Source organism: Myotis nattereri (assembly GCF_964212035.1).
Source record: "Myotis nattereri genome assembly, chromosome: 1".
Taxonomy (NCBI): Eukaryota; Metazoa; Chordata; class Mammalia; order Chiroptera; family Vespertilionidae; genus Myotis; species Myotis nattereri.
The window spans coordinates 127497991-127642169 of record NC_138075.1 but is presented as its reverse complement, the minus strand read 5'-3'; the positions used below and the strand labels follow the sequence as shown (position 1 = coordinate 127642169).

At 42.1% G+C, this 144179-nt stretch overlaps 5 protein-coding genes across 5 annotated transcripts in view; 3 read left to right on the top strand and 2 right to left on the bottom strand.

Annotated features, from left to right (window-relative positions):
- Nucleotides 1–2186, top strand: part of SUV39H2 (SUV39H2 histone lysine methyltransferase) — a 6603-nt gene extending 4417 nt beyond the window's left edge. The window contains exons 3-4 of the mRNA XM_081096562.1: nt 1–87; nt 924–2186. The exon at nt 1–87 is cut by the window's left edge and continues 43 nt beyond it. Of these exons, the coding sequence (XP_080952688.1) occupies nt 1–87; nt 924–1030 (194 nt within the window). The 3' untranslated portion in view covers nt 1031–2186. The remainder of the gene's footprint in view (nt 88–923) is intronic.
- Nucleotides 2187–5818: 3632 nt separating this feature from the next.
- DCLRE1C (DNA cross-link repair 1C) lies at nt 5819–61675 on the bottom strand. The gene is made up of 14 exons (XM_081096555.1): nt 61518–61675; nt 57475–57526; nt 54887–54971; nt 51978–52037; nt 49679–49734; nt 49036–49137; nt 48593–48665; nt 47834–47974; nt 42982–43083; nt 28636–28772; nt 28003–28057; nt 19647–19735; nt 18235–18329; nt 5819–8017 (listed from the first exon to the last, which is right to left on the bottom strand). Exons 1-14 carry the CDS (start codon nt 61624–61626, stop codon nt 7116–7118), a joined length of 2058 nt encoding a protein of 685 aa, XP_080952681.1. The 5' UTR covers nt 61627–61675; the 3' UTR covers nt 5819–7115.
- A 17924-nt stretch (nt 61676–79599) lies between these two features.
- On the top strand, nt 79600–84579 carry MEIG1 (meiosis/spermiogenesis associated 1). Its single transcript, XM_081096550.1, has 2 exons — nt 79600–79760; nt 84250–84579. Exons 1-2 carry the CDS (start codon nt 79623–79625, stop codon nt 84376–84378), a joined length of 267 nt encoding a protein of 88 aa, XP_080952676.1. The 5' UTR covers nt 79600–79622; the 3' UTR covers nt 84379–84579.
- Nucleotides 84580–95025: 10446 nt separating this feature from the next.
- OLAH (oleoyl-ACP hydrolase) lies at nt 95026–119984 on the top strand (the record flags this gene model as incomplete). Its single annotated transcript, XM_081104864.1, has 7 exons — nt 95026–95057; nt 96047–96177; nt 108848–108986; nt 111118–111217; nt 111869–112038; nt 119104–119186; nt 119848–119984. 7 exons carry the CDS (start codon nt 95026–95028, stop codon nt 119982–119984), a joined length of 792 nt encoding a protein of 263 aa, XP_080960990.1.
- Nucleotides 119985–121618: 1634 nt separating this feature from the next.
- ACBD7 (acyl-CoA binding domain containing 7) lies at nt 121619–134504 on the bottom strand. The gene is made up of 4 exons (XM_081096546.1): nt 134411–134504; nt 123527–123644; nt 123361–123423; nt 121619–123279 (listed from the first exon to the last, which is right to left on the bottom strand). Exons 1-4 carry the CDS (start codon nt 134420–134422, stop codon nt 123206–123208), a joined length of 267 nt encoding a protein of 88 aa, XP_080952672.1. The 5' UTR covers nt 134423–134504; the 3' UTR covers nt 121619–123205.
- Between the last annotated feature and the right edge of the window lie 9675 nt (nt 134505–144179).

Genomic DNA, 144179 nt, shown 5'->3' with positions numbered 1-144179 from the left:
TCGATACTCGTCTTCCCCGAATAGCATTATTTTCCACGAGAACCATAAATGCTGGAGAAGAGCTCACTTTTGATTATCAAATGAAAGGTATGATTTTCAAGTACAGTTTTGTTGGTGTTCAGTTGTTTTAGTATGAAGAATCTGTTCAAGAATAGGAAAAGACTAGATCATCTGAACCAATATTAAAGATGAAAACATTGAGGCTGTAAGTTTGTCTTTTTACTCAAGGTCTCAAAGCTAACCTGCCAGCTAACACTGGAATCCAGGTCTGCCTGACCATGAGCTGAGTAATGTTATATCTTCTACATCACATTGCCAACTGCTTTTTTCAGAATTTCCATTATGGAAGCCTACTTATTTTAACATCCTTTCTCAGTACTACTCGTATTTAAAAAATTGTAAGCCTACATTTCTGAATCTTTACTAAGAGATGAATTTTTTTTCTTTTTCTTTTGTTTTTTGAGATGGATATTCTTAGTAAAGAAAATTGAAAGATTTGAAAATTGATTTAAATCACACATGAACTTATTCCATTCCTACTGGAATTTGGCTTTTTAAAAGAACATTTAGTTCTATTTACTTTATTGTGATACTATAAGTGATTTCTTTCCATTGTTTTTCTAAGCATGATGGCTTTTACATATTGTTACTACTTGATTTTATTTATGGCTCTTAAATAATGTATGAAAATGAATAATTGTGTATTGGATTTTCCCAGAAAGTTTCATCATTTCAGAAATCAATTCTCATAAATATGAACTAATAACATAAACTTTACCTCTTATTAGCCTATACCATCCTTTCAAGACAATTCATAATGATTTTTCTCTGAATATTCACATTTATTTAACGCTGAAAATTTGAAACTCATTCTGAATTGTCTTAACTATCTTTCTCCTGTATTTCTTTCTCTACATATTCAGGTTCTGGAGATATATCTTCAGACTCTATTGACTACGGCCCAGCCAAAAAGAGAGTCAGAACTGTGTGCAAATGTGGAGCTGTGACTTGCAGAGGTTACCTCAACTGAATTTTCAGGAAATAGAGCTGAGGATAAATGTAGTTTTGTTTTTTTCTAATGTTAACATTTTTAAAAATAAATATTTGGGACTCTTTTCATATTATGAAGATTATATTCTATGTTAATTTACAATTCCTGTTTCAAACTATTGGCCAAAATGCATCATTGATGCTTCTGAAGAGAGGAACACAAGGCCACATAGACCAATTTGAAATATACCTAATTAGTGGTTAGATACCAAACAAGAAAGGAAAACTACTACAGGTCAGCATATACATACTTAAGAAGTCTGTGTGAACAGAGAAATGCCTTCTTCGGTGTTTAAGTGTTAAACTGATAATGTCACGATCGCTAAGATCAAACATTCAATTTGCCATATACCTTGAATTTAGAGAACTAGTAAAGTTCTATTTTTGTTATTATGTTGTCATTCTTGTTTACCTATTTATTACTATAAATATTGTACTTGTATTGGAGACAAATAGGTGATACTGAATTATACCCTGTTTTCTACTTCTTTCATTAAAACATTGATATCTTAATGATACTGAAATTTAAGGTCTAAAATTAAATGTGAAAAAAGTTAATTACAGCTTTATTTCATATTTTGAAGCAATTTAGACCATTATTTGAAGGGTATATGTTTGAACCACAATCCTATAAAATAAAAATCTCCCAAAAGCTCTAAAATTCTAGAATAGTTGACCATTAATGCCTCTTGGAAATGACACAGCACTGGGACCAGGAGGTTTTTGTTGGAGTATCAGACACGGGAAATGGGGTGCTTTCAGGGTCCTTTTCAAAGACATGAATTGGAGATTCATGTGAGTACTTCTGGTCCAAACAGTAAAACAAGATACTCCTGAGAGCAGCTGTACTTAATATAACATCAACATACACTTTCTAAGTATCAGGCTGTTTTGAACATTTCCTTTCTACCAAATTTAACTATTTTTATATTTCCTGCAAGCTCTTCTTTAAAAGTAATCTATATTTTGAACTGATACCTATTTTATATGTGAGTTTTTAAAATGTGACAAAGCTAAACTTGGCTTGGCCAAAGTGTGTGCCTGAATTATGAGACCATTTATTACTTGAACTGTGAAGACTGAAATGGAATATATTCATTGTTGGTTTTGTTTATTTTCCTGAATAGTAAAACCTCAAAACTATGTTTTCATCTCTTTCTGATTCTGGGTTTTCTAATCTGGGTTTTCTTTGTGATTCTGGGTTTTCTAATCATGGTGTTCAACATAAAAGTAAAGGCAGCAAGTAAGTCTAGCTCTCGGTATTTCTAAGCTCATTGCCCTAGGCTTTAATGGCCTAAAATAAGCTTTAGTAAAATTGAACTGACTTCAAGAATGCAGCATTTCAAATATTTTCTTTTTTAAAAAAATATTTGTATTTAAAATATCTTCTTAATCCCTAACCTCTTTTTTGGGAAAAGCTACTTTTCATTATTATATTGTTATTATGACTTTGCTCTTTCATAATACAGGGTAAATTGTTTACATGTTTAGAACCTCAGAGTATATTTGCTAACCAAAATTTGCAGAAGGTGTGAAAAAAAAATACTGACATGGTATCAGTGTTGAGAGAGCATCATTGATTTTACAGGTTGTTCCCCTTGGCCAAGCATTCTTTGAATTATAATTGGTAAGTTTAAAGATGTGATTTTCATTTTTTAAAAGTCTGTTTCATTGCCTACTTAATCTTGTCTTTTTGTGTTAAAAATATAAAACAGGAGGGCAAAAGGAAAATGGCTATTTTCAGTCAACTGTATTGTTATTAATAGAAATTTAATGGGCCTTTGAGATTTTAATTACCTGTGTTACCCTTACGTTATTAAAAAGCTGAACTTTAGTAGAAAAATCAACATTTAGCTTCTTTACATTAGTTTCCTAAGTTGTCATAATTTTTTCTCTCAATATAAAGCAAATATTCAGTGGTAGTATTTAGATCAAGTTTAAACTGTCAGTTAATCCACTGTAGAAGTACTATTAATACCATTGTTTTCGGTTTCTGCATATGAAGATTGTGATACACAATTGGTAATCTCAGGATTTTTCCATATATGCAAAATCTATACAGCACTTATTTTTCTTATATTTCAATAGTTTTTCTTTAGCAAATAAATGTAGACATTTGATTTTCTATTTATCATGGGTTAGCTTTGTTTCTGAATATTTTACCGTCTTTCCCAGGCTACAAAAAGGATAGAAAAATACTGATGTATTCCTGACTACCTGCTGTTGAGGTTAACCAAAGGTTTATATACCATTCCTTTCAATGTTAGATTTCTTTTTAAAAAGTTTATCGTTGTCATGGTTCGTGCATTTGGATATTAAAGTATAATTTTACACTTAGCATAATGTGAATGGATATTTCTCAAAATTGTTTGAGCATTATTATCACCAGGTATTTAAACTAGTTTCATTAAATACTGCCTAAAACTGCAAAGGAATTTTAGAATTAGAGCTAAGAAATATTCCTTGAGCAAGTCTTAGGCCTTTATACTATGTACTCATAAATCTATGAGTTTGGTGTTGTCACCCCTATAGTACACCAAAGGAAGTAGGTTTAGACTGATTAAGTAATATTAACATCCCCAAGATCACCCAGTAAACTATACCTATATTTAATTAACATCTTCAGGCATACTTTCTTAAAAAAAATCAATTTCTACTATGAGTTTAGACAAACTTCTAAGCCTTGGATTCATCTCTAAGGCAAATGGGGCTCCACTGGATTTCTTCTGTGACGTATCTTGGCATTTTGAAACTTTTTTGCCTTTCTAGTACTTTATAGTTCTTGGAGTAAAAAATCAAGTAGTCACTATAAATAATCCTGTTCACTGTTATTCTCTTTTTGAGGGGCCTTATTGCATAGTGATTAAGAGCATGGACTCTGGGGCCTGAATTGCCTGTATTTGAGTCCTGGCTTCAACCTTTACTAGCTATGTAAACCAGCCTCTCTGTGCCTCAGCCTCCTCATCTGTGAATAGGAATAATGAATGTATTTCCATACTTCAAAGGGTGTTGTGAGGATTAAAGGATTAATACACAGTGTGTGAAAGAATTAAGCATTATCACAGAGTAAGCACCACATGTATTAGCTGTAATTATTCTGTACCTTAAGTACAGTATATAAACCTGTACTGATGTTTAAATTACAGGTTTATACAGTGACCCTTGAGCAACACAGGTTTGAACTTGGGGGTCCCATGTTCAAGGATCAACTGTATAAAGCTGTACTTTAACATCTTTTGTGATCACTACAAGTATTTTGATCAAAACTGTTCTAGTGCTCTTAGTCCTTAAATTCATTTATTCGGCATTTATTATGCCAGACTCACATATAAAACAATAAAAATTTGGCAGTATATACTATTACATGGATGGTGCGATTTTAAAATGCTGACTAAGAATATATTCAGAATAATGTTTACAGGCATGTTTTGAACACCCCCTCCCCTCTTGGATCACAAGCTACACTATTAAGATGAAGTCTTTAAGTGTCAGCATATACAAATGTGTATATTTGATTGCATGATTTATGAGAATGAATTATAACTAATTTTTAGAGCTATAAATAAAATATGAAGCCTCTGGGTTTCAGTAATGGACCTATTATAATTATGACCAGATATTCAACCAATGATTTGCAATCCTCATTGGTTCTTTCCAGAGACTTTATACTCACTTGGAATTTAGGAAACAGTAGTCAGATGGGAGGTGGACAAAATGAAATGACTTACAGTGACTCTAATGCTGCCCCTCATATAAGTCTGTAGAATGTATTTCATCCAAAGCTTAGAGCAGCAGCCAAGCTAGAAAAAATGGGTTCAGTGATCCCTTAAAACCCCTTGTATCTTTCTTACTTCCTTTGCCTCAGGTTTCTTACTGTGCTCAGACCACTCCCCATGGGCATACATATTAATAAAATTTACTGCTGAATAATTTAGAATAGACACTTCTCTAAAATCGTGACCCAACATTTCCTTAAAGACCAATCAGAAATGACCAGGCCCTTAGCCCTATCCCTTAACCACATCAGTTTCTTCCCCTCATCCCTCCTCTTGTGCCAGTTTAACTGAAATGTGAAGTCACTGTGCAGTTTTTTCCCCCATGTAAATGGACGGGCAAATCTGCCCTTCTAACACAGTGATGGTGAACCTTTTGAGCTTAGCGTGTCAGCATTTTGAAAAACCCTAACTTAACTCTGGTGCCGTGTCACATATAGAAATTTTTTGATATTTGCAACCATAGTAAAACAGAGATTTATATTTTTGATATTTATTTTATATATTTAAATGCCATTTAACAAAGAAAAATCAACCAAAAAAATGAGTTCGCATGTCACCTCTGACACGCGTGTCATAGGTTCGCCATCACTGCCCTAACACATACCCTTCTGGAGAAATGAGAGGGCTGGCTTCGTGGGTCCTCTCAGCCTTGCTTCCTCTGAGCACTCAGTTTATTTCCTCTCCCACTGACTCAAGTCTTGTAACCCTAATTAGTCTGGTGGACCCAATACTTACTGTTGATCTGTTTATCTTGCAGCGCGGTGACAATGTGTGTCATTGTTAGTGTAACTGATCTGCAAATTGTTTTAGAGACTCTACTTAAACTAGTTTTAAGTGAAATCTCTGCTTTTGCTGCCCTAATCTACAAAATGTCAGCATACCAAAGTGCTTATTAATGTTAATTAAAATGTTATTAAATACAGATGTAACTGCAAAAGCATATCCTATTGGTGGACTTTAGAAAAGTTGAATGACTCACAGAACACACGTATATACTTTTGGTATTTAATTGTTTTAAGTGGTGTCACATCTTTTGAGGTAAGATCAGGGCTGAATTTTCCTATAACCATCAGTTTATAATAATAGCTAAGTTTATTCTTTCAATTTTAAGTATTCCTATGACCCAGGATATGATCTATCTTGGTGAGTGTCCCATATATTCTTGAAAAGCATGTATTCTATTGTTGGATTGAGTATCAATTGAATCCACTTGATGGATAGGTGCTATTCATGTCTTCTCTATCCTTGCTGATTTTCTGTAAGCTAATTGTTACTGTGAAAGGAATGCTTAAGTCCCAGCTATAATTGTGCATTGGTTTGTCTCTCCTTTCAGTTGCTTCTCCTTTGTACAGGCATACCTCATATTATTGCACTTAAATAGTGCATGCTCATTAACGTCAAGGCAAGACCCTCCACCAGTAAAAGGGTTACAACTTGAAGGCTCGGACAATAGTTAGCATTTTTTTTTTTTTTTTTAGCAATAAAGTATTTTTAAAGTAAGGTATGCTGGTTTTTGTTTTTTTAGACATAATGCTATTACATAATAGGTCACGGTTTAATGAAAACATAACTTTTATGTACATTAGGAAACCAGAAATATCATGTGACTTGCTTTGTTGCAGTGGTCTGGAACTAACCTGCAATAGCTCCAAGGTATGCCTGCATATTTGTTGTTAAGTACATACACATTTAAAATTGTATCTTGGTGAACTGCACCTTTTATAGTCACTCCACCTGTCTATTGAGTAGTGTTTACATGGTATATCTTTCATCCTTTTACTTTTAACCAACCTATATCATGTGAAGTGAGTTGCTTATAGACAGCATATACTTGGGTTATTTTTTATTTTTTCCTATCTTTTCATTGGTGTGTTTAGACCAGGCGTGGGCAAACTACGGCCCGCGGGCCGGATCCGGCCCGTTTGAAATGAATAAAACTATTCAAAAAAAAGACCGTACCCTTTTATGTAATGATGTTTACTTTGAATTTATATTAGTTCACACAAACACTCCATCCATGCTTTTGTTGCGGCCCTCCGGTCCAGTTTAAGAACCCATTGTGGCCCTCAAGTAAAAAAGTTTGCCCACCCCTGGTTTAGACCATTTTAATTATTTATCTGTTTGGATTTAGTCCTCCCACATCTTATGTTTTTCCCCCCTCTATTTTTTGTTCCTGTTTCTTCTTATTGCCTTCCTTTAGGTTATATGAGCATTTTGACTTATTAAAATTTTGACTATTACTTCTTTGTATATATAGGTTTTTTTCAGTGGTGGCTCTAGAATGAATTCTTAAGTATCTAAGAGTGAGCTTTTTCTTTTTTTAAGAACTATGCTTTCACCTGTTGCCAGCTTCTCATATAAATACTGTAAATGCTCTTGTTTAGGTAGCTCAGCTTCTGGAGTTGCAGGAATTTCAAAATCAGAGGAGCTCTGTGAATCTGCATTGGTGCTAAGAGTTAGCAACTTTCTTTCTTGAGGTATGCTTACAGTGGTTGGTTCTCCAGCACTAGAAACTACATTTACATCTTCAGAGTAAGTATTCTTTGGGCAAAGTACATTTTGTTCCATCTGAGAGCCAGGAAGATTCTCTTTGACTCTTGGTCTGTAGCTACCTTTATTCAAGGAAGTACTATCCCCCCTGTTTCTCTCTTGGGAAGATAACAAAACAGTGTCAGACTGGCTGTCCCAGCCTTGACTTCCTTGTTCTGAGATGTGTGTAGACTGAGAGGAATTCTGAGAAGAGATGTGAGTTGACTCGCCATCAGAGTCACTGAAAAGCTTTGGTGACTGAGAACCCCCTGCCTCTGTGGAGGAAGGGAAGTTTTCCAAACCGCAGTCTGTGTCGTCGTCATTTCTTTTAAAGAATACGTCCCACTGTGGTACTTCCACATCAGTCTTTTGCTGGTGTGGAGGGCTCGGATCTCCTTGACCTGAGGCTGGGATTGGTAATTCTTCTTCACTTTCACTGTTGGATTCTTCACAGTCTATAAAGTTTGCCCAAAGAGAGGTTTTCATGCTCTCTGCTTTGATGCATCCTGTGCTTTGTCTCAGGTTTTCAGGCTGGTTTTGTGATACTACAGTCATTGGAAATACCTCAGGGTGATGAGTTTGCTGGTTTGGAACTTTGTGCCTTAAAGGTACCGGCAGAGGATCATCAAAGAGGTCATTTTCCTCCTCCTCCTCCTCCTCCTCTGGGGGGACAAAACAAAAAGGGTTTAGAAGAAACACAGAATGCCAATTTGTAACATTTAGCTATGTTTTCAATTCATGGAATTGCAAATAATTGGGAGTTTACTCTTCCAAGGGCAATTAAAAGGCCCCTTATTCTTGGGATATTCTGAACAATTTACCACTCTTCAGCTTATAAAGTCAGATAGTGAATTGAGAATATAGACCTGTGTTCCCCAAATTAAGGTCACAATACCTATATTAGTGGCTTTCAAACCTGGTTGATCATCATCTGGAGAACTTTGAAAAACACAGCTTCCTATATCTCATTCCAGACCTATTGAATTCTTTAAGGGAGGACCCAATCATTTGATTTTTGCTTTTTTTTTTTTTTTAAGTTCCACAGCTGATTCTAATCATCAGCCAGGTTAGTGAAACACTCACACTAGAAGAGAGGTTTATAAATACTAGATGCTCAAGTTGGCTGATTTAATATAATGACAACAATTCATTATTTTCTAAAGTTTTCCTGCTATAAACATTTTATTGATACCTACTTTGTGCTTGTTATGAGCTGAATGTGTTCTCCCAAAAGTCATAATTTGAAGCTCTAACCCCCAATGTGATGGTATTAGAGGTAGGATGATAATTAAGTTTAGATGAGCTCCTGAGGATGGACCCAAACGATAGGATTAGTATCCTTGTGAAAGAGTCAGACAGATTTCTCAATGCCCATGTACAAAGGAAAGACCTGTGAGCACACAGTGAGAAGGCATCTGTCTACAGGCCAGGAAGAGGCATCTCACCAAGAACTGAATCTGCCAGAACCTTGATCTTGGACAGAACTCTGAGCAGTAAACATCTTGTTATAGCAACCAGAGCTGCCTAGTTCACAAGGCTGTGATATATACTAGGGCAGTGGTCACCAACCAGAGCTCCGAAAGGTTGGCCACCGCTGTACTAGGGGGAACACACAGATTTGATCAACTTTAACCAAAATACTAAATAAACCACATGTACGGTCATGAGAGTATTTTTTTGTTCTAGTGCTGAATCTGGTGTTAACTTATAACTACCTACTACTTAAAAATATAACTATTTTCCTAGTGATAAAGGATATAGCTAAAAACTACAGTTTGCAAAGCCACTAAAAAGATGGGTCACAGAGATTGTCATCCAGCTCTCATTTTACCAATGAGGAGCTAGGCCCAGAGAAGGTATGTGAATATGCATAGGTTAAGAAACAGGTGAGCCAGTGTGGCTCAGTTGGTTGGGCATCATCCCAATCAACAAAAGGTTGCCAGTTGATTCCCAGTCAAGGCTAATACCCAGGTTGCAGGCTCAATCCCTACTAGGGGGCGTGCAGGAGGCAGTTGATTAATGTTCCTCTCTCTTTCTCTCCCTCTCTCCTTAAAAATCTTTTAAAAATAAAATAGATAGGCAGAGAGCCAGGTATCAAACCCAATTCCTAAAGTCCTGTGTTCTGATTAAAAATTGTTTAAACAAGCAACTATTTATCTTATCCTTCTTTTCTTTTTTTAATTAAATCTTTATTGTTCAGATTACATTTGTTCCTCTTTTTCCCCCCCCATAACTCCCCTCCTCCCAGTTCCCGCCCCACCCTCCGCCCTCACACCCCACCCACAGTCCTCATCCATAGGTGCACGATTTTTGTCCAGTCTCTTCCCGCATCTCCCACACCCCTTTCCCCCCCAAGAATAGTCAGTCCATTCCCTTCCTATGTCCCTGATTCTATTATAATCAACAGTTCATTCTGTTCATCAGATTATTTATTCACTTGATTCTTAGATTCACTTGTTGATAGATGCATATTTGTTGTTCATAATTTGTATCTTTACCTTTTTCTTCCTCTTCTTAAAGGATACCTTTCAGCATTTCATATAATCCTGGTTTGGTGGTGATGAACTCCTTTAGCTTTTCCTTATCTGTGAAGCTCTTTATCTGACCTTCTATTCTGAATGATAGCTTTGCTGGATAAAGTAATCTTGGTTGTAGGTTCTTGGTATTCATCACTTTGAATATTTCTTGCCACTCCCTTCTGGCCTGCATAGTTTCTGTTGAGAAATCAGCTGACAGTCGTATGGGTATTCCCTTGTAGGTAACTGAGTTTCTTTCTCTTGCTGTTTTTAAGATTCTCTCTTTATCTTTTGCTCTTGGCATTTTAATTATGATGTGCCTTGGTGTGGTCCTCTTTGGATTCCTTTTCTTTGGGGTTCTCCGCGTTTTTTGGACCTGTAAGTCCATTTCTTTCACCAGGTGAGGGAAGTTTTCTGTTATTATTTCTTCAAATAGGTTTTCAATATCTTGCTCTCTCTCATCTTCTGGCACCCCTATAATTCTGATGTTGGTACGCTTGAAGCTGTCCCAGAGGCTCCTTACACTATCCTCGCATTTTTGGATTCTTTTTTCATTTTGCTTTTCTGGTTGGGTGTTTTTTGCTTCCTCGCATTTCAAATCATTGACTTGATTCTTGCGCTCCTCTGGTCTGCTGTCGGGAGTCTGTATAATATTCGTTATTTCAGTCCGTGTATGCTTAATTTCTAGTTGGTTCCCCAATATAACATCGAGGGTCTCATTAGTTTTCTTGTAGATCTCATTAAGTTTATCGACGGCTTCTAAACAGTTCTTGAGAGACCTTAAAAGTGTGGTTCTGAACTCTATATCTTCCATTGACAATTTTGTCGTGTTTCTTTGTCTCCGCATTTTGTTATGCTTCCTTGGTGCACCCCCTAGTGGTCTTTGTGCGCAGTCTTATAGTTAAATCTTGATTGTTGTAGCTAATACCAGGGAGGGTTTGACGTCCCGGCCAAGTGGCTGTGAGAATCAGCTGTGTCTGCAGTGAGAGAACTTCTGTCCTCTAGGGAGGTGCTAATCTAGCCTTTGCCTGAGGCTATCCAGCAAATGCCTCTGTGCAGGGCTTGGGCGGGGCGGGTCGAACAGGATCAATAGGGTGGGCCGGAGAGAGCAGTTATGGCGGCTCTCAGTCCTGTCCCCAGGGGCTCTGCCTCTCTGAGTCCCAGCACCCGCTGCAAACCTCGGAGAGAAAGCTGCACTCGCTCTGACCGAAGCCAGACAGTCCTGCATCTCCCGTTTGAGTCTGGGTCCCTAAAGACTCGCCTGTATCTGGAGCTCAGAGTCTGCGACTCCCTCCCGATTGAAAACACCAACCGTGCCCTCCGCCGCCAGCCCGATCCGCACACTCCGCACCTCAGAATTTGACTTCAGCACTGCGCCTCCTCTGAGTGTCCGTATGCGTTTCTCTTTCCTCCTAGTTGTAGGACTTCCACTCAGCCAGCGTTCCTGTGGTTCTGGGTGATGTCCGTTCCGTTTTTTAGTTTCACTTTTGAAGTAGTTGTTCAAGGCAGCAAACTCCTGCATTAACCTATGCCGCCATCTTGGTTCTCCTTTATCCTTCTTTTCTAAAGGACTTAAGGTGACTGAGTTGTCTACCTATGGTATATGGAATCATCAGTCTACAAGGCATGGATTTTAAAATTTTTTAAATTTTAATCTTTATTGTTGAGATTATTACCAATGTCCCTCTTCCCCCCCTCTCCTCCCCACCATAGCTCCCCACTACCCGGTTCCCACACCACACCAGGCCCTTGCCACCCTATTGTCTGTGTCCATAAAACTGCATACATGAATATAAGATCTTTGTCTAATCTCTTCCCACACCCCCCCCACACCCCTTTCCCTCTGAGAATTGTCAGTCTGTTCTGTTTCCATGCCCCTGATTCTATTCCATTCACCAGTTTATTCTGTTAATCAGATTTTTTATTCATTTGATATTTAGATTCACTTGTTGATATGTATTTGTTGTCACTTTGTTGTTTATAATTTTTTATCTTTACTTTTTCTTCTTCCTCTTCTTTGAGAACACCCTTCATATAATTTCATATAATACTGGCTTGGTGGTGATGAACTCCTTTAGCTTTTTCTTGTCTGTGAAGCTCTTTATCTGACCTTCAATTCTAAATGATAGCTTTACTGGGTAGAGTATTCTTGGTTGTAGGTTCTTGCTATTCATCACTTTGAATATTCCTTGCCACTCCTTTCTGGTCTGCAAAGTTTCTGTTGAGAAATAAGCTGACAGTTGTATGGGTATTCCCATGTAGGTAAGTAACTATTTTTGTCTTGTTGCTTTTAAGATTCTCTCTTTGTCTTTTGCCCTTGGCATTTTAATTATGATGTGTCTTGGTGTGGTCCTCTTTGGATTCCTCTTGTATGGGGTTCTCTGTGCTTCCTGCATTTGTAAGTCTATTTCTTTCACCAGGTAGGGGAAGTTTTCTGTCATTAATTCTTCAAATAAGTTTTCAATATCTTGCTCTCTCTCTTCTTCTGGCACCCTCATAATTTGAATGTTGGTACGCTTGAAGTTGTCCCAGGGGCTCCTTACACTATCTTCATATTTTTCGATTCTTTTTTCTTGTTGGGTGTTTTTTGTTTCCTCGTATTTCAAATCATTGACTTGATTCTTGGGATCCTCTAGTCTACTGTTGAATCCCTGTATGTTATTCTTTATTTCATTCAGTGTATGCTTAATTTCTGATTGGTCCTTTATCATTTTTTTTGGCATTCTCACTAAGATCCTTGAAGGTCTCACTAAGTTCCTCAGAGGTTTCTAGAAGATTCTTGAGTAACCTTATAACGGTGGTTTTGAACTCTATATCCAGTAGTTTGCTTTCTTCCATTTCTTTCATTTGTGACATGTTTCTCTGTCTCTGAATTTTGGCTGCTTCCCTGTGCTTGTTTCTATCTATTGTGTAGCTGCTAAGTCTCCTTCAGTTGATAGAGTGGCCTTGTGAAGTAGGTGTCCTATAGGTCCCAGTGGCTCAGCTTCCCCAATCACCTGAGGTGGACACTCTTGGTGCACCCCTTTGTGGGCTGTGTGCACAGTGTTGTTGTAGTTGAGACTTGATTGTTGTTGGTGTCAGTGGGAGGAACTGACCTCTAGGCCAACTGGCTGTGGGGACCAGCTGCAACTACAGTGGGAGAGCTGCTGTGCAGGAGACAGCCTTATGGAGCAAGACTTGCTTCAGTGGGGCATTGGTGCTCACTGATTCTGCCCCTTGAGTGTGTCGCTTATAGATGTGAAGAGTTGTAATCTGGTGTGGTCTCACACTGACCACCGGGTACATTGGCTCTTGGGTCTCCAGGGAGGTGCAAAGTCAGCATTGCCTGGGGCCACCCAGCAGGAGCTACAGAGAGATCTGCAGATTCCTCCTCTTTGTATCGGGTTTGGAAGTGCCCAGATGAGGCCCAGCTGTGAAGCAGGGCAGGCTGGTGCTGGTGCTGGTGCTGGTCTTGGGCCTTTTATTGATAGCTTTGGGGCTCCCTGACCCAGCTGCAGCTTGACAGATTTTAGGCTGAGAAAGGAAAGGCCATTCATATGCAAAAGCTGCTATGCACAGCTTGGGTGGGGTTGTAAATTGCGTGGTGCGGGGTCTCAGTGAATCTCCAGGGTGGAGCGAACAGAAATGTCTGCCAGTCAGCCCTGCACAGGGGAAGTCCCAGCATGGGAACAATGACGGCTGCGAGCACCTCCGTCTGGAAGAAAGCCACCCCCATGTTCCTGCCCCGATGCCAGACAGTCTAGTTTCTCCCTGTATCTGTCTGGGTCCCCAAGAGCCTCACCTGGCACTGGAGCTCAGAGCAAGCGGGAGCTGTAAATTCAGTTTGTGGTGCCAGCCTTTTAAGAGGAGCAGCTGGGTCTCTAGCAGCCTGTGTGTCACTCAGACCCAATCCACACTGGTTTTTACAGCCCATAGTTCTTACTGCCCTTAGGGACTTCTTTCCTGAGCTCTGGAACCCTGGGCTGGGGGGCTGGTGTTGGGCTGGGATCCCTTGTTCCTCCAGGCAGCCTCCACAGAGGCGATCTCCCTCCCAATTAAAAAAGTGGCACACCTGGGAGCTGGATCAGCCTGTTCCGCGTCTCCACACCTACCAATCTCAATGTGCTTTCTTCTTTACCTCTCTAGTTGTAGTACTTCCACTCAGCCAGCTTTCCCATGGTTCTGGATGATAGTTGTTCTGTATTTTAGTTGTAATTTTGATATGGTTGTGGGAGGCAGCAAGTACAGACATTACCTATGCCGCCAGCTTGGTTCCTCCTTTAATTTTTTGAAAATATTTTTATTGACTTCAGAGAGGGAGAGGGAGATAGAAACATTGATGATGAGAGAGAATCATTGATCTGCTACCTTCTGCACATCCCCTACTGGGAACTGAGCCTGAAACCCAGGCATGTGCCCTGACCTGGAATCAAACTGTAACCTTCTGGTTCATAAGTTGAAGCTCAACCATTGAGCCACACTGGCTGGGCAGCACGGTTTTATTTTAAGCCATGGATTACACGTTTTAGCTTTCTTCCACTACTATGCCAAATCTATCTTTTTGTATCATCGCTAAGTTGTAGTTTCATGGTCTTCAGGATCTCTTTCTATACCAGCATCATGATATGTTTCAACTCTAAAATACTTTAATCTGTGAAAACATTTTCACATTAACTCACCTGTATACATCTGTATTCATTCTGTTAATATAAATTTAAATTTCTCTATATAAAACTGGAAAGACATAACACTGCAAAAATATCACGATAAATATGAAAGTGTTGAAATCCTTAATAGTGTTTACAAATTGATACACCTCAACCCAAATTTAAAAAAGAACAAATGTCAAGTAATTCATAGATTTCATCCACCAGCATGCACTAACGTGTATGTCAATTGGTATAATCGTACTGGAAAACAATTGGCAATATGTATTAAGCACTTAAATTTCTAAAATGTCACCCAATATAATGAGAAAATTGAAATAGACAACATATAGTATTGTTCTATTATCTGTAAAACTGAGAAGTTAGAAATAACTGAAATGTATAATGACAAAGTATACAGCCATTAAACTGGCATTTTTGAATAACAAAAACTTATTTGTGTGTGTGTTTTAGAGGCCTGGTGCATGAAATCGTGCACAGGTGGGGTTCCTTGGCCTGGCTGGCAATTGAAGCCTATTGGGGGGGCTAGCTAGCTGCGGGGAAGGACCCCGGGGGGTTGGCCGACCAGCTGGGGGGAGGGGCTGCAGCAGTGCACTGACCACCAGGGGGCAGCTCCTGCGTTGAGTGTCTGCCCCCTGGTGGTCAGTACACATCATAGTGACTGGTCGACTGGTCATTCAATTGTAACAGTCGCTTAGGCTTTTATATATGTAGGTATGTATGTGTGCAATCATGTATATACAGTGATCCAAGGTGCTTTTCAGCCTGTATACAACTATACAATCTTATATTTGTTAGATCTCTTAAATACTCTCATACTACTTAGTACACAGCTCTTGCCATAAACCCCAAAGTGTCCTTCTTGTCCAGTCCAACAACTAAGAGTCTTACACAACTGGAGAACTTTAGGACACTACTCTTATACTACGATTACTACTATCTGTTCTCACTGGTGCTTACAAAATGTTGCTTTTTAAGCATGTTCAATATCCACCCCTTAGATGGATATTTATATAAATGAATAAGGAAAGAATTACTCTTTCTTCTTTATTTTTTTTTTAATTTATTTTATTTTTTTATTTTATTTTTTTATTTATTTTTTTTTTAATTTATTGCTTAAAGTATTACAAAGGGTATTACATATGTGTCCATTTTATCCCCCCGCCCTAGACAGTCCCCTAGCCTCCCCTATCCCCCAATGTCTTATGTCCACTGGTTATGCTTATATGCATGCATACAAGTCCTTTAGTTGATCTCTTACCCCCCTACCTCCTGCCCCCCAACCCTCCCCGGCGTTCCCGCTGCAGTTTGACAATCTGTTTGAGGCAGCTCTGCCTCTGTATCTATTATTGTTCAAAAGTTTATAATGGTCTCTATTATCCATGAATGAGTGAGATCATGTGGTATTTCTCCTTCATTGACTGGCTTATTTCACTTAGCATAATGCTGTCCAGTTCCATCCATGACGTTGCAAATGGTAAGAGTTCCTTCCTTTTTAGAGCAGCATAGTATTCCATTGTGTAGATGTACCACAGTTTTCTAATCCATTCATCTACTGATGGGCACTTAGGCTGTTTCCAGATCTTAGCTATGGTGAATTGTGCTGCTATGAACATAGGGGTGTATATATCCTTTCTGATTGGTGTTTCTGGTTTCTTGGGATATATTCCTAGGAGTGGGATCACAGGGTCAAATGGGAGTTCCATTTTCAGTTTTTTAAGGAAACTCCATACTGTCTTCCATAGTGGCTGCACCAGTCTGCATTCCCACCAGCAGTGCACAAGTGTTCCTTTTTCTCCACATCCTCTCCAGCACTTGTCATTTGTTGATTTGTTGATGATAGCCAGTCTGACAGGTGTGAGATGGTACCTCATTGTTGTTTTGATTTGCATCTCTTGGATGATTAGTGACTTTGAGCATGTTTTCATATGTCTCTTGGCTTTCTGAATGTCCTCTTTTGAAAGGTGTCTATTTAGGTCCTTTGCCCATTTTTTGATTGGATTGTTTATCTTCCTTTTGTTGAGTTGTATGAGTTCCCTATAAATTTCGGAGATTAGGCCCTTATCAGATATGACATTGGCAAATATGTTTTCCCACACAGTGGGTTTTCTCGTTGTTTTGTTGATGGTTTCTTTTGCTGTGCAGAAGCTTTTTATTTTGATGTAGTCCCATTTGTTCATTTTCTCTTTAGTTTCAAGTGCCCTAGGAGCTGTATCAGTGAAGAAATTGCTTCGGCATATGTCTGAGATTTTGTTGCCTTTGGATTCTTCTAGAATTTTTATGGTTTCCTGTCGTACATTTAAGTCCTTTATCCATTTTGAGTTTATTTTTGTGTATGGTGTAAGTTGGTGGTCTAGTTTCATTTTCTTGCATATATCTGTCCAATTTTCCCAACACCATTTATTGAAGAGACTATCTTGGCTCCATTGTATGTTCTTGCCTCCTTTGTCAAATATTAATTGAGCATATTGGTTCACTCTTTCTTCTTTAGTATAAGATATATTTCCCCCACCTTTCTGCATGTCTGATAATTTTTTATTGGATTGCCATACATCCTGAACTTGACCTTATTAAATTCTGTATATTTTTGGATTTCTAAAAATATTCTTGAGCTTTGTTCTGGCATGTGCTTAAGGGACTTGTAAAGTTTGCACTTTTTGTATATTGCTTTTTATCTTTGTAATTTTCCCCACCACTGAGCTAAGGCCCTCAGTATTCTTACAGTAAAACACCCTGTAAATTATGGTGTTCCACTCTGGCTGTTGGGAATAGGCACTGTTTCCTTTCACTGTTTAGAGTGATTCTTTCCCAGGCCTCAGGGGACGCACTGCATCACAAGTAAGCACTGATCAGTATGCTGAGTTCTCAGGGGGCTCCGCATAGCTGTTGGGAGCAGCAACTCTGTACTGCTTTCTCCTCTGGGAACTCCAGCCACCTTGGCTTCCTCAAATTCCCAGGTATATTTCCTCAAGTCAGGGGTGCTGATGGGCTCTATCTTGGTGTCACCTTTTGCCTGAAAAGCAGTAAGCTAGGGCAATCTTAGGGCTGTTTCACCTTTCTCAGGTGTCACTGTCCTTGATTGCCTGATGTCCAGTTTCTTATATTTTGTGTTGCTTTCAGTTGTTTCAGATGAGAGTTTCAATATAGCCCATTACTTCCTTAACTGGAAATAGAAATCTTTCAAATTTTTTGTGAACTTAATAATTTGTATCTTTTATGTACCTACCAAATGATGCTTGATTTCTGGTTGGGCCACTAGTGTAAGAGTTTTTGAATTATTGTTCACTTCAATTTTATTTGTTTCTTTTTTCTCTAATCTTCACTGGAAAGTGAAAGTAGCTATGAAAGAAGGTAGAAAAGTATAGGGAAAATCCATTTATATAAGCTCTACCAAGCAGTCTGATAAAAAATGATAGCAGTAAATGTTCAAGAATTAATAGCACAGCCTTTCCTTATGGCCTATACAAACCATGGGGCACATTTCCAGAAAGCTGAGAACATTCAATACAGGGATAGTTCTCTTTGGCACTTGTTTTAAACCGTGAAGGAGATGGAACGCCTGGTTTTACAGACTGAAGATGGGAAAGCTAAGCATGTGGTAGACCATGTGGTAAGTTTAAGTGACAGTGAGTCCCAGGCCTACCTCTACCCAATTTAACTCACCAGAGCAGTCTTGTAAGAAACCCACATTTCTGACCCCAGGGTCATCATTCTTACCAGAGTCTAAGTGAGTTGTTCTAGCTCTCTTCAGTTGTCCAAGTGGTTTGTACTTTGGCTCAGTGCTTTTGGAAGATCGGCATAAAGGCTTTAAGCTGAAATGAATGTGAATAATTTATTTTTCCTGCTGGGAAAGCTGCTGGAATGCAAGCATCATTTATAGAGATTATAAAAATGTGACCATGGGGTAAATAATAACTACTTTTAAAAATTGAAAAGCAGCTGTAACCGGTTTGGCTCAGTGGATAGAGCGTTGGCCTGCAGACTGAAGGGTCCCAGGTTCGATTCCGGTCAAGAGCATGTACCTTGGTTGCAGGCATATTCCCAGTAAGGGGTGTGCAGGAGGCAGCTGATTAATGTTTCTCTCTCATCAATGTTTCTAACTCTCCCTCCCCTTTCCTCTCTGTAAAAAATCAATAAAATATATTTTAAAAAATAAAAAATAAAAATAAATAAATAATTGAAAAGCAGCCCTGGCCAGTGAGGCTCACTTGGTGAGACTGTCATCCTATACACCTAAAGGTCATGGGATCAATTCCTGGTCAGGGCACATACCCACATTGCAGGTTTGAGCCCTAGGCGGGGTGTCTACGGGAGGCAACCAATCAATGTTTCTCTCCCTCTCCTGTCTCTAAAATCAGTAAAAACAAAACAAACACTGAAAATATCCAATAATTAAAAATCATTTCAATATAATAAAGTGATAATACAATTTGGTGAGTATCTAATTGTAGGGTTGAGGGAAAGCAAAACTCATCTTTTCTTACACTGCAGAAAAGCAGGTCCCTATTCTAAAAAACTTAATACAGTGACACCTTCTGGCTTTCAGTGCAATATAGCTAGCTGTTTTCCCTTCCCTGCCTACTTACCTCTTGCGAGAATTTCACACATTTAATCACTTCCTTCTAGAGCAGTGGTTCTCACCCTTCTGGCCCTTTAAATACAGTTCCTCATGTTGTGACCCAACCATAAAATTATTTTCGTTGCTACTCCATAACTGTAATGTTGCTACTGTTATGAATCGTAATGTAAATATCTGATATGCAGGATGGTCTTAGGCGACCCCTGTGAAAAGGTTGTTCGACCGCCAAAGGGGTCGCAACCCACAGGTTGAGAACCGCTGTTGCTGAAAGCTAATACTCAGTGAAGATGAAACATAAAAGGGCACAGAAATAAGATTTGAGGGTGTCCTGCCCTTTTTTGAGGGCCTTACACTGTCTGCTTTTATATGCCAATTCCCAGAAGCCTTTAAGGTGATATATAACATACCTACTTAAAGTCATTATGCTCCCACCCAGACACTCATTCACAGCCACAATCACTTTAAGTCCTGCCCCTGTTCTCAGGATGGAAATTATTCTCTGGACCCATCCCATTCAATAACACAAGTTCCATAAGTAGCAACAACTTACATTTCTATAACCTTATCCACAGTTGTGCCCACTGGAATTACATTTGGATATGCATTCACAGGGCAGATATAGCTCAAGAAATCTTTAATCTAGAAGAAGGAAAATAAAATGGGTCAATTATCTTAACAGTGAAAAATCTGGGTGTGAGAGGCAGAAAAATCATGGCTGTGGTTCTCAATGCTTGCAGCATATGGAGCTCACCTGGGGATCTCTTGGGAAAAATAAATTCCCAATGCTCAGGCCTCAGCCCAAAGATCCTTTTAACACTAAGTGTCAGTGGGGCCTGGGATTCTGTATTTTTCAGGTGGTTCTGTTCCACAGTAAGAACTAACAATCACTGATTAATGGGGTTCAAAGATTCTGTATTGCTCTGGCTCGTTGGCACACCAAAGGATCACGGATTTGATTTTCCTTCAAGGGGCGCATGCGGGAAGCAACCAATCAATGTGTCTCTCACATTGATGTTTCTTTCTCTTCCTCCCTCCCTTCCACTATGTCTAAAAAGCGATGGAAAAAATATATTTGGGTGAGGATTAACAAAACAAAGAAATGATTCTATATTTTTCATGACCTTGGTGTCCTCATCTAAGATCAGGCACTCATTAACACATCCCCTTCAAGTTAGATTAGTTGAGTACCTAATATACGTAAGACACAAAGTCTCAGAATTATACTTCTTGAGTAACATCAGAGGAATGGCAGCGAGAGAGATCCCCTTGAAATTTCAACAATTTAAACAGCTATAATTCAAGAAAGGATTCCCTACTCAACATACAGGCACACCTGATAGATCTGCATCTAAAGGTAGGCAAGTGGGAACAAATGGGGGAGGGGGGATGAAAAGGGCTCAGACTAGCCATGGGCTCAGCCCTGCAGCTGGGAGCTCACAGCAGGACTCAGCCTGGAGAGGGGAAGAATCCCATTTTGGCTGGCACTTCCTTCAGCCAGGAGGACCAGAGATTCAGTGGGCATTCCCACAGAAGTGAGCAGAGACTTGGGCAAGGACACAGCACTAGGGTACTGCTGTGTTTATTGGATGGTTGGCAATTCAGACAGAAAAAAAGCCACGGAGCCCTGCTACTCTGTAACCTCCCAGAACTCGCCTCCCTTGGTGTTGGGTTGCAGAACACGTTATCTGCAAACACAAAAAGTGATACTAGACCAAGCATGTCAAACTCGCGGCCCATGCATGCGACCCACAAATATTTTTGCAGCCCAGCCAATATAACGGTATGTAAGAAACATTTTACTAAAAATTTTGTAGCTTAATTTTTACAATATCCTGTTATACATAATCTCTATATATAAAAGCCTAAGTGACCATTGCAACCGAACGGACGACCGAACAGGCTGCGTGGGACGACCAGGCCTGCAGGGGGCTTAGTGAGGGGCGACCAAATGACTGAGCGGCAGGCTGCATGGGGTGACCAGGCTGGCGGGGGGGCGGGGGGGGGTAGTTAGGGCAACCAGGCCGGCTGGGTGGGTCAGTTGGGGGTGACGAGGCCAGCAGGGGGGGCAGACAGGGGCAGGCAGGCAGGTGAGCATTTAGGAGCCAGTGGTCCCGGATTGTGAGAGGGATGTCCTGGATTGGAGAGGGTGCAGGCTGGGTTGAGGGGACCACCCCTTCCCGTGCATGAATTTCGTGCACTGGGCCTCTAGTTATTAATAATGAACTACAGCATTTGCTAATGACTGATTACTATAATCATGTTGCATTCATTTCCCTTACGCGCCTTACATGCAGGCACACCATTTGTCTCCACTAATACTAGCAACGAATATTTTAGCAGCCGATTGCCACGTCATTAGCCTTGTACTAACTTGTTTGGTGTGCGCAACAGGAAATATTTAGCTTTTGGAGAACAAGCTAAATATTGCATTATGCTTATTTGTGCAGTTATTCAGTGTCTGGTAAATTAATGTTCAAGAAAAAATATTAATTTTTATTAAAATGTTCTATTATTTTATGTTAAATATTACTCATTTATTTCAGCCTTTTTGTATTCAGCATGTCTCTATTGAAATACACCTACTTTTCTATGAAAATTGAAGCTTTTGTTTTTTTGTGGCCTACATAAACAAACCTTGTTTATTTGGCCCGTGTTAGCCTTTGAGTTTGACATGCTTGTACTACAGAATAAATATTTCCCCTGAGCAAAGGGTGTACTCTGTGACTGGTCCCTGGTCAGGACAAAGAGGGTACCCCATGAAGGTCCAAGGTTGCCATTACCAGGAAGGTAAAACAAAAAAGACAGTGGGTTCCACCAGTCAACCCCACACCCACACATTGCCACTACACTGATGGCAGTCAGAGACGCGGCAGGAGTCAACATTGGGATTTCACACAACTAAAGAACTTGTGATTCAGTGCCACCTACTGGAAAATAAGAGTAAGACCTCTTCACAGTAATCTAGAGATGTACCACTCAAACATAGATGATTAGAGAAGGAATCCCTCAAATACCATGAATAACCAAGGTAGCAAGGCAGCTCAGAAAGAAAAATAAAAAATCTCCAGAAAGCATAAACACATGGAAATATGATATAGAAATGACCGAATTCAAGGTTGCAGTTCTGAAAATATACAAGCAATTTAATGAACTCAGAAAACAAATTAATAAAATGTGTACTTTACCAAAAAGGTTGAAACCTTTAAGAAGAAACAGGCCTGGCCGGTTGCTCAGTGCTTAGAGAATTGGCCCACGCACCAAAAGGTCGCAGACTCGATCCTGGTCAAGGGCACATACCTTGGTTGCAGGCTCGATCCCTGGCCCGGTAGGGGTGCATGCAGGAGGCAACTAATGTGCCTCCCTTCCATCAACGTTTCTCTCTTCCCCCCTCCCTTCCACTCTCTCTAAAAGTACTGAAGAAAATATCCTCGAATAAGGGTTAGAAAAAAGAAAAACATTCTGGAGATTAAGAACTCAGAGCAAGAGTAAACTAGAGAGCATAGGAAATAGAGCTGACCAAATGGAGGAAAGAATTAGTGATATCAAAGATAGAAACCTAGAAATGATGCAGAGGGAAGAAGAGAGATCTGAGGAATAAAATAAATTGAAAGAAATCTATAAGAACTATCTGGCTCTATCAAAAAAAGCAATATAAGAATTAGAAGAAAAGAGGGAGAAGGGAACAGAGAGGCTATTTGAGCAAATAGTTGATGAGAACTTCCTAAACCTATGGAAAGAGCTCAATCCTCAAATCCAAGAAGCAAACAGGATAACTAGTTACCTCAATCTGGAGACCTTCTCCAAGGCACACTGTATTAAAACTGTCAAAAATTAATGGCAAAGAAAGAATTCTCAAGGCAGCCAAGAAAAAGAAGAAAGTAACAAATAATGGAAAGCCCATCAGACTTCTCAGCACAAACTCTACAAGCCAGAAGAGAGTGCAACCAAATATTCAAACTATTGAGAAATTACCAGCCAAGAATAATATGTCCAGCAAAGTTATCCTTTAAATATGAAAGAGAAATAAAGAATTTTCCAGATATACAGGAGCTGAGGGAATTTATAACCAGAAGACCTCCATTGCAGGAAATATTCAAAGGGGTTATTCTAATGAAACAAAGACAAAAGGTCACAAAACTATGAGTAAGATCAACAGCAAACTTAAAGCATAAACAGGGATAATATGTGGTAACAAAAACAAAAGGGGAGGGGATAAAGATCCGAATTTTGCAAAGGAGGATGGAGATCAGATGCATTCAAATGAAAAAAGACTACAGTATACATGAAGCTTTCTTTTTCATAAACCTAATGGAGAACACACACAAAAAGAATAAATTGAGACATATAACTTCCAAAGGAGGAAACAGGAAAGAAGTATGGAATAACAGCAAACAAAAACATAAGACAGAAACACAAAGGAAAAGAACAAATGGAGGCAAAGCCACCAGAACACAAAAGGCAAAAGGAAATCCTCATAAATCAATAATTACCCTAAATATACATGGACTAAATTCACCAATAAAGAGGCACAATGTAGCAATCTAATTTAAAAAAACACACACACCCAAATATATGCTGTCTTCAGGAGACACATCTAAGCTGCAAAGACAAAGTTAGACTCAAAGTGAAAGGGTGGAAAATGATTCTCCAAGCAAATAACATCCATAGAAAAGGAAGTGTAGCCATACTTATGTCTGACAAAATAGATTTCAAAATAACAAAAGACAAAAATGGACATCTTATAATGATAAAGGGGACACTACATCAAGAAGACAACCAAACCATCAACAAAATGAAAAGGGAGCCCACTGTATAGGAAAACGTATTTGGCAATGATACATCTGATAAAATTAATATCCAAACTATGTAAGGAACTCATATCACTTAAAAGGAAGATAAACAATTTGAAAGTATTACAGTATTTTAAAAATGGGCAAAGGACCTAAATAGGCAATTTTCCAAAGCAAAGATAGATGGCCAAGAGACAGATGAAAAAATGCTCAAAGTAGCTGATTATCAGAGAGATGCAAATTAAAACAGTATCACCTACACTGGTCAGAATGGCTATCATCAACAAATGACAAGTGCTGGTGAGGATGTGAAGAAAAAGGAACCATAGTACACTGCTGGTAGGAATGCAAACGGGTACAACCATTATGGAAAACAGTATGGAGTTTCCTCAAAAAATTAAATATGGAACTGCCATTTGACCCAGTGATCCCACTTCTAGGAATATAGTCTAAAAAACTTGAAACACCAATCAGAATGTATGTGCCCCTATGTTCATAGCAGCACAATTTAAAATAGCTAATATTTGGAAAAAGCCCAAGTGCCCATCAGTAGATGAGTGGATAAAAAAGCTGTGGTACATTTACATCACTATGCAGCAGTAAAAAAGAAGGATCTCTTACTCTTTGAGACAGCATAGAGCAGTGATGGCGAACCTTTTGAGCTCGGCGTGTCAGCATTTTGAAAACTCTAACTTAACTCTGGTGCCGTGTCCCATATAGAAATTTTTTTATATTTGCAACCATAGTAAAACAAAGATTTATATTTTTGATATTTATTTTATATATTTAAATGCCATTTAACAAAGAAAAATCAACCAAAAAATGAGTTTACGTGTCACCTCTAACACGCATGCCATAGGTTTGCCATCACTGGCATAGAGGGACCTAGAGAGTATTATGCTAAGCAAAATAAGCCAGTCAGAGAAAGATAAGTATCACATGATCTCATGAACATATGTGGAATCTAATGAACAAAATAAACTGATGAACAGAATACATCCAGAGACATAGAAGCATAGAAAAGACTGCAGAATCTCAGAGGGAAGGTGGGGGTGGGTGGGTGGGAAGAGATCAACCAAAGAACTTGTATGCATATATGTATAACCCATGGGCACAGACAATAAGGTGGTAAAGGCTTGCGGTGAGGGGTGGGGGTGGCTAGAAAGAATTAATGGGGGGAAAGGCAGGACATATGTAATACTTTCAATAATAAAGATTTAGCCCTGGCCGGCTTGGCTCAGTGGATAGAGCGTCAGCCTGCGGACTGAAGGGTCCCGGGTTCGATCCCAGTCAAGGGCACATGCCTGGGTTGCGGGCTCGATCCCCAGTGCCGGGTGTGCAGGAGGCAGCCAATCAATGATTCTCTCCCATCATTGATGTTTCTATCTCTCTCTTTCTCCTTTCCTCTCTGAAATCAATAAAGAAATATTAAAAAAATAAATAAAGATTTAATTAGCCCTAGCCAGTTTGGCTCAGTGGATAGAGCATCAGCCTGTGGATTCAAGGGTCCCAGGTTCGATTCCGGTCAAGGGCATGTACCTTGGTTGCAGGCACATCCCCAGTGGGGAGTGTGCAGGAGGCAGCTGATCAATGTTTCTAACTCTCTATCCTTCTCCCTTCCTCTCTGTAAAAAATCAATAAAATATATTAAAAAAAAAAAGATTTCATTGAAAAGAAAAGTAACAACAAAAAAGAGGACATAACACTTCTTAATATACACTGAGTGGCCAGATTATTATGACCACCTGACGCTTGTAGGCAAATTAGCTATAATTTCCCGCTGAAGTTGCTAGAGGGCCAGATCATTATAAACGTCTGAACAGCACAACATACCTAACTATCTTTGCTGACCAAGACAATGCGCCTGCACACTCATATTGTGCAGGAGTGGTTTCAAGAACATGAGGGAGATTTTACCTTGCTTAGGTGGCCCCCACAATCACCAGATCTCAATCCAATTGATCATTTGTGGGATGAAGTTAAAAGAGCCATCAGACAGCTGTTTCCACAACCATCAAATCTCACAGAACTGGACAGTGCTATTCATCAGGCATGGTGTCAGATTCTTCGCATCACCTTTCAACATCTCGGAGTCAATGCCAAGAAGAATCGCCCCAGTATTGAAGGCAAAAGGTGGCCCAACAAAGTACTGATGGGGTGGTCATAATAATCTGGCCACTGCGTGTGTGTGTGTGTGTGTGTGTGTGTGTGTATCCCACATTCAAAGGCTGTTAAATCGCATTGTTTACCCATATCTTCAGAAAAAAATCACTTCTACTGTTGTGGTAAACAACCTGCTTCCCTATTTATAATGGTCTGGCCCTCTTGCAACATCAGCACGAAATTATAGCTAATTTGCCTACAAACGTCAGGTGGTCATAATAATCTGGCCACTGAGTGTATAGGATATAGGCATATTAAACCAATTTTCAGGAAAGCCTGTCTCTCATCAAATACTATGAAAGAAGATGACTAAGCAGAGCTCAGAGTAGTCCCACTATGTGCTTGATAACTGGCTCTGATTTAAGGAGAATGGGAAGAGATAAAGTGGGTCAATCATCTCTACTCAAGTCGCAGAGAAATACATCCTTAATGGGAGGTAATTTTATAAAGTCCCATGAAGGCTTATGCTTCCCAGTGGGGCTACTAACTATACTGAAGAGAAATAAGACAGAAGTAGATCTGATTGAAAAAATAAGACCTACCCTGTCCTTTTCCCCTGATTAGATGCCCTCCCTGTGCTGACACAAAAAGGATACTTTGTCAATCAAGAGGAAGGGACTCTGATGCTGAGTGAGATGCTACAACAAGGACAAATAATCAGGAAGGGACTTTGACAACAACCAAAGATTCAGAAGAAATTGATGAAGAAAACATTATATACCACCAAAATGAATTATTTCCAAGCTACTCTCAGATAACCTGTTTATACCTGGAAGTTAAGGTCGGTTATTTAATAGAGATGTCATTGTGATATTTTGATAATATGAAGAATTGTTTATAATATGGCTGACATGATAAGAATGCCACTACCTGGAGTCCTGGAAGAATCCACCTGTTCAAATCGTTAACACGTCCATGGCTCATGCTGCACAGCTGTGTCCATGTATCCCAGATACACAAACAACAGTTATCAAGGAAATGGATTTTTAAGTGCAGAAATGTAAAACTAAAGTTATATATGACTTAAAGTGTCATAAAAAGCCTGCTTTTATATTGCTTTTCTCCAACACATGAAATTACTGAATCTCTTGTTAAATGCTAGCTAGCATTTACTTTGGAAATGCATGAGGATTTTGCAAATAACATATCAAGTTCCCGTTCTAGCTGGTCAACTTTCTATATAAAAAATACCATAACTAAACCATCTTAAGCTCTCCTAAAACTGGGTAGTTGTAGTATACTATATCCTTCTTAAAGACAAGGTCTATAGCTCAATCATTTTTGTTCTTCCCCACTGCTGAAGATTCAAGGGGTATTTTTTAAGTGGCTTTTTAATACAATCAAATTTTGGAAGAGCCCAAGAATCTGGACATTAAGGCTGCCTATAATGAGGTTTTATCTGTAGAACTCCTTCAAATAATGTTTACGATTTTTTTTTTTTATGACAGATGAACAATACAACTGAAATGGGGAAGTTAAATTATATTTAGGAAGCAAGTCAGGAAGAAAACCTTAAACATACATACAGTCTTCAATATTTAGGCTGAAAACAGGTAATAACAGCAATTTCCTTTGTACTTAGTAAATGTACTCATCTACTGAGATATTTTCCCTGCATTTCTTTTTTTAAAAAATATATTTTTATTGATTTCAGAGAAGAAGAAAGAGGGAGAGACAGAAACAGCAATGATGAGAGAGAATCATTGATCGGCTGCCTCCTGCAAACCCCACATTGGGGATCGAGCCCACAACCTGGGCATGTGCCCTTGACCCGAATCGAACCTGGGACCTTTCAGTTTGCAGGCTGACGCTCTATTCACTGAGCCAAACCAGCTAGGGCTCCCTGCATTTCTTTAGAAAAAGCCACACCAAGTCTTCAAGGAGACTTGCTCACAATCATGAAGGCTGCTGAGCAGTTGGCAACAGGGTTATGGGTATATGGAGTCCTCTTACCTCACTGTAGGAGGAGTGAAAAGAAAAACAAGCTCTGTATGAACTCTCTCCAGTCCTACAGGGAAATGAAAACACAGAATTAAAAGGCCACTTATCAAAACTAAGCTAAGTTCTTAATTTCAAGCTTTTCCATTAGGCTATTCCAGTAAAAATAAGTTACAATTAAGAACTTTAAAAAAATAAAATAAAATTTTTTAAAAAAAGAATTTATTCCTGGAACACAAAGAGACTCTTTCCAGAAATATAAATATCTGTAGACATTCTGAACAGCTAATATTAAGGAAATATTGCCCCAAAATGATGATCATTATGGTACTCCTGTATTTCACTAAGGACTCTGTTTCCTCCGATATCAATCCATTACCACCTCCTTGCCAAGCAAGATACTCTGTTTCAAACCACCTTATCTACCCAACTAGCTGGGCCTCAGGAAATACTACTGGCTGATGGTATTAGCCATGAGACAGGTTTGGAATCAGCTTCTCTTTAGTTTAAATTTCAGAAGTTATTTTCCACAATTATAACATATCCTCTTCTTAGGCTTACGCTAGATTGCATTTAAACTAAAATCAATCAGACAATTTACCTCAAAGCAGGATTTCTCTCAGAAGACATATGACAGTGCCTCCTTACCTCACAATTACATTTGTTTTTCTGGTTCTTTCTCCAAACCACATTGTGGATGGCTTAATGCTGATTGTGTGGAGCGGAATTCTATTTTTGGAAGTAATTCCACAGGGTAACTTATTCCATTGAAAATATTCCTCTGCCTAAAAAAAATAAAATAAAAATTTTAAAAAAATAAAAATAAAAATTTAAAAATATACAAAAGCAGGTTTTTTTTGCAGGCAGGGTCTCAATAACAAAAAAGTAGATAAGTTTTCAGACATGAAAATAATAAGTGGAGACATGAGGAAACAATCAGCTAATTCCAAAGTGAGGAACTTCCTACAAAACAACTGGCTTGGAATCTCCAAAATATCAGCGTGATGGAAGAAAAGCAAAATGTTGGAGATGTGACTTACATTAAATGAGACTAAAGAGGCATCTTTAATGATTCTTCATTAAATCCTAGATGCCCTGCCCACACTTCAGAAGCTATAAAGGATACTAATGGACAATTGAGGAAAACTGAATACTGTATGGACCATACAATACCCAATCCTATCTAATAATAGACAAACATGGTAATTAACTGTACCTCTGACATGCTTCCCATTGGCTAATCAGGGCGATATGCAAATTAACTGCCAACCAAGATGGCGGCCGGCAGCCAGGCAGCTGAAGCGAACAGGAGGCTTGCTTGCTCCAGTGAAGGAGGAAGCCAAGGTTCCCCGCCTGCCGCTGCCCAGCTCTGAGCTGCACTCTAGGCAACTATGTTGCAATTATAGAAACTAAACAAACTCCAGAAACCTGCTTTCAGCCAGCTGGGCCTCAGAGCTGGAGCTGCAACAGTGTTTCAATTATAGAACCCAAACAAACTCAGATCCCTACTTTCAGCAGCCAAGGTCTCAGAGCTGGAGCCGAGGCTCAGAGCTAAAGCCGGCTCTCAGCTCCAATGACAGCCATAGAAGATAAATAAATCCCAGAATAAAAAAAAAAGAAAAAAAGGAGAGGTTGGGAGCTTCAGTTGCCCGCCAGCCTGAAAACTGCTCTTAGCCCCTCACCCAGACTGGCCAGGTACCCCAGTGGGGACCCCCACCCTGAAGGGGGTGTGACCAGCTGCCCCACCCTGAAGGGGGTGTGACCAGCTGCAAACAGCCATCATCCCCTCACCCAGGCTGGCCAGGCACCCCAGTGGGGACCCCCACCCTGAAGCAACAAGATGGCGGCTAATTTGCATACTGAAGGCAGGCGGCAGCGGGCAAGGCTGTCCGCGGTCCAGGACAGGATCTGTAACCCTGCCAGGCAGGGGGCACCGCGGGAGGCTGTCCGTGGTCCCGGGACCCGGATCTGTGACTCTGCTGGGCAGGGGGCAGTGCTTGAGGCTGTCAGCGGTCTGAGACCCGGGTCCGTGACCTGGCAGGCAGGGGGCACCGCGGGAGGCTGTCCACGGTCCCGGAAACCAGATCTGTGACTCTGCCGGGTGGGGGCAGCACTTGAGGCTATCAGCGGTCTGGGACCCGGATCCATGTCCTGGCGGGCGGGGCGGCAGTGCTTGAGGCTGTCCGCAGTCCTGGGACATGGATCCGTGACCTGGCGGGCGTGGGGGCAGCGCTTGAGGCTGCCCACGGTCCCCCGACCCGGATCCGTGATCCTGCCGGGCTGGGGGTAGTGCTTGAGACTGTCTGTGGTCCTGGGACCGGGATCTGTGACCCTGCCAGGCAGGGGGCAGCGCTTGAGGCTGTCCGCGGTCCCGGGACCCGGATCCGTGACCCTTCCCGGTGAAGCGGCAGCTCGCACAGGGGCGGATCGGCCGGGGTTGGGCAGGGCAGGACGCCTGGCTTCCGCGCAGCCCCAGTCACTCTGGGCAGGTGAGCAGCGCAGAGAGCCTCTGGGCAGGGGAGGCAGGCCGGCAGAGGGTGGCCTGTACTCCCCACATGGCGGTGGTGACAGCTGTGAGCGCGCCAAGCAGAGCCTGCAGGCTGAGCTGAAGTAGCACCTGCAGGCCATCAGCACCCAGGAGTGGCTGCGCAAGATCCACCTCCTGGCCCAGAAGGTGCAGGATCACAGGGACAGCCACCGTGGTGGACCAGACTGACGTCCTCCTGGCCACACCACGGGGGTTTGCGGATCTGCAAAGCCAGAGGCCTCCGGTGTACACATCCCCCCTGGTGTACGAACATCCCCCAGCACACTGTCACCCTCCCACGCCTGCAACAGTTCCCCCTGCCTCTCCACCACACTTCCATCAACCCAGCATGCCTAACACCCCCACAGGATGTGCACACGTTCCCTCTGATGCGCTCACGTCCTTTGGAGAGTGCCTGGGTGTTCTGGGTGCTGAGGGCGGGCGCCTGTGAGATGACAGTGAGAGGGTGGAGTGGTGATGCCCTGTTCCCACTGAGGCCAGTGCAGCTACGAGATCACCTCTGGGGGGTTAATGCAGGTGCTGAGGCAGGAGCAGGTGCAGATAGACACACCTGGTGGGTACAGGCGGCCCTCGCTGAGGTGCCTTCAGTCAGCATTCAAGATCAAAAACCCAGAGGCACAGAGGAATTCTGTCCTCTCAGTGAAACAGTGGGATAGTCGGGGCGACTGTAGAGGAGGAATGTGCACTTTGGGTGCCAGCACCCATGAGCAAAGGCTGCCCTGACTGAGCCTCACATGCTTTGGGCCTAGCGCACTCCTGCCGGGCAGTGGGTGACAGGACGTGCTTTTCCAAATTAATGAGAGAAAACGTTGATTCTCCTGCTGCCCATGAAGGTGGAAAGTGAAGTGGGGAGACATGTGGAGAGTGAGCGAGGTTCCCTGTCTGGGGGTTCCAAATCTGCTGCTGGTTTCTTTCACCACTGACTAGAGATATACAGGATGTCCCCCCAAAATGTATACACACTTTGAATACCTACTAATTCCAATGATTTTAAGCATAAGAAAGAAACAACAATGGAGCTGTTATCTGTTAAAAGTGTGGGCACAAACAGGTAGTTGGATATTCCCTGAGGGGTCTCAGATTGGAGAGGGTGAAGGCCAGACTGAGGGGCCCCTTTCCCCCCCTGACCCCAGTGCACGAATTTCGTGCACCGGGCTACTAGTCCTATCTAATAAAAGAGAAACATGGTAACTAGCCGTACGTCCGCTACCCTTCCCATTGGCTAATCAGGGTGATATGCAAATTAACTGCCAGCCAAGATGGCGGCCGGCAGCCAGGCAGCTTGAAGTGAACATGAGGCTTGCTTGCTTCAGTGACGGAGGAAGCCAAGGTTCCCCGCCTGCCGCTGCCGGCCTCTGAGCTTCAGTTTGAAACATTGTTACAAATATAGAGGCTAAACAAAACCCCAGAAACCTGCTTTCAGCCAGCCGGGATCTCAGAGCTGCAGTTGAAACAGTGTTTCGATTATAGAACCCAAACAAACCAGATACCTGCTTTCAGCAGCCCAGGCCTCAGAGCGGGAGCCAAGCCTCAGAGCTAAAGCTGGCCCAGAATAAAAATAAAAGAAAAAAAGGAGCGGTTGGGAGCTTCAGTCACCCACCAGCCTGAAAACAGCCCTCAGCCCCTCACCCAGACTGGCCGGGGACCCCCACCCTGAAGGGGGTGTGATCAGTTGCAAACAGCTATCAGCCCCTCACCCAGGCTGGCCAGGCACCCAAGCGGGACCCCCACCCTGATCCAGGACACCCTTCAGGGCAAACCAGCCAGCCCCCACCCGTGCACCAGGCCTCTATCCTATATAGTAAAAGGGTAATATGCCTCCCGGCACCGGATCAGCATGACAGGGGGCAGCACCCAAACCCCCTGATCACCCTGCGGCTCTGTGTGTGACAGGGGGCGGGGCCACAACCTCCCTATCTGCCCTGCTCTGTTCATGACAGGGTGCAGCGCCCCAACCCCCTGATCAGCCCTGCTCTGTGTGTTACAGGGTGCGGCGTCCCAACGCGCCCCCCCCCCCCCACGGGCCCTGCTCTGTGTGTGATGGGGTAGAGCCATAACCTCCCCATCGGCCCTGCCCTGAGTGTGACAGTGGTGGCACCCCAACCCCCTGATCGGCCCTGCTCTGTGGGTGATAGAGGGTGGCACCCCAACCGCCACCCCCCCCCACGGGCCCTGCTGTGTGTGTGACAGGGTAGAGCCATAACCTCCCCATCAGCCCTGCCCTGAGTGTGACAGGGTGCGGCGCCCCAACTCCCTGATCCACCCTGCTCTGTGTGTGACAGGGGGCATTGCCCCAACTCCCCTATTGACCCTACTCTGTGAGTGAAAGGGGGGAGCTCCTCAACCCCCTGATGGACCCTGCTCTGTGAGTGACAGGGGGCAGCGCCCCAACCCCGATTGGCCCTGCTCTGTGCGTGACAGGGGGTGGCGCCTCAACCTCCCCATCGACCCTGCCTTGAGTGTGACAGGGGGCGGTGCCCCAACCCCCCAATTGGCCCTACCCTGAGCGTGACTGAGGGTGGCATCGCAACCTCCCAATCTGCCCTGCTCTGTGCATGACGGGGCGGCGCCCCAACTCCCCAATCAGCCCTGCTCTGAGCCCGACCAGGGGCTGCACCTAGGGACTGGGCCTGCCCTCTACCACCCGGGAGCAGGCCTAAGCCAGCAGGTCGTTATATCCCAAGGGGTCCCAGACTGCGAGAGCGCACAGGCCGGGCTGAGAGACCCCCCTCCCCCCCAAGTGCACAAATTTTTGTGCACCGGGCCCCTAGTCCTATCTAATAAAGAGGGAATATGCTAATTGACTCTCACAAAATTGCAAAGATGGCGGCGCCCACAGCCAATAAGGAGGGAAATGTTAATTGACTGTCATGCCCTCAAAGATGGCGGCGCCCAGTCCCCTCAGCTCCACCGGGCAACAGGTGCGCAGCAAGGCCGGGCCTGCCCCGTGCACCTGCCTCTGGAGTCCCCCAGTCCCCTTAGCCCCCCAGCCACCCAGGGCCACCCAAGGCTCAGGTAACCAGGGCCGGCCGAGGCTTGCGCTGCTGGCAGTGGCCGCAGCAGAGGTGTGATGGGAGCGTCGCTTTCCCCTGATCGCCGGGTCGCCTCCCTCCCCTGATGGCTCCCCGACTGTGAGAGGGGGCAGGCCGGGCTGAGGGACCCTCTCCAAGTGCATGAATTTTCATGCACTGGGCCTCTAGTTGTATTATAACTGTGTTAAATGTGAGTGTGGGAAGCGTATTTATAGTTATACAGGAGAACCTTTTCTCCAATGATACATGCTGAAGGTTCAGGGTGAAGTATCATAAAGTCTGTGACTAACTCTCAAATGGGTTGGAGGTGGAGTGAGGCAGTGCTGGTTACAGAAAGAGAGGGAGGGTGGGGGGAGGAGGGAGAGAGGGAGATAGAGAGAGAGAGAGAGAGAGAGAGAGAGAGAGAGAGAGAGAGAGGCAAGAGTGCAAATGTGGCAAAGTCTTAACTGGGGAATCCAGTCTCATGACTTTATAGTTTTTAAATTTTTCAAAATAAAGTTGGAGGGAAAAAAAAGTGTTTTTAAAAAGTTGAAAAACAATGGGACTATTGTCCCAAAGAAATTATGTTTAGATCAGGATCCTTCAAAACCATATGCACTCCAGTCGGATCACACATCATCCAGTGCCTTTTTTTTTTCTTTTAATATATTTTATTTATTTTTCACAGAGAGGAAGGGAGAGAGATAGAAAGTTAGAAACATCGATGAGAGAGAAACATCGATCAGCTGCCTCCTGCACATCTCCCACTGGGGATGTGCCTGCAACCCAGGTACATGCCCTTGACCGGAATCGAACCCGGGACCTTTCAGTCCGCAGGCCTGAGCCTAACCGGTTTCGGCCATCCAGTGCCTTTAATGCTGCTTCCTCTGAGGCTTCGTATTAGATGTCACAGGGCTCTGTGAGCTGTGCTCTGCTCAATATTTGTGACACTATGTAACTTAAGAAATCTAAGCTGCTAGAAGTTTTTCAAAGCAAGTAGCCGTGTGGAAAATTACAGGTGTAGCAGTTACAAATTAAGCTACTTTGTGGGATGTGAAAAAACTCAGAGTGAAAAAAGAAATTGGCCAATTAAAAGATTTATGGGATGTTAGGGAACCAAAGACTAAGTCCAACAGAAAAAGGAGTTTCAGTGTGTATCTACAATTTTTTATCCACCCACGAATTCTCTGGCTGTGTATATGTATATGCGTATATACAAAAACAAAATGATGAAATAAACTGCCCTGGCTGGTGAGCTCAGTTGGTTAGAGCACTGTCCTGAGTTTAATCTCCAGTCAGGGCATATATAAGAATCAACCAATGAATGCATAAATAAGTGGAACAACAAATTGATGTTTTTTTTTCCCCTCTCTCTCCCCTCCCTCCCTCCCTTTAATAAATCAATAAATAAAAATTTAAAGAAAAACTCTTGAATGCAAATTATAACATGCAGCATACCTATCATCAAAGTAATTTCTTATAGCTCTCCTACAATAGTCTGAAGAATATTCCATTCTGTGGATAAGTTTTTTTTTCCCCCCTAACTTTTGTGGCTCAGTGGTTAGATGTCAACCCAGGAACCAAGAGGTAACTGGTTAGATTCCCAGTCAGGGCACATGCCAGGGTTATGGGCTCAATCCCCAGTAGGAGATGTGCAGGAGGCAGCTGATGCTCTCTCTCATCAATGTTTCTATCTATCCCTCTCCCTTCCTCTCTCTCTAAAAATTATTAAGATCCTTTTTTTTAAAGAATTTTTAAAATTTAATTATGCTTTATTTTAGGGCAGAGCAACTTCACATTAGGTTTTTGGCCAATGAAACCAATACTACTATCATGGTTATTAACTAAATATATAGAGGCAGCTTTTACTAAAATAAAAAGTACTCAGCATTTGAATGCTAAGATACTTTAAAATTTAGAGAAAAATTTTAATCATGAATACCACTGCAAAAGGGTTGATGGGTGCCCACAGACAGCAACTGAAGGTCTGGAGAGATATCTCAACTGTGGGGGGTTACCACTGAGAACTCTGGGGTCTAATCCCCATTCAGGGCCCGCACCAAAACTGAGAAGGGTAGCCACATAACATCTAGCTGTGAAAAGCAGCAGGGTTGCTGTCTGATAGGGAGAGACGGCTGGAAACTCAGGCATATGCTTAAAGGGCCAACACACACAATTCCTTGTGGAACCACCCATCTTGTGCACTGACAAACGTAGGGCAGAGTATAATGCAGCTGGGTGAGCAGAAGCCAGGATCAGGGGCCCTGGAGTTAGAGCTCAAAAGGCAGACACCCCGGTTTCCTGTGCTGAGTCATTCCTCACACTCTGGAAGTCGTCTTTCTCATGGACATTTGGTATACAGACGACCTTGCCTGGGGGGAAGACAGTTGATCCACCCTATTGGAAAACACCTTGCCCCACAGTGGAGAGTTGCTTGGGCCCATTAACACATTGTGGACCAGTAGTTTTATTGCTAGCTTTACCCAGTGGCCAGATAAGTTTCTATTGAACAAATACAAAAAAACGTTTTATATAAATGTTAAAGGCATGCTTTAAAATTAAATACCCATTGCATTTTGAATTATTTATTACATGTTCTTAGAAGCTAAGATCTTTTTAAAGTATGATACTTTGTAAAACACTGTGTAATATGAAGCGAGAATTCTCATGATCCGTCAGCAATGTGTTAAGAGACTGAGAATAACAATTAGCCTCCAGGCAGAAGCAATTGTCCTACCCCAGTGGTTGGCAAACTCATTAGTCGACAGAGCCAAATATCAACAGTACTACTTCAAAACAGACTCGCCCAGGCTGAAAACTGACTTCTGCACATGGGCCACAAAGTTTCAATCGCACTGTACGTGCTTGCCCGCACGTGGTATTTTGTGGAAGAGCCATACTCAAGGGGCCAAAGAGCCGCATGTGGCTCGAGAGCCGCAGTTTGCCAACCACTACCCTACCCTATTGAAAAAAACTCTTGCCACACCTGTGGACGATTGCCTGAGGGTAATTCAAGACAAAATCCTATGTCTGTAGACAGAGCATGCTCCTGAGGCTTTGAATCTTTGCCTGATCTAATTAGTCATGAGCAGTGTTTGACACTGTCCCACGCTAGAGAATGATACGTGTAGCAGATCTACCTAATACACAGTCACAAACCCAAACAGGCAGCCAAAATGAGGAGACAATGAAACAACCCCCTAATGAAAGAACAACAGAATTCTCCAGAAGAAGAGATAAATGAAATGGAGATAAGAAATTTATCTAATACAAAGTTCAGAATAGTGATGGTAAAGATGCTCAACAGCATTAGAAAAAATGTAACTATGAAAACAGAAATAAAGAATGACATAGCACAAATAAAGAATACATTGGGAGGGATACACAGCAGATAATGGGAAGCTGAGGATCGAATCAGTGAATTAGAAGACTGTGTTAAAAAAAAAAATCACTTCATCGGAGAACCAAAAAGAGAAAAACAATTAAAAAAACAGGAGGACAGCTTAAGGGAGCTGTGAGACAATGTGAAATGTAGTAATATTCAAATAGCATGTGTGCCAGAAGAGTCAGAAAGGGAGAAAGAGAGAACGTGTTTGAAGAAATAATGGCAGAAAACTTTCCTAACCTGATAAAGGAAAAAGTCACACAAGTACAGGAGGCACAGAGAACCCCAAGCAAGGAGAACCCAAACAGGCCCACACCCAGACACATCACAATTAAAATCCAAAAATTAAAGACAAAGAGAATCTTAAAGCCAGCAAGAGAAAAGCAAACTATTACCTACAAAGGAGCCTCAATAAGGCTGACACCTGATTTCTCATCATAAACCCTACAGGCCAGAAGGATATGGCAAGAAGTACTCAAGGTAATGGAAAGCAAGGATCTGAAACCGTGATTACTATACCTAGCAAGGCTATCATTCAAATAGACAGAGCTTCCCAGACAACAACAAAAAGGCTAAAGCAGTATATCACCAAGCCAGCATTACAGGAAATGCTAAAGGGACTGCTGTAATGAGAAGAAGAAATAGAGAAACCTAGGCATACAGAATTAAAATGGCAATAAATAAGTACCTATCAATAATAACCTTAAATGTAAATGAATTAAATGTTCCATTCAAAAGGTGTAGGGTAGCTGAATGGATATAAAAACATTACCCAATTATATGCTGTCTACAAGAAACCCACCTCAAAACAAAAGACATACACAGGATGAGTGAAGGGATAGAAAAAATTCGCCATGCAAATGGAAAAGAAAAAATAACCAGAGTAGCAATACTCATAACAGACAAAAAAGACCTCAAAATGAAGGCAATCACAAGAGACAACAAAGGTCACTACATAATACTAACGGGATCGATTTAACAAGAGGATATAACCCTAGTAAAAATCTATGCACCCAATATAGCAGCACCTAAATATATAAAAAACTTTTAGAGCAGTGGTTCTCAACCTTCCTAATGACGTGACTCTTTAATACAGTTCCTCATGTTGTGGTGACCCCCAACCATAAAATTACTTTTGTTGCTACTTCATAACTGTAATTTTGCTACTGTTATGAATCGTAATGTAAATATCTGATATGCAGGATGTATTTCCAGGGGTCACGACCCACAGGTTGAGAACCGCTGTTCTAGAAGACTTTAATGGCGAGATCGACAACAATACAGTCATAGTAGGAGACTTTAACACCCCGCTGACTTCTCTGGGTAGATCTTCCAGACAAAAACTTAACAAGGAAATAGTGACTCTAAAGGACACACTGGATCAGATGGACTTAATTGACATTTATAGAACATTTCACCCCAAAGCTGCAGAATATACATTGTTCTCAAGTGCACATGGATCATTCACAAAGATAGACCACATGTTAGTACACAAAACAAGTCTCTACAAGTTCAAGAAGATTGAAATTGTCCTAGCAGGTTTGGCTCAGTGGATAGAGTGTCGGACTGTGGACTGAAGGGTCCCGGGTTTGATTCTGATCCAGGGTACATGCCTGGGTTGCAGGCTTAATCCCCAGTAGGGGGTGTGCAGGAGGCAGCTGATCAATGATTCTCTTTCATCATTGATGTTTTGATCTCTCTCTCCCTCTCCATTTCTCTCTGAAATTAATAAAAATATTTTTTAAAAAGATGACTGAAATCATATCAAGCATCTTCTCAGATCACAGTGGAATGAAATTAGAAATTAACTGCCGAAACCGGTTTGGCTCAGTGGACAGAGCGTCGGCCTGCGGACTGAAGGGTCCCAGGTTCGATTCCGGTCAAGGGCATATACCTGGGTTGCGGGCATATCCCCAGTGGGAGATGTGCAGGAGGCAGCTGATCGATGTTTCTCTCTCATTGATGTTTCTAACTCTCTATCTCTCTCCCTTTCTCTCTGTAAAAAATCAATAAAATATATTTAAAAAAAAATTAACTATAGTAAAAACAACCCAAAACATTCAAACACATGGAGACTAAGTAGCATGTTATTAAACAATGAATGGGTTAGCAACGAGAACAAGAAATAAAACACTTTCTGGAAACAAGTGAAAATGAACACACAACAACCCAAAATCTCTGGGACACAGCAAAAACAGTCCCGAGAGGGAAGTTCATAGTACTACCAGCCTACCTCAAAAAATAAGAAAAATCAACAATAAACTAACCCTACAACTTGAAGAACTAGAAAGAGAATAACAAGGAAAGCCCAAAGTAGCAGGAAGGAAAGAATAAAGATTAGAGACGAAATAAATGACATAGAGCCTAAAAAAAGAATACAAAAAAATCAATGAAACCAAGAGCTGGTTCTTTGAAAAGATAAACAAAATTGATGAACTGTTAGCCAGACTCATCAAGAAATAAAGAGAGAGGACCCAAATAAATAAAATCAGAAACAAAAGTGGAGAAGTAACCACTTGACACCACAGAAATACAAAGGATTGTAAGAAAATGTTATGAACTACGATATGCCAACAAGCTGGACAATGTGGATGAAATGGACAAATTCCTAGAAAACTACAATCTCCTAAAACTGAATCAGAAAACCTGAACAGGCCAATAACAACAGATGAAACAGAAGCAGGAATCAACAAACGCCCAGCAAACAAAAGCCTGGGTTTGGACGGTTCGGGGAGTTTCACCAAACATTCTGTTCGGGGCTGCATTGTGGAAGCCAACCTCAGTGTTCTCAACGTGGTCATCGTCCAAAACGGGGAGAAAGGTATTCCTGGTCTCACTGATACCACCGTGCCTCGTCGCCTGGGGCCCAAAAGAGCCAGCAGGATCCGCAAACTGTTCAATCTCTCTAAAGACGATGATGTCCGCAAGTATGTTGTGAGAAAGCCTCTAAACAAAGAAGGTAAGAAACCTAGGACTAAAGCACCCAGGATTCAGCGTCTTGTTCCTCCACGTGTCCTGCAACACCAACGCAGGCGTATTGCTCTGCAGAAACAACGTACTAAGAAAAACAAGGAAGAGGCCGCAGAATATGCTCAGCTTTTGGCTAAGAGAATGAAGGAGGCCAAAGAAAAATGCCAGGAACAGATGGCGAAGAGACGTAGACTGTCCTCTCTGAGAGCCTATACTCAAAGAGGAGTACAGCCTACACCTACACTCCTCAAACTTTTCCAAAAAACCCAAGAGGAAGGAACACTTCCAAGCACTTTAAATGAGGCTAGCATTACCCGAATTCCAAAACCAGATAAACACTACAAAAAAGAGAATTACAGGCCAATATCCCTGATGAACATAGATATTAAAATCCCCAACAAAATATCAAATCAGATCCAGCAATATATTAAAAAGATCATACACCATGATCAAGTGGGATTTATTCCAGAGGTGCAAGGTTGGTACAATATTCACAAATCAATAAATATGATAAATTGAAAGAAACAAATTGAAAGAAAAAAATCAGTGACCATATCAATAGATGCAGAAAAAGCGTTAGACAAAATCCAACACTCATTTTTGACAAAAACTCTCAGCAAAGTAGAAATAGAGGAAGCATATCTCAATATGATAAAGGCCATATATGATAAACATACAGTGAACATCATATTCAATGGGCAAAAACTAAAACCATTTCCATTAAGAACAGGAACAAGACAGGGATGTACGCTTTCACCACTCTTATTCAACATATTACTGGAAGTCCTAGCCACAGTGAGCAGACAAAAGAAGAAATAAAAGGCATCCAAATTGGAAAGGAAGAAGTAAAACACTCATTATTCGCAGATCACATGATATTGTACACAGAAACCCTAAAGCCTCCACCAAAAAGCTACTAGATTTAATAAATGAATTTGGCAATGTAGCAGGATACAAAATCAACACACAAAAATCAATGGCTTTTTTATACCCCAATAATGACTTCTCAGAAAGAGAAACTAAACAAGCAATCCCTTTTACCATTGCAACAACAACAAAAAATTAAAATACTTAGGAATAAACTTAACCAAGGAGGCAAAAGACTGTATTTGGAAAACTACAGAATATTGGAAAAAAGAGACAGAAGAAGATATAAACAAGTGGAAGAATATACCGTGTTCATGGATTTGTAGAATCAACATCATTAAAATGTCTATACTACCCAACGCAATCTATAGATTCAAATGCAATCCCTATTAAAATACCAACAACATATCTCAGAGATCCAGAACAAATATCCCCATAATTTATATGGAACCAAAAACGACCTCAAATAGCCACAGCTATCTTGAGAAAGAACAACAAAGTTGGAGGAATCACAATACCATATTTCAAGTTATCCTACAAAGCCACTGTAATCCAAACTGCCTGGTACTGGCACAAGAACAGGTATATAGATCAATGGAACAGAACAAATTGATTCAAGCCATTATGCTCCATTAATATTTGACAAAGTAGGCAAGAACGTACAATGGAGTCAAGACAATCTCTTCAATAAATGGTGTTGGGAAAATTGGACAGATGAAACTAGACCACCAACTTAGACCATACACAAGAATAAACACAAAATGGATAAAAGACTTAAATGTAAATCATGAAACTGTAAAAATCCTAGAAGAAACCATAGGCAGCAAAATCTTAGATCTCTCTCATAGCAGTATGTTTACAGATACATCTCCTAGGGCAGTGGTTGGCAAACTCATTAGTCAACAGAGCCAAATATCAATAGTACTTCTTCAAAATAGACTTGCCCAGGCTGGAAACCGACTTCTGCGCATGGGCCACAAAGTTTCAATCGCACTGTCCATGCGCTCCCGCATGTGGTATTTTGTGGAAGAGCCACACTCAAGGGGCCAAAGAGCCGCATGTGGCTCACGAGCCACAGTTTGCCTACCACTGTCCTAGGGCAAAGAAAACTAAGGAGAAAATAAACAAATGGGATACATCAAAATAAAAAGCTTCTGCACAGCAAAAGAAACCATCAAGAAAACGAAAAGGGAGCCCACTGTATGGGAGAATACATTTGACTATGATACATCTGATAAAGGGTTAATATCCAAAATATATAAGGAACTCATACAACTTAACAGAAGGAAGACAAACAATCCAATTAAAAAATGGGCAAAGGACCTAAATAGACACACTTCTCCAAAGAGAACATACAGTGACCAAGAGACATATAAAAAAATGCTCAAAGTCATTGATCATCAGAGAGATGCAAATTAAAACAATAATGAGGTATCACCTCACACCTATCAGAAGGGCTACCATCAACAAATCAACAAATGACAAGGGAACCCTAGTACACTGCTGGTGGGAATGCATACTAGTGTAGCCATTATGAAAAACAGTATGAAGTTTCCTCAAAAAATTAAATATGGAACTGCCATTTGACCCAGTGATCCCACTTCTAGGAATATATCCTAAGAAACCCGAAATACCAATCAGAAAGAATGTAAGTACCCCTATGTTCATAGCAGCACAATTTACAATAGCTAAAATCTGGAAACAGCCCAAGTCCCCATCAGTAGATAAGTGGATAAAAAAGCTGTGGTACATTTACACCATGGAATACTATGCAGCAGTAAAAAAGAAGAATCTCTTACCCTTTGAGACAGCATGGAGGGACCTGGAGAGTACCATGCTAAGTAAAATAAGTCAGTCAGAGAAAGACAAGTATCACATGATCTCACTCACATGTGGAATATAGGTAAAAAAATAAACTAATGAACAGAGTAGTTCCAGAGACATGGAAGCATGGAACAGAATGTGGAATCTCGGAGGGAAGGCAGGGGAGGGTGTTTGGGTGGGAGGTAATCAACCAAGGACCTCGTATGCATATATTCATGGCCCATGGACATAGACAATGCGGAGGTGAGGGCCTGGGGAGGGGACGGGGGCAGGCTGAAGGGCGTCAATGGGGGGGGAAAAGAGGACAAATGTAATAGTTTCAACAATAAAGAATTATTTAAAAATATATAAGTAAATAAAAACACTATAAAAGGCAATTTACTCTGTACCTTTGGATGGCGACAAGCATGGATCTGAGTGCTGCGGTCTGTGGTAAGATGATGGAGAATGTCAGGCATGTTTCGAAACATGTCTAATTTATCCACATGAACCTGAGGAAAATTAGATAAGAAAATTATTTGAACTGTAATTCCTACAAATACATTACTCAAGAGTAATTATGCAGGGATAAATCATCCAGTTAGGGAACTCCTCTTTCTTGAAACCGAGTTTTTGGCATTTCAGTGCCCATCAGTATTCTGTCAGGATCTCAACAGGCAAAGGACAAAGGTCATTTTCCCACCAGTCAGTGTTACAACCTATCGTTGGTGGTAAGAAAAAATTCTGGAGATTCAATTGGTGGATTTCAGTCCTTCGGTCCACTGAGTCATTCAATTAATATCTATTGTACACCTACTATATATCAAGCTTTATTCTAAATGCATGAAATTCGTGCAAGAGTAGGCCTTCCTTCCCCCCGCTGCCACCACGGGCTTCCCTCTGGCACCCAGGACCTGGGCTTCCCTCATAGCCCCAGCTTCATCTGGAAGGTAGTCTGGAAGGGCAGCCGGTCTAATTAGCATATTACACTTTTATTATTATAGATTGGGTATACAGCAGTGAATGCAGCAGATAAAAGCAATCAAGAATGTGCCCTAGCCAGTTTTGCTCAGTGGATAGAGCATTGGCCCTTGGACTGAATGGTCAGGTTCGATTCTGGTCAAGGGTATGTATCTTGGTTGCAGGCCCAATCTCCAGCCCCAGTTGGGGCACGTGCGGGAGGCAACCAATCGATGTGTCTCTCTCAATCAATGTTTCTCTCTTTGTCTCTCACCCTCCCTTCCACTCTTCTACTCTCTCTAAATATCAGTGGGGAAAAAAATGTATCCTCGGGTAAGGATTAACAAAACAAAAAAAGAATCACTCACGAACATAAGCACTCAACATACTTGGCAGGGGGAAGAGAGCTGGACTAGGAAGCAGGGACCCATCCTCCCTTACCACACACCTCTTTACTGGATGAAAACAGGGAAGACAGAAGAGAGAAAATAAGAAAACCTTGGTCACCTTTAGAATTTTAAGGTCAATACATTTTAAAGTATTAATGCCAATGTATTAGTTTTACCTAAAGCTTCTAGCTAGTTCTTAACATCATCAGTAGCTTCTTGGAACTGTGCAAAATGACATATAACAAAACCATTTTTTACCATAGACTAGCTCAGTGGTCGCAAACTGCGGCTCGGCAAATCGCGGCTCGCGAGCCACATGCGGCTCTTTGGCCCCTTGAGTGTGGCTCTTCCACAAAATACCGACTTCTGCGCATGGGCCACGAAGTTTCAATCACACTGTACATGAACGCCAGCACGTGGTATTTTGTGGAAGAGCCACACTCAAGGAGCCAAAGAGCCGCATGTGGCTCGCGAGCCGCGGTTTGCCAACCACGGGACTAGCTGAGACAAAACAAGAGTTAAGTTCCTAAGACATCTCATTGACATTATAATGAAACATTGAAAGAAACATTATTCAAGAACCTACTGTACCTGAGTTGATATAAAGATTATGAAATGGCACCAAAAAAAGTATTGTCATTTTGAACAAAACAGATTAGAATAATGCCAAATTGCTGTGGCAATTAATACCAAGACAGGTATAAAAAGAATCCAAGCATAAACACTTATCCTGTGGCCTATTCCACTCCCTATCTGTTTATTAAGGACTAAGAAGTAACAATGAATTTGCTTTTCTGGCCTCTCCAAGAAGGAGATAAAAAGAAAAAAAAGAAGGGCACGCGGGAGGGAATGATATAGAAACTTTCATCCTCACAATAATAAAGAAGCCTGAAAAAGTTGCCATAGATCATCGCTGAGGTTCCCTAGTCAAAAGCCTCATTGGTCTCCCTTTTTAAAATCCTGATCTGAAATCGTTTCTATTCCCCAAAAGAGATTGAGAGGATTCCCTGCAGGTTGACTGAGGTTCAGAGAAGGGCTGCTCTTCCCCAGCCCCAAGTCCTCCTCAGCCCATGGTTTCTCCCTGCAAGGCATGCAGAGCAGGAGCTACCAGCCTGCTCAATTTCACACACCGCTAAAATTTACAAAACAAATTTGGGACTGGTAAATAGTTATTACTGGTATATTCTGCCAAGAAAGGACATGAGGAGGAAAATAGTGGATAATTTATGTGATTCTAATTTAAAAGGCCATTTTAAGGAGGGGGTTCAAGAAGAGATTAACTGAAGAATTTACATGCATATAAGCACAGCCCATGGACACAGACAACAGTTCAGTGAAGGCCTGGAGTGGGGCAGAAGCCAGATGGAGAGGGACCAAAGGAGGGAAATGGGGGACATCTGTAATACTCTCAACTGTAAAAATAAATTTAAAAAACACTGGATTTCTCACTTGAGGATTACAAGAATTATTTTTGTCTGCAGCATCTTAATTCCATTCAGACACATATTTCTAACAGTTTTTTTTTAAAAATCGGTCAGGTCTGTTATAAGATTGAAGTATATTACTATATCTGAATGGTGTTGCTACACAGCCCTTTGTGGATGCAAATATTTACTTGATGGCCTCACTGAAAGGCTCAGCTCGTTGTAAAAAAATAAATAAAAGAAAATAGTTATGAAGGGGGAAAAAGGCAATTTTAACACCAAAAATCTCAGAATGAATGCAAATCCTTCCTAAAATGGAGAACTGGCAACTTTACATCAATATATTTGGACAGAAGGGTTTTTCTTTTTTTAAACAAGAAGTTTATTTAAACAACAAGACACTTGACTTGAAGGGAAAACTATCTAGGATTCATTTTTTTAGAGTAATTTATCCCTACTTAAAGACAGATTGCCCTACATGTAACAGCTACGTACAAAAAAGTTATAAAATTGTCCTTGGTTTTACAATGCTAAATGAAAAACATTAAAATTCTCCAATCAAACAAGGTGTGCAAGAATTTTTATGTTGTTCTTTTTTTGTTAAACAGTGAGAGCAAAATAACTCACTGGAATATAAAGATAAGAGCTGGATGAGCATGCCACTAATGGAGAAAGGGGGTATTTTCACAGAACCAGTATTTTTTCCCCATCCCATCTCCATTTGATGTAGATCAAAACATACCATTGGCCATTTAGTTAAAAAAAAATGCAAATGCTTGTGCACATACATCGGTTACTTTATGTACAATAAAGGAATGGGGATGGACAGAAGGATTTAAGGAAGGAATAAATTAAGGAAAGAAGGACTTAGGAAGTAAAGACTCATGAAGGCAGGAAGGGAGGGAAGAATTTTAAAATTTCAAATGCAAAAAGACTGGATCTTTTTATTGTAGTAAACTGGAGGCCTGGTGCACAAAATTTGTGCACGGGGGCGGGGGGGTTCCCTCAGCCTGACCTGTACCCTCTCCAATCTGGGACTCCTCGGGGGATGTCCGACTGCCGGTTTAGGCCCGATCCCACAGGGCCTAAATCGGCCGTCGGACTACCCTCCCACAATCCAGGACTGCTGGCTCCTAATCGCTTGCCTGCCTGCCTGCCTGATCGCCCCTAACCACTCTGCCGGTTTGGGCCCAATCCCGACGGACATCCGGACATCCCTCTCGCAATCCGGGACTGCTGGCTCCTAACCGCTCGCCTGCCTGCCTGCCTGATCACCCCTAACTGCCTCTGCCTGCCTGCCGGCCTGATTGTACCTAACTGCCCCCCTGCCGGCCTGATCGCCTCTAACTGCTTCTGCCTTGGCCCCCAGCCTAAGCTGCAGTCTGGCCTCCCTCTGTCGGAGGCAAGCTGGCCAATCAGGGGAAGGCGCTGCCCCCATCATCCCACTGCTGCTGCCACTGGTGGCTACCATGGCTGCCTGAGCCTCGGGTCTCGCAGCCGGATGCGGCTGCCTGAGCCGTGGGCTGTCCCTCACAGCAGCAGCTGCCATCTGCGGCTTGCCTGAGCCTCAGGCAACTGCTGCGGCTTTGTCCAGGAGGACATCCAGATGGTCGTCCGGAAGATGTCCGCCTTAATTAGCATATTACCCTTTTATTAGTACAGATTACATTGTATATAATCCTTAAATTCTTTGCACAAATTAGCTGGGGGATCTATATTAAAAGATACAAAGCGAGGTAGAACTTAAATACCCAAGTAATCCAGCACTTCGTTTATTCAGCACCGTTACCAAAGCTCCACCTTGTCTTAGGGGACGAGAGCAGAAGCCACAGGCCCCATGTGGCACAGCAGGAAGGGGCTCCCTGCCCAGCAGCACTCACCACACACACACACACCGGGTTCTCCGCCCAGAGTCCTGAGCGCCCAGCACTGGCCATCTGGAGGGAAAGGAAAACTCCCCCCAGCCTGATCAGATACAGGTCCACAGAGACTCAGTGTTCTGGGACAGGTGTTTTAGACTTTTTTTTACCATTACCCACAGTAAGAAATATGTTTTCCACAGTAACCCAGTACACATACACATACATATATGTGTATTGTGTCTGATTCCCTCCGTAAATGTTCATAAAATAATAATTACTCTGACTGCAAGCAATATACTCGAATATTCTCTAGTTCAAGTTTATTCACAATGCTGGTCATAATCACTAAATTTATTTCATGGGCCATGGATTTTGAAAAAATACTTTCTCTATGGGACATTTCACCAAAGGGCGCTTCTCAGCTATTTGGATCACTGCCAAGTCCTCGCCTGTGGACATGAATAAACAAGATGACGTTACTTCAGAGGGGCTGCCAACCTGGGCCACACATATGTTTTGACAGGCTGTTTCCATCTTTGTTTTCAGTTTTGGTGGGGTTGGGAGGGGGAGGAAAGGTGAAGTGGGGAGAATGAAAAGGACCAGCAGAAAAGAACGCTTCCACCGTACCTGGAGTCCAAATTCTTCACTAAGGTTGGTGAACAGATACTCATACCCGTACGCTGCTTTGCAGTTCAGCCACACGACATGGTATGGACTCCGAGTGATCCAGCTCCGAACCAGCTCCAAAATTCCACTCAGACACTCTCCCTGGCAGGATGTTTTATTAAAAGGCATTTAACAATTTTAAGAATTATCACTTACCCAGTGAAATAAGCCATTCAGAGAAAAACAAGTACCATATGATTTCACTTCTATGTGGAATCTAATGAACAAAATAAACTAACAAAGTGGAGACAAACTCATGACAGACAGACAGCTGTCAGAGGAGCAGGGGTTGGGAGCTACATGAGAAGCGTGAAGACACTAAGGAAAGAAAAAAAAAGACTCATGAACACAGACAACAGTATGGTTACTGAATGGGGGGAGGTAGAAGAGGGTTAAGGGGATTAAATGGTGATGGAAGGAGACTTGGCTTGGGGTGGTGAACACACAATACAATAGATAATGTATTGTAGAACTGTATACCCAAATCATGTACAATTTTATTAACCAATGTTACCCCAATAAATTCAACAATAAATAAATCTGAGATTATGAAAGTATTAAAAAGAAAAGAATAGCACACTTATCTTTTCTTTCCATTCCCAACATTCCCAAATATTAATGCCAACGGGAACAATTATGACCTGATTTGTTATCCCACAAACTTTCTACTAGAAATATGCCATGCCCAGGTTCTCACCCCATTTCTCCAGAGAGACTTACTCGACTAGGAATCTGATAAAATTTGGGATCGCAGAAAGTAGTATCTAAGTACACACTTTGTATGTCTTTCACTCTGGGGGAAAAAAAACTGATGTTAAGCTAACGTGAAATCATCTAGAAAGTTTAAACCCTCAATTATTTTACAGGATGTTCTATTCCATTTGGAGTATTTTGTTTAAAAAAACTTTGCTGAGAAGTGATTTCCATACAATAAAATATACAGATTTTGCACACATGGTTCAGTGAACTTTGACAAATTCACTTATCTACTACACCAGTCAACACACAGAATGTTGAAGAAAAATGTTTCAAGAATAAAAATTAGCTTTACTGTTACAAATATTACAATCAAGTTTGATTTCTAAGAAAAGCAAAGGCTTGTATTTGGGGCAAACAGGCAATAAAACTTTTCCAATGGTGCAGCCTTACACAAAGCCCAGTACCTGCCCCCGCAATGCAGAAGCTCCATTCTGGCAGCTTCTCCTTTGGCCAATCTGAAGTCTCCTGTGTACAAGACAGTTCCATTATCACCCTGAAATAAAAACCTGTGAAGAAAATATATATTAGTGATTTCTCAGTCTCATACAAAACCCTAATAAAGCAAATACTAATTCCACAGCAAATGTTTCCTGCCAAACACACCACTATGACCTAGTGTTAATGGAATTTCAATAATCTCTAAACCACACCAGGCACTCGGCTGCCGCCTCTTCCATGGGGTAGAAAAAAATGGCACACGAAGATTCTATTGAGTTTGCAATAGATGTCCCCAGAAATATGTCAGCACTCTCAACTATATATTGAGATCATTCCTTTTCATGGAGAGAAAAATCCATGTGATAGGAAAATGTAAAACTAATGGAGAAATAGCTATCGAAGACTTCCATGATAAAGAAACCCACATTTCAAACTTGATATTCACCTCAGCCCCCCAAGTTAAAGATTGGAAACAAAGATTAAAGAAAGTGCCATAAAAATAATCAAATCTCCCTATACATATTAGTTGCTAGACCTTAAAAATGTATTTCTATAAATATTAGACAATTCTACATATAATGAAATGGCAAAATAGATGAGTTCCCTTACATAACTGATCCTGGGCAATGACCAGCTGGTAAGAGAGTCACAACAATCTCTTCCTTCTAAAAAGAAAAAGAAAATAAGTTATCATTAGGGCCCAGCTAAATAAATCTCTCCTTAATAGAACATATTCAAGTACTTCTCAAGAATGTGCCTTTTCTCCTCATTTCTTCTCTCTCTCCAAACTCTGGAAACAAGTGAAATCCTTGCCACAAAATAGTTAAACGTTGAGTTACAATATGATACAGCAAATGAACACTTGTGTACATACACAAGAGAAATGCACACTTAGGTCCACATAGAAAGCTGTACATGAATGTACATAGCAGCATTATTCATACTAGCCAAAGAGAAGAAACAGTCCACAGGTCTAGCAAATGATGAATGAATAAACAAAATGTGGTCTATCCATACAATGGGATAGTATTTGGCCATAAAAAGAAATGAAATACTGATACACACTACAACATGGATAAACCTTGAAAGCATTAGGTAAAGTGAAAGAAGTCACATTTGTCTGATGCAATTTATATGAAATTTCCAGAATAAGCAAATCTATAGAGACTTCAAGTAAAATAGTGGTTGCTAGGGGCTGAAGGGAGGAAGAATTAGGGAGTAACTGCTAATGGGTACAGGGTTTCTTTTTGAGTGATGAAAATATTCTAAATTGATTATGGTGATGGATATATGTCTGTAAATATAGTTAAAATCATTGAAATGTACACCTTAAGTGGGGTGAGTTGTAAGGTATGTGAGTTATATCTCATAATGCTGTTATTTATAAATAAATAAATAAATAAATAAATAAATAAATAAATAAATAAAGCGTGGTGTAGCCTGGTCCCAAGTCACCATACTGCACATCATCCTGTTGGAGCTGAGCCTGATGGGCAATACTGCCTCTCAGTCCTCAGGGCAGAGTGGGGGCGGAGTAGGGGGAATGGTGGGCAGAACTCTGGACACACCAGCTTCTCCCATAAATCTAACTTCATTCATTCCGAAGGCCCCTTTAAAATAGGGTCTCCTACTGGGTAGAGCTGGAAACACAACACACAAAAGCCACAGAGCACGAAAAGAAACTGCCTGAGTGGATAGAAAATTCTGTTCAATGAGAGCTATCTGCTGCCTAGGGCCCAATTTTAAGAAAGCCTTTCACCAACATATGTCACAGGGCAGCAGGGCAATGAGATTAAGTCTCCAAAACATGTCAGCTAACTGATCTCAGGTTGGCACTGAGAAAGGTTCAGGCCATCCTTTTAACCCATCCAAAATTGGCCGTGCAGTCCTCCCTCAGGACGATGCTTTGATGAGGAGTACTTCAAATGCCTGATCCTCTCCAAAGAGGAAATGTGAAAAGTCAGGGCCTGTCTGATCACAGTCTCAGGACACCTCTCAGAGTTCACCATGTCAACAAAGCAGGTTATAATTGGACTGTGGAACAAATATTCACTAGATTTGCCAAATATTAGGAAAATACCTCCTACCTCTAGATATAATTTGAGGTAAAAACAGCAAATAAGCCCAGCCAGTGTGGCTCAGTGGTTGAGTGTCAACCTATGAACCAGGAGGTCACGGTTTGATTCCCGATTAGGGCACATGCCCCGGTTGCAGGCTTGATCCCCAGTGTGGGGTGTGCAGGAGCCAGCCAATCAATGATTCTCTCTCATCATGGATGTTTCTATCTCTCTCTCCCTCTCCCGTCCTCTCTGAAGTCATTAAAAATATATTTTTAAAAGAAACACCAAATAAAAGGTAGGTCCATAGTCCTATTTATTAAAATAATACATTCACAACACAAAAGCACCTGCTTCTAAATTTAAGGACAAAAAATAAATAGATCCACTTGGACCAGGTTTTTTTTCTTGAATAGGAAAATGATTCGGGGGGGGAGGAGAAAGAAAAGAGAAAAAGATAAAGATGAAAAAGAAAATGCAATGATTCAGAGGAAAAAAAAATCACAATATACATAAATTTGCTGCAAAAATATTAAGCATCATTTTATTTCCTGAACATTTATAATAAGCTTATTAAATGTGACAATGACATCCCACAGTAATATCAACAACTGGCATTCCCATCATTAGCATGTAATATTAGAAAGGAGCTGTTCTGACAGAAGTCATATCTAGTCCTTGGGAGGTAAAGAATAAGTATGTTATACATGGTGTACTTTCCCACAAACTCACTCAATTACTATAATTTTTATTTATGGTTAAATGAACATTCAAAATCAAGGCAAAAGGTAAATAATCATTTTAGCACTAAGTATTAATTTTCAAAAACATGACATTTAAAATTTAGTTACCTCGCCTGATGCTTCATCAACTAAGGATATCTGGGTAGGAGTTTCAATTTCAATTGATATCTATTAAAATAAAATAAGAGGTCATGTATACATCATATTATATATTTCCACAGTTTTTCATTGCTTTATAGGCCTTTGCCATCTCAGACATAGAAAGGGGACTAAGAGAAGAAGTTGTAGGCTCTCTATAACATTCACTAAAATAAATGTTTTAAACGACTTGAAAACGTGATAAAGCTAAAATAATACCTTTCTTGAGCTTAATGTGGTAACAAATATTAAGTGCCTTATAAACTCATATCTCCTTTGACAGCAATTATATTTCCATGAATTCAATCTTCTTCCCTTCACCTCCTCATCCCTTGAACCTAAGTCTTTGTAAAACAGTTATGTGTTCTATATGTTTAGGTTTTGTGCTACAGAACACTATGGATCCATCCCTGATATGCTGGCCGAGTTCACATATCTGAGCTGCTACAGAGTACTCCAAGGTGTACTTGCACATTTTACTGGAACAATAGCTGACACGGAAAGGCATTCAATAAATAGATGATGAATAAATGAACATAATTATTCACCTTTTTATGTTTACATATGCAATGGCCTTTTCCCCCCAATGTACTATTATTATCTACTAGAGGCCCGTGCACGAAATTCGTGCACTCGGGGGGAGTCCCTCAGCCTGGTCTATGCCCTCTCGCAGTCCAGGAGGCCTTGGGGGATGTCCAACTGACAGCTTAGTGCTGCCGCGGAGGTGGGAGAGGTTCCCACCACTGCTGCTGTGCTCACCAGCAGTGAGCCCGGCTTCTGGCTGAGCGGTGCTCCCCCTGCAGGAGCACACTGACCACCAGGGGGCAGCTCCTGCATTAAGCATCTGCCTGCTGGTGGTCAGTGCGCGTCATAGTGACTGGTGGTTCCGCTCTTGGGCTGAAACTGGCTCTCCGACATTCCCCAAGAGGTCCCAGATTGTGAGAGGGCACAGGCCAGGCCTAGGGACCCCACTGGTGCACGATCAGGGCCAGAGAGAGATGCGGGAGGTTGGCCAGCCACGGAGGGACTGTGGAGGCCTCCAGGGCGTGTCTGGCCCATCTTGCTCAGTCCCGGTTGGCCGGACCCCAGCAGCAAGCTAACCTACTGGTCAGAGTACCTGTCCCCTGGTGGTCAGTGCACATCATAGCGACTCGACCAGTTGACTGTCTACCCCCTGGTGGTCAGTGCACGTCATAGCGAGTGGTTGAGTGGCCTTAGCATAACATTCGCATATTACACTTTGATTGGTTGAATGGCCAACCAGCCGACTGGACATTTAGCATATTAGGTTTTTATTATATAGGACTAGAGGCCCAGTGCACAAAATTCATGCACTTGTAGGGTACCTAGTGGCTGCTGTCTGCCGGCCAGGTTTTCCCTCCCTTCCCCTGGCCGGCCCACCCCCTGGTTGAACTCCTGGAAGAACTCGGTAGAAGGGAAAATTTGCATACTATGCTTTATTATATAGGATTTTGGCAGCAGGGTTGAGTGGCTTAACTTTTTATTACTCCTATAACAATTCATCTAGTATAGGGATTATTTGTTCTCTAATATTTGGCAAATGCACCTATAAAACTATCTGGGCCTGGGGCTTCATTTAAGAAAAAATCTTTAAAAATTGTTTTAATTTCTTGGATGGTTACTGATTTATTCAAGTTTTCCACTTTTCTTGCCTCAATTTGGTATTTTCCTACTTTTCCAGATACCTATCCACTTTGTCTAAATTATCAAATACAATACCTTATAACAACTGTCAAAAAATGCATTGCTGTTATTAATTTCCTTTTAGTATTCTGTATTTTTATATGCATCTTTTTTGTTGTTGTGAATCCTCACCCAAAGCTATTTGCCCCATGGCTTTTCAGAGAGAGTGTGGAGGGGGAAATTGAAAGCAGTCAGCAGTCCAACAACAAACAGATTATGACACTTGTTCAGACTTCTCTGCCAGTTCCCACAATTACTTAGGGTTTAACCCACATAATGAGCCCTAGTTCTATTCACTTACTGTGGTTCTTTTCTTCTAATCAATATGGGTGATCATTATTACTTTATCTGGTTTGATGTTACCTTGTCAATTACCTATCTTCTTGACCCACTGTTCCTTTTAACAGTAAATAACATCCTCTTTGAAACTTAGGAATTTTTTTTTCCTTTCAATTCTACTTTGTATGACATAAGAATTGCCACTCTGACATTTTTAGAGTCTAACTGTTTAGTATAGGTTTTCCCTTTTTATTCTCATTTTAACCTGCATTTATACAAAGGCTAGTGGATCTTTCTTATTTTTTAACCTCAACTGAGAATTTGTCTTTCGATAAATAATTAAATTAAATCCATTGATATTTATAGTAATTACTGTTATAACAAAACTTTTCCTGGCATCTTCACATTTTCTAAGCAGCATACTTCTGTTTTTCTCCCCTTTACTGTATCTTCCTTCCATTAATTAGATCCATTTTATTCTGCCAGATTCAAAATTACTCATTCCATTTTTATTCTGTTTCTTAACCATTTCTTATTATAACCCATAAATTTTACTTATTTTTCCTAAACAATCCCATGGTCTAAATAAATGATTTATTAATTATGTTAATGACCATTTTACACATTAGAGTATTAAAATGCAATTTAGCCAGAAATTCAAAGAGATAAAACTAAGAACCAAGATTAAACTATTGAGGGACAAGAAAAGCAAACTGAAATATAAAATGTTGACCTCTTTTAAACTTCTTAATTACAAAAGGCTAAATATTAATATTATAATGAACATAGTATGCGAGGAATTGGGCTTTGAATAATTCCAGTGTTTTGTTCTATCTACCTCAAAAAATATTTCCCGGTAAAAAAAAAATTGGCATCATTCAAAAAATAAAACTTACAATTCTTTTCTCCCAAAACCTGTATTTCGGGCTAGTTAACAACAACTCTTTAGTAACAGGCGAACAGTATAAGTAAACCTTCAAGCTGAAAGAGAAAGGAAAAAAAGCTACTTCAGTAGGATCCAAAATGAGACATTTTGGTGACTAGATAATACATTTCATCATGTATCAGTTCATCTCGAATAATTCAAAATGTGAACTGGCACACAAAGTGTTAAGTGTAGTTCCCAACATGCCAGCACCCCAGTAACTATCTCAGTCCCATCGAGAGTGTAAAGGGATGGGGAAGAAGCAGACAGAAAAAACAGTGTCCTCTGATCTCCTCAAAAGGTTGGCCTCACCAACTTTATGTTAAAGATGCATTATTGTACATGATCAGGTATGTCTAGAAAAATACCATCAAATGGGGAACGAAAAGGGTGTATAGGGCGGGGGACAGAAGACTTCTGTATTTTGCTTCATATAAGTCTATTCTGTTTTGTTTGAGAGTTTTTTTGTTTGTTTTTTAAGTGAGCAGAGGTCAATTTCATGATAAATTTTAAAAATTCAACAGTATAAATTAAAGGTTAGGAATATAATCTGTGGCAGACTGTATTTTCAAAAGATGCCCACACTAATATATATCCCCATCCATACAGTCTTGTTACAATATGGACATGGAATTTCCTCAAATGACAGAAGGTCTCTATATTAATCTCCCCCTGAACCTGGGTAGGACTCTGTAACTGTCTTAAGCAACAGAACATGATGGAAGTAATATTGCAGGACTTTTGAGGATAGATCTCTGGGCAATATGGCTGCCTGCTAACTCTCTCCTGGGACACACACTCTTTTTTTTTCTCCTTAGTTTCCATTTAAGAAATCCAGCTATCCTGCCCTGGCCAGTGTGGCTCAGTTGGTGGGAGTGTTGCCCTGTGCACTGAAAGGTGGCAGGTTCGATTCCCAGACAGGGCACATACATAGGCTGAAGGTTCAATCCCCCATTAGGGTGCATAGGAGAGGCAACCAATGGAGGTTTCTCTCTCACATCAATGTTTTTCTCTATCTCTTTCCCTTCCTACCCCTCTCTTTGAAAATCAATAAACATGTCTTTGGATGAGCATTAAAAAAAAAAAAAAGGAGGAGGAAGAGGAGATAAAGGAGGAGGAGAGGAAAGAGGAGGAGAAAGAGAAGGAGGAGGAGCTGAAGGAAGAGGAGAGGAAAGAGGAGGAGGAGAAAGGGAAGGAGGAGGGGGAAGGGAAGGAGGAGAAAGGGAAGGAGGAGGTGGAAGGGAAGGGGAAGAAGAAGAGGGGTAGGGGGAAGAGGAGGAGGAAGAGAGGGGGGAAGGGAAGGGAGACGGGGGAGGGGGAGGAGGAGGAGAAGTCCAGCTATCCTGAAACAACATGCTGAAGAGATTTTTTGGACACAGGCATGCCCAAGAAGCCCCAGGCATTTGAGTCTTCTCAGCCCAGGTGTCACCCATAGAAAGAATGAGCCTTCAGGTCAGCCCCAGTCAGGCAGAAACCAGCCATCCTCACTGTGCCCCATGAATTCCTGACCCTCAGAAACTGAGAGAATGCATTATTAGTTGGTTTAAGTCACTATGTTTTAGGGTAATTTGTTATGCAGCAATAGTAACTAATACACAGGCTCTAAAATCAGACAGACCTGGTTGAAATCCTGGTCCTGCCATCTACTGGCTGTGTGACCTTGGGCAACTAATTTAACCTCTCTGGTTCCTCAGTTTCCTCATCTGTAAAATAGAAATAATATCTATAACAATAATAATAATAATAAAATATCTAAATAGTAGGAATATCTATTCAAGAGGTTATCAAAAGGCTCTAAGGAGGATGTCAGCCCCAAGAAGACAGGGGTTTTCATCTGGGTTGCTCACTATTGTGTCCTCAACATCCAGCACAGTGCCCAACTCGTCACAGGCACTCAAAGAAACTGCTGAACTGATAAACATGCAGTGCCTTGAATATATATAAATAATCAATAACTATAACAGTCATTATCAAGAACATAGACTATTGATATCCCTTAGCAGATAGCACTTAGCCTGACATCCACTGGTTGGTTCAAAAGTCAAAAAGTCAATGGGGCCCTTCCCAAATAGGTATCTTGGGAATCTGGAATTTAGATTTAGAGAGTGGCTGATGGAAAGAATACAATAGTTCAGCTTTAAGAAAAAATCCAACAATATTATATGATTCCTTACAGTGGGACAACCACTTACACATACACTCTCTTATAAAAACGAACAGATTGCTGCTGCACACAAAAGCATGGGCGAGTCATACAAAGATGTTAAGTGAAAGAGAAAAGTCTGTTCAGTATGATTCTATTTACTTAAAGTTCAAAAGTCAGAGCTAACCCATGATGACAAAAGTCAAAACTGAGGTGACCTTAGGGAGAGGGGGCTGACTGGGAGGAGGAACGGGGATACTGGTTCTGCTCTATTTCCTGATTTGGGTGGAAGCTTCACTTGTAAAAGTTCTTCAGATTGTACCCTTATAACGTATGTCCTCTTCAGTATAGGTTTTATGGCTCAATTAAAATGGTTAAAGACAGACACATACACAAATAAGTAGCAAAAAAATTACCTGCATTCCAACCTTCTTTTCAAGGCAGGGGCTCTTAACCCTTTCATGTGATCTAAAAACAAAAAAATCAAAAAACACAAACACATTATATTTTCAAAGTCTTACTTAGCCCAAGGAAATTCAGTTGTCTGCTCTTTATTACTTCCTTTTAAGAGAAAATACATGACAGGTTCACTTTTATCAGAGAATTGATTCATATAGGCTATTGACTCTTTCTTCTGCAGGTGAAGAATCGGTCTGAACATAGGACAGGAACCACTAAAGTTGACCATCTCTTCCTCTGAGCCATCAGAAGCCATTTAAAAGGAGAATGGTTCCCTGAATCTTAGGGCGGAGTCTAAATCACTCTGAACAGCCACAGAAAAAGAGTGACGAGGGTCTCATTCAGAACTGCTTCCAGCAACTTCCTTTACCCCCTTCTTTCATTTCAATCCAATCACCCTCAGTCCTTGCTCTCTGTGACACATTCAATTTATCCCTTAAGAGATTAGTTAGGGATAACTAATAACCCTTAAGTTAGTCCATCTTAAAATTCAAGCTTGCTTCCACAGAATTCTCTAGGAAATCCTCCAGGCTTAGCCCAGAATAAGAAGAGTTGTGTTATCTTCACGCCTACTGTGAATGCTGGGTTGAGAAGTGGCTTGTTCCACAGTCTCCCAAATTAACAGGCACAGAAAGATGACATTTAAACACAAGTAACATTTACACCAAATAGCACATTCAATACAGAGTGCATTCTAATAGACTCTGACCTTGAGCATGCAAAGGCCTAGATAACAATGACCAAATACTTCTAAATTGTTTAGTTAGATCAAACAAATTCTAATTATCCTAATTACCACCTACACACATGCCTCAGTTCATAGGTGGTGATCGCTGACTCCGGTGAACACAAGGCAGTCACCACACCTCACGTGGCAGGCCTTCACTGGACAGGTGCCTCCAAAGGACAACCCACCTGCCCCCTTGGAGGGTGAATCTTCTCAGATCACTCCTGGCCCAGGTGTTTAGGGCCAACGGGTGCACCGGAGGGCAGGCATCTCAGTAACTGGGGTTTCCAGAGAGTTCATGTCATGGCAAAAAGGAGGCAGACTCAGAACTCTGCTCCTGCTCTGAAACTACGTCAGTAGGCAGCACTCTCGAGCTGTTTTAGCAAAACCCCCACCCACTCTCCAGGTCCCTTTCTGACTAGTGGCCGGTAGAGCCTGAGTAAATTTGCTTTGTGCTGTTAGAAGTGCACCCAGACTCCTTTCTGGGGCCTTTTCTTTCTTCCTTGACCAGAATAAATCATCCTAAATTGTCCCCTGAAGGGGTCCTCCCCAGTACTGGGTGACTATCTCAGGCCATGGGTCCCCTGTCTTCTTCCAGGCCTCAGTGATGGTTGGTAAAGTCTAGCCCACTCCAAGTACAGCACTGGGTTCCAGATGGTCCATAAACTAGCATCAAGTGGATTGTGGCCTACCCCAATGTATCAAAATGTGATATTAACATGTTTATGTGCAACTTTTCTAGCAAAGTGGTTCATAGATTTTATCAGATATTATGTATTAGCTGCCAAATTAACAGACACAGAAAGATGACATTTAAACACAGGTAACATTTGCACCAAAGGGCTGTTGTTTAAACCCCCCAGTCTATGGTACTCTGTTATGAAAGCCCTGCTTTGTGCGGTTAGAAGTGCACCCAGAGACTCCTTTCTGGGGCCTTTTCTTTCTTCCTTGACCAGAATAAATCATAAGTTGTCCCCAGAGGGGTTCTCCCCAACACTGGGTGACTAGCCCTGGCTGTCATAACAGAATACAATAGACTGGGGGTTTAAACAGCAGAAATTTATCTGTCAGAGTTCTAGAGGCTGAAGTCCAAGACTGGATTCTAATAAGACCTCTCTTCCTGGCTTGCAGACCTTCTTGCTGTCTGCTCACATGACTTTTCCGTGTGTATGTGGGGAGGGAGGGGGGGGGGAGAGAGAGAGAGAGAGAGAGAGAGAGAGAGAGAGAGAGAGAGAGAGATTGATTTCTTCCTCTTCATATTAAGACCCCACCCTTAGGACCCCATTTCACATTATTACTTCCTAAATGCCCTATCTCCAAATACATTCATATTGGGGTTAAAGGCTTCAACATGTGAATTGGGGGAGGGGGATTCCACAGAACATCCAAAAACATCTCTTTCTCAAAACGGTTAAAAACCACCAGGAGGCAACATAGGAAAATACCAAAAGCAGAAGTTGAGTGCTTGCCCTTGATGAGTTTACACCCTGGTTGAGTAAACAGACCCACACATAATTCGAGAACAGGGAACATTAGAAATTTCTCGAGTAGCAATCTCTGGCTTCAACATACAAACTAATGATGATTTCACAAATTCTTTTAGATGAATTCTTTCCCCAAACTCACTACTCCTAAATCCGAAGGCAAGCCCCTTTGCCATAATTTAATCACAGCTAACACATTCAGAAACTCCAGTGAGACTTAACACAAAAGGTAAAAACAGGGGCATCTGCATCCAGCAGCAGATTCTCAATGAAAAGAAAAAAGACCCCAAAAAAGTTATTCTCAAGAATAAGCAGAAGACCCTTATTAAAGAGGCTCACAGAGCTATTTAGCAAATGGAGAGGAGTTTCAGATTTTCCTCGTTAAAGATAGATAATTGGCCCTAACTGGTTTGGCTCGGTGGATAGAGTGTTGGCCTGCAGACTGAAGGGTCCCAGGTTCGATTCTGGTCAAGGGCATGAACCTTGGTTGTGGGCACATCCCCAGTAGGGAGAGTGCAGGAGGCAGCTGATAGATGTTTCTCTCTCATCGATGTTTCTAACTCTCTATCCCTCTCCCCTCCTCTCTGTAAAAAATCAATAAAATATATATATTTTAAAAGATAATTGGCGGCTTTACGCAAGAAGTGTTTCTCCAAAGCAGTTAATGTCAACAATTTACACCAGATTAAAGTGACTGATTGATTCCACACACAAGACAACAGTTGGTCTTCACACCAACTGGTGAGGAAGGACAATGCTCACTATCTGTAATTTACTTTAAAATTACCCAGTATGATATGCATGTGTATATGTTTGTTATGCTCTGATTCAATCTTCAGGAGTGGGCGGGATATCCTTCTCAAGCTACTCTGCAAGCCCACACTCCTACCAGCAGCTACCAGAGTGCCCAAGCTGATCTTCATCTCTCATCCAGGCCAAAGGCTGTGCTAATTAGCATAATGAATGTTAAAGCTGTTTTCCTTGGTGAAGTTAGGGACTCATTAATCACATAATAGATATTAAAGACCGACAACGGCTGTGAAATTAGCAGTATGCCATCTCTGGAGATGGGCTAGCATGTTTTAGAGACCCTCTGCCCTGCCTGGAGCGTCTAGTCTGGAGGCCGTATCATTAGGGGTTGAAGCTTCAGGCTTCATCCCTAACCGCCTCCAGCTGTGAAATCTTAGCATCCTGGTTGCCTGACCTGGCCATCTACAAGGTAAACGAAAATGAACCTTTTTTATTGGATGTGGACAAACTATCTAAGGGAGGGGGTGGTGTTTTTTTTTTTGGGGGGGGGGGTTTGCTGGGGGGGATGGGTTGCAGTTGGCGAGTTTGCTGACAGGGTGGTTGATTTCAGGGTGAGAGTGTGCCTGCCTGTTAATGTCTGGGGAGTGTGGCGGAATTCCATCACCTTCTCCTTCCTAACATAGTAGCGAGGAGGTGGGAGAACTAGCTAATCCTCGCCAAGCTCTGAGTACTGGCCGCTAGGAGCGCCTCCAGAACATAACAGCTGTGCCTGATCAAACTGCCCGGGTTCAGCGCGCAACCGGCAGTTGCACAGATGAGAAAAGAAAGCCTCCGAGGCTGAAGAGCCAGGCTGGGGCGAGGGGCAGTTGCCAGTCTCCCTCCTGGCCTGCCAAAGCGCGCAGCCCCTCGCTCCAGGCCCCGGGCCCCCGACGTCCCTCCTCTCCAGCTCCCGGGCGACTTGACTTCCCCGGGGGGGGGCCCCCCCGAACCCGCGCAGCCCAGGTCCCCCGGGGGTGGGCGGCACGCCGCGCTCGCTCACCCTTGTGGCAGTGCGACAGGAAGTAGGCGCGCGCCCTCAGATTCTCCCTGTCGAAGCGATCTATGGAGATGCTCGGGTACTCGGCCATCTGCCCCTGGAAGGAACTCATAGCGCCAGCCCCCCCGGAAGCGCTAGGTTCGCCAGCGAGCTCGCCGCGAGGCCACGGAATGCCGGACCGCGCCGCCACTTCCGGGAAGCTGCTTCCGCCTCACCATTGGCCAGCCGGGCTCAGCCTCGCCCAATCATTGGAGCCCTGCGAAGGGGGCGGTGCCTAGGAGCGTTTCCGCGGCCCGCGACCTGAGGATTTAAATGTCAGAGCTGCGTTGCGCTCGAGCGAGGCAGCTGCGGAGCCTGGGCCTGGGCGGCTGGGTTAGATCGATGGTGTAGCTGGGCGTGTGGCTTCTGCCGGAAACCATTGACACAGCACGGTGTTGTTTCGGTGAAGAGTTGTCCGTGCCTGTGCAGGGAGAGTAGCGCGAAGGGAAAGAGCACTGTAGCAGGCGGCTCCACCCAATGATGCAAAGGGGGGATGCATGGGGTGGGGGAGGGGGAGGGGTGGGGGTGGTGGAAGATGCAGAGCTTCTCTTGAAATCAGACTGTGTTCCTCTTCCTGCTTATCCACTCACAGCCTGAAACCGAGCTCAGTTTCCCTTCTCTTCCCAGCATCAACCGTATGGAATAGACGCTAGCCTCCCTCCCCTCTCCTCCGCCCTTCTTATTTTTTGAAAGTTGTATAAAAGGAAAAAAAATGGTAACGTGGGGGGCGGGGGATGGTTTGGAAATTTTTAAGCATCAAAACCACTTTATAAAAAGATTTGTTAAAGTATTGATTCACCAACTAGTCACAATGGCATGTACTGTACCCTTCCCAGCACATCTCACACACCACAATACTAATTATCACAAACAACTCAAACACTTTTTTTTTAATATTTTTTATTGATTAAGATATTACATATGTGTACCCTCTACCCCCCCTCTCCCCGCTCACCCCCTCACCCCCCCGTTGTCCGTGTCCATTGGTTAGGCCTATATGCTTGCATATAAGTCCTTTGGTTGATCTTTCCCCCTTGCCCCCACCCTCCCCTACCTTCCCTCCAAGGCCCGACAGTCCAATCAATGCCTCTCCGTCTCTGGATCAGTCCTTGTTCATCAGTTTATGTTGTTCATTATATTCCACAAATAAGTGAGATCTTGTGGTATTTATCCGCTCTCCAGTTCCATCCATGCTGTGGCAAATGGTAAGAGTTCCTTTTTCTTCTTCCTCTTCTTAAAGAATACCTTTCAGCATTTCATATAATGCTGGTTTGGTGGTGATGAACTCCTTTAGCTTTTTCTTATCCGTGAAGCTCTTTATCTGACCTTCCATTCTGAATGATAGCTTTGCTGGATAAAGTAATCTTGGTTGCAGGTTCTTGCTATTCATCTCTTTGAATATTTCTTGCCACTCTCTTCTGGCCTGCATGGTTTCTGTTGAGAAATCAGCTGACAGTCGGATGGGTACTCCCTTGTAGGTAACTGACTGTCTTTCTCTTGCTGCTTTTAAGATTCTCTCTTTATCTTTTGCTCTTGGCATTTTAATTATGATGTGTCTTGGTGTGGTCCTCTTTGGATTCCTTTTGTTTGGGGTTCTCTGCGCTTCCTGGACTTGTAAGTCCATTTCTTTCACCAGGTGGGGGAAGTTTTCTGTCATTATTTCTTCAAAAAGGTTTTCAATATCTTGCCCTCTCTCTCCTTCTGGTACCCCTATAATTCTGATGTTGGTACGCTTGAAGTTGTCCCAGAGGTTCCTTACACTATCTTCATATTTTTTGAATCTCTTTTCTTTTTTCTTTTTCGGTTGGGTATTTTTTGTTTCTTTGCATTTCAAATCTTTGACTTGATTCTTGGGATCCTCTTGTCTGCTGTTGGATCTCTGTAAAGTATTCTTTATTTCAGTCAGTGTATGCATAATTTCTAATTGGTCCTTTTTCATGACCTCCATGGTCTCACCATACTCCTTGAGGGATTCATTAAATTTATCGGCGGTTTCCATAAAATTCTTGACAAACCTTATAAACGTGGCCTTGAACTCTATATCCAGTCGTCTGGCCTCCTCCGTTTCTGCCAATTGTGACCTGTTTCTTTGTCTCCGCATTTTGGCTGCTTCCCTGTGTTGATAGAGTGGCCTGCGCGCCAGGTGTCCTGTAGGGCCCAGTGGCTCAGCCTCCCCAGTTACCTGGGGTGGACACTCTTGGTGCACTCTTGGTGCCTCGCTTGTTGTAGGATCACTGGGAGGAATTGACCTCCAGGCCAATTGGCTGTGGGAAGCAGCTGTGTCTGAAGTGGGAGAATGGACCCCCTCTGACCACTGGGCACAGTGGCTCCTGGATCTAAGGAGGTGCTAATTCAGCCCCTGCCTGAGGCCACACAGCAGGAACTACGAAGAGGCTCAGCTGTGAAGCAATGCAATCTGCTGCGGGGCCTTGGGCCTTCTCTTGGAAGTTCCGGGTCTGGCTGGCCCGGCTGCAGTTAGGTAATTATCAGGTTGCAAAGTTCTGGGGCATTCACATGCAAAAGCCTCTGCCGCAGCCCGGGTGGGGCGGGGTCTCAAGGAGTCAAAGGCCACAGAAAGAAGCAATGGCTGATTCTCCGAGCCCGGAGTCGCGCGTCTCAGTGTCCCGGCAATGGCTGCAAGCACCTCCGAGGGAAATCTGCCCCCAAGTTCGCCCGCTGCCGCCTGAGAGAGCAGCCTCTCCCCGTATGAGACCTGGGTCCCCAGAGACTTCCCGGAGCCGGAGATCAGAGCAGTCGGGAGCTTGTGATTCAAAAAGACAGCCACGTCCTCAGGTGCCACCCCCTTTCCGCGCGCGCGAGCCTCCGCGTACCTCTGCACTCAGCCTCCGCAGCTCCTCTGGCTCTCAGCGTGCTTTTCTTTTCTTCTAGTTGTAGAAATTACACTCAGCCAGCCTTCCTGTTGTTTTGGATGATGTTTGCTCCGTCCTTTGGGCTAATTTTCAATTGTTGTGTGGGGCCACTATTTCCCGGTGTTTATCTATGCCGCCATCTTAGTTTCTCCAACTCAAACACTTTTGACGCTTTGTTCATAGCACGGTGACAAACCTTACAGTGATTACATAGGTAACTAAGATGTGCCTTCGAGTAGTTACCAATCTATTTAGAGACAACAAGTTTGCAGAACACGCTAAATGAATGTTTCCACAGAGACAAAAAAATAATATAGGAATATATCCAGGAACAATTAAATTCAAACCAGGGGAATCAGGAACCAAAATGCCACCCTCAGAGACGATCAACATGTTCCTGAAGCCATGCTACTCAGAGTTCTATTTAAATACAGATTCTCACTAAATGTTTGTTTGTTTGTTTGTTTTTTAAGGAGGAGGTGGTGAAGTGGGAGAGAAAGAAGAAGAAAAAGAATGGTGGTGGTGATAAAGAGGTATAGACACCATATCACTAATTTGACTAAAGCACTCTGCTGGTATACTGTCACCAACACCTTTGCTTCAGTAGAAGATGGTTTGTCTTAAATAAAGGGGGGCTATCCCTTTGGCTAGGTTGTCTACACCTAAAGACAAATTCTGCAGTGAGCCTGGTAGCTGGAGACTCTAGTGTGTCTACCTCTGACAGAATTTGGAGCTTCTGGCAAGGCAGGTGAAGAAAATGCTCATATTCTTATTTGTCCACTTACTACTGAACTCAGGTTTGGCTGCCCACCACCTCAAAAGCCAACACTTGAGAGACAGGTGCTGGTGCAAGGTAAGACAGTTTATTCCAGTGCCATCAGCCTGAGAAGATAGTGGACTCCAGTCCTAAAGACCATCTTAACATCTCAGTATAGGCAGCTGTTTTTATAAGGGAGAGGGAAAGCAGAACAAAGAAATCGGGGGGAGGGGGGGGGAAGGTGAAAGTTCTCTGTGAGTCAGCACAGTCCATTCTGATGATTATCTCAAAACTGGTCAAGTGGAGGTCCAGTTTTTATGGTTGAGAGTCAGCAAGTCTCCCAGAGCCAGAATATCTGATTCCTGGCATCAGCCTCCTCCCCTGAAGCTAATTCCTGAAACCCTTACACAAATATGCTGCTTATCCACAGGTTACATAGCAATTCATCTTTTACAAAAACACTTTCAACAGGAACAATATTAAAAGAATAAAGGGTTGGGTTATGCACGATTTAGCCTGTCTTCTTTTCACAATGGTTACAGTATGAAAGAATAAAGAGAAATTGTGAAAGTTGGAATAAAGGAAAAAGAAGAGCTGCAAAATAGCACAGATGGGTAAGCATAGCCCACAGGCATTTACTGTTGGGAGACATGAGTCATGCATTTGGCTTCTCTGGAGGAGAACACAATTATTTACTAGCCTTTGGCATCTTCAAGATTCAAATAAAAGATTTTCAGAAGAAGCCCAGTTTCAGGATACTGACTCCCAAGAGAATATCAGCAAAGAAAACTGAAATGTGGTCAACATTGGCTACTGCTGTGTCCAGTTGGGAAACACTTTTAGCAATTCCAAAGCTCTTTGAACGTCAAAGTCCTCGATTTATTCTGTCTCAGCAGGACTGAAGAAGAGACACTGCAGACTGGGTAGCTTAAACAACAAATTTATTTTCTTGAAAGGGCGAGGACTACGCCCTCCACCTTGCCCCAGGGTAAGGGCTACGCCCTCCACCTTACCCCAGGGTAAGAGCTACGCCCTCCACCTTGCCCCAGGGTAAGGGCTATGCCCTTCATCTTAACTTGGCCATGTGCTCAGCAAGCTTCTTCCCGGAAGATAGTCAAGGGAAGTGCACGCCATCACTATGACCACATCCTGTGTAATGAGACACCGACTCGCGCCTGGCCAATCGGCAGGGCCCACAGTCCTTTCTCCTCCCCTTACCCCAAACCCCTATAAAACCTCTCTCCACACAGAGTTTTTTCTCTCTCGGCCACTGGAGCTTACCGTTGCATCGGTGAGTGTGGCAGGGGAGCCAAACCTAGGTTTGAAATGAATGACTCTTTGCTTTTGCATCGGACTCGCTGGCTCCCTGTGGGTTCTTGGGAATCATGAAATCTGGGCACAACATTTCTCACAGTTCTGGGGGCTGAAAATCAGAGATCAAGACATCAGTTTGGTTCTCTCTCCCTGGCTTCAGATATCCAGCTTCTTTCTGCATCCTCATAGGGTCTTTTCTTTGGGTGCTCACACTCCTGGTTATCTCTTCTGATAAAGACATCGGTCCTATTGGATTAGGGCCTACCCTTATGACATTATTTAACCTTAATAAATTACCTCTTTAAAGGCTCTATCCATACATGGTCATATTGGGGGTGAGGGTTTGAACATATGAATTATAGGGGAACATCACTCAGTCCATAACAGTGTCTGTGTCCAAATTTTCCCTTATTATTAGGACACTAGTCCTTGTAGTAAAGATTAGGGGCCCACCCTACTCCTGCATAACTCATCTTTATTAGTTACTTCTGCAATAACTCTATTTCCAAGAAAGGTCACATTCTGAGGTACTGAGGGTTAGGACTTTAACATATGAGTTGGGGAGGGGAGCACAATTTAACCCATAACAAAAAGAAATGTAAAATAACACAATATGTATTTTATTAGGTTTTTAGAATAAAAACAAGGCACAGTGCTTACTTACCACTAAGTGTTAACAATTTTAAAATTCAAGATGTACTAAGTTATAGTACATCTTATCTGCAGCGTTGAGATTTTACCCTCCCTATGTTCTGATTTTTTGTTTTGGAAGAAGTTGAGAGAATATCTGGTTTAGAACTAGCAGAGAAATGTATGAATTCATTCAAGTTAACATTTCAAAATTGGTAGCTCAGGAGCTAAGAGTCTAGTCACTGGATTTTGGAGTCTCACTACAATTTGTGTGGTCTTTGTTACGTTAAACTCCTTATAATTCAGTTTTCTCATCTGTCAGATGAAGCTAATAATAAAGTCTGTCTCCCCAGAGAACAGGTTGGTGGTTGTCAGTGGGGGCTGGAAAAAAATGAGTGAAGGTGGTCAAAAGGTTCTAACTTCCACTTGTAAAATGATTAAGTTTTGGAGATGTAACGTACAGCCTTTTGACTATGGTTGACAACACCGAATTGTATATTTGAGAGTTGCTGAGAGAGTAAATCTTAAAAGTTTTTATCACAAGAAAACAAAATTTTAACTATGTGAAGTGATGGATGTTAACTAAACTTATTGTGGTAATCATTTGGCTATTTATACATATACCAAGTCATTATGTTGTATACCTTAAACTGATACAATATCATGTGCCAATTATATTTCAAAACTGAGGGAAAGGGGTGTGTTGCTGATACAACAAAACAACATGAATGAATCTCAAAATAATTATGCTGAGTGAAAGAAGTCAGATAATGTCATTTATATGACATCATAGAAAACATGAGATGATCAAAAGTGACATAAAGCAAATCATCAGTTGTCTGAGGGCACAAATAAACAAGTTCATTAACTTGATTGTGGTGATGGTTTCACAGGTGTACACACATGTCAAAACTTACCAAATTATATGTTGTTAAATATGTGCTGTTTTTTACATTTCAATTATAGATCAATAGGTTTGTAAGAAAATGTTTGCATAGTGTATGGGAGATTGGTGACAAAGTAAGCAAGATTGGCAAAGATACCCCTTCTCTGTAGGAGCTGATGGATCAAGAGGACATATGTGGCTAACTCACATAATAGAAGGTGATTTTTAAAAATCACAATGTGTGCATATTTTGCATTAGTTACATATATCTCCCCACCACCTTTACCTCTTCTCATTTTCTGCCCCCAACCCTCTCTCTGATTGATTGAAAAGCATTATTATTCAACTGGATAAAAGGAAGAAATGAAGAGAGGGAGGAAGGGAAGGAGGGAGAGAGGGAGGGGAGGAGGAAAGTGAGCTACCCAAAGTCCTGGAAAATGGTAAGTGTTCAATAAATATTAGCTATTATTATTAACTGGGCATCCACCAAGTGCTAGGCACTGTACTTGAAGCTGGAAGTACATACAACAATCAGCTATGGCATACCAAGAGCTCCCAGTCTGGCAGAAAAAGAACCTCATGGAAAAAAAGTTTTACAGCATCTAATGGAAGTGCGCTCAAGGTGTGGTATGGAGACCAAGGAGAAAACTCAGTTCTGCAAGAAGGAAGGGCACGTCAGAAAAACTGAGCAGAGAAGGTGAGTTAGAGTTCAGCATCCAGGCCCTAGAACGGTGGAAGTCCCTGGAATGAGCTTTCATTCAGTCTGGGCACTGAAAATAGTTCTTTTTAACCAAAGTGTTGGGCTCAAAAGAGGTGAAATAAGAGGGACTTAACAAGGGTAGTCAAGGCTAAACCAGATAAGAAAGGAATAGACCATGAGGACCTGTACACGAGCCAGAGACTTTAAACTTTAATTCGAGTGGTAGTAGGAAGTCTGAGTAGTTTGAAACAAGGGAGTGACACATTAGCTTAGAGCAGTATTTCCCAAAGTGTGGAGCCTAGAAGAGCATCACCAACAGTATTTAGGAAACTGATGGAAATAAAAATTCTCTACCCCAGCCCAGACTTACTAAATCAGAAAGTCTGGGAATGGGGCCAGCAATCTGTTTTAACACACCCTCCAGGAGATTCTGATAGATCCTAAAATTTGAGAACCACTGGAGCTGAGTTAGAAAGAAGACCTAGGCAATGTGGGGCAGGGAGTCTGGGTAGGAAGCTATCACGATACTCCACGGCTTTCCCAATACTGTCATAAGAGTGCCCCAAGGAACGCAGAAGGCCGGTGGACCTTGGGCGTTGGCAGGGCTAACACCAAGCACCATTGTTTGTTCTGAGATAGCGGTGGCTCAAAGCAATTTCCTGACCTAATAGCCTCAAAGTAAATGTTTACTGGACCCTACTGATCTTTACTGATCTTTATTGACCTTGGAGACAGTCTGTCTGCTACCTGTTTGCCGTGCTTTACTGAGGGCAAGATGTGTACCTAAAATTGAATAAAAAGCGGATAAGGCCAGGTTTCGGTGTGCCTCTCCAAGAGAGAGGTCTCCACCTGGCCCCCCATGCCTTCTAATTCATATTTCTTGTCTAGTGTTTTCATTTGTGCATTGGCCCCTCCTTCAGATCCTGAACCCTAGCCATGCAGGTTGCAGCATCCTGGAAATGAAATGGTGTGGATTCACTGATTCACTCAACAAATAGTCCCTGACCATCTACTATGTGCCAGATACTGTTCTAGACACTAAAGATACTGCAGTGAATGAAGCAGAGAAATACCTATGTGGTAATGAGTGCATATTCTAATGGAAATAATAACACATCATTTATGTAGTTCTACATGCTGTCCAAAATGGTTTATATTTATTATTTCATCCTTACAACAACTCCATTAGGTAGGTACAGTTTTTGTCTTCACTTTACAGGTAAGAAAACTGTAGTTAACTAAGCAACTTGCAGAAGGTTATGTTGCTAGTGTTAGGACCCAGATTCAAATCTAAGGTCATGACTTAGACACCATTCTACTGGCCACCATGGTATACTTCTTCCACAGTGTCATAGTGGCATTGATGGGGATGGGAGTGGTGGAGGTGGTGGTAAAACAGGTTCATTTAATATGTATTGCTTTAGTGCCTACTGTGTAGGCACTGTTCTAGGAGTTTCATTAATAAAATCTCTGTCCTTTGATTTCAGACAGGAAGGGAGAGGGGGAGAGAGATAGAAACATCAATGATGAGAGGAAATCATTGATCGGTTGCCTCCTATACACCCTCTACTGGGAATTGAGCCCGCAACCCAGACATGTGCCCTGATGGGGAATTGAACCTTGACCTCCTGATCCATAGGTTTGACACTCAACCACTGAGCCACGCAGGCTGGACTAAGATCTCTGTCGTTATAAAATTACACTGTAGCAGAAAATAAACAATAAAATTAGAAAACAAGCAATTTAAATAGTATATTAGATGACAATTGCTATGGAAAAAAGAAACACTAGAGCATAGTAAGGAGGATAGAGAGCATGATGATGGAAGAGCAAAATAGAGAGGTAGGGAAGGGCAAGTTGAAACATTAGCAAAGACTTGAAGATGAAGAAATTAGCCAAAGGGATAACAGGAGGAAGACCCTTCCAGGCAGAGGGAGAAGCTACAAATAAGGCCCTAATGTGGGAGCTACTCTAAGCACAGCCAGGAGGCTATGGTGGCTGGAGAGGAGCGATCCAGGACTACAGAGCAAGGAAGAAGAGGTTGTGTACCAGTCTTGGTACAGGGCTTTGCTGGCCATGTAAAGACTCTGGTTTTTACTCCATAAAATGGAGAACCATTGCAGGATTGTGAGCAGAGGAGTGACCTAACCTGACTTATATTTTATTTGTTTGTTTGTTTTTGTTAATCCTCACCTGAGGAAATTTTTTTCCATTGATTTTTAGAGTGAGTGGAAGGGAGGAAGGGGGAGAGGAGAGAGAGAGAGAGAGAGAGAGAGAGAGAGAGAGAGAGAGGGAGAGAGAGAGACACTGATGTGAGAGGCACATTGATTGGTAGTCTCCCTCACAAACCCTGACCCGGCCAGGGATTGGACCTGCAATCCAGATATGTGCCCTTGACTGGGAATCGAACCTGAGGTGCTCAGGGCAATGTTCTGTCCACTGCACATACTGGCCAGGGCCTGACTTATGTTTTAAACAAATCTCACTGATTATTGTATTGAGAATAGACTATGGGGATCAAGAGAGAACTGTTGAGGATTATTAACCAGAGGGGATAAAATGATGGTGGCTTGGACTTGGGTGGCATCAGTAAAGCCAATATGTTTTTGCCCTGGCTGGGTGTCTCAGTTGGTTGGAGCCTCATCCAGTGCACCCAAAGGTTGTGGATTTAATTCCCAGTCACAGCACAAACCTAGGTTTTGGTCCCATCCCCAGGCGCATACAGGAGGCAATCAAGTGATGTTTCTCTCTCACATCAGATGCTCTTCTTCTCTCTCTCTCTCTCTCTCTCTCTCTCTCTCTCTCTCTCTCTCTTCTCTCTCTTTCTCTCTCAAATAAATAAACATATTCTCTGGGAAGGATAAAAAAACAAAAGGGCCAACAGGCTTTGCTGATGGATGGATATGGAGGATAAGAGAAAGAGTGAACTCTGGGAGGCATCTACTGAAAGGGGAAGACTGGGCAAGGAATGGGTGTGGTGTGGGGGCATTTAGAGGGGATTGTTTTGGACAACCAAATGGATATGGGATATACAAATCTAGAGTTCAGAGAGAGATCTGGAAATCTGAGGCAATAAATTTGGAAGATGTAAGTAAACAGATTATTTTAAATATAATAATGAAGGTAATGTCAGGAAAAAATAAAGCTGTAGATGTCTTTTATTGTAGGTTTACTAATTGTTAAGTATTTATGCAGGATTCTGTGGACTGGTTCATTTAATCCCAATAAAATGAGAAGGGAGGTAGGACAGACGCGAGATGTGTACTATCAGGGACAGAATCACCAATAGCCTCTGCTCTCTGAGCCACTTGTACAAGGAATTCTGCCTGGGCTTGAAGACCAGCATAACACTTTTCACCCTTCACCCCTTCTTGGGGTCGAGCCCTTTCAAGGGTCCTTCCCACACCCGGACCCACTGCAGTGCCTCCTCCTTTTGGGACTGCACGGGCCCAAGCCGCGCGCTTGCGCACTGAGACTTGTGGGCGGGGGGCGGGACTTGGGTGGCCGCGCTCCGCTCGTTGCTAGGAGACGCAGGGGCGTCCTAAACCAAGGCGGTCGCCCTCTCGCTGCCCAGCCCACTGATCCCGAGTGGGGACCACAGGCACCTCCGCGCTCTCCTGCGAGGTCCAGGTGGGGCGCCCAGCCTCTCCGGGTCGGCCCAGGGAGGGTACCCGCGGAGGGCCGGGCCGGGGCGGGGAAGGCGGGCTGAGGGGCCGCCCGCCGGTCCCGCCTCTGCGCTCCCCGGGGAACCTCCCGCACCCCGCCCCGCTCCAAGCCCGGCGCCGCCCCTTCCGTTTCTGCGCTCCTGGTCCGTTGGGGGACTCGTCCTGCTTTCTTCTGGGTGGATATTACCTCGCGTTTGACCTCTTGCCTTTTGGATTCTGATTCTCCATAGTTTCCCAGCTGCCCTCACGCCCTTCGCTTTAGGGGCCGTGGTTCTGGGGCCTCCGTTCAGGGTCCCTCCGTGGGCCAGTCACTGGATCCCCCGCTTTTAGAGAACCTCTCCCACCCCAGGGGCAGTCTGAAGCTCCCCCGCCCTATTGCACTTCTCTTTTTCCATCCACAGGTGTTAGGGGTGCATCACGGTGTAAAAGCTTTTCCTGCAGACTCCTGATCACTGTCCTTATGTTTCATAAACTTTACCCCTGATAAGTTTCTTTTCAGAGTACCGGAACTGATACAGACACACAAAATAATTACAGCAGTCCCCCCACCCCGTTATCCTCAGTTTTGCTTAACGTGGTTTCAGTTACCTGCAGTCAACCATGGTCTGAAAATATTACGTGGAAAATTCCAGAACAAACAATTCATACGTTTTAAATTGCAGGCGGATCTGAGAAGCGTGATAAAATCTCTTGCCTGCCTGCTCCATCCCAGCCAGAACATAAATCACCCCTTTGTCCAGTGTCTCCACACTACATGCTCCCTGCCCCTTAGTCACTCTTGGTTATCAGGTCGGTAATGCAAGAGAAACAGAGAGAGGGACAGCTGCATACAAAATGTGATAACTATTTTTTTCTGGTGGTGGTCATATTTATTTATTTTTCTTTTTACTTTTTGACCCCTTTCACCCATTACATAAAAATGTAGCATTTTTATATGTATAGTTGACATGATTGTTTTGTTTGAAACTAACAAAAGGTTACATAGGTGAATAAACAATTACATGAACTAGAGGTTAATATTTGAATTTCAAATATTTGAAATTCGAGTGAATATGAGTAAAGCAAACATGACTTGGGTAAAGCAAAAATTAAGATTGTACCACTACTCTTAGAAAAAGTGTTTCCTCTGTAAAAGAAATATAAGTAATACAGCCACTAAATTCATATAAAAACATGACTAGTTTTGAAAATGTATTTAACATAGTGAATTAGCACCTTTTTTCCTTTCAAGTTTCTTAGTGCCCTTTTTCCTAATATTATATATATACATATATATATATTCATATGTTAATGGATTATTGGGCTATGCCATGTGTCCAACTCACTTGTTGGTCTTATCTGTCTAGTATGTTGTGCAGCAATGACACAGTGAACCTCACATTCAAATAAATAGAATTGAAGGACAAGAGTTTCACTGAAATATGGTTTATCTATTATTTTATAGGTATTCCAAATTTTATATAAATTTATACAGCAACATAACATTGTATTGTCATAAAATGCAACATGAGCCTGAATCTAATTAATACAGATCAAAGATTTAAAAAATATCAAATTTATCATTACCTTAATATTTTTTTGGTCTAGTCAATATATATGTTGGTATGCACATTGCAAAAAATGGAAAAAAAACACTAATGATATATCCACTTAGGTAGTTGCTACCTTGATCAGAGTAAGAACTGTATGACTCAGATGACTTCATTTCAATTCATTTCAATCTGGAGCTAAATCCAAACAACTTTAAAATATTAAATAAGTAATGTAACAAAAATCGACAGGAGGTAGGAGGAAGAATAAGACCAATTTCCTTATTGTTGATAGACAAAAGTGAATCAGTATTTGTGTGTGATTTATATGTGGAGTTAAAACAAATTACACAGCCTTCATTATGTTTTTTATTAACCACTAGAGGCCCGGTGCACAAAAATTTTTGCACTTGGGGCGGGGTGGGGGTGGTCCCTCAGCCCGGCCTGTGCCCTCTTGCAGTCTGGGACCCCTCGGGGATGTCCATCTGCTGGTTTAGGCCTGCTCCCTGGGGGATAGGGCCTAAGCTGGCAATCAGATATCCCTCTGGCAGCCCGGGAGCCTTTGGGGGATGTCCACTTGCCAGCGGGGAGCAGGCCTAAGCTGCAGTTGGACATCCTTAGTGCTGCTGAGGAGGTGGGAGAGGCTCCCACCACCAGCCACCAACGCTGTGCTGGCAGCCGTCAGCCTGGCTTGTGGCTGAGCAGAGCTCCCCCTGTGGGAGCGCACTGACCACCAAGGGGCAGCTCCTGCATTGAGTGTCTGCCCCCTGGTGGTCAGTGTGTGCTATAGTGACCAGTCATTCCCAGTTGTTTCTGCTGTTAGGGTCAATTTGCATATTACCCTTTTATTATATAGGATTGAGGGAATTTTAGGCTCCATCTTTTATATCAAAGAAACATTTATCTGAAACTTAGCAATTCTGTCAATTTTATTTCCATTTCCTATTCCCCTCTCCCCATTAAATCCAGATAAAGCTATATTTATTACACATGTTAAAACATTTACTATAAGACTCCTTTTAATAAAGTAAAAAAATTAATCTTTATTGTTGAGAATATTAGATGCTTCCCTTTTTTTCCCCATAGACCGCCCCCCTCTTCACTGGTTCCTGCCCCACCCCAAACCCTTACCATCCTATTGTCTGTGTCCATAGGTAAAACATATATGCATATAAGATCTTTGGTTAATCTCTTTTCACCCCCCATCATCCCTTCCCTCTGAGACTTGTCAGTCTGTTCCATATTTCCATGCCTCTGGTTCTGTTTTATTTCTCAGTTTATTTTGTTCATTAGATTTCTGGTTTGCTTATTTTGAGTTTTATATTCAATTGTTGATAGATATGTATTTATTGCCATTTTATTGTTCATATTTCTTCTTCTCCTCCTCCTCCTCCTCCTCCTCCTCCTCCTCCTCCTCCTCCTTCTTCTTCTTCTTCCTCTTCCTCTTCTTAAAGAATACCCTTCAGCATTTCATATAATACTGGTTTGACGGTGATGAACTCCTTTAGCTTTTTCTTATCAGGGAAGCTCTTTATCTGTCCTTCAAATGTAAATGATAACTTTGCTGGGTAGAGTAATCTTGGTTATAAGTCCTTCCTATTCATTGCTTTGAATATTTCTTGCCAATCCCTTCTGGCCTGCAAAGTTTCTGTTGTGAAATTAGCAGAGAGTCATATGGGCACACCCTTGTAGGTAACTAACTGCTTTTCTTTTTTTTGGGGGGGGGGCCAAATAATTCTTTTTTTTAAAATATATTTTTTATTGATTAAGATATTACATATGTGTCCTTATCCCCACGTTACCCCCTACCCCCCCCCCCCCCCCGCTCATGCCCTCACCCCCCCGTTGTCCGTGTCCATTGGTTAGGCCTATATGCTTGCATATAAGTCCTTTGGTTGATCTTTCCCCCTTGCCCCCACCCTCCCCTACCTTCCCTCCAAGGCCCGACAGTCCAATCAATGCCTCTCCGTCTCTGAATCGGTCCTTGTTCATCAATTTATGTTGTTCATTATATTCCACAAATGAGTGAGATCATGTGGTATTTATCCGCTCTCCAGTTCCATCCATGCTGTGGCAAATGGTAAGAGTTCCTTTTTCTTCTTCCTCTTCTTAAAGAATACCTTTCAGCATTTCATATAATGCTGGTTTGGTGGTGATGAACTCCTTTAGCTTTTCCTTATCTGTGAAGCTCTTTATCTGACCTTCTATTCTGAATGATAGCTTTGCTGGATAAAGTAATCTTGGTTGTAGGTTCTTGGCATTCATCACTTTGAATATTTCTTGCCACTCTCTTCTGGCTTGCATGGTTTCTGTTGAGAAATCAGCTGACAGTCATATGGGTATTCCCTTGTAGGTAACTGATTGTTTTTCTCTTGCTGCTTTTAAGATTCTCTCTTTGTCTTTTGCTCTTGGCATTTTAATTATGATGTGTCTTGGTGTGGTCCTCTTTGGGTTCCTTTTGTTTGGGGTTCTCTGCACTTCCTGGACTTGTGAGTCTATTTCTTTCACCAGGTGGGGGAAGTTTTCTGTCATTATTTCTTCAAATAGGTTTTCAGTATCTTGCCCTCTCTCTTCTTCTGGTACCCCTATAATTCTGATGTTGGTACGCTTGAAGTTGTCCCAGAGGCTCCTTACACTATCTTCATATTTTTGGAATCTTTTTTCTTTTTTGGTTGGGTATTTTTTTGTTTCTTCGTATTTCAAATCTTTGACTTGATTCTTGGGATCCTCTTGTCTGCTGTTGGATCTCTGTATATTATTCTTTATTTCAGTCAGTGTATGCTTAATTTCTAGTTGGTCTTTTTTCATATCCTCTAGGGTCTCACTAAATTTATCGGCGGTTTCCATAAAATTCTTGAAAAACCTTATAAACGTGGCCTTGAACTCTATATCCAGTCGTTTGCTTTCCTCCATTTCTGTCATTTGTGACCTGTTTCTTTGTCTCCGCATTTTTTATGCTTCCCTGTGTTGGTAGAGTGCTTTTGTGTGCTAGGTGTCCTGTAGGGCCCAGTGGCTCAGCCTCCCCCGTTACCTGAGGTGGACACTCTTGGTGCACCCCCTTGTGGGCTTTGTGCACAGTCTTGTTGTAGTTATGCCTTGATTGTTGTAGGATCACTGGGAGGAATTGACCTCCAGGCCAACTGGCAGTGAGAATCAGCTGTGTCTGCAGTGGGAGAACTTCTGTGCTGAAGACACCCTTCTGGGGCAAGACATGCTTCAGTGGGGCTTTGGTGTTCACTGAGTCTGCTCCCTGAGTGTGTCCCTTATGGATCTGAGGAGTTGTAATCTGGATGGTCCCACTCTGGCCACTGGGTACACTGGCTCTTGGATCTAAGGAGGTGCTAATTTAGCCTCTGCCTGAGGTTACACAGCAGGAGCTTCAAAGAGAACTGCAGATTCCCCTTCCTTTTTTGGAGTTTGGAGGTGCCCTGATGAGGCCCAGCTGTGAAGCAATGCAAGCCGTTGTAGGGCCTTGGGCCTTCTCTTGGAAGTTCTGGGTCTGTCTGGCCCAGCTGCTGTTTGTTAGGTAATTTTCAGGTTGCAAAGGGCCAGGGCATTCATATGCAAAAGCCTCTGCCGAAGTCTGGGTGGGGCGGGGTCTCAGGGAATCAAAGGGCGGAGCAAGCAGCTATGGCTGGTCCTCAGCCCTTCCCTAAGGGGCCACACATCTCAGTGTCCCGGTAATTTAATTGCTGCAAGCACCTCTGAGGGAAAGCCGCCCTCAAGTTCAGAGTCCTGCCTGCTGCCAGACAGTCCAGTTTCTCCCCGTATGAGTCCTGGGTCCCCAGAGACTTCCCGGAACCAGAGTTCAGAGCAGTCGGGAGCTTGTGACTCCCTCCTGATTCAGGTGCCAGCCTCTTTCCGCGCGCGCATGCGCGTGCGAGCCTCTGTACCTCTGCACTTTACTTCCGAAGCTCCTCTGGCTCTCAGTGTGTTTTTCTCTTTCCTTCTAGTTGTAGAATTTCCACTCAGCCAGCCTTCCTGTAGTTCTGGATGATGTCCGTTTTGTCTTTTTGTTGTATTTTTGAAGTTGTTGTGGGAGGCAGCAATTTCAGTGTTTACCTATGCCACCATCTTAGTTTCTCTCACTAACTGCTTTTCTCTTGCAGCTTTTAAGATTCTCTCTTCATCTTTAACCTTTGGCATTTTAATTATGATGTGTTTTGGTGTGGGCCTCTTTGGGTTCCCCTTGTTTGGGACTCTCTGACTCTCTGTGTTTCCTGGACGTGTAAGCCTATTTCTTTCACAAGTAGGGGAAGTTTTCTGTCATTATTTCTTCAAATAGGTTTTCAATATTGTGCTCTTTCTCTTCTCCTTCTGGCACCCCATACTTCTAATGTTGGTATGCTTGAAGTTGTGCCAGAGGCTTCTTACATTGTCTTCACATTTTTGGATTCTTTTTTCTTTTTGCTCTTCTGATTGGATGTTTTTTGCTTCCTCATATTCCAAATCACTGATATTATTCTTGGAATCCTCTAGTGTTTAATCCCTGTAAATTATTCTTTATTTCAGTTAGTGTATGCTTAATTTCTGACTTGTCCTTCTTCATTTCTTTGACATTCTCACTAAGATCCTTGAAAGTCTCATTAAGTCTCTTAAAGCTCTCATTAAGACCCTTGAAACTCATTAAGATCCTTGAGCAACCTTATAACCATTGTTTTGAACTCTGTATTCAATAGTTTGCTTACTTCCATTTGTTTCATTTGTGACATGTTTCTTTGTCTTCCCATTTTGGCTGCTTCCATGTGTTTAATTCTATGTATTAGGTAGAGCTGTTATGTCTCCTGAAATTGGTAGAGTGGCCTTCTGTATTAGGTGTCCTGTAGGGCCAGTGGCTCAGCCTCCCCAGTCACCTGAGATGGGCACTCTTGGTGCGCCACTGTGTGGGCTGTGTGCCCAGTCTTGTTGTAGTAGAGCCTTGATTGCTATTGGTATCACTGGGAGAAATTGATCTCCAGGCCAATTGGCTGTGAGGACCAGCTGTGACTATAGTGGAAGAGCTGTTCTGCAGGTGACACCTCTATGGAGCAGCACTTGCTTCATGAATTTGCATGTCATCTTGTGAGGGGCCATGCTAATCTTCTGTGCATTGTTTCAATTTTAGTATATGTGCTACTGAAGTGAGCACAGGTGGTGGGATATTATGACGTTCTACTGAGCAGTAAAAAAATGTGTGATTTCAAAGATTTGTAAACCATTGCCTGGAACAACAGAATTAGTATTCAGCCTTTACGATATCACTCCATGAGTGTGAATGCAATTTTATTTGATGAAGAAATAAAAAGTTATCTATGTATCTTTCAGGACTTATTTTATTTCTAAAATAGAGCATGAATCCTTCTCAATCTTGGAATTTAATGATTACATTTTAATATATGTATTTTAACTTTTATTGATTTTATTGGGGTGACATTGGTTAATAAATTATACAGGTTTCAAGTGTACAATTCTATAATACATTATCTGCATATTGCATAATGAATTCACCACCCAAAGTCAAGTCTTCTTCCATTACCTTTTATCTCCCTACCTTCCCCCACTCCTCTTCCAATTCTGGCAATCACCATACTGTTGTCTGTGGGATTCTGGACTCTTAATTATTTTTAAATGCTAATTTTGTTCATTCTTAAAGGGACTTTCAAATTGTCACTATTATGTCATCTATTAATTTTGTTTTAACATCTTTCAGAATTAATTGGCAATAAGATCTCTGTAGCCATGGCTAGTTCTGACATGAAACCCAAGTCAATAATTCGTGCCAAAAAATGGTCAGAAGAGATTGAAAATCTGTACAGATTTCAACAAGCAGGATATCGGGATGAAATTGAATATAAACAAGTAAAACAAGTTTCTGTGGTAAGTTTTATTCCTCTATAAATCTGAGCTCAAAATGAGTTTGTTCAATGGTGAAAGTTTTAAAATAAAACAGAACTAGAGGATAATTGAAAGGAAATTTTTATCCAGCTCTCTCATTTTATTGAAGAGTAGACTAAGGCCCAAAAAAGTGATTTTTAGGCAGAATGAGGAAAGGGGTGGTCCCTCAGCACGGAAATATTAAGAAATTTCTAGCTTTTATTGAACAACTAAACTCTGCTAAATGCCAGTTTCATTTTAATTTTGACCACGAATTGTAAAGGGGTTAAATTCTGTTTATTATGGGGATTACATGTGACAAAAAACCATTAGAGAACAAGTCCTGACTTTGGTAGTCCTTTCTAGGTTCTCTTGACTTTGCATTTCATAGACTAGCTTAAAATCTAGACACGGCACCAGTTTATAATGGGGTTTTAAAAAATTCATTCTTTCTACCAGATACTAAGAGACAAGAGTTTTTAAGAATATGATATATAGTATTCATACATGTGTTTTAAATATATTTTATTGATTTTTTACAGAGAGGAAGGGAGAAGGATAGAGAGTCAGAAACATTGATGAGAGAGAAACATCGATTAGTTGCCTCCTGCACACCCCCTACTGGGGATGTGCCCGCAACCAAGGTACATGCCCTTGACTGGAATCGAACCCGGGACCCTTCAGTCCCCAGGCCGACACTCTATCCACTGAGCCAAACTTATCAGGGCCATAAATGTATTTTAATGCTCAGATTTGGGGTTGCAACAAAGTATTCAATTTTTTTTTTTTTTTTTTTTTTTTTTAGTATTAACTCTCCATTGTTTAGAGACTAATTCACATGTGTATTTTTCAGCTCTCTATATTTTCTTTTTCCTTTGATCTTTGCTTAATACTTCCTTTAAAAGTAGATAGGAAAAGAAATTGGAGGCATTACAGAGCTAACATATGCTAGACCCTTTAATTTAATGCATATTAATTTGATAGATATTAGTAGGGCTGGTGAGGAATGAAGTTATAAACACTGATCAAATTAATATTTGATGACTGTGATTTTCATATACAGTCATCCCTCAGTGTCCCAGGGGATTGGTTTCAGGATCCCTCAAGTCCCTTATATAAAACTAGAGGCCCGGTGCATGAGATTCATGCACTGGTGAGGGGCATGGCCTGCGGGGATCGGCCCACTGTGGGAGCGCTGCTCATCCCAGTCAGCCCAGCAGTGCTCCCACTGTGGGAGCACACTGACCACCAGGGGAAAGCTCCTGTGTTGAGCATCTGCCCCCTGGTGGTCAGTATGTGTCATAGTGACTGGTCAACTGGTTGTTCTGGTCGTTTCACCATTTGGTTGCTGGGCTTTTATTATATAGGATGAAATAGTATTTGCATATTATCTATATTTTCAGATAGGCTACAGCAGGATATACCTATACATCACTTCATTTGTGTGGATTCAGTGTAGTGCCTGGCATATGGCAAATTCAAGTTTTGCTTTTGGGAACTTTCTGAGATCATTTTTTCCAACATTTTCAATGAGCGATTAGTTGAAACTGCAGATCCAAAACCCACAGATACAAAGGGCTAACTGTATCAATATTCTGACATCTCTTACCAAAAGGTATTCTTTTTTTCTTTTTCTTTTTAATATATTTTATTGATTTTTTTTTTACAGAGAAGGGAGAGGGATAGAGAGTTAGAAACATCGATGAGAGAGATCGATCAGCTGCCTCCTGCATGCCCCCCAGTGGGGATGTGCCCACAACCAAGGTACATGCCCTTGACCGGAATCGAACCTGGGACCCTTGAGTCCGCAGGCCAGCGCTCTATCCACTGAGCCAAACCGGTTCGGCCAAAAGGTATTCTTCATTACTGTATTATCTATGGATTTTAGACAGATAAAACACAAGCATGACTATTTTAATGCTATTCAAAAACAAGCTTCATACCTTGCCTTAAGATTGGGATGCCCCTAAAAGGTATAAAGGACCCAGGATCATAGAGATGATGTGATCATATAGGCATAGCTGCACCTAAACCCCACCCCCACCCCCACCACATACACACACAATACTGCTGTAATTGAGGTAAAATCAGATTTAAGAGGACAATAAGAACATCCTTAAAGTAGAAGTCCCCAAAAGCACTGAGAAGGGTGTGTGTGTGTGTGTGTGTGTGTGTGTGTGTGTGTGTGTGTTATAAAGGAAAGAACAACCCTATTCACTGTGTGACTTTACAGATATGGAGAGTTTGCATTTCACTTCAGCAGTATGTTTATTGGGTACCTACCATGTGCACATTTCTGTGCCAAGTGCTTTAGGAAATAAAAAATACAAGCACTTGCCTTGCCTGACCTCAAATTTGGTGGCCAGTGGGAAGAGTACAGGATTTGCAATTGATTTGTTCAAGGGTTGCAGCCTGGCCCTCCCCCTCACTAGCTGGGTAATCCCGCACAAGGCTTTTAACTTCACTGAGCTCAACTGCAAGATTGTGATGGCAGTGCCTCCAACAGGAAATTGTCACAGGAATGAAATGAAGGCATGTGTTTAAAGTGCCTGACATTGCAGTGCTCAGTGATAATTTGTTGAGTGAATGAATAGTGTTTAATGAATGATAACATTTATTATTCTTATATCTTGAAGATTGAGAATGACAAAAACAATAAAACCTTATATGTCAAAATATATAGGGTATTCCAAAAAATGTATACACACACTTCAAATAATTACAAAGGCAGTGTTTATTAAATACATTTCATTTTCAAAACTGAGCTGTCAGTTGTTAAAGTGTGTATGCATTTTCTTGGGACACCCTGTATGCCTTAAAAGAAGCAGCATAGAAATCCAGAGGATGGTAAATATCACTTCCTTTGGGGACTTTCTTCCCAAAAGGGTTCATGTCCCCAGAGGCATTTGCTGTGGGCCTTAGAGGATGGATAGGGTAGTGACTGAAGGCTTGCTTGGATTGGCATGTACCAGCGGTCTAAAGGGTATGAGTGAAGTTCCTTGTCCTGACCTGAGGCGCTCACCTTATGGGCAGTATTAGTGCTATTGCTCTCCCAGCCCTGGCTGAGGGGAGTAGGGCTTGAGGACCTTATCTCTCTGCTCCATATTCTTTCAGGATGAAGATTTCCTAGATTGAATGGGAGTGATTGAGTAAAAAGCTAAGAAGAAAAAATGATGAAATAGCAAAGATGTTGATAAGTGCAGAACCAATATAGCTGTTTGGAGGCCTTTTGTTCCATAGGAAGTAGTTTTGGATGTTCTGTAGAAGCAGCAGTTGTACATACTGTTTCTTCACTACATGAGATGATGCTCAAGACCCTAGTAAATGAACAAAACCTGCTACTGGTCCCATGAGGAAGAGGGCTGTACGTGGTGACTTGAGAACACCTTCCTTTCACTGCTGAGCGCAATAGAAGATACAAAAGACAGGCCTGACCTAAGTGATAGAATTTATGACTTTTTTTTCTATAGTGTATATGTCAGAGAGCCTGCTGAGGTTTTTCAGATATGCTGCCTCCTATTTTTGCTACTTGACAAATAAATGAGACAGCAGAAGAAAATGAAAACGCACTGTTAAACGATGTGTATTCATTTATATTCATGTTCCCATTGAAATGATGATTTATAAGAGGGGACTATGGGCAGTGAAGCTGCCTGTACAGATGGTGATGAAGGACAGGGTTTTGTTTTCTAGACCATGAAACCTGAATAACAGACTTTTGGCAATGAGAGCACATCTCACAAAACCCAGAAAAAACAAACATACCTAACACACACAGAAACACACCGACCTGATTAAGGGGGGCATAACATGAATTTGCAGAGGAATGGGAGAAAAATGTCCAAACTGGATCGGGCCAGACCATACAGTAAGCCAAGCAGTAAGACATACTTGAAAGAATAGTGGGGGAAGGTAAGAAAGACTGCTGAGGGCTATATTCATGGCCTCCAATTTCTATTAAAAATTGACTTTCAAGGTAAAATCAATTCAGTTTCAAGTAAACTTGAAATGTAGCTGTGAGGAAATACACATGGCCCTTTAAATACATGAAGTCTAGCTGCTTCCTTTAGTCACTCTTGCACCATCAACAGTCAGCTCTAGGTGCTTTCAGAATGGGGTCTGGGCGTAGCCCTAGTCCCTCCTGGGATATTACTTTTAGAAATTAAGAAGTAATAATGTTTGAAATCATTTTTAAACATATGAATAAAGTTTAGAGTATTTAAAATGTTTTTTCTATCTTGGCAAGTGAGTAGAAATTTAAATCTAGAAATTGGAATCTAGAGAGCACCAAATTAGTTGTTTTGCTGTAAAAGGATATGACTTAAGATGTGTTTTGGGGTGTGTGTAACACTGTCATAAGAGGTCAAGTATTTTAAAACAATTCTATACTTTACCTTTTTATGCGCGTTATACTTTTAACTATTTGGTAGTAAAATATTATGTAAAATAAAACCGGCATGACAATGTTTGTATTCTGGTTTTTGATGTGTAGGTAGATCGTTGGCCAGAGACAGGATATGTGAAGAAACTTCAGAGAAGGGACAATACGTTCTATTACTACAACAAACAGAGGGAATGTGAGGACAAGGAAGTCCACAAAGTGAAGATTTATGCTTACTAGGCCTCGGTTCTTTGCGTTACTTATCATTACCTTTTAATATTTCATTGTTTCGTTCTGCATCATGTAAATGTTTGTCAATTTACAAAAGAATTCAAGATGCAGACTTCAACTGAATATTCTGAAACACAGAAGCCATGAAACGTGGTATCTGTTAGTCATCTCATTCTGTTCTAAAATACAACTGCAGAAGCATTAAAATTGTACCTGTCTCGGTTCTGTTCTTTTGATTATTTTAGCTGTGGCAAAATAGCCATCATGCACAGGAAAAACAGCCCCATTGGAAACCATCCCACTGGTTAGGCTTATCATGTATAGGTGACTGCTCTACCCTCACAGCCTTCAGCCTTTACTACTTTATAAGACCATGACTTTGAACGGCCAGATCTGCATTTTGGAGGCTGAGGAATCCTTTCTCTTGCCTCAGGAATCCTTTACCTCTTGCTGAGTAGACCAAAAATGTCAAGAGATGATGGCCTCTGGGAGCAACCTTCAGCCCATGACTGATCGGGAGGAGATGGATAAATGCCCAGCAACCTAACACCTAGGCAGGAATCCATCTCAAGTGTTTGTTTTATACGGGCACCCCATTTCCCCAGCAGAAACAAGCTTCAGTCACCTGCAGCTGTATCTGACTTGATCAAGTGGGATTTATTTTCAAGATGCAAGGCTGGTTCAATATTTACAAGTCAATTAACATGATACAATACATAAACAAAATGAAGAGTAAAAATTATATCAATACATGCAGAAAAAAGCATTTGAAAAAAATCCATTTATAATAAAATACCCTCAGCAAAGTGGGGATAAGGGAACATACCTCAACATAATAAAGACCATATATGACAAACTCACAGCTATCAGCATACTCAATGGTGAAAAGCTGAAAGTTTTTTCTTTAAGGTTAGGAAGAGGACAATTATTTCCACTTTCACCACTCTTATTCAGCATAGTACTCAAAGTCCTAGCCATAGCAATCAGATATATATATATATATATATATATATATATATATATATATATATATATATTTTAAATTAGAAAGAAAGATGTAAAAATTGTCAGTTTTTGTAGATGACATGGTACCATAGAGGGTGGTACAAAAGTAGGAAGACATCAGGTTCAGGCTGGTGACTCTAAAAGCCCCTACCCAACTCCAGCAAGAGTGAAAACATCTCATACACTCCTCAAATCTGGGAATTATTTCTGGCTCCACTTCCTACTTTTTGCTTTGAATTATCTCCCTCTCACCTGGATTTATTTTTTTAAGAGAGAGAAAGAGAAAGAGAAAGAGAAGAAAGAGAAAGAGAAAGAGATAGAGAGAAAGAGGAGAGAGAGAGAGAGAGAGAGAGAGAGAGAGAGAGAGAGAGAGAGAGAGAGAGAGAGAAAGTCATCGATGTGAAAGAGAAACTTCGATAGGTTGCCTCCTATATGCACCCTGACTGGGGATTGAACCTGACTGGGAATTGAACCCGCAACCCTTTTTGGTGCATGCGACAACACTCCAATCAACAGAGACACTGGCCAGGGCTCCCCTGGACTTGAAGCCACATTCTTTATCTCTGCATTGATGACTTTTTTGGATTGTGAGTCTGACTCTGTAATTCAAAGCATCATTTCTTGCCCAAGATACTGCTTCTCAGATTGGCCCATGGCTCCATGCACTGCAGCCTAAGAGCTGAGACTGCCTCAAACCGTGAACGTTACCAGGTTCTCTGATACCATGACTGAACCTAGGCCTTACATGTCCAGGGGGAGGAAGCGGGTACTAAACATTAAGCCCGTGCATGTAAGGTCATGCTACTTAAGAGATGGAAACACTGGTAGACCCTGTTATGCTAATTTTATGCTCGGCTATGGAGTTCCCAGATATTTAGTCAAACTTTATTCTGGTGTGTCTGAGAGGGTGTTTTTAGATGAGATTAACATGTGACATGGTAGACTGAGTAAAGCAGATTGCCCTCTCTAATGTGGGTGAGTCTTGTCCAATCACTTGAAGGCCTAACTAGAACAAAAAGGCTTCCCTCCTGTGAGGAAGGGGGAACGTCTGCCTGATTTCTTGAGCTGGCCCATCAGTTTTCTCCTGTCTTCAGACTGGAACTCCCCCGGCTTTGCTGACTGCAGATCTTGGAGCCTGTCAGCCTCCATCAATGCGTGAGCCAATTCCTTATAGGAAATTTCTTATCTCCTGTTGGGTTCTTTTTCCTGGAGAACCCCAAATAATACAACCCTCCTAGATCCCACAATCCAGTTAAGATAACAAAGTAAACTCATTATGTAATAAGTAACAGGGCCCAGTAGCATGAAGAGAAAAAGCATGAATTTTATAGACTAGAGAAATTAGGGAAAGCTTTTTTTTGGAAAGTTTGGGACATGAGCTGAATTTTGGACAGATCAGAACTAGTTGTAGGTGCAGAACTCCCTAGGACTTACCAAGTCAATCTTAAATTGGGTTGGGTGGTCCCTTGGAGGGCAGGAATAATGGCTCATTCATGTTGGTCCCACTCTTCCTTCTCTGCTTAATCTGGCATCACTTCAGAGAAAGCTTTTTCTCATTTTCTCCAACTCCTTCCCTTGACATGTTCTCACAGCACTTATTTTATTTCAGCACTTTATTACACGCTGTTTTAAAAGTCTATTTTCTTATGTTCCCTGACTCCCTACAGGACTGAGTTCATGGAGGTAGAAGCCTACAGTGTTTATCTGTCATTGCATCTCTTAGCACCATAGTTCTAGTATGGATGGGTAGGTAGATAAATAAATGAGTAATAGAAATAATAACAATCTAGTAATAATATTACCTATTATTAATGAATAACAAAATATAATTCTACTAGAGGCCCAGTGCACAAATTCATGCACAGGTAGGGGCCGGCTGGCCCGCCCTGATCAGGGCCAATCGGGCCAGACCAACCAGGGGAAGGGGCTGTGGGCGGTTGGCTGGCTGGCTCAGCCTCCTGGTCAAACTTCCGGTCGAGGGGATAATTTGCATATTAGCCTTTTATTATTAAAACTTTGATAGGACCCTATGATATAAAGGAAGAAATAATTTATTACCAGAACAAATTTTATACATTGGAACAAATTTTATACAGTGGATTCCAAGATGGAAACATTGGATAAATATCTTTTCTTTTTCTTCTTTTCATTTGAAAGTGATACATGCTTATTAAAGAACATTTAAGAAAATACCCCAAGTAGAAAAATTAAAAATCACTTATGGTTCAATGCCCCAAACAAAGCATATTCCAATTTTGTTATATTTCCTTCTGATCAAAAGGACTATAGTGCCCTAGACAGTTTGGCTCAGTGGCTAGAGCATCGACCTGTGGACCAAAGGGTCCCTGATTTGATTCCAGTCAAGGGCACATACCTTGGTTGCAGGCCCCTCCCTGGCCAGGGCCCTGGTCAGGGCTTGTGCAGGAGGCAACCAATTGATGTGTTTCTCTCTGTCTTTCCCTCTCTTTTCCACTCTCCCTAAAAATCAATGAAAAAATATCCTCGGGTGAGGATTAACAAACAAACAAAAAAGGACTATAGCTAACATTTGAGACTCATGATAACTCACGATAGGTTCAGCAACTGGCTCCAGGTCACAGAACTGGCTAAATGTTAGAGCCAAACTATGGACCCAAACATCTTGGGTTCAAAGCCCTCACTATACCATTTTTATTCCTTTTATTATTGCACATAATCTATAAAACAAGGATGAAAGCTGTTTTTTCTCATGAAAATCCACCATGAGAGCCATCTGGAGACCCATTGCTGACAACTGCTGAGCATCTTTGTTCTATGGTCTTATTCCCCTGAAGGTACTAGGCAGTTTATGGGTGTCTTAGCATGAGACTTCTTGACCAGGCACAAATAAAACACACAAATGAAAATCACCCAATGTTGTGACTTGCTGTTCAAAGTGTTAGATGTACAAGGTTTCTCAAAATTGTCATTTCTGGCACAGGAAGTGATTTCTTTCTTTTTTTTCAATCTTTAATTTCTTTATTGATTAAGGTATTACATATGTGTCCTCATCCCCCCATTAACCCCGAACCCTCCCCCTCCCCCCACTCATGCTCTCATCCCCTTGTTGTCTGTGTCCATTGGTTGGGCTTATATGCATGCATACAAGTCCTTTGGTTGATCTCTCCCCCTAACCTCCACCCTTCCCTACTTTCCCTCTGAGGTTTGACGATCTGATTGCTGCTTCTCTGTCTCTGGATCTGTCCCTGTTCATCAGTCTATGTTGTTCACTATATTCCACAAATGAGTGAGATCATGTGGTATTATCTTTCTCTGACTGGCTTATTTCATTTAGCATAATGCTCTCCAGTTCCATCCATGCTGTTGCAAATGGCAAGAATTCCTTCTTTTTTACCGCAGCATCCATTGTGTAGATGTACCACAGTTTTTTAATCCACTCATCTGCTGATGGGCACTTAGGCTGTTTCCAAATCTTAGCTTTGGTGAATTGTGCTGCTATGAACATAGGGGTGCATATATCCTTTCTGATTGGTGTTTCTAGCTTCTTGGGATATAGTCTAGAAGTGGGATCACTGGGTCAAATAGGAAGTCATTTCTGAAGTGGTTCTTAGAAGGCATGGAAATTAGCATGTTCTTATATTCAGAGAATTGGCAACTGAATTGGGCCCTATGTTTCTATCTCTTATGAAAAACAGCTTCCTTCATTCTTACATTGTTACAGAAGACCAAAGAAATACCAAGCACGCTTCCTAGAGAAAGGGAGGGACCCTGTTTATTAACACTAGTGGAGTCCAGGAATAATTTCCAAATCAGAGTGAAGAAACACACAGAGGCCTTCACTTTTTATAACCTTCTGGGGTCTTTGTCTTGCAGATATGGTTCCACCCTCTTTTGTGGGCTTACAGGAAGGCCCCCAGGTGTTGGGGGTCCCCAGGCCATATATGATGATCTGTCCTGGGGCCAGCGATAACAACCCCCCCCCCCAGGGCAGTGCATTGTTCACAATTTTTATGGCCTGACATGCCTTGCAAGACCAGTTTCCTCCTCAACATCTATCAAGCAAGTTAAGTATTGAACTCACTTAATAATTTTACTGACTGTGATATTATATATGTAGCAGGAATATTTCTAGAAATTAGTGGTTCCCTAATTTTAGGTTTATAAATTTGGATTCCTGGGCATATTTAATCAAAATAATAGGTGATTGTACAGGTCAAATCCTTTTATGACTTTAAATCTAGGCATCTAAGCATGACTGATTCCTTTCCTTATCATTATTAGAATAAGTATAGTAACAAAGAGGTAGGAAAGGAGGGAGGGAGGGAGGGAGGGAGTGAGGGAGAAAGAGAGAAGAAAGAGGAGGAGGAGATATAGAAAAGGAGGGAGAGATATAGAGAGGGAAAGACAACAGAGGGAGGAGAGAGAGAGAGAGAGAGAGAGAGAGAGAGAGAGAGAGAGAGAGAGAGAGAAGAGAGAGAGAGAGATCAATTGGTTGCCTCGTGTACATGTCCTGACAGGGGATGGAACCTACAACCTAGATATATGCCCTGACAGAGAGAGAGACATCAATTGGTTGCCTCGTGTACATGTCCTGACAGGGGATGGAACCTACAACCTAGATATATGCCCCGACAGAGATCAAGCCTACGTCTTTTTGGTGCACAGGATGACAGACACTCCAGCTGACTGAGCCACACCAGCCAGGGCGAAGCATTGATTGTTAAAGCTGGAGTTATTCACTGAACCTCCTAGAGGTAGGAGGTGAGTAGGAGCTAGGAGAGAATGCAGTGGGGAGGGGGGACTTCTAGGAACACAGAGAAGCAAAATTAGAGAAAAGGAAGCCGCAGAGCAGAGAAAGTTGGTCTGTTAGAATGGTGACGTTCCAAGTTCTGGGAATGGTGCAAATACCACCATCTTCTGTGCTCCCCAGTCAAGAGCATCTTACTTTCTTTCTGTGGTGCAGCATTGAGACCCCAGGAGGAAGTGTGGTAGTAGAATTGAGCCCTTGGTGAGAGAGGGGAGCCACAGGCACATAACCTACCATTTTCCAACTTGAAAAGTCACAAAAATCAAAGGGTGTTGTGTGGCAGGGAAGCTAGGGAAATTCCTGGGAAAGTGGAATGGGGAAACTGAGATAAGAAAATTAAACAAGGCCAAATAGTTTGGGCAGCCTGCAGCTAGCTTGTGAATTGCAAGACCTTATCTTCCCCAACTAAGGACACTTTAGAGGAAATGATTTATACCTCTCTCCCCTAACCAGAGAATATGTAGCTTAAATCATCCTGGCCCAGGAAATGTTGAATAAAGACACTTACCCAGCACCCTCCTACAGTGATCGTGTTTGTGCAGCGGCTGCAAAAGGGCCTCTTCCTGAGGCGCCCAGGTGGCCACTCTTCCTCCTCCTTTCCTGGCCTTCCTATCCCAGTCTCCATGGCAGCTTTTTTTCCTGCCTGCTATTTAAATACTCGTGATGCCCAAGGCTCTGTCCTAGTCCACTTTCTTGTCACTCGTAACCTGAAATGCACCGGCTGTCAGTGAGTCCACAGGTGAGTTTGGTGAAGAGCTCAGGACCTCCCCCCCCCAAACTGCACTGAGCAGCAACACAAACAGGCATGGCCGTTTCTTCTAGGAAGAAGGCCCATGCTGACTTTTGGTGCTCTCTGACCCACTCCCCAGTTAGAACCTGCTTTCTGTTCTCTCCCAGACCTTCTCAGTCTTTCCTTAGCTCCAAGCTCCCCTTGATGAAGACCATCCCCCAAATCTCCTCTCAGATATGTTCCTCAGATCCAGATCCTGTAGCCAAACAGTTTCTGATGATCTCCCCTTGAAGGCCTTCAAACTTAACACATCCCAAACTAAACGCATCACCTTTTCCCCAAATCCACTCCTCCTCTTGTGGTTTCTATTTCAGTAAATATGTATCCAGCTGCTCAAGCCAGAAAGCTGGGAGTCAACCAGATTCCTCCCTCCCCCATCTATACTAATAGAGTAACATGCTAATTAGACTGGGAGACCTTCCGGAGACCTTCCAGACGTCCTTCCGGACAAAGCCGGGGGTTTGGCCGGCCTGCAAACTGCCCCAAATGGCCCTCAGCCCCTTGCCCAGGCCCACCTTGCCCCCAGCGGGGATCCTCACCCTGATGGGGGCATGCCCAGCCTGCAAACAGCCATCAGCCCCTCGCACAGGCTGGCCACGCCCCCTCAGCAGGGACCCCCATCCCGATGGGGGAGTGGCTGGCCTGCAAACTGTCCCAGACCCCTCACCCAGGCCGGCCCTGCCCCCTAAGGGGACCCCCACCCTGATCTGGAATCCCCTTCAAGGCAGACCAGCCTGCCCCCACCCATGCACCAGGCCTCTATCTATACTAATAAAAGGGTAATATGCTAATTAGACCGGGAGACCTTCTAGGAGACTTTCCAGATGTCCTTCAAGACAAAGCCATGGTGGTAGGGCCAAGGCAGAGTCAGTTAGGGGGTGATTAGGCCAGGAGGGGAGGGAAGTTGGGGAAGAGCAGGCTGGCAGTGGGGGGCAATTGGGGGTAATCTGGCTGGCAGGGGGGCAGTTGGGGGTGATCAGGCTGGCAAGTGGGGGCAGTTGGGGGCAAGAAGGCGGGCAGAGTGGTTAGGGGCAATCAGGCAGGCAGGCAGGTGAGCTGTTAGGAGCCTGTGGTCCCAGATTGGGAGAGGGATGTTCAACTGCCGATTTAGGCCTGATACCACAGGGATGGGGCCTAAACCAACAGTCGGACATCCCCCAAGGGGTCCCAGATTGGAGAGGGTGCAGGCCAGGCTGAGGGGCACCCCTCCCCCGTGCATGAATTTCGTGCACCAGGCCACTAGTCTCTAATAAATTGCCAAATCCTATTGACTCCCAGGGGCTGAAGGACCTGGGGAATCCAGCCTCTTCTGCAGTCCCTTAGCATAAGAATGGAATGTATTAGTGCTTAAGAGGACAGACAGTTCCTGGGGCCAGACTGCTTGGGTCTGCTCCCTGTCCACATGTGTCTTTTAGTCAGTCAATTAACCTCTCTGTACCTGTTTTGTTCATCTGCAAGATGCAAATATAGCACCATCATTTTTGTGCAGAATACTTACTCAATTATGAAAATAAAAAGCTGAATACATATGAAAAGCATAGAGCAATGCCTGGCCCTTAGTAAGTATTCAATAAGTGTTTGCACATTTTAGGATTCAGCCAGATCACCATCCTTTCTGTCCTAGATCATTACAACAGACTCCTAACTTACTCTTTCCCTCACTCAACCTTGTAACCCAAGCCATCATTCTGAAAAGCAACTCTGGTCATTGTACCTTTCAATGGATTCTTATCATTCTTAGGGTCAAGTCCAAGATCTTAAGATGAATTCACTGTTAAGATCAAGTTGAAATCTCTTGCTTACAAGGCCATTCACAACCCGTCTCCTACTTACTGCCTTGCTTTTTCTCTCACCACCTGCTCATCCATACTCTACTTGCCGGTCATAGAGCACTCCTTTTGTTTCTTCTGGGAGATGAAACATGCTGTTCTTTCTGCCTCTTTCTCAGGTCGCCATGCCCTTCTTTTCCATTGCTTTCAGATAGCTACTCCTCTCTTAGAGATTGTTTTCTCTGTGCCCACTGAATGACTAAATATTCCTCTCTTCTAATTTGGATGACTTATGATGTGTTTCTGTTCTTTTAAGGACTTGCCTTACAAATTAAAGCGTGCATATTTATTAAAGTCTGCATTTATTAAAACCTCTAAGATAATAACATAAGGATCTTCGTTTACTCACTTCTGACATACATTATTTTTGTCTGGTATTTTAATTCCACATATATGTTAAGGCCCATTAGATACTACTATTTTATACAGTCAATGTCCTTTACACTTGCTCAAATATTTACCGCTATTTACCACTCTTTGTTTTTCATTCCTTTTTACATCTCAAATCTTCCATCTGCTATCATTTACTTTCTGCCCAAGTATTTTCTTTAAATTTTTATTTAGAGAGTGTCTTCTGGCAAAAAACTTTGTTTTTACTTGTCTGAAAATGTCTTTTGTTTACCCTGTTCCTTAAAAGTTGTTTTGAGAATTCTAATTTGGCAATTTTCTCTTTAGCACTTAAAGATATCATTATACTCTCTTCTACCTTTTTATATTTCTGTCTAATTACTCTTCCTTCCAAGATAATAGTCCACCCTCACTTCCTCTTTGCCTGGCTGCTTTCAATATATGTTCTTTGTCTTCATTTCTTTTTTGTTTTGCAGTTTTATTATAATGCCTCTGTATATAGATTTCTTTCTTTTTAAATTATTCTTCTTGGAATTCACTGGGCATCTTTTACCTTTGGACTGGTATCATGCTTCAGTTCTGGAAAAATCTAAGCCATTGTTCATCCTCCTTGACTGGGAATCAGACCTGCGATCCTTCAGTGCACTAACCACTGAGTCTACTGGTCAAAGTTAAGCCGTTGCCTCTTGAAAATGCCTCCTTGATTCCCTTCTCTCCACTGGGACTCCAATCAAATACACGCCTCCAGTGGTTTTCTGTTGAGAAGAGTCAATATTATATTTGCATGAAGATACCTCCAGGATTAAGAAATGACCCAGGATCTTGATCATGAGCCATCAGGAAACATCTGTTAAATAAATTTGAACACTGGGTTACATTTTAATCCAAGTCCAACTGATCATGAGATGTGCCAGTCAAAAATAAACAGACACCAGAAAGACAGGTTTTACCTATTTTGATTAGAAAGTGTGGGATACGTTTAGCCTAGTTTTATTGAAGCTTTGTAGATCAATTACAGCCCTCAGTTATAAACACTGAAAATGTATATTTATCACTCTTGATTGTCTATTTTCCTTCTTAGAAGTAGCCATCTTTTTCTGTATTTTACACCGTTGTCTGAGAAGCAACCTAAGGAGTCATCCAGGTGGTTCTTCTGAGGGTTTTACTGGCTCTGGGCCATCATTACAAAAAGAAGATTCTGGGGACAGATTCCCGTCTCTGTGAACGCGCTGCCTCTGGTGAAGAAGCCTTCCTGGCACTCCGGTCCGCTCGCCACCCTAAGGGCTGGGTAGGTTGAAGGTTTTGCCTGGGCTCCCAGGGCTGTTCTGAGATTCGCAGCTGAGGACTGAGACAAGGTTACTTCTTGGGATTCGAGGAGCTCCTATGGTGTAAAGAGGTAAAAGCCTTTACAAATGGCAGACCTTTTGCTAATTATCTTTCTTTTCTTTTCTGAGTACTTGCTGCTCACTAAATTGGAAATCTGGCACAGTAGTGAAGTCTTTTTTGGACTTCCTATCTCTTCCTTAAAATATAGAGAAAATATAACTATTTAGGAAACCAAAACATTTATATTTTAAAAACAAACATCCCCTTCCTAACCCAGTTTTCTGGTAGGCACTGTTTCCTGCTTGATTCACCTGCAGGGTTGTTCAGTTGTTAGAGTTTTAAAATGTTGCACCTTTTCTCTCTGTATTAGCTGGAGGCTCGGTTGTGCTTGGAGTACATCAGTTATGTTGCTTCTAACCCACTTCTTTTTTTAAATAGGGGTTGAAACAGTAAATACAGTCAACAGATTTAAAAAGAAATCTGGTCATTCTTCTGTGTGCACAAGAGGGATTGAATTTGGCATTGACCCACAAGCTGCCAAGACCAGCAGTTGTGCACCGTCTCCTCGCAACATGGAAAAAGAAAACAAAGCTGGGGCAGCCAGGTACGCACTGGGTGCGGCCTGGGCCCTGCCCACCCCGGTGCTCCGGCGCTCTGCTCTGCCAGGCCACCTTGTTAGGCTGAGAGGGGCTTCAAACAGAAGCCGCATTTGGTGCCCATTGCTTCTAGTGCAAGGCATTGTACATGTCACTAACCACTCTCCTTGTACAACGGTATTGAATTGGAAGTGATTTAAAGTGAACGTGTACATCCACAACTGGGCTGGAGCACTTGTGTGGGTGAGGGGAGGTGAAGGTGAAGTGCACTTTTCACACCAAAGTGGAGAGGAAGTTCTTGTCCCTGACCCTCTAATCCAGTGGTTCTCAACCTTCTGGCCCTTTAAATACAGTTCCTTATGTTGTGACCCAACCATAAAATGATTCTCGTTGCTACTTCATAACTGTAATGTTGCTACTGTTATGAATCGTAATGTAAATATCTGATATGCAGGATGATCTTAGGTGACCCCTGTGAAAGGGTCATTTGACCGCCAAAGGGGTCGCGACCCACAGGTTGAGAACCGCTGCGAATCTAATCCAAAGCTTCCCAAATATGCTCTCTACTTCTTGCCACTTAGTGGCCCATATTGTGCTGAGAATATGGGAAAAGGGTTAAGTCAGGACACTGAGATCAAAGCTGCCCATAAACTGTTTAGATAAAACTAATCCCTAAATTGTGAAAAAGGCAATTTCTGAATTAGCATTTTTATCATTTTAAATGTGCATATTAAATGTACTTGCTAAATGTTATGTAGAAATATTTGACTATTTTATCTATATTCTAAAAGTTTACATATTCAAGTTGTCAAGAACAAAACATAAAACCTTTTTGCGGGGGGTAGGAGGACGTTCTTATTGGAAAAATTGACACTCACTTTATAGTTGAACATATTCTCCTTATAACTTATAATGATTTCCATTAAAACACACCTAATTCAGTTTGGGTGAATTAATTGATATGTATAATGTTGACTGTATTTTTCTTTTCCCCCAGGAATGAAAAAGCTGTGAGCTGCTTATACCCAAAGCCTAATGCAGTTTGTAGGCTGATCTGCTTTCCCTGGGCAGGAAGTGGCTCCCTTTATTTTGCCAAATGGGGCGAAAAGATGAATGACTCACTGGAAGGTACGTTAACTTTCAACACCATCCAGGCAATTTATATGGTCAGATGGCCAACACCTATAAGAATTCGAAGCACAGTAACGATTTTCCATATTGGGAGACACACAATAAGTTATTCAAGATTACATTCTAATAACATAAATTTTATATTTCTAAAGTAAGAAATTCTGTTACCTTTATTTTGTTATTATTGGAGCTAGAAGGACTTTTTAGGAAATGGTATTCTAACCTTGCACTTGTTTTTAATGTAATTATTGACATGGTAAAATGGAATCTACTATTTTACAGTTGTTTTCAATTTGTTCTGTCTGTGAGTTATTCCATTTTCCGTTTTGTCTTTTTCTTTTGAATGAACGTAATATTAAAACATCATTTTTCTTTGTACTTCCTCTATTGCCTTATAAGCCATATTTCTCTTTTTAGTGGTTGTTATAGAATTTACAATAGACATCTTTCACTTATCAATGTCTATCTTCAAAAAGCATTATTCTTGGTTAAACTTATTCCTAAGCATTTTATTGTTTTTGATGCTATTGTAAATGGAATTGTTTTCTTAATATCTTTTTTGGATGTACATTGTTGGTCTACAGAAATGCAACTGATTTGTATGTTAATTTTGTATCCTGCAACTTCACTAAATTTGTTGATTAGTTCTAACCATTTTTTGGTGGAGTCTTTCTATATAAAGTCATGTCATCTGCAAACAAAAACTTTTTTACTTCTTTATTTCATTTCTTTATCCTTCCTAATTGCTCTGGCTAGGACTCCAGTATTATTATGTTGAATAGAAGTCTTGAGAGCAGGCATTCTTGTCTTAATCCTGATCTTAAAGGAAGAGTTTTCAGCTTTTCACCATTGAGTTTTATGCTACCTGTGGCCTTGTCATATATGACCTTTGTTATGTTGAAGTACATTTCTTCTAGGTATATCTCATTTGCTGAGAGTCTTTATCATGAAAGGAAGCCACATTCTTTTTATTCACCTATTGAGGTGACCGTATGAATTTTATCCTTTATTCTGCTAACGCAGTGGTTCTCAACCTTGGCTGCACATCAGAATCACCTGGGAATCTTTTTAAAATCCTGATTTCTGGGCCTCATCCTCCGGAAATTCTGTTCCTTAGTTACTAATGTTGTGGCCCCACCCCATAACAAAGAAACAGAATTTCTGGAGGATGAGGCCCAGAAATCAGGATTTTAAAAAGATTCCCAGGTGATTCTAATGTGCAGCCAAGGTTGAGAACCACTGTGCTAATGTGATGTATGAAATTTACTGATTTGTGTATGTGTAACTATCATTGCACCGCAGAGATAAACCCCCCTTGGTCTGGTGTATGGGTAGTTCAAAAAGCAGTTTCAAACAGCAGTTTTTCCAAAGGAGGGACCACTATGCTTCAGTTATACTACTTGATTCTACCCAACAGCACACTGCTGTTTTATTTCATGTAACATATAAAAACTTTAAAACTGCATGCTTCCATTTCCCCTCCTGTCCTTTTGCTATTGTTGTCATACGTTTTATACTTCTACAGTAAATTTTTACTATTTTTGCTTTGAATAATTATAATTTTTAAATGTTTAAATGAGAAAAACAGCTTTTATATTTGCCCACATTTTTATAGTTTTTAGCATTTTCTTTCTGTATAGTCTGAATTTCTATCTAGAATAATTTTCCGTCAGCTTGAAGGAAATATTTTTGTAGTGCATATTGGCTGGCAACAAATTTTCCAAGGAGACTGCAATTTTCTGTATTTTTGCCTTGACTTCTGAAAACTATATAATCTGGATATAAAATTCTAGGTTGGCATTTTTCCTTTATCATTCTAAAAATGACACAACACTGTTCTCTGACCTGTGTTGTTTCTGTGAGAAGTCAGCAATACTTATTATATTTAGATGCAATTGTCTTCTTTTCTGTAGCTGATTTTAAGACTGTCTCTTTATTAATTTTAAGAAAAAGGTGCCTTGTTGAGTTTTTTTGGGGGGGATCTGTGGATTTACAATTATTATTAAATTTGGAAAATGTTCCAAGCATTGTATGTTTGAAAATTATTTTCTACATCTTTCCTTTCTCAATTTGTTGGAAAGTAAATATCAGTATATGTTATGTTGTATCACAAATCAGCGAGCTGGACAAGATGCCTAATGAGCCAACTAGTTATGAGTCATCTTTATTGCACACAGGTTCAGAGCAGATTACCTCTGTCAAATTCTGAACAAACACAAGAGGGAGTATTTCCTTTTTATATCCTTCTAGTTCTTTGTGTAAGACAGCTTGTAACCTTGAATACGTATCGTATCTAATCAAACACTTATAATATCTATACAGACAACTTATAATTTTGAGTACATATTATATCTAATCAAACACCTGTAACCTTGGATGAACAAACATTTGGCAGAATATGTGAATTAATATAGTGTATCAGCCCCTTTAGATGGCTATCTTGCAAGGTCAGACAATTAAGTTTATCTTTTCTATTCAAGCAAAAAACAAAGTTATTTTACACTCTAAAAATAACAGAGTTGCCCTACAGAATAAGAGACCAAGAATAACAGAGTAGTTCCAACAGCAGTTTTTCCAAAGGAGGGACCACTATGCTTCAGTTATACTGCTTGATTCTATCCAACAGCATACTGGAGTGCTTCATTTTTTTAAATTCCCACCCAAGGATATGTTTATTAATTTGACAGAAAGAGAGAAAGAGAGGAAGAGTGAGAAAGAGAGACAGGCGAGAGAGAAACATCAACTGGTTGCCTCCCAGACCCATTCCTAACAGGGATTGAACCTGCAACCTAGGTATGGGCCCTAACCAAGAATCAAACCCTCAACAATTTGGTGTATGGGATGATGCTCCAATCAACTGAGCCACCTCGCTAGGGCGAATTCTGTTCATTTTTTAAAGCCACTTTTCTCTGTGCTTCAGTTTGAATCTATTGTCCTGTCCTTCCTAAGATCTTTCTTGTTGGTGGGTTGTAACCTTGAATTTTTTTTCTCACAGTATTGTGAAACTCAAACACCATTCTTTTTTTTCAATAATTTTCTGTTTTATTTTCTTAATCTCTTAATATGCTAACTTAAGAATAAACCAAATGCTTTAAGGGAGAAAGCACTGTACTTCTTGTCTCTCTGAGATCATGGGCTCCTAAATTCTAGCTGCTTTTACAGCACTGTATTTCCATTTTTGTCTCTCTAGCTCAGTGGGAATGCAGAAAGCTCTGCTGGTATCTTGGTCTCTTAGAGGTAGCCCTCAGCTTGGAGTACAGAACTCTTGACCTGTGCCAAATAATTGACATATTTCCATAATGGAAAAGAGGCTGGAAGAATCTCAGTTCACTTTTCTAGAATCCTCTTCTCTCCAGGCAAGTTCTGACTGCCTCAGCAGCTTACAGATGCTTTCAAATAGTGAGTGAGTGTGAGTGTGTGTGTGTGTGTGTGTGTGTGTGTGTGTGTGTGTGTGTGATTCCATTTTCTATTTGTTTAATCAGAGCATTGGCCTCATGTGAGCTACTTCTGAATAACCAAAAGTGAAAAGCTGGTATATAAAGTAATATAACAAACCATAGTGTATCAACTACCTGCCTTTCAATATTACCTTCTTTTTAATCCTCACCTGAGGATGTCTTTATTGATTTTAGAGAGGAAGTGAGAGAGAAACATCAGTTGTTTTCCTCCTGTACACACCCCACCCAGGGATTGAACCTCCAACTTTCTTGCTGTACAGGTCAATGCTCCAACCAACTGAGCCACCTAGCCAGAGCTCAATATTACCATTTCAACATTATTTGCTTTAAATTCTTTTGCTCCTGATTAAATAAGGTCTCTATTTAATTTTTATTGTAAATACAATTATTTATCTTTTATGTTTTCTCCATTTACTTTTTTCAATTATAGTTGACATTCACCATTATTTTATATTAGTGACAGGTGCACAACATAGTGGTTAGGCAATTACATCCTTTAGGAAGTGCTCCCCCTCGTAATTCTAGGACCCAGCTGGCATCATACATAGTTATTACAACACTACAGGCCCAGTGCACGAAATTCGTGCACGGGGGTAGGTCCCCTCAGCCCAGCCTGTACTCTCTCCAATCCGGGACTCCTTGGCGGATGTCCGACTGCCAGTTTAGGCCTGATCCTGGGGATTTTAATAAATTTCCTATTTTTACTGGGATCAATTTGGTAAATTGTATTTTTAAAGATACACAAATTACATGTAAATTTCCATGCAGTCGGACATCCCTCTTACAATCCTGGACCACTGGCTCCCAATTGCTCACCTGCCTACCTGCCCCCTCCCCCATGTCGGCCTGATTGCCCCTAACTGCCTCTGCATGCCAGCCTGATCGCTCCTAACTGCCCCTCTACTGGCGTGGTCGCCCCTAACTGCCCCCCACTGCAACCAGGTTGCCCCCAATTGCCCCCTCCCTGCCAGCCTGATCGCTCCTAACTGCCCACCCCCCCAGGCCAGCCTGGTCACCTCCAACTGCCCCCCTCTATTGGCCTGGTTGCCCCTAACTGCCCCCACTGCCAGCCTGGTTGCCCCCAACTCCCCCACCCCACCAGCCTGGTCACCTCTTACTCCCCCCCCCGCCTGCCTGGTCACCCCTAACTGCCCTCCCTGCCAGCCTGGTCGCCCCTCACGGCCCCCCGCCCCCCCCACCCCCCCACCCCCTGCCAGCCTGGTCACCCCACGCAGCCTGCTGTTCAGTTGTTTGGTTGTCCCTCACTAACCCCCTTGCTGGCCTAGTCGTAGGCAGTCATCTTGTGAGGGCATGAGGGTTAATTCACATATTACCTCTTTATTATGTAGGATTACTGACTATATTCCCTATGGTGAACATTACATCTCTGTGACTATTTTATGAATACCAATTCTATACTTTTAATAAATACAATTTTAAGAAATGGTTTCAGATTTACAGAAAAGTTGGAAATATAGTACAGAGTTCTCATGTACCCCTCACCCAGTTTCCTCTCTCATTAACATGCTATATTCCTATGGTACATTTATCACAACTAAAGAACCAACATTGGCACATTGTTGGAAGGAAGGCTAACTAAACTCTGCAGCTGATTCACATTTCACTACTGTTTCCTTACTGTCCTTTTTCTGTCCACTTCGGATACCACATTATTTAATCATCCTATCTCCTTTGCCTTCTCTTGTGTTTGGCAGTTTCTCAGACTTCCTGTTTTTGATGCCTTGACAATTTTGAATAGTACAGATCAGGTATTTTGTAGCACATCTCTCCATTTGGATTTTTTTTGATGTTTTTCTCATGGTTAGACTGAGATTATGGGTTTGGGGGAAGGAAGGCATGGAGGTGAAGTACCATCCTCATGATGTTATGTCAGTGTAGGTACTATTAATCCGATATATCACAGATGATGAGAAGTCTGATCATCTGGCTGAAGTTACATTTGCCAGGTTTCTCCACTGTTAGGTTACTTTTCCCCTCCTCCATCTTCTGCTGTTTGGAAGCAAGTCACTCAAGGGATAAGGAGTTAAGCTCCATCATTCTGAGGATGGAGTACCAACATAAATTATTTGGAGTTATATTTCAGATATTTTTAGGAAAAATTCTTATGTATACTTTCTACTCCCATTCCTTTTTTTTCAGTTAGATGATTTGTATATAAGGTATTTCTTTGCTTACATTTCGCAGGTTAAATGTGTCCAAAGCCACATTTATTAGCTCTTAGAAGCTAGGAAGTCTTATAAAATTGTATCTTGACTTTTAGGCTTAGTAATTATAATTTTCTCAATTGTAAAGGGAGATGTTTGGACTGAGCTCATTTCCTAACCTTCCTCCAACTCTAATATTATCCAGTTTTCAGGAGCCAACAGCCTTCCTGTTTGGTTTATTTGAAAGTCAGCTCTAGAAATTTCACCTACAGTGATATTTCCCAAAGTATGTGAACATGTACGAACAGGGCTCTAAACTATGTAGTTTTTAGTGACAAAACAAATAAACCATAACTTCCCTCCAAAAGCCTAGGAAAACATTAACATCCATGAATAGAAAATTAGTTAAATGATAGAGCATAATTACAACTGGAGATACTTCCATTAAGAAAAAATGAGTAAAGCCTGCATGTGTAGATATGGATAACAGTTTGTTGTATAATTGATGAAAAAAAGCTAGTTGCAAACAGTGTTATGGTATGCTCCCATTTGTGTAAATCCCTAAAAATGCACACATATACACACACATACACAGATTAATACGATGGAAGCATGCACAGAGAAAGGTATGGACACTACACGAAAACATGGCAGAACACACAAAACTGATAACAGTGGTTTCCTTTGAGGTGATGAGGAAGGATTGAGGAAGTGGAAACATTTTGCCTTGTATTTAATGCATTTTTATATCTGTGGGGCGCGGGGGGTTCTTGTCATATGCCTGTTTTACTTGGAAACATTTTCTATGCTTCCACTCTAAAGAGGTAAGGAAGGGAGAGCTTTCTCTAGCTCCCAGCATTAGGCAGAGCTGTTTGAAAGTATTTTGGAAAATGTAAGCCACTTTATAAACAGGAGCCATTACTGCTGTTTGCAAAGAGGCTGGCCTTGGTGAGAGCCTGCCCACGCGTGCACACGGTCACACAGGCACACCCCGAAGCTTCTTGTTCTCCGTGCCATTTTCACACCAGCCCCTACATGCATTTGCATGCTAAGAAAGGTTTTTCTAGAGTTCTTCTGGGTTTTGTTTTTCTTTTTCAGTCATTTCATATTTGGGAATAATTGTTATAGCTATTTCAGAAAAAGAATTTGAACACTTTCCTTCTTTTTCTAAGCTCTGGAGAGTTTAAGTAGCATTCATATTATGTCCTGTGAACATTTAGAAGAATTTCCCTAGACCCGTGGTCGGCAAACTGTGACTCGCGAGCCACATGCGGCTCTTTGGCCTATTGAGTGTGGCTCTTCCTAAGCCTTAGGAGTACCCTAAGTAAGTTAATAACAATGTACCTACCTATATAGTTTAAGTTTAAAAAATGTGGCTCTCAAAAGAAATTTCAATTGTTGTACTGTTGATATTTGGCTCTGTTGACTAATGAGTTTGCCGACCACTGCCTAGAGACAGTCATTTAGGCCTAGTGGTTTTTTTACATGAATACATCAACAACTCCTATTTCTTCTATAAAAATTATCTGTTTAAATTTCCTATTTTTACTGGGATCAATTTGGTAAATTGTATTTTTAAAGATACACAAATTACATGTAAATTTCCAAATTAATTGCATAGAGAACTGCCAAAAGTCTCTTTTGATTTTCAAAATTTTCCTTGAGTTTAAGGGTTGTTTCCCCCTTTTTTTTAATATTTTTTATTGATTAAGATATTACATATGTGTACCCTCTAACACCCCCCCCCCCCCGCTCATCCCCTCACCCCCCCGTTGTCCGTGTCCATTGGTTAGGCCTATATGCTTGCATATAAGTCCTTTGGTTGATCTTTCCCCCTTGCCCCCACCCTCCCCTACCTTCCCTCCAAGGCCCGACAGTCCAATCAATGCCTCTCCATCTCTGGATCAGTCCTTGTTCATCAGTTTATGTTGTTCATTATATTCCACAAATGAGTGAGATCCTGTGGTATTTATCCGCTCTCCAGTTCCATCCATGCTGTGGCAAATGGTAAGAGTTCCTTTTTCTTCTTCCTCTTCTTAAAGAATACCTTTCAGCATTTCATATAATGCTGGTTTGGTGGTGATGAACTCCTTTAGCTTTTTCTTATCCGTGAAGCTCTTTATCTGACCTTCCATTCTGAATGATAGCTTTGCTGGATAAAGTAATCTTGGTTGCAGGTTCTTGCTATTCATCTCTTTGAATATTTCTTGCCACTCTCTTCTGGCCTGCATGGTTTCTGTTGAGAAATCAGCTGACAGTCGAATGGGTACTCCCTTGTAGGTAACTGACTGTCTTTCTCTTGCTGCTTTTAAGATTCTCTCTTTATCTTTTGCTCTTGGCATTTTAATTATGATGTGTCTTGGTGTGGTCCTCTTTGGATTCCTTTTGTTTGGGGTTCTCTGTGCTTCCTGGACTTGCAAGTCCATTTCTTTCACCAGGTGGGGGAAGTTTTCTGTCATTATTTCTTCAAAAAGGTTTTCAATATCTTGCCCTCTCTCTCCTTCTGGTACCCCTATAATTCTGATGTTGGTACGCTTGAAGTTGTCCCAGAGGTTCCTTACACTATCTTCGTATTTTTTGAATCTCTTTTCTTTTTTCTTTTTCGGTTGGGTATTTTTTGTTTCTTTGTATTTCAAATTTTTGACTTGATTCTTGGGATCCTCTTGTCTGCTGTTGGATCTCTGTAAATTATTCTTTATTTCAGTCAGTGTATGCTTAATTTCTAGTTGGTCCTTTTTCATGTCCTCCATGGTCTCACTATACTCCTTGAGGGATTCATTAAATTTATCGGCGGTTTCCATAACATTCTTGAAAAACCTTGTAAACGTGGCCTTGAACTCTATATCCAGTCGTTTGCTTTCCTCCGTTTCTGCCATTTGTGACCTGTTTCTTTGTCTCCGCATTTTGGCTGCTTCCCTGTGTTGATAGAGTGGCCCTGCGCTCCAGGTGTCCCGTAGGGCCCAGTGGCTCAGCCTCCCCAATTACTTGGGGTGGACACTCTTGGTGCCTTGGTTGTTGTAGGATCACTGGGAGGAATTGACCTCCAGGCCAATTGGCTGTGGGAATCAGCTGTGTCTGAAGTGGGAGAATGGTCCCCCTCTGACCACTGGGTACAGTGGCTCCTGGATCTAAGGAGGTGCTAATTCAGCCCCTGCCTGAGGCCACACAGCAGGTGTCACGAAGAGGCTCAGCTGTGATGCAATGCAAGCCGCTGCGGGGCCTTGGGCCTTCTCTTGGAAGTTCCGGGTCTGGCTGGCCCGGCTGCAGTTAGGTACATTCACATGCAAAAGCCTCTGCCGCAGCCTGGGTGGGGCGGGGTCTCAGGGAGTCAAAGGGCGGAGAATGCAGCTATGGTGATTCTCCGTGCCCGGAGTCGCGCGTCTCAGTGTCCCGGTAATGGCTGCAAGCACCTCTAAGGGAAAGCTGCCCTCAAGTTCGCCCGCTGCCGCCTGACAGAGCAGCTTCTCCCCGTATGAGACCTGGGTCCCCAGAGACTTGCTGGAACCGGAGTTCAGAGCAGTCGGGAGCTTGTGATTCAAAAAGACAGCCGCGTCCTCAGGTGCCACCCTATTTCCGCGCGCGCGAGCCGCCGCCCGTACCTCTGCACTCAGCCTCTGCAGCTCCTCTGGCTCTCAGCGTGCTTTTCTTTTCTTCTAGTTGTAGAAATTACACTCAGCCAGCCTTCCTGTTGTTCGGGATGATGTTTGTTCCGACCTTTGCCGTATTTTTCAATTGTTGTGTGGGACGGCGATTTCCCGGTGTTTATCTATGCCGCCATCTTAGTTTCTCCGATCCTGGTTGTTTCCCTTAAACTTCCCTTATTTTATATATTTTCCCTTATTTTATATATTTTCACTTCCTCCTTTTTTTCTTAAATTGTTACAGTGATTTTCCTAAGAAAAAAAAATACTGAATTGGGGTTAATTAATATTTTAGGAGAGTAGTGAAAGGAGGAAATCAAAATAAAATAACCTTGTTAGAATAAATTCAGATGAGTGATCTGAAGATTTTACAGTTCACGGCCAATCATGGACTATTACTACTTAGGAAGAAAAAAGGTCCTCACATCATAAATAGTGCCCCTTTATTTATAAGAGCTTGACTGAGTGTTCAGTTATGGCTAAGAGACTGGCATGAGAGCCCAGGGGGAATGGAAGAATTGGAAGTTTTACTTTTTACATGGTCACCTCTTGAACCTTTCATAAGGGACAGCAGGAGTCTTTTCAAAGTACATTGATGGTTTGGACAAGTGGAACATCTCATATTCAAATAAATCTGTGTGTGTGTGGGGGGAAAGGCTGCTCCTTTAAACCAATTTTTCAGTAGTTCATATGTAAAAATGTATAAAGAATAATACCTCAAACTTAACCATGGCCACTGCTCCCCTTGAATAATAAAACATTACAACTGAAAAACATTTACGTCTCCATGTACTCCCTTCCCAATTGTATTCATTCTCCCTTTCTGACCTCCTCAAATACCTAAATAAGATACAGGATTATTTCACATATTTCTAACTTTATATAAACGTATCATAATATAAACATTCCTCTGAAACGTGCTGTTTTCTTCTTAACTTATTTTTTAAGATTTATCATGTGTATCTCTATTTCATTGACTTTTAACTATTGTATATTATTCCATTATATGACTATAACACAATTTATGTATGTATCCTTCTCTTTATAGACATTAAGGTCATTTTATTGTTTTTATGTTATAATAATGCTTCTACGAGCAGTCTTTTATATATCTTCTTGCATACATGTGTAAAAAAGTCTGTATCTAGGAGTGGAATTTCTGGGTGGTAACGTATGAATGTCTTCAACTATATGAAATACTAGAGGCCTGTTGCATGAAATTCGTGCATGGAGAGGGGTGTGTTCCTCAGCCCAGCCTGCACCCTCTCCAATCTGGGACCCCTTCAGGGATGTCCAACTGCCCGTTTAGGCCTGACCCTGGTGGGATCGGGCCTAAATGGGCAGTCGGACATCCCTCTCACAATCCAGGACTGCTGGCTCCCAACCAGTCACCTGCCTGCCTGCCTGATTGCCACTAACTACTTCTGCCTGCCAGCCTGATTGATGCCTAACTGCTCCCCTGTCGGCCCAATTGCCCCCAACTGCCCTCCCCTGCCACCTAGTCACCCCTAACTGCCCTCCCCTGCAGGCCTGGTCACCCCCAACTGTCCTCCCTTGCAGGCCTGGTCCCTCCCAACTGCCCTCTCCCCTGCTGGCCATCTTGTGGTGGTCATCTTATGTGTTAGAGTGATGGTCAATTTGCATATTACCTCTCTATTATATAGGATTGCCAAATAGTTCTTCGAAGGAATTGCAGTGACTTACACTGTCAAAGAAGTATATGGAAAGAAAATTCTTATTGCTCTATATTCTTGACAATACTGTTAATGTTAAATTTTACATTTTTAAAATAAATCTGTGCATGAAATTACTCTGATTTTATTTTTTTCCAGTGTTATTGAGATATAAGTAATATTTAACATTATATGTTTTAGGTGAACAACATTATAGTTGTATATATAAATACATCAAAATGATTACCACAGAAAGTTAACATCTATTGCCTCACATAGTTACAATGTTTTCCTTCTTCTTTTTTTCACAATTTTTAAGAGTTACACTCTTAGCAACTTTCAGCTATACCATATAGCACTGTTAACTATAGTCACCATGCTGTACATTACATGGTGACTATAGTTAATTATAATAATCAAAACAGAATGCTATTGGCATAAAAACAGATACATAAACCGTTGGAACAGAATCAAGAGCTCAGAAATAAACCCATGCGTATCTGGTCAACTAATATCTGACAAGGGAGACAGGAATATTCAATGGAAAAAAGATAGTCTCTTCAATACATGGTGCTGGGAAAATGGGATATTCACATGCAAAAGAATCAAACAAGGTTACAAGCTGTCTTACACAAAGAACTAGAAGGATATAAAAAGGAAATACTCCCTCTTGTGTTTGATCAGAATTTGACAGAGGTAATCTGCTCTGAACCTGCATGCAATAAAGATGACTCCTAACTAATTGGCTCATTAGGCGTCTTGTCCAGCTTGCCAATTTGCAATACAACAAAATAAGTCGAAGACAAATACCATTATGATCTCACTCATATGTGGAATCTAATGAACCAAATAAACTGATGATCAAAATAGACCCAGAGTCATAGAAGCATAAATACACCATTGAACCTCAGAGGAAAGACAGGGAGGGTGGGTGGGAAGAGATCAACCAATGAACTGGAATGCATATATGCAGAACCCAGGGACACAGACAATGGGGTGGTGAGGGCCTGGAGGGTTAGGGGGACGGGAGCGGCCTGGAAGAGGTTAATGGGGGAAAAAAGGAGGATCTACTAGCATGTAATACTCTCAACAATAAAGATTAAAAAATAAATAAACAAAAATCAAAGTCCAGTACCACAGAGTTATTTTTTCAGCTTCATTTTCATCAGATTACCAAGATAATATCAATTTAAACTTCAAATTTGCATAAATGCAAGGCTTCGGTTAAAAAAATATAAGGGCAGACTTTTTCCATTCAGAGACAAGGTAAACACAGAAAGTTATTATCTCCCTTTGGCATTAGGAAGATTTTTTTTCCCTCGTCTACTTTTCACTGAGAGTTTAGAGCTCAGAGTCCCTGGCTTTATGTCAAGGGCTCTGTTATAGGTCACCCTTGAAACCTGATAGTTTATTTTCCTGATGTAGGCAATAGGTGTCAGAGTAGCCATTCCATTAGTACATGCTCATTACTTTTACTGTGAGCTAACCTATTATATGGATGTTTCATTTAGTATTTCTAGGTATTTTGTAGTTGGAGAGCATTTTTCAGATAGTCTGCTGTATCTTATGGTACTGCTTTTTCTCAGCAAATCCTACATCTTTTATATCACTGGATTTGACATTATTCATTTCTTTGAAATTATTCATGTCATGTTAACATAAGCTCCTTTACAATGTCACAGTATCTCACTCACTCACTGATGCATTCACTTGTGTTTTCTGATCTCCAGTGCACTCCATAAGGCTCGCTGGGAGAGAGAGTCGATTTGAAGAGCCTTTTGCCAGTGACATGTACCAGATAGTTGGTGAAATTGTTTGTGTTCTGCTGCCAGTCCTCCAGGATAAACCATTTGCATTTTTTGGCCACAGGTATTTAAAATCTGTTTTAAAAGCCATTTCCTCAATCACAAGTCGTTGGCAAATATTGTTCTTTGTGTCTTGTGAGATGCATACTTTTTGTATTGTTACACTGCTTCATCGCTGCTTAAAGGAGTGAGTGATTAAATATGGCTATAGCTATTCTCAGACAAGAAAGTTAGACTGGAATAGTGCAATAGGGACCACAAAGATATAAATGCCAGGGTGTGTGATGAATTGTGAAAATCCTGAGCTCCTGGCATCTTCTCATTGGAAAATAGTCCTAGAATATTGAACAATTATGGCCAGTCACAACTCTTACAATTGGCTGTTTGTATAGTAGTTATATCTTTAGGCAAACAACAACAAAAAACAGGACTTGTAAAATCAAGATTATAGCAGTAACTTATATTGCACTTATTTTTAATTTTAACAATTATATAAATAGTATGTGCTAGATGTATAATTTTAAGGTTATAATGTGAAACCTGCAGTTTTAACTGCCTCTTAGCCAGTTTGACCTGGGACAAATTCCTACGGTTTTTGAATTAGTTTCCTTCTCTGTAAAGCTGGAAAAATAATAGTTCCTTCTTATGAGGATTAAAGAATAATGATCATAAATTATTTGGTATGTGATAAGAACTCACTAAATTTTGGCTACTATGTTATATAATATTTATAGATATGGTCAGGCAAAAATTAAAAAAGTGTCATCCTAGAAAGTATTTTAAAATTTTGATGTGGTTCCATAGTATGTTACATATATGGTCCTGCTTTATATCTTTTCCTGACTTTCTTTCACCTACTATTGTTGTGAAGGTCACATTGCTTCATGACCTGTTTTATCATTTTATTAATCTCCCTCTGTGGACATCGTTACTTTTATCTTTTTCTGTTAGCCAAAGAACATATATACATAGCCACGGACACAGACAAGAGTGTGGTGATGGGGGGGGGGGGGAAGGGGCGGAGTGGATAGCGGGGAGAGGGTGGGAGCTGGGTAGAGGTGGGTAAAGACGGGGAAGGGGCACATCTATAATGGTGTCAGCAATAAATATAATTTTTTAAAATAAAAAGAAATGTCTTTAAAAATTTTTCAATGAACATTTTTATAGAAAATTTTGTATATATCTCATAAGTTTCTTAGTATAAATCTTCAGAATTTCGGTTAAATGATATGCCCATTGTTAGAGCTCTTAATATACATTTCCAAATTACCTGCAATTTACCCTTCCTCAGCAATGAACATGACACTGAGTTTCCCTTTTCCTCCCTTAAGATATTTACCAAAGTAATCTTTGGCGGTATTGTTTACAAAACATATCTACATAATGTCTACTGTAGCTCACAAACTTTTTGGTCCCAGTACTGTTTTAATACTTTTAAAAAACATTGAGGACCTTAGAGAGCTTATGTGTGATATTATGTCAATATTTACTATATCAGAAATTAAAACTAAGAAATTTAAATACACACATGTTAAAATAATATTAATAAACCCGTTGCATGTTGTCATAAATACAGTTTTAAGTAAAAGACTGTATTTCCTCTCAAAATTAGTGAGGGGTAAGGCTTTTATACTTTTGCAAATCTGTTTATTGTCTGGCTGAATAGAAGGCAGCTGGATTCTCATTTCTGCTTCTGCATTCAAACTGTTGCAATAACCCACGTCACATAGCCTCAGGAAAACTCAACTATGCACTCAGAAGAGGATGAGAGTAGGAATATAACATTTTGGCATTGTCATGAAAATAGCTTTAACCTCATAGACCACATGAAAAGGTCTCAGGAATTCCCAGGCGATCCCAGACCATACTTTGGGAACTGCTGATACATACTATCAAAGGCCTAGTGATAGAGAGCTGAAGGGACAAAAGGAAACTGAAATAAATTTCAAGGCATTGTGGAGTAAGTACTAAATTTTGGCCTGAACTATCTAGGATGTCTTAAAAACACTTTTTATGCTGACATAAGTTGTTGAAAGTATACCCTCATAAATACATTTATTATTTAAGTAACTTATACTTTTCTTTGCAAATGTCACGATCATTGCTGTTTTATGATCCTTATCTTTATATACTTTCAGTGGATTACCATGACTTTGTTGAACAGTTGTTATCATGTTTTTCTTTCCCAAATTTAGTATGGGGGCCTCCATTGCTTTTATGACTGCACTACACTTAAAAGAAAAACATAAGCTAGAACCGATGCATTTATTTGTGTCAAGTGCAACTCCTCCTCATGTAAGTAATTCCATTTTCCTTAGGGTAAGTGGTGAAGAGGAGGGAAATGAGGGGGAAATCACGACGCTATTTCCCTATATGGTAAATTCTGGCCCAGCATGGGGATGATGGTGAGACCCTACCGGCTCATGAAAACACCCTCAAATTTCTTCCAATATCATCTCCCCTTTTCTCTGAAATGCACTTTAACCATTTCCTGGTCAGTCCCCGGTATCTCCAAGCCATTGTTGACCCAAAGTGCTTGTTCTTTCATTCTGAGTCAGGTGGGAATTTAATCAACGTTCAGCTAAGTAACTGGGTCAGAGCCAGGAAGAATACTTGACATCTCTAAAGGGGAAAGTGACCTCAATGTTTCGTGCTACCCTGGCTCTTCAAGTCAGTGCTGCTGTGCTGCCCACACTCCTGCCTTGCTCTCCCTCCCCCTGCCGAAGGAAGGCCCAACGGCCAGCGCCGGCATTATGACACTGGGTCCTAGTGTAGGGGAACTTTCTTCTCCCTGCTTTTCAAAAGAAGGAGGTCTGCCCCGAAACCTGTAGATAAAGAAGTCCTCTTCTGACCCTGACTTGATGGCATTTCCCTGGAGAGGGAGCTTCCTGTTTATGAACGAGTACATTATATGAAATATTAGACTTATGTTGTTCATGTTTCAAGTCAAAGGCCAGGCCTCGCATTCCTGAAGATAAGGAATTGTCAGAAGAGCACTTTCGCTCTTTCATTTTGACTTTTGGAGGCACTCCCGCGGATTTGATTAATGACGAGGAATTTTCTCAACAATATTTGCCCAGACTGATGGCAGATGCACGCATTCTTTGCGATTACACGTAAGTGACTGAAATACATGCTTTTTGAAAAAGAAATAATTATCTGTAGAAAAATATAGGTTGGAAATTCTCTGAGACTGCTTATTCAGGAAGACAACATCCTAAGAGTTTGATTTTATTTCCTTTAGAGCCACTGTGATATTTTTACTGGCTCAGAATGTGATGATCCACGTCCTGAGTGGTTCAGGGTTTGGGATCTGGAGAAGGGCCGTGTGCAAATGACAGAGACGAGACAAGAAATAATAATTTGGAAATATTGGGGGCCAGGCAGGAAGGCCAATGCAAGGGGAAGGACTTCCCCTCGTGCCCAGGCCTTACCAACCTTTTATTCAATTTTGGATACACATCTAGCTCTTAGGCAGGTAACTGTGGTAACAGACAGACTATCTTAAAGGTCAGTAAATATTAGAAAGATTTACTCTGAGACTATTTGGTCAGGAAATTGCTTGAGCCACCATTGTCTGGACTAGACAATCGGTGCATAGCTCTGGCCCTGCCAGGGCTCAAGGATCACCAGCATTCCGGGCTCCTTGTTTACACTTCTCTGATAGTGAAGACAATGGGTGGCTTCCCACAAGAATGGAGCGTGGGCACAGAAATAATATAAAATGATATAAATGAAAGATAAATACAGCATATCTTTGTTTTAAATATGTGTGTATATGTGTGGCTCAACATACATGTTTTATCATATAACATGTATTTGTTGAATAAACTAACACCAAGGCACCCTCATCCTCTCCAAGGGCCAGAAGCAGAGCCCTACTTTCTGAACTGTGTGGAGGTAAAGCGGGGAGGAAGGAGTGGTTGGCTTTTTTTGTGAATTCTGTTCCAGAACTTGTTTAACCCCCTGGCATCTGACCATTGCTTTGGGATGTATGCACTGGGGCTTGATGTCTGGAGGCCTGGAGACCTGACATTCTATAAAGCCTCTCCAGTCATCTGAACCTGCCCCTGGCTCTAACTTCCCCATCGCAGTGAGTAGGGGCCGGCCTTCGGCCCTTAGTCACCATTAGATTCTGTCATGCATTCCTCCAGTCTTTCCTGGGCTTTGTCTCCTCCACATACGTCCCTAGAAGGCAGATGCTTGGGCCTATGTCTCTTCTCTTTCCTCCACAAAGGCTAGACGTAGGCATAGGGCCACCATGACAATGTTTGTGGTGAGAAGTTTATACAAATATCTATAAACAGGGGAACGTACTTGAAGCATCTTGAGAACAGAGACAATCCCACTCACCTATGACACATCCCTCCGTACGCTGCCATCTCCAATCTAGCACTAAGTCCACCAGCTGCCCCTGGTGACCGGAGTCTGTTCCTCTTGCCATTCTGTCCCAACCGTCTTTGCCCAAGTGTGAGTCTCACAGGGATAAGCTGTCTGTGTCGCTGTCTGAGCACAGAGTCAGAATCAAAGAAACCAGTCCTTCCCTGCCCCCAAATAGAAAAGTAATCCCAGTCACTGTGGACATTCAATGAAATACTGTAGGCAAAAGCTGGTTTTTAATCATTAAGCCTCGCACAATAGTCAAACATGCTGTCTGTACACTCTGCCTCCCAAGATCAAAACCCTCTGCCCGTGGCTTACCAACCGTGGCATTCAGAGCAAGTTTCTTTAACAGTTTGTGTCCCACCTGTCAGAGAAAGGAATAAAAACTCCCTCCAGGTGTTGCGGTGAGGACTAAATGAGGTCAGATTGGCAACGTAACTAACTACCACAACTGAAAACACACACACAAAAATTCACTCCCAAAGGCTGTTGTGGCTTTAACATCTCAGCAGAGCCTCAGGGTGTCGGTGGTGGGCCATGTTCAACCACAGCCCACCAGAGGAAGTGAAATAGGGTGATTACCCACGAGCCCCGGAGGAGGTCCACGGCACGCCTGGAGGGCCCAGGGCGGGCAGGGCGGGTGTAGGCAGACAGTGTGGCAGGACGGGGGCACACACCTTTATTATAGTGTCTGCGGTGGAGTGCTTTGGGGTTCCTGGGCCAAGGCCAGATTGGTCAATTCAAACAAAAAAAGTGGGGTTTTGTACGCTTCATGGGGGTCTTGTCTAAGGGATGCATGAGGGGAAGGCTCTGGGAGGCAGGAGAGACTGTTTATCCCAAATGTTGCTGGGCGAGTCATATCAGGGACTTACCCTTACTTGTGACTTTGCAGCTGTCATCTAGGCTAGTGTCACTCAAGGCCCCCACAGGCTGCTTAGCCACACAGTGGATGCCAAGGCAGCAACATTAGCCACACTCTCAGCAGCTTTCAGGAGAAACCTCCCCAACACCAAAGTAAAAGAGAAATCACTCACAGGGATATTGTGCTCATACAATAGAGAAAACCTTCTTAGCACTCTCCTCCCCCCCCCCAGTAAATCCAAGTGTAATAGCTACTCACAATATACCATGTGCGAGTGAGTGCACATGTACAGTGCGAGTGAAACTTTGTGGCCCATGAGCAGAAGTCGGTATTTTGTGGAAGAGCCACACTCAAGGGGCCAAAGAGCCGCATGTGGCTCGCGAGCTGCAGTTTGCCAACCACTAGTGTCCAGAATGGAAATCTGTGGCGGGTGGGAGCTGTGATGGCTCCTGACTCACTCAAGCTCCTCGTCTCCTGCCTGAGCGTTCGTGCTGTTCTCTTGTCTCCTCCTAGAACCTGATTGTATACTAGTACATGTGAGGCTGTTGGATTTTGTCCCTTTGGGTCTGGAATAGTCTTGCCCTTTTAAACTGTCTTTCTTTGCCTTTCAGTTTGATGAATTCCTGTTGACCATCTTCAGGTTCAGTGATTCTTTCCTCAGCTATATCCAGCCCACTGCTGGGCCTGTCAAAGGAATTCATGTGGGTTACAGTTTGTTCCTACAATTTCCACTTGACTTTCTTATAGTTCTCACCTCTTTAATACACTTTCCCATTTGCCTACGCATGTTGTCCACCTTTTCCACGACACCCTTTGACATCTCACACACAGGTATTTTAAGTCCCTGTCAGATAGTTCTATCATCCGGGTCTTATTGAGTCTGATTCTTTTCGTTGCTTTGCCTCTTGACAATGGAGTTATTTTTTGCTTTCTTATGTCTGATAATTTTTGTTTATTGAAGGTCAGCTATTATGCATAAAACAGAGACTGTAGGATATATTTTTACACCTGGACCTGAGCACATCTCATCAGGCTATACGTATGGGGAGTTGAGTAGATCTAGACTGGAGATGACCTGTTTGGCTTTTGTTGTTACTATTGTTCCTCAGGGCAACGCTAGCTTCCAAGACCCTAGTGTTACGTGTGCTCAGCATGGAGACTGGGCAGCTGAAGAGTTTTCCTCAATGCATCAGTCTTTCCTGTGACTCATAGAACAGTCTGTCCCCACTGACAGACAGTTGTTACCTGACGTGTGGTGTCAGCCTTTGGGGTAAGACGGGGAGTTGTTGGACGTCCTAGAGTCTTGAGCTCCCATCTTAGGCAGGTCCCCTGTGCCTGGGCCCTGTGAGTGGGACTCTCAGCATGCCTGCCCCTTCTCCCCGTGTCTGTGGTTGGTAAAGATGTGGGCCCTCCCCAAGGGTGGAGGGTCAATGCTTCCGGGCCCTGCAGCCTTGGTCTTCAGCTGTAGGGAAGTGAGTGTCTGATGCCCCGCCTCCAGCAGCTTGAGGCTTTTGCTTAAGAAAGAAGGGTCTGGGTAGGGCTGGGATTTAGTGCCCATGTTATGGCCTATCTGCCCACCTGCCCCACCTTGGGGACTCTTTCTGGCCTCCTGCCTTGTTCCCAGTCTTCCTTTCTTTTTGATTTGTGTGTGTTTTTTTTAAATATGCTTTTATTGATTTCAGAGAGGAAGGGGGAGAGAGAAGAGAGAGAGAGAGAGAGAGAGAGAGAGAGAGAGAGAGAGAGAGAAACATCAATGATGAGAATCATTGACTGGCCGCCTCCTGCACAGCCCCTACTGGAAATCGAGCCTCTAATCTTGGCATGTGCCCTGACAGGGAATCCAACCCTGACCTATGAACCTCACCACTGAGCCACACCGGCCTGGCGAGTCTCTATTGTTTTAAGCCCCCTGGTTGGTGGTCACTGTTACAGAAGCCCCAGCAACGGACAAGAGGAGGTCAGCGGGAAACGTAGTCAGGACCGTCCTGTGTCTCACCGCCCAGGGCCCCCCAGGCCTCTGAGGGGGGAATGCTTGGCGGATCCTAGTGGACCACAAACACTGCAGGCTGAGTGGGCAGCGACGGCAAAGGCGAGGCAACCAACCGCGCTCTCTGCTCTCTGCCTCGTACAGGCATCCGCCTGCTGGCCCCGTCCCTACGTCCATCTTACCAGACAGCCAGCAGCGCCCACCCGACAGCGTGGAACTCCACGCAGCTCTTGGCCAAGTGGCCGGAGCCCAGGCCAAGCAGAGGGAGAGGTTTGCTAAAATAAGGCCAGGCCACGGGTGACCTGTGAGTTTCCATCCGCCAGGAGAGCAGGTTGCTCAGTTACCATGAATAACCCAGACGGGTGTCTATTCCAAGGTACATGACACTACCTCCCCCCCCCCCCCCCCCCACAGAGGGCACTGGCCTGTCCATCTCCTGCGGCAGACACAGCCACCCCCACTCCCCAACACACACACACACACACACACACACACACACACACACACACACGCCGTCAGGGAGGGGTGACCTCCGGGAGACGACCGCCACCCGGCACTGTGGCCCTGGGCCCGCCCGTGCGGGGGCCACACCTGCAGAGAACACGCCGGACGGTGCTCCGGCCCGTGGGCAGCACCCGGCCCCGCGCGGGCGCAGGCACCTGCTGAGGTCCGAGGCCCTGTGACGGCAGCGCCACCCCGCCGCTCACACGCACTTCCGAGAGGGGGCGGCCCGGGCCCGCCGCTCACACTCCCGCTTCTGCACCGGCCCTGCTGGCGAGAGCCCCGCCGAGGGCGGACGGGAGCCTCCAGGTCCCTGAGCAGGTCTCGTTCCTCAGAGCTGTGACCCCCACTTTCCTCTCGCCGGACGGCCCGCACGTGCAGCCCCGTGCGCGCCTTGGCAGGGAGCCCTCGCCCTGCTGGCGGCTGCCCACCCGGTAGCTGCCCGCGCGCTGCTGGTGCTGGAAGTCGCGAAGCCGCTCGCGGGGCAGCCGCCCACCCGGCGGAGAGGAAACTTCCTTCGCGGGCCGTCCCGCCGCCGCCCGTTCCTCCTCCGGCTCCGGCTCGGACTCCTCCCGCCGCCGCCGGGCCGGCCCCGCCGAACGCGCGCGGGCAATAGCTGCCGCCCCAGCGCCCGGGGCCGAGACCCGCCCCCAACAAGTTCTTCCTCGGGGGTCTCCGGGCCCCTTTCACGGGAAGGAGGAGAGGCGGGGGGCGGTCGGGGGCCGGGTCCCAGGTGCCGGCGCCTCCGCAGCTTCCGCCCCGCCGCCGCCGGTGCGCGCTGGCTCGGGTGCGCTCCTAGCCGGGCTGCAGGCGCCCTCTGGGCGGCCGGGAAGGAACCCCCTTTCCGTCTGGATTTGCAGAGATTCAGTCCGGGCGCGGGCAGTCTCTCTTGTGAACCCGCCCTGAGGCTGGTGGAAAAAGACCGGCGAGCAATGTGGATTCTGTCTGACGACACCTCCCGCCCCCCCATCCCCACACACCCCTCCTGCTTGATCTCCTGCACGCTGTTAACATTTTAGCGGATTTCTTCTTCCTTGAATGGCCAGCACACCCCTTCCTCCTGTGCTGTGAGCATGTGAGCCAGTCTGCACGCCTCGCATCTCCTTAAAAGTGCCTCACCCTCGTTGGAATTTCTTTTCTAGTTTGCCTTGCAGACCCAGCTCTCTGATGAGTTCAAGGAGTTGTGATCTTGTAGTTTGTTGGGCTTTTTCTCATCATCAGGTTGAGAGAGGCACTTCTAGTTTTCTACTTTCTGGGCAAGAGTGGAGATTTTTTTTTTTTAAAAGAGTGGGAATTCTGCCCTAACCGGTTTGGCTCAGTGGATAGAGCGTTGGCCTGCGGACTCAAGGGTCCCAGGTTCGATTCCGGTCAAGGGCATGTACCTTGGTTGTGGGCACATCCCCAGTAGGGAGTGTGCAGGAGGCAGCTGATCGATGTTTCTAACTCTCTATCCCTCTCTCTTCCTCTTTGTAAAAATCAATAATTTTTTTTTTTTTTTAAAGAGTGGGAATTCTTGCCTGGACTATTGAAAGAGCCAGTGAGCTGGTCATAGACCCTGTGTCCCACATTATATCCAGATGTATGAAGTCAACTTTTTTCACAGCGCACTTGCCTTAAATCCTTTGGGTGGCTTCCTGTCATTCTAAGGGTGACCAAAATCCTCTATGAGGCCTAGACTTGGATCTTACCCACCTCTTTTACCTTAATTTGTCCCAATCCCCCCTTTACTCTCTGAAAGTCATTGGTTTGTGCTCATTCTCCTCCCTCTTCCCCTGCCGCCTCTCTCCCCTTTTCCAAGTTTTGTCCTGTTAAATCAGATCTCAGATTCAACTCCTTTTCCTCGAGACCTTGCTTAATGCCACCTCACCCCCAAATGTCAAGTGTTCGTAGGTCCTCCTTGGCAGCACTTACACATCTCTCTAGTTATCTAATTATTTCATTTATGTCTGTCTCCCCAGCCAGTGTCTAAGTTGCAGGAGGAAAGAGACCGTGTTTATCCACAAGTTCTTAGTGGCCAACATGGCAGCCAGCACCACACTCAATACATGTATGTTGCTGTTGGGATTAAACTAAGAATGGGCGGAACCGACTCAGGGAACCTGCTGGCACAAACCTGCTTTTGTTCTGCTGGTTGCAACTCTCTCTGGCCCATGGAGAGCTGGTTGTGTCTGGGGAATGGCAGTTAAAGGGCCTAGTTGTAACAGCCTCACCCTGAGTTGGACTGGGGGCCCAGGTGCCATCCAGCTGCCATCTGTGCTGTTCTAGAAGTTAGGTGGCTGGAACCACAATCTGACATGTGGAAATATGGCTGGTAAAAATTTTTTTGAATTGCTAGAAACAGCAAAAGAGAAAGAAGTGAGGACACACCCAGTTCCATTCAAGTGACACTGGTAATACTTCAGGAAAGATCCTAGGAAAAGTTACTAACTGGCTCTTTTCCGTTTACAGCTTTAATGCACCATCTGAGGCCCTTCTATCTTGTGACTTGACATGCTTTGTTGGATCTGAAGATGTAGTAGAGGATATAGAAGGTGAAATAACTTTGAGTATTTTATTGAGATAAAGTTCAACCAGCAGTTACTGCAATGAGTAGAAAATGGGCCCAAGTTTTAGCTATACTAATAAAAGGACAATATGATAATTAGACCGGGAGACAGGACATCTTCTGACCATGCGACTTCCTTCCAGACAAAGCCACAGTGGTGGGGCAGAGGTGGTTAGGGGCAATCAGGCTGGCAGCGGAGGGCAGTTGGGGCCATGAGGCCAGCAGGGGAGGGCAGTTGGGGGCCATGAGGCCGGCAGGGGAGCGGTTAGGCAGCGATCCAGCTGGTAGGCAGGCAAGTGGTTAGGAGCCAGTGGTCCCGGATTGCGAGAGGGATGTCTGACTGCCAGATTGGAGAGGATGCAGGCCGGGCTGAGGGACCACCCTCCCATACATGAATACCGTGCACCAGGCCTCTAGTTTCATATAAATGGAGAGATGTTGGTCATATGTAAAATGAGAGAATGCAGGTACTACTACTATATACTGATAGGTCATAGAGAAATTAAAAATGCAGGACTTATAGAATATGAGACCTTGAAACCAACTTGCCACTGGGCTCAGATCTTTGAAAGGTAATATCTGGAAGTAAATGTTTTGTTGTTTTTGATGTCATTTGTTACTAAATTTATAATTTTGTTTATTTTTAGCCTGGAAAGATGTAATCAGTGGAAGTTTTCATATTTATGTGCGTCCAGGAAATCACTTCTATCTCATGGAAACTTCCAATGAGACCTTCATCATGAACTACATAACCAAGTGTCTAGAAATATCGATGCTTGCCTGACTAGACGTTTTTCCAGTCTTAAAAAGTCAAAGTGATTATGTGATAGTTTGAAAAATTTTTTCAGAAGTAGTTCTTTGTTTTCATTCAGAAATTGGAAAGTTATACATTTGCTCCTGCCAGGGGATTTGTTATATATATATACACCTGTATCTGGGGACAAAAGTCAGATGGGTCAAGCATACTTCTGGTAGGGCCTTTGTCTTTGTATTAGAATCTCATCTGAGTCTCATCTGTGGGAAGTTTGTCAACAAAATTCCTGCTTAGTAAATGATCCATTTTTACATTCAATTATTTTAACAGTGAAAATGGCAGACAGGGCATATGCTTGAAATTAAATTATTGTTTCATCCGCACAAGGGTTCAAAGCTTGACCTCATCTTTTAAAATGTAGGTTCATTCCATTTAATAAGAAAATGTAACCTACTGCTTGGTTAAAACCAGATGGTCCCAAGCAATCATTGCCGGCTGCTCTGTTGGTATGCAGAGTGCCTGGGAGCTCTTGCCCTCTTCTGCCGGGTTCCTCCTACATTGACTGCCTTTTGGCTCTGGATGGCCCTGCTGCCACCCTGGCAGTGACTAACTTTGGCCGAGGGGGAGTATGGAGTGGCCAAGTACAAAGGCCCTGTCCCATAGGCACCTCAGCCTCACCCTGAGAGCGTTTGATGTTGACAAGAGGAGGAAGTAGAACAGCTGGAAGCAAACAGGAGCTAAAAGGGGGAAAAGCAGAAGGAGGGAAAATGAGCCCAGCCAAAACAATGAAGCCTACAAATGAGAATGAAGAGGCCCCGTGTCTCTGAGCCGTGTGGATCCTGCAGTCTCCGGCAATCCCCAAACTGTTTGTCCTTGGAATCCTGGCTATCCTCTCAGACATCCTGATTTCCTTATTTCCTGTGGATCTTCACAATAAACTCTAGTACTTGATTGATGTAACCGATGTCTCTTGCTTATGGCTAAAACTGCTTAACCCAGCATTATACATTAAAATGTTAACTTTTAAAACATTGATATGTTTATGATCACATAATATGGGTTCATGTTTTTTAGCAATTTTAAAATCGTATATAAAGTCTTAGTAAATAAGATAAAAGGAAATGCATACAGGAGATATTTTTCAGAATTTACCAGTACTTTTTAACAAAGTACAAATAATATAAAATTTGTTATGGAGAAAGGGCTTTGAGCTAGAATTCACATAATAATAAATTTGGGCTAAAAATAGCCTCAAGCAAATGATGTTAAATGTTTAGTACGTGCTGTGCTGTGCTTTACTCTCTGGTATATGACTTCCAGGGTTCCCTTACAGAAGAACTGGTGCTAAAGTAATTTAGATTCTTGATTATTAGTTTAAATAACTTTTAGTTATTATAGTCCACAAATGGAAATCCCACGCAGGAGCCAATGCCAGGCTTTTGGGGTGAGCTTTCTCACCTGCCTTTCCACCTGGGGAGGTGAGGTCCACATGGGAATAGCTCTGAGAGTTTTCAAGGCCTCGATTGGAAGGACCAGGCCTCCACTGCTGAAGTCTTCTCATTGTTGGATTTGGACGTTGACTCATCGTGTCTTTAGGCAAAACTTAATAGAAATGAGAATCACTGTTACATCTACAAATTTTCCAAATTAGAAATCAAGCTAGATTTGTTAATTAAACTTTTTATTTTGAGACGATTGCAGATTCACATGTGGTTGAAAGAGATAATATAGAAACACTCAGTTTCCCCTAATACTAACATCCCACAAACATTTAGTGTAACATCACAACCAGGAAACCGTCATTCATATCATCAAGATACAGAACATTCCTAGACCACAGGATTCCTCCCACTGCCCTTTTAACAACACCTGTGTCCCTCCTCCCTGGCAATCCCTGGTCAGCCTTTTAGATCTGTATCAAGAATGTTACAGAAATGGGGCAGTATGTAACCTTTAAGGGTTACTTTTTTTTCCATTCAGCATAATCCCCTGGAAATTCATCTAGTGAATCTAGATTTTTTTTTTTAAAGTCACATGAAATCAATCTATCCCTCTGGTCATACCATACCAAACTTGAACCCTTATGCAGGCAATAGAGGGATACTGTTTTGGGGAGATTTGTAGCCTATGAAATCTCAAACATATTTTAGAACTATTAAAATGAGACTATCTTCATCCTGGCTGGGTGGCTACAGTTGGTTGGAGTGGTGTCCTGTAGACCAAAAGGTTGTGGGTTCCATTCCTGGTCAGTGCACATACCTAGATTGTGGGTTCGATCCCTGATCAGAGAGTGTGTGGAGGCAAAAAAATCTATATTTCTCTCACATTGATGTTTCTCTCTCTCTCTAAAAATCAATAAACACATATATCCTCAGGTAAGGATTTAAAAAAGAGAGAAACTATCTTTTTCAGAGAGTCTGTGTACCAGCAAGAAAAACTGAGTATTGGGCCAATATATTTCAGACTCTACACTTTCACTCTGATAAAACTCAACACAAGAGGTATATTACCACTAGATAGTATATTTCAGGACTGGAATCAGGCCTGTGCCAGTGTCGACCCCAAAGCTACATGGTGCAACAAAAGAATAGCTTTGTTATTGGTTCTTTAAAAAATGTTGATTACACCACTATAGAAAAACAGATAAGCCAAAAAACCCCAAATAACAAAAAACAAACAACTGTGCCCAGCCAGCACGGCTCAGTGGTTGAGCATCAACCTATGAACCAGGAGGTCATGGTTCGATTCCCGGTCAGGGCACATGCCCAGGTTGTGGGCTCGATCCCCAGTGTGGGGAGTGCAGGAGGCAGCCAATCAATGATTCTCTCTCATCATTGATGTTTCTATCTCTCTCTCCTTCTCCCTTCCTCTCTGAAATCAATAAAAATACATTTATTTTAAAAAAAGAGCAAATAATTGTTAATGTTTTGTCCACACACTACCAGAGCAATACCTTTTTGAAAGTGTTTAAAATCATCTCTTTATATTGATTAGTCTTTGACACATGATGAATCAGAAACCTAAATAAATTTAAATGTAAAAAAAAAAAAAAAAACCCACCTGGTTTTTAGCAAGTAAAATTTCCTTAAATATATAGTTTCATCATACCTCTAATTAAAGATTATAATTCATGTTACTAGCAAAAATTTTCATGAGATGTAATGAGTTAACAGTGCATTTTCTCCTCTAAATGTTAGGTCATGATACCATTATGAAAGCTTCAAAAGGAAAGTTTTCTCATACGTTGAATTCTAAATTCCATATTTTTCTATCAGCTCTTTTGCTTTAGAAATATAGGCATTCATGGCATCTTCCTTTGATAATCCTAGAAAGATACAAACAGATCATCTCACTAACAGATGCATTGGGAAGTTAAAAAAGTTCACTGAACTTAAGAATTAACAACCTTTTTGGAGGTTCCATGCTTCCCACTTAGCCTTGCCTTTTAAATCTAGCATTCCTGGACAATCTGCCAAAAGAAGGATAGACATATTGTCAGGTTTACTCTTTACTCTACGCTTCTATAAACATTGATCAAAGTATATCACTATTTTAAAGATGACAATAAATACCAGTATTGATGTCTCCAATTACAGATTGTTTGTAGAGCCCGTAAAGTTCTTTCAGTTCTTCATCATCTGGCCTTGCTTTCAGCTTCCTCACATCTTCCGCTGCCCTATCAAAATCAGCCTAAAGCAAAGGAGAAAAGGCACAGAGTGCATTCGCTAAGTGTATGCAGGCCCGTCTGTTTGGGGGCTTTTACCACCAAGCAGTGGGAACTCAGAGGAACAGGGGGAGGGAGATGCAGACAGAAATAAACTACTATTGCTCTGGCTTGACCAGAATTATCATAACTTATTCATGAACCCACTCCAGGTATTTATGTGTTATATAGACAAGATATGGTGAACAAAATATAATTCTGAATACTGAAAATGTTCAACTTATCAATGTTTAAGAATTGAAGATGACACAAGTAAATGGAAAAATAACCTGTGTTTTTGGATTGGAAGAATTAATATTGTTAAAATGTCCATACTACCCCAAGCAACCAAGCAACCTACAGATTCAATTCAATCCCTATCAAAAGTCCAGTGGCATTTTTCAGAAATAGAAAAAAACAATCCTAAAATTTGTATGAAACCACAAAACTCCAAATACCCAAAGCAATCTTGAGAAAGAAAATTATATCCAGAGGCATCATGCTTTCTGGTTTCAAACTATAATACAAAACTATATTATTCAGAACAGTATGGTACTGGCATAAAAACAGGCACCTAGGTCAATGGAATGGAAAAGAGAGCCCAGAAAGAAACCCATGCATACATGGTCAATTTAATTTAGAACAAATAAGCCAGTCTCTTCAACAAACAGTGTTGGAAAAACTGGACAACCACATGCAAATGAATGAAATTGGACCACTATCTTACACTGTACACAAAAATCAACTCAACATGGATCAAAGACTTGAACGTAAAACTTGAAAGCATAAAACTCCAAGAAGAAAATACAGGTGGCAACTCATTGAAACTTGTCTTAGAGATAATTTTTTTGGATTTTACACCCACAGCAGAAGCAACAAAAGCAAGTGTAAACAAGTAGCATTACATCAAACTAAAAAGCTTCTGCACAGCAAAAAAACCCCCACCAACATGAGAAGACAGACCTACCAAATGGAAGAAAATATTCAAAAATCATATAGCTGATGGGAGTTAATATCTAAAATATCTATTAAAAAGTCATACAGCCGAAACCGATTTGGCTCAGTGGATAGAGCGTTGGCCTGTGGACTGAAAGGTCCCGGGTTCGATTCCGGTCAGGGGCATGTACCTGGGTTGCGGGCACATCCCCAGTAGGAGGTGTGCAGGGGGTGGCTGATCGATGTTTCTCTCTCATCGATGTTTCTAACTCTCTATCTCTCTCCCTTCCTCTCTGTAAAAAATCAATAAAATATATTTTTTTAAAAAAGAATTTAAAAAAAAGTCATACAATTCAAAAACAAACAATCCAATTATAAATGGGAGGTAGATCTGAATAGACATTTTTTCCAAAGAAGATATACAGATGGCCAACAGATATATGAAAATGTGCTCAACTTCACTAATCATCCGGGAAATGCAAATCCCATCAGTAGATGAGTGGATAAAAAAGCAGTGTTACATCTATACCATGGAATTCTAGGCAGAAGTAAAAAAGAAGGCTCTCTTACCCTTTGAGACAGCATGGGGGGGCCTAGAGAGTATTATGCTAAATGAAATAAGCCAGTCAGAGAAAGATAAGTATCACATGATCTCACTCATATGTGGAATCTAAAGAACAAAGTAAACTGATGAACAAAATAGATCCAGAGACATGGAAGCATGAAACAGACTGTAGAATCTCAGAGGGAAGGCAGGGGTGAGAAGAGATTAACCAAAGAACTTATACGCATATATGCATAACCTATGAACACAGACAATAGTGTGGTGAAGGACTGGGGTGAGGAGCAGGAGCAGGCTAGAGAGGTCAACGGGAAAAAAGGGGACATATGTAATACTTTCAATAAAGATAAATTTAAAAAACACACAATGAGATATCACTTCACACCTGTTACAAAGGCTTTTGTCAAAAAGATAAGAGATAATAAGTGTTAGTAAGGATGTGGAGAAAATGGAACCCTGTACTCTGTTGGTGAGAATGTAAAATGGTACAGCCCACTATGGAAAACAGTATGAAGGTTCCTTAAAAAGTAAAAAATAGAACTATTATATGATCCAGCAATCCCATTTCTGGGTATTTAATGAAGGAAAAAAATTGCTATCTTGAAAAGACATCTGCACCTCCATTTTAATTGCAGCAATATTTATAATATCAAGACATGGAAACAACCTAAGTGTCCATCAACGGATGAATGGATAAAGAAGAGATATACAATGAAATATTATTCAGCCATAAAAAGGAGACAATACTGACAATTGAATGTACCCTGAGGGCATTATACTATGGAAATAAGTTAGATGGAAAAAGCCAAATACTGCATGATCTAACTTATACATGGTATATAAAAAACAAACCCAGGAACAAAGAACAGATTGGTGGTTGTGAGAATCAGGGGGTTGGGGGATAAGGAAATAGGTGAAGGTGGTCAAAAGGTTAAAAAAATTGTAAGACATATTTTTCCTGTAAGGTAAAGTGCATAAATAAATTTTTCTATTAAAAACTGTTTAATCGCATTACACTCAATGCAGCTTTCTCGATCAACCTCATGGACACCGTCTTCACTTCTTCCTAAATCTACACTTCACTATATGTAATAGCTTTGCTACCAATTAATATCTTGTCCAGGGCACATGCCTTTCACAGTCTTCAGCATCAGTATTATTTGTACCCGTTTAATGGACTAGCTAGTTTCTGAGGGCAGTATTTCTGCTTTCATTGTGTAGATTCCTTTAAACAAAACTTGTAAGACTTATTTCAACTAGTTTACAGAAAAGAGAAGTTGTTCAGCCAACTTAGAGCTGATTAGTGAAAAGCAACTGGCTTCCTGGGGACTTTGTATACAAACAGACTGAGTAATAAACTTTGTCCTCCTCAGGACTTAACTCTGCCTAACTCCCCAGGACCCTCAGCTCAGGACTTGGCCTGAAGCTGCCTCTTGGCATATTCCTCCTGAGACAGTGCACCTAGAAACTTGGTTCCTGTCCTCTTTTTAACCTCTTAGTGTATATACAAAGGCTATGGTGGTTGTTTTCCTTAATAGAAATTTTCCATTCTTTTTTAAAAAATCATTTTTATGTCTCAATTATGGTTGACATACAATATTAGATTAGTGATTAGACATTACATAACTAAGTGATCAACCTGATAAATTTCACACCTGACACCATACAAAGATATTAGAATATTATTGATTATATTCCCTATGTTGTACTTTACCTCCCCCCATGACTATTCTGTAACTATAAATTTGTACTTCTTCATCATTTCACCTTTTTGCCTATTCTCCCAATCTACCTCCTATCTGGCAATTATCAAAATGTTCTCTATATCTATGAGTCTGTTACTATTTTACTTCATTTGTTTTTTGGGTTTTTTTAGATTCAATCATTGACATATATGTATTTATTGTCATTTTATTGTTCAAATTTTTAATCTTTTTTTTCTTTTTCTTATAGAAGATCCTTTGACATTTCACACCATACTGGGTTAGTAGTGATGATCTCCTTTAGCTTCTTGTCTGGGAAGCTCTTTAACTGTTCTTCAAGTCTGAATGATAGCTTGGCTGGGTAGAGAGAGTAATCTTGGTTGTAAGCCCTTGCTTTTTGTTTTTGTTTTTGTAAGCCCTTGCTTTTTATCAATTTAAATATCTCCTGCCAATCCCTTCTGGCCTGCAAATTTTCTGTTGTGAAATCAGCTGACAGTCTTATGGAAGCTCCCTTGTAGGCAACTAACTGCTTTTCTCTCGCTGCTTTTAAAATTATCTTTGTCTTTAACTTTTGCATTTTAATTTTGATGTGTCTTAGTGTGGGACTCTTTGGGTTCATCTTGTTTGGGACTCTCTGAGTTTCCTGGACTTGTATGTCTATTTCTTTCATCAGGTAAGTGAAGTTTTCTGTCATTATTTTTTCAACTAGGTTTTCAATTTCTTGTTCCCTCTTTTCCTTCCTGTACCCCCATGATGCAAATGTTGGTACACTTGAAGTTTTCCCAGAGGCTCCTTACATTATCCTCCTTTTTGGGGCATTCTTTTATCTTTTTGCTGTCCTGATTGGGCATGTTTTGCTTCCTTACATTCCAAATCACTGATTTGATTCTTGGCTTCAACTCTATTGTTGATTCCCTGTAAATGATTCTTCATTTCAGTTAGTGTAGCCTTAATTTCTGACTGGTCATTTTTTATGCTGTTGAGGTTCTCACTAAGTTCATTGAGCATCTTTATAAGTAGTGTTTTGAACTCTGCATCTAGTAGATTAGTTGTTTCCATTTTGTTTAGTTCTTTTTCTAGAGTTTTGTACTGTTCTTTCATTTGGGACATGTTTCTTTATCTCCTCATTTTGGCAGTCTCCCTGTGTTTATTTCTATAATTAGGTAGAGCTGCTATATCTTCCAGGTTTGGCAGAGTGTCCTAATATAGTAGGTGTTCTAGGTGTTCTATAGATTCCAGTGACACAGCCTCCCTGATCACCCAAGTTGCACATTTGAGGTTTGTCCCCACCTCCCCCAGTGTGGTCTGTGTATACCCTTCTTTTATAGTTGAGACTTTATCACTGTTGGTATGTCAATGGGATGGATTTACCCCCATGCCAATCAGCTGCAAGGACTGACTTCAACCACCAACCACTGAGCTCTGACCACCAAGCTCCAATCACCATTGAAGATCAACTGTGCAGGGACCCACTCAACGGGACTTACTTCAATGGGGCTCTGGTGCCTGCTGAGTCTGCCCCTTAAGTGTGTTGCTTGTGGAGGTGGTTGGGTAGTGATGCTTCGACATGGTCTAAAGCTGCTTACTGGGTGCAATGGCCCTGGGGCCTCCCAGGAGGTGCAGGCCACAGTCAGCTGCCACCTGTATTCTGCTCTGGACCACCTGGCATGAGCTACAAAGTGATCTGCAGATGGCTGCTACTTGTGCTGGGCTTGGAGGTGCTCAGGTAAGGCCACACTGTGAACCAAGGCTGGCTGCTGTTAGTGCCGGGCTCGAGGCCACTTAATGAGAGGTATTGGGCATGCTGATGCTAGATGCTACTTGTCTGATAGATTTTTAAAAGAAAATCTGAAGCATGAGCACAACAAGCCATTCACATGGAAAAGCCACTGGAGAAACAGCAGGGGTAGGCCTGAAAGTTGGGTGGAGCAGGGCCTCAGGAAACCATCAGGGCAAACTGTGTGAGCCAGGTTGATGGAATCTCAGATATGGTGCCTGCCTGTGGGCTCTGTAGGGTGAAAGCTCATCAAAGGCACAATGGCCTCTACTAGCACTTATGTCTGGGAGAAAGATGTCCCTCCAGCTCTTGCCCTGATGCCAGACAATTCAGTTCTTCCCCATATGTCCCTTTTGAGCTGCTGCTCCAGTGCTGGAGCTCAGCGCTAAGAGTTAAGTCTGTGTAAGGGCCCTTTAAGAGGAATTGCCTGGGATTCCAGCATCCCTCTGTTTCCCTCAGCCTCAATCTCCCCTGGTTTTTGCGGCCAGAAGTTATAAGGACTACTCTTCCTGGCACTGGAACCCTGAGCTGGGAGCTTGGAGTGGGGTTGGGGCCCCTCGCTCCTCAGGGGGGACCTCTGCAGCAGAGAGATCCCTCCCAATTTTTATCTGCCAGATGTGGGTGTGGGACTAGCCCTCACATCTCTGCCCCTCCTACCAGTCTCTATGTGTTTCTTCTTTCATTTCCTAGTTGTAGGACTTCCATTCAGCCAGTTTTCAGGCAGTTCTGAATAATGATTGTTGTGTAGTTTAGTTTTAATTTTGATGTGGCTGTGGAAGGAGGCAAGTGTTTACCTAAGCCACCATCTTTTTTTTTTAATTGATTTCAGAGAGGCAAGGACAGGGAGAGAAAAATAGAAACATCAATGATGAGAGAGAATCATTGATTGGCTGCCCCCTGCATGCTCCCTACTGGGGATCGAGCCCGCAACCCAGTCATGTGCCCCGACGGGGAATCGAACCGTGACCTCCTGGTTGGTAGCTCAATGCTCAACCACTGAGCCACACTGGCTGGGCTAAGCCATCATCTTTACTGGAAGTTTCCCATTCTATTTTTTAATAGACTATATTTTACCTAATGTTATTTGTTTTAAACCTGGGATAAGCAGTAATTGTCGAGTATCAAACACGACAGTCTCAGTGAGGCATTCTGTCCCCACCCTGCATTTTCTTTCTCCAAACCCAAAGAACCAAATGCCTGGCAGAGAAAGAAGATAGCCCCACTGTAATTTCAGAACCCCAGTTATCTCAGCAGAGCTGCTAGATAAAATTTCTATCCAGCACCAAAGACAGGACAGTAGCACAACTGAATAGTTGTTTTGTAATGAACAAAAATCCCTTGCAAATGGGAGACCAGAGTCTCCAACCTAAATAACCTTGACAATGACCCCAATTATTCCAGGAATCTGAGAACCATGGGTCCATGTGACAAGGGACAAACCCCTGCTTCATCTTCCTGAATATTTCTAGGAAACTGTCAGTTCCATTATATATAACATCATGGTTAAGAACACAGACTTGAGCTGGACTTGGTGGTTTGAATCTAAGCTTCACCACTTCAGAGCTGTGTGACCTTGGGCAAGTTACTTAACCCCTCTGTTTCTTCATCTGGAATATGGGCCAATAACACCACCTATCTACAAGGTTGTTAGGCAGATTTAAATAAGTTAACATATGTAAAATATTCAAAATAGTGCCTGGCACATAGTGAGTGATCAGTAAAGTTTAACTACTATTATTTTTATTACAAGACTCTTTGAGGAAAAATAAACTAGTCCTAGAAAAAAAAATGAAAAAAGTATTCACAATGAAGCAAGACATGAAAAAAAATTTAAAAAATAATTTAACAAAGAATACAAAATTGTTTTCATACAATCAGCTTTGTAAGTAATATGGAAAAAATAATAAGACTAGAAAAAATATAATAAAATATGTAAAAATTACCTTTGATTACTGGTAAGTTTTCTGGTTGTTTTAATACTTTCTGTACTCTTCAAATCTTCTACAATGTGCATGTATTGTGTCTATAATTAGGACAACATAAAAACGCTACAATAATGGTGGGGCTTCGTAAGGGCAAGACAGGGCAGGGCTATTCAGAGAGGTGTGGGGTTCTTCCCCTTTGGTTTACCAGGAGTCTCCAGTGTCCTGTTGTGAAGTTTCATGCCCTTTTCCAGTAACAGCAACTCAAATGCTTTTGGCAAGCCAAACCTTGATTAGAATTCTAAGGCTCGGTACCTGCCTTCTAGGAAGAAGTTTCTGAAAAATTGTTCTTCATATTATGGACAGGCTAATGAATATCTCAGACCCTCTCCACAGAGGAGTTCAGCCCCTGACACAGTTTCACAGGCAGTGTCAGGGGTCCTTGTCCCTCCTCCCTCCCCAGGTAGAGAAACCCATTCCAGGGCAGGGCCCAGGATCCTTTTCTTTCCAGCACGCCCTTCCCTGGCACCCTGACTTGGTACAGTCCTGCTCTACGGTGTGGTTCCCAGGTGCCCTCCTCTCTGAGGACTTTCCCATCCAGCCATGATGAGCTCTAGTGCACGGAACACTGTGAGAGACACACTGCTATGGGATTCTGCGCAAGCACCTAGGCTCCTCTGAGCCTCGGCTTTTGCTGAAAAAAAGATCCTATCAATCTAAAGCAGGGAGGTGTTAGGGTTAAATACAATGAAGAATGTAAATATTTTTATTTTATTCTGTTGATTCTGCCTGCCAGAGCTCATCACCTGAAACATACTATTTAACACACGTATTGGCTAGGCAGCCAGGGATGAACAGGGCAGCCCGTTCTCAAGGAGCTCAGGGACCCCTGGGAGATGAGCAGGTCAGTAATGATCATGTGATATTTGGGTGCTCTGGGAACAGAGGAGGGAACAGCAGTAGGGGCAGGAGAATCCTTCCCAGAGGAGACAGAGCTGAGCTGAGCTGGAGGTCAGCGCTTGTGGGATGGTCTGGAACAGGGAGGGGTTGCAGGCAGCATGGACAGCAATTATCAGGGCTCCACATAAAGGCTGGGTGGGACTGTATTTGTTTGTTCCCTCATAGATCCACAATAGAGGGCAGACATAAATATTCATCTTGGTAGCAAGAGCCATGCCTTACAGAGTGCTGGCAAGTGGTACAGCCTGTGTGCGCTCCTTATTGAGTAAATGACTACGTGAGTGGATATGAGGGGGGTCTGAAAGTTACCATAGGTGAGAAGCAGCTTCAAATGTACAGCTGTTCACATTGAATTCTAAAGTACTCTGGGCAAAGGGGAACGTTTAGTAATATTCCCGTGCTTCTGTAGAGCTGGGCTCACAGCTGTCAGTGAAGAATTTCTGCCTCATCAGAGCTGCCTGTCCTGGATGAGCCCAGTCCTTAACATCCTGGATGAATGCACATGTGCCTCATTCCCTGGCAACTGTGGTGGAGAGTCTTTGAAACAACTGCATTCAGGCCTCTCCCCAGACCCTTTCTTGCTCCTGTGTTCACCACAAGGACCCCTGGCCACACCCCTGGTGGTAGCAGTGAGCCCAGTGTCCCTCCTGCCTCTCACAGTGGGTGCATCCTGCCTTCCTGGAGATGGACACAGTCTTTTACTGCCTAGGAGCACTGACCACCCTGGCTTCTGTGTACAGCTCCTGAAGACAGCCCCCAAGGGTGACTCTCGCCTTCTCTAACTTTACTTTCTGCAGCCAAAGAACATGGTCACTGCATATGGTGTTGACGATGCCTTTGTGAGCAATCCGTTCCCGCTGAGAAACTGAATTAGGAAGATCAAACTGCACAAAGGTGTATGCGAAGGGGGTTAGACGTGCGCCAATTGTAAAATAATGAATTCCCTAGCTCAAAAAGATGTGTTTTCTTGAAGAAGCAGTCTGCCTTTTATTTTCTAAGAAAGAAACATGTCCAAGTTTACACCACTGTCAGCCTGCCTAAAAACTTTGCTGCAGAAGTAAACATATTGTAATTCTAAAATACAAATTTGAGGTTATAGCTGAATCAGCAATACCATGTGTTTTGCCAAACAAAACTAAGCAAAGTACCAAGCTAAAAAGGAAGAAAGTTTTGACATTGAAAGATTTGATTATTTGGGGAAAGTTCAATATGAATTATGTCACATGTAAGAGAAAAATATCTAAAGGGTCAAGGACATGCTTATCCTTATTGGACACTTAGCACATGCCAGGCACTTTTAAATGCTCTATACATGCAGCAAATTTAGCCTCAACAATCCCTCTCTTCCATTTTTAGACGAGGAAACTGAGGCACAGAGGGGTTAAGTATGTCACAGGCTAAGGAGGCGAGAGGTTTGGATTTGAAATGGGCTGGCTCTGGAGGATGTGCCTTTGCCCACCATAACATATTCCTTAGAGAATCATTAATGAAGTGAGCCATGCTCGTTCCACGAAATTGTAAGCAGATATTTTAAAATTATATTTTAGAAAAATATTTAATAACTAGAGGCCTGGTGCACAAAAATTTGTGCACTGTGGGGGGGGGGCGGGGGGGGGGGGGAAGGTCTGTCAGTCCGGCCTGCCCCTTCTCACAGTCTGGGAGCCCGCAGGGGATGTCCTACTGGGGAGTCCCTCTGTGGGAGACAATTGGGCTGATCAGGGGAAGGTGCCACCCCCATTACCCCACTGCTGCTGCCACTGCTGGCCGCCATAGCTGCAAGGCCTGAGCCCCAGGCCTTGCAGCCACTATGGCTTTGTCTGGATGGACGTCTGGAGGATGTCACCCTAATTAGCATATTACCCTTTTATTAGTATAGATGAGAAAATGCTGGTAACATAGTGTTACATAAAGGAACAAATGTATATACATAATAGCATAATCAGTGTCTATATATACCCACATATTTGCACATAGGTACATACACATGGCCATGCCTGGGTGCACAATACATATTTTTGGCATACATGTATAAGTAACCTATTAAGTCAGTAGTGATCACCTGGGTGAGGAATTTCTGATGGTTTTGTTTGTTTATTTTTTGTGGTTTAAAAATATATATTTCATTGATTTTTTACAGAGAGGAAGGGAGAGGGATAGAGAGTTAGAAACATCGATGAGAGAGAAACCGATCAGCTGCCTCCTGCACACTCCCTACTGGGGATGTGCCGGCAACCAAGGTACATGCCCTTGACCGGAATCGAATCCAGGACCCATCAGTCCGCAGGCCGATGCTCTATCCACTGAGCCAAACAGGCTAGGGCTGATGGTTTTTTATTTACTTTATATCTGTTCTCTTTCCCAAAACTTTTCACCCTGAACATATATATTTTTCACATATCAGAAAAATGGTATTTTTAAATTGAGTTTTACAGATATTTGCCCTTGCCCAAGAGACCCCTTGTTTGTTCTAAAAGCAAAGGGGCGCGAGTGAGACCCCAAACGTCCTCGCCTCCACCTCCAAGAAGGAGGCAGGGCAGGGCCACGCTGTCCTCCCCGATCCACCCGGCGACCAGCTCCCTGGGGCCGGTGCCTACTTAGCGTTTAACCAGTCCCTGGGGTTCACAGGAGTTGCCATAGGGAGCCCCGGCTCGCCATCAAAAGAACGGCGCCGGCATGGTCTCCACTGCAGTAAGGGGGCGCTGGCGAAGGGGTGGGAGCGTCCTGGGGATCAGCGCGGACCGCTCTCGGGTGGCGAGGACGCCGGCAGCAGCTGCCCAAAGCGCCGGGTCCGAGATGCACAGCCGCCTCGGGGGCGTCCTGCCCGCCCCACGTCCCCTGAACACTGCCCTCTGGGGAGCTGTCCTCCCGCGCGGCTGCCCACCCCTCGGCTCACCTGCAGGGACATGGTAGTGCGCTCCACCGCTGCTGCACCCAGACGCTCGTTTCCCGGACCCCAGCTCCCTCCGCTCTTTAAAGGCCGTCAGTCCGGGAGGGCGGGGCTGGGAGGTGAGTGGCACTCGCCCCGCCCGCCTGAGGCGCCCGCTGCGGTCCTCCTGCCTCCTGGATGCGCGGCTCTGGAGGATGGCCAGCTGCAAGTGTGGCGGCAACTGGAAAAGCGAAAGGAAGGGAATTTAAATGAGTTCTTCTCCACTCAGGGCTCGCTGCCCGATTCTTTCTCAAGAGGCTGTTGGCAGGAAATCCGACGAGGCCTCCCTGGGCACGGACCTCACTTAGGATTCTTCTTTTTTTATGTATACCTCCATCCTCCCCATGATGCCTAGAACCCTGGACGGTAGACAGTCTTTGTTCAGACCTTTCACGTCTCCCCAGCTGCCTCTAGAGCAGGGGTGGGCAAACTTTTTGACTCGAGGGCCACAATGGGTTCTTAAACTGGACCGGAGGGCCGGAACAAAAGCATGGATGGAGTGTTTGTGTGAACTAATATAAATTCAAAGTAAACATCATTACATAAAAGGGTACGGTCTTTTTTTTTTTTTTTAGTTTTATTCATTTCAAACGGGCCGGATCCAGCCCGCGGGCCGTAGTTTGCCCACGGCTGCTCTAGACACACTTCATCAGGAGTGAAAAAGGCTGGTAGTTTGGGTCTTTTCTTTGTAAAGCAGAAACACATTCTGAACACATGCTGCAACCACACTAACTTTCACAGGCACAAGACTACAGACGGACCGCATTTTTTTTTTCTGGGGGGAAATCAGTGTCACTCCAAGTTTGCAGCCACACAGAATGGGATTGTGATCCACATTGATTAAATTTTCAAAGAGCTGGGACCGCATTTCTCGGTCATATGAGGAGTTCATTTACAGCTCTTTGTTTAAATAGGAACATTGTGCAGCGAGGTGACAGGAAGAATCCACAAAGTCAGGGTCAAGAAAGTTACTAATTTGAAACGTCTAAGGATACATCGATGTCGAACAATGCAAGGGACAGAGAAGAAAAGCCTCAACACATTTTAGCAAAATTCATTTTAAAAATATTTGCTACTTTTTCATGTAAATCCCTTGGTTTGTAATTTTCTCCTTGAAAATACTTTCATAGTGATATCAGTTGAATTTCCAAGGAAAGAACAAAAAGTAAATGTCAGAAAAACTTAGTGGGCACGATTTTTGTGTTTTTATTTTCTAAATTCCTGGGCGCTGGGCAATACACACTGGGTTCAAAGGCAAACGACAGCTTCAGAAAAGTGAAATAAGCAGCTTCACAGGCAAAAAAAAAACAACCCCAAAAGACAAAAAAAAACAACAACAACAACAACAAAACGTGAAGGGAGTTTATCACTACCAAACCAGCAATGCAAGAAATGCTAAAGGGACTGGTATAAAAATAAGAAATCAAAAGGGAAGAAGGAACACAGGCATAAAAAATAAAAATGGCTACAAACAAGTACCTATCAATAATAACTTTAAACATAAACCAACTAAATGCTCCAATCAAAAGTGGCTGAATGGATAAAAAAACATGACCCATATATAAGATGCCTATAAGAGACTCACCTCAGAAAAAGGGACTCACACAGAATGAGAGTGAAGAGATAGAAAAATATCTTTCAGGAAAATGGAAATGAAAAAAAAAGCTGGGGTAGCAATACTTATATCTGACAAAATAAACCTCAAAGTGAAGGCCATAACAAGAGATAAGGAAGGTCACTCCATAATACTAAAGGGATCTAAACAACAAGAGGGCATAACCCTGGTAAACATATATGCACCCAATGCAGGAGCACCCAAATACATAAAAAACCTCCTGGAAGATATCAAGGGAGAGATCGACAACAACACAATCATAGTAGGGGATGTTAATACCCCATTGACATCACTGGATAAATCCTCTAGACAAAAAATCAGTAAAGAAACAGCAATCCTAAATGAGTCACAAGATCAGATGGACTTAATTGACATCTTTAGAACATTTTATCCCAAGCCATGGAATATACATTCTTCTCAAGTGCACATGGGACATTTTCAAAGGTAGACCACATATTGGGATACAGGCAAAGTCTCTCCAAATTCAAGAAGATTGAAATCATATCAAGCATCTTCTCAGACCACAATGGCATAATCTATAACAATAAAAGCATAATATGTACCTGACTGAACGGCCAAAGAGCAGAAGACCACCTGGACGACCACGCTATGACACCCACTAGCACCAGGCCAGCCAAGGCGAGTGCGATGTGATTGGTCGGGGGCCTGGTCATTGCCCCATGATTGCCCTGCAGAGGGAGGCCCAGGACACTGGCCAGCAGGGCCATTGATCAATCTATTGGAGGGCTCCATGATCGCCCCAAAGAGGAAGGCACAAGCCACCAACCGGCAGGCTGTGGTGGGTGGGCAGGGTCTCCCTCTGTGGAGAGATCCATTGAGGAGCCTTGACCGGGTGGGCAGGGCCTACCTTTTTGGGGTGATCGATTGTGGGGCTCCCAGACTGTGTGAGAGGGCACAGGCCAGGCTGAGGGACCCCCGACCCCAAATGCACAAATTTTGTGTACTGGGCCTCTAGTATTAGAAATAAACTACAATAAAAACAATGAAAAAAAGTTCAAACACTTGGAAGCTGAATAGCATGCTATTAAATAATGATTGGGTTACCAAAAAGATCAAAGAAGAAATTAAAAATATCCTGGAAATGAATGAGAATGAAAACAAAAGAATTCAAAATCTATGGGACACAGTGAAAGCAGTCCTGAGAGGGAAGTTTATACCTCAGGCCTACCTCAAAAAGACAAGAAAAAATGGAAATAAATTATCTAACTCTACAACTTAAAGAATTAGAAAGAGAGCAACAAGAAAAGCCCAGAGTGAGCAGAGGGAAGGAGATAATAAAGATCAGAGCAGAAATAAATGACATAGAGACAAAAAAATAATACAGAAGATCAATGAAACAAAGAGCTGGTTCTTTGAAAGGATAAACAAGATTGATTTTCTTGTTTATTCTAGTCAGCCTCACCAAGAAGCAAAGACAGAGGACCCAAATGAACAAAATCAGAAATGAAAGAGGCGAAATAACAACAGAAACCACAGAAATACAAAGGATTGTAAAAAAAAAACACCTAAAAAACTATGAACAATTCTATTCCAAAAAACTAGACAACCTAGAGGAAATAGATATATTCCTAGAAAAATACAGCCTTCCAAAACTCAATAAGGAAGAATCTAAAAACTCAATAGGCTGATAACTATGGAGGAAATGGAAGCAGTCATCAAAAAGCTTCCAGCAAACAAAAGCCCAGGGCCAGACAGCTTCACAGGGCAGTTTTATCAGACAGTCAAAGAAGAACTAAAACCTATCCTCCTCAGACTATTCCAAAAAATTCAAGAGGAAGAAATACTTCCAAGCTCATTCTATGAAGCCAGCATCACCCTAATACCAAAACTAGATAAAGACAACATAAGAAAGAGAATTACAGGCCAATATCCCTCATGAACATAGATGCCAAAATCCTCAACAACATCCTAGCAAATCAGATCCACCAGTACATCAGAAAGATCATACACCATGACCAAGTAAGATTTATCCCAGGGATGCCAGTATAGTACAGTTTCCGCAAATCAATAAATGTGATACATCATATAAACAAATTGAGAGATTAAAAACCACATAGTCATATCAATTGATGCAGAAAAAGCATTTGCTGAAAAATACCCTCAGCAAAGTGGGAATAGAGAGATCATACCACAACATAATAAAAGTCTTATATGACAAACCCACAGCCAACATCATACTCAATGGACAAAAACTAAAACCATTTCACCTAAGAACGGGAACAAGACAGGGATGCCCACTTTCACCACTCCTGTTCATCATAGTACTGGAAGTGCTAGCCATAGCAATTAGACAAGAAGAAGAAATAAAAGGTATCCAAATTGGAAAAGAAGATGTAAAACTGTCATTATTCACAGATGACATGCTACTGTACATAGAAAACCCTAAAGACTCTATCAAAAAACTACTAGACTTAATAAATGAATTCGGCAATGTAGCAAGATACAAAATTAACGCCAAGAAATCTATGGCATTTTTATACACCAAATAGTGAACTTACAGAAAGAGAGATTTAAAAAAAAACAATTCCATTTACCTTGCACACAAAAAATTAAGATGCCTAGTAATAAACTTAACTAAGGAGGTAAAAGACTTGTACTCGGAAAACTACAGGACACTGAAAACAGAGATAGAGGAAGACATAAATAGATGGAAGAACATACCATGTTCATGGATTGGTAGAATCAACATCATTAAAATGGCCATACTACCCAAAGCAATCTATAGATTCAATGCACTCCCCATTAAAATACCAATGGTATATTTCACAGACCTAGAACAAACTCTCCAAAAATTCATCTGGAGTAAAAAAAGACCCCGGATAGCTGCAGCCATCCTGAGAAAGAACAAAGTAGGTGGGATCTCAATACCAGATATCAAGCTGTATTACAAAGCCACTGTTCTCAAAACTGCCTGGTACTGGCACAAGAACAGACATATAGACCAATGGAATAGAATAGAAAACCCAGGAATCGACCCAAACCACAATGCTCAATTAATATTTGACAAAGAAGGCAAGAACATACAATGGAGTCAAGACAGTCTCTTCAGTAAATGGTGTTGTTGCCAAAACTGGTTTGGCTCAGTGGATAGAGCGTCGGCCTGCGGACTGAGGGGTCCCAGGTTTGATTCCGGTCAAGGGCATGTGCCTGGGTTGCGGGCACATCCCCAGTAGGAGATGTACAGGAGGCGGCTGATCGATGTTTCTCTCTCATCGATGTTTCTAACTCTCTATCTCTCTTCCTTCCTCTCTGTAAAAAATCAATAAAATATATTTTAAAAAAAATGGTGTTGGGAAAATTGGACAGATACATGCAAAAAAATTATGCTTGACCACCAACTTACACCATACACAAATATAAACTCAAAATGGATAAAGAACTTAAACGTAAGATGGGAAACCATAAAAATCTTAGAGGAATCCACAGGCAGCAAAATCTCAGACATATGCCGAAGCTATATCTTCACAGATACAGCGCCTAGGGCAATGGAAACTAAAGAGAAAATAAACAAATGGGACTACATCAAAATAAAAAGCTTCTGCACAGCAAAAGAAACTATCAACAAAACAACTAGAAAGACCACTGCATGGGAGAACATATTTGCCAATGATATTTCCGATAAGCGTTTAATTTCCAACATTTATAGGGAACTCAGACAACTTAACAAAAGGAAGATAAACAACCCAATCAAAAAAATGGCCAACAGACATAAATAGACACTTTTCAAAAGAGGACATACAGAAGGCCAAGAGACATATAAAAACACTAGAGGCCTGGCACATGAAATTCATGGGTGGGTATAGTCCGTAGACCTGGCCTGTGATTAGGGCCATCTTCCCCGACTGCTGGCAGCTGGCCCTGCCCCCCGCCACCACCCACCCCCAGTTCCCCATTTGCCACTGGGCGATCAAAGCCTGCCAGCCAGTGGGGAGGGACTGAGAGGTGGTCAGTGTGCCTCGCAGTGACTGGTTGAGCGATCATTCTGGTCGTTCTGCCATTTGGTCAATTTGCATATTACTCTCACATATATTTAGATGTTCAAAGTCACTAATCATTGCAGAGATGCAAATCAAAACAACAATGAGGTACCATCTCACACCTGTCAGACCTGTCAGAATGGCTATCATCAACAAATCAACAAACGACAAGTGCTGGTGAGGGAAACCTTGTGCACTGCTGGTGGGAATGCAGACTGGTGCAGCCACTATGGAGAACAGTATGGGAGCTTCCTCAAAAAACTAAAAATTGCCAAAACCGGTTTGGCTCAGTGGATAGAGCGTCGGCCTGCGGACTGAGGGGTCCCGGGTTCGATTCCGGTCAAGGGCATGTACCTGGGTTGCGGGCATATCCCCAGTGGGAGATGTGCAGGAGGCAGCTGATCGATGTTTCTCTCTCATCGATGTTTCTAACTATCTCTCTCCCTTCCTCTCTGTAAAAAATCAATAAAATATATTTAAAAACAAAACAAAACAAAAAAAACCCCAAAAAACTAAAAATGGAACTCCCATTTGACCCAGTGACCCCACTTCTAGAAATATATACCAAGAAACTAGAAACACCAATCAGAAAGGATATATGCACCCCTATGTTCATAGCAGCACAATTTACAATAGCTAAGATTTGGAAACAGTCTAAGTACCCATCAGTAGATGAGTGGCTTAAAAAGCAGTAGTACATCTACACAATGGAGTACTATGCTGCTGTAAAAAAGACGGAACTCCTACTATTTGCAAAAGCATGAATGGGCCTGGGGAGCATTATACAGTTGGAGAAAAATAAATATCACATGATCTCACTCATTTGTGGAATATAATAAACAACATAAACTGACGAACAAAAACAGATCCAGAGACAGAGAAGCATCGATCAGACCGTCAAAGTTCAGAGGGAAGGCAGGGGAGGGTGGGGGTAAGGGGGGTAAATCAACCAAAGGACTTGTATGCATGCATATAAGCAAGCATAAGCAATGGACATAGACACTAGGGGAGTGAGAGCATGAGCGGCGAGGTGGCGGGGACAATAGGGGGATAAGGACAGATATGTAATACCTTAATCAATAAAGAAAAAAATAAATTTTTAAAAAAGGACAAAAAATTGTGCTATCCTAACTGTAATTGAAAAATAAATAAATAAATAAATAAAATGTTCAAAGAGGAGTAGATGAGGTAGAAAGAATAATCTCTTTAGGAAGTAGCTCAGGTGTTTCACAATTAATATTTAGATGCTATATCCAGCCATGCTTGTCTTGCCTGCGTGCTGGAAACCCGCCCTGCTTCGTGCCTGTGATTGGAACTACATAATTTTTACTGAGATAAGTCTTTTCTGGCCTTGACACTAAACCTCTCTAACCTGCTCAGGCAACAGTCTGTCTTGCTTTGGGCCGCTATCCAGAGCAAGTTGGGGCTCCCCTCTAAAATTTTCAGGTCCTTATAATTATGCAACATTTCCCGACTACCCTCACAGTCCACCCTATTCAGAGCAGCAGCAGCAGCCAGAATTTCAGGCAAAAATGTTTATTTTATTATTTATATATATATTTTTAAATATATTTTATTTATTGTTTACAGAGAGGAGGAAGAGGAATAGAGAGTTAGAAACATCGATGAGAGAGAAACATCGATCAGCCGCCTCCTGCACATCTCCTACTGGGGATGTGCCCGCAACCCAGGTACATGCCCTTGACCGGAATCGAACCTTGGCCCTCTCGGTCCGCAGGCCGACGCTCTATCCACTGAGCCAAACCGGTTAGGGCAAGGTAAAAATGTTTATAAATAAAATAGCCAGACTTTAGGAAGCAGTCCTTGAAAATTCAACATATTTCAATGACAGCAAGTGCTACAACCTGTTTAGCTCTTTGTGAAAAAAAGAATGGTATGGTTTGATAAATAGCAGGCACTTATATTTGTACCTCAATTGTACCTTTCCAAGTAATACTGTACTGTTGATGCCGAGGATAGGAAATTCAATTTAGCGGCGGAGGTTAGGCAGGTATTTATGATGTTTCCCTGAAAATCTTTCTTCTACCCTCACCCACTGCCAAGTTGTGGAAGGTACTAAAGTTGGATGAGGCTTTATATAAACCTGGCTTGTTCATTGATGGCCAACTGAAGGATATCCTGTGTACATTAAACTGGGATTGAGCTATGGAACAATACTTATTTATTTGTTCATTCATTGCTCATCTACATAATTAAAATTTACAAAATCTCTGTTGTGTTTTTGTTTTGTTTTGTTTTTAAAGGATCACTCTTGCCCTGGCTGGTGTGACTCAGTTGGTTGAAGTGTCATCCCATACATGGGAAGGTCTCGGGTTTGATTCCCGGTCAGGGCACATACCCAGGTTTCAGGTTTGAACAGGGCATGTACAGGAGGCAACCGATGTTTCTCTCTCTCCCTCTTTCTCCTTTCCTTTCTCTCTAAGATCAATAAAAGTATGTCCTTGGGTAAGGAAGTAAATAAACAAACAAATAAAAAATAAATAAAGGATCACTCTTGTGGAAAATAGATTACAAGGGAACAAGGTTGGAAGCAAGATCCTTTCTGTCATGATAATCCAGGGAAGAACTTAGGGTGCTTCAAACTCGGGTGGTGGCAATGGAGGTAGTGAGAAATAGTTCAGATTCTGGGTATATTTTGAAGGTAGTCAACAGGAGTCCCTGATAGAGTCTACATGGGGTGTGGAAGAAAAAGAGGAGTCAGGATAACTATAACATTTTTGACCTGATTGGTTGGGTTGGTGGCAAAGATCAGAAGTTCAGTTTTGGACCTGCTACTTTTGAGATATTAGACATCCAAGTGGAGATGTCAAGTAGGAAGTTTGATATCCAAGTCTAGTCTGGGTTGGGTATATGAATCTGGGACTCATGGACATAGTGATGGTATTAGACCGTGAGACTGGATGGCCCAAGAAACTGAATGTATATAGAGGAGAAAAGGGAAGAGGAATGAAGATTGAGCCATGGCAAATTCCAGCCTTAAGAGTTCAGGGAGAAGGAGCAAAGAAGACAAAGAAGTGACCATTAAAGAAACAAAGAGAGAGAGAGAGAGAGAGAGAGAGAGAGAGAGAGAGAGAGAGAGAGAGAATGAATGAGAATGTGGTGTCCCAGAAATCAAGTCAAGAGAGAATAGCAAGTGAGAAAATATATTAAATTAGGTGAGGACTGAGAGTTAATGATTGGATCTAGGTTATTGTCAAGATCATTGATGACTTGAAGAGAAGTTTTAATGCAGTGATGGAAGGCAAAGCCTCATTACAGTGATTTTAAGAGAAAATATCAATAGCAATTATATAATAGTTTCTGTGCGCTGTTTGTTTATCCCTCTACCTATATCACTCTGTCTTAATTATTAAATCCTCCCAATTGTGTTCTTCTTCAGGAAGAGTTCTTTTTGGCACTTTGCTCTTGTATGTAAACTTTAACATCCATGAGTCAAATTCCACAAAAGAAAATTCTTGAAGTTTTCTTGGAATTGCATTAAAACTCTACATCAATTGGGTGGGGGTAAGGAGGCAGGTATCTTTTAAAAAATTCATCTTTATTGTTAAAAGTATTACAGAAGACCCTTCTTTTATCCCCAATTGACCCCCTCCTCCCCACTCCTGCCCCCCTCCCCAGGTCTTCACCACCCCTATTGTCTGTCTCACTGGGTTATGCATATATGCATATAAATTCTTTGGTTAATCTCTTCCCCCTCCCCCCCTCCACCCCCACCCCCATAAGAATCCTCAGTTTGTTGCATTCTTCCTTATTTCTGGCTCTATTTTGTTTGTCAGGTTTATTTTTTGTTCGTTACATTCCACATATAACTGAGATTATGAGATGCTTGTCTTTCTCAGATTGGTTTATTTCATTGAGCATAATCATCTCTAGGTCCCTCTATGCTGTCTCATTGTATCAGTGAAAATTCTATGTTTTCTTCTAGGATGTTTATGGTTTCACAACTAAACATTTAATTTTTTTTTCATTTTGAGTTTATTCTTGTGTATGATTTAATTTTTTTGCATGTTCCTGTCCAATTATCCTAATACCATTTATTTATTTTTTTATTCTTTTTTTAAATATTATTTTTTTTGCCGTTTTTATTTTTTCACATCATTTT

Excerpts from the sequence above, each read along its gene's own strand:
- MEIG1 (XM_081096550.1), top strand. The coding sequence starts at position 79,623 with ATGGCTAGTTCTGACATGAAACCCAAGTCAATAATTCGTGCCAAAAAA. Across the intron at positions 79,761-84,249 it reads AAGTAAAACAAGTTTCTGTG|GTAGATCGTTGGCCAGAGAC; the intron begins GTAAGTTTTATT and ends TTTGATGTGTAG.
- DCLRE1C (XM_081096555.1), bottom strand. The coding sequence starts at position 61,626 with ATGAGTTCCTTCCAGGGGCAGATGGCCGAGTACCCGAGCATCTCCATA. Across the intron at positions 49,735-51,977 it reads TTGATGAAGCATCAGGCGAG|AAGGAAGAGATTGTTGTGAC; the intron begins GTAACTAAATTT and ends TTTTCTTTTTAG. Across the intron at positions 48,666-49,035 it reads CTTCTGCATTGCGGGGGCAG|AGTGAAAGACATACAAAGTG; the intron begins GTACTGGGCTTT and ends TTTTTCCCCCAG.
- ACBD7 (XM_081096546.1), bottom strand. Across the intron at positions 123,424-123,526 it reads AATTGGAGACATCAATACTG|ATTGTCCAGGAATGCTAGAT; the intron begins GTATTTATTGTC and ends TTCTTTTGGCAG. Across the intron at positions 123,280-123,360 it reads AGCATGGAACCTCCAAAAAG|GATTATCAAAGGAAGATGCC; the intron begins GTTGTTAATTCT and ends GTATCTTTCTAG.